The following is a 144,179-nucleotide window of genomic DNA, read 5'->3' as shown; positions in this document are numbered from 1 at the left end:
CAGGTTTTAATTTTCTTTTGAGAATCCATTTGCAACCTATTGTTTTGCAACCAGGTGGAAAATCCACCAAGTGCCAAGTTTGATTTGAATCCAGGGAGTCCATTTCATCATTTATAGTTTCTTGCCACAAATCTACATCTAAAGAAGTTAAATCTTCTTGAACTGTATTAGGATATTCTTGTAAGTTATTGTTGACCCTAAAAACTACCAAGCCTACGTGGCGTGCATCCCAAGTAATTAATAAGCTAACTACGTCTTTCGGTTGTGTGCGGGGTGTGGCAACTAGTGGCCGAGCTCGGCGGGGGGGGGTAAAATGTGTTGATGTTGCGTTGAGCGCACTATTGACTTCTTGATCTCATGACTGTGACCGAGGAAGGAACAGGTCTCAACCTTTGGGTTCTAGAGCCTGAAAACAAGGCTGCTAGTTCTGCGAAGTTCAATATCAAATTCGGCTTTCCATGTGCTGAAAGTAGTGACTTGTAACACCCCACTTTGCCGAGATGGCTAATGAGATGACCTCTACCAATAAGGATTCAAAAATCCTTCTCGACTGAGACTTGGATAGATAACCAGTCAGCCTCGATGCAGTGCTGTTTATCCAAATTGAAGGTGTTCCACGATCGGTTGATTCTACAGTAATAATGTTATTTATCCAATCTGAAGATGTCACCGGTTGCCTTCACAGTGCTGGTTATCCAAACTGAAGATGTGTCGGCAAAAAAAGAAAATAAAAATCTCAAGGTTGTTGAGAGGTTTGGCATAGAGCAAGAGTTTGCGTAGGGTAGTTTGTGTGTTGAATTGGAGGGGTCCTGGCATGTTGCAACACACCCTGTATTTATAGCACTCATATCTTCTGCTTAGCATGGCCAAATAATTTTGTAAAGTCCAAATGCAACTCTAATTCGCGAACTTGAAATTGATCTGTGTCAGAAGCCAAAGGCATATCCTTCAGGTTGCTGTCCGTGACTTTTCAACTAAAATAAAAACCTATCTAGGCTTTATCACATCACATAGAAACCTAGCCCACCTAGGCTTCTTATCTCGATGATTCCATCAGTAGACTTGATTTATCCCATTAAGTTGTTAGTCATAGCCAAGACTCCCAATGCAAATTATAAAGCTTTCTTTCCACAACACCTGTCCAGGTGCAACCATGCATGAATTTAATTGCAATATCACCTTATCACATCACATTATTTTTACCTCATCATTATCGCATGCATGGATGAAGATCATGCATCCTAACAATTCTGATCAAACCCATGCTGCTCTAATCCGATGACAAGAATCCCAATCTCATTCGAACTACACCTCTTGCTTAGGGTTATAATATGCATCCTATGTTTAAGAATATGCCAAGATAATTCATATTAAAAGATAATGATTATGATAAAAATCATAATAACGAAATTATCTTCACTTTCCATCCGAAGGTTAGGAGCTATCCTCACTCAACGACCTTTATTGCACGGACCGATGATGTAATTTTGGGTCCAGACAGTTATATACATGTAAATCAAGCCCAAAATCTTTAGCTATTTGAGCTATTTTACTTTTCCAGGGTTCTGATGCAAATTGACTATGTTCTACAACAGTAGGTTCATAAATTTTAGAAGAATTAAAACCCCCACTATTTCGAAGATTAAAAGGAAATTTATTCTCATAAAAATCAACATCAAGTGACTCAATTATGACATAGTTTTTCAAATCATAAAATCTAAATGCTTTGCTATTACATGCATAACCAATAAAAACACATTCATATGCTCTACTAGCCAATTTCGATCTTTTGGATCAGGTTTACGAACATAAGCTAAACAACCCCAAGTTCTGAAATACAACACATTTGGTTTCTTATTTTTCCAAATTTCGTAAGGAGAAATATTTGTTTTTGAGTTAGAGATTCTATTTAACACATAACATACAGTCAACACAATTTCACCCCACCAATAAGAAGCAACTCCAGAACTAAGTAAAGTAACAACAGTCAATTCACAAAGAGTTCGATTTTTTCTTTCCGCTTTACCATTCATTTCAGGAGAATAAGGAGCAGTAGTTTCATGAATAATTCCATGAGACTTAAACAAATTAACAAATTCAGTAGATTCATATTCTCGTCCTCTATCACTACGAAATTTTTTAATCTTACGATTAAATTGATTTTCAACTTCAGTCAAGAAAGTTTTGAACATGTCAATAGCTTCACTTTTATTTTTCATAAGATAGACAAAATAGTAATTCAAACAATCATCAATAAAGGTAATAAAATAACATTTTCGATTTCTAGTTAACACTCTATCAAATTCTCATATATTGGAATGAATTAAGTCAAGTGGTTCAGATTCTCTATTGACAGATTTATGTGAAGTTCTAATGATTTTAGCTTGACTACAATATTCACATTTTTGAAAATCATTCAACAATAAGTTAGGTAAAAAACCTAAGTTACTCATGTTCTTAACCAAGCGTTTGTTAACATGACAAAGTCTAGCATGCCAAGTATTAAACGAAGACAACATGTAAGTAGGAGTAGACATTTTATTAGCATCAGCATTCAATTTAAACATTCCATCAGTAGCATATCTCTTTCCCACAAAAAACCCCATTTTTAATAAGAGTATACGTACTCCAATGGTTTGAGTTAATCCAACCTTGTTAAGAAGAAAGCCCAAGACCAAATTCTTCCTTATCACTAGAGCGTGCATCACATCTTTCAGTATCATGGTTTTTCCAGAGGTGAAACTTAACTCCACCTCTCCAGTACCAGCAACATCAGTTGAGTGCGAATAACCCAACAACACCTTCCTTCCCTCAGCTATAGAATAGGTCTTGAAAAGGTAACGATCATAGCAAACATGGCGAGAAGCACCAGTGTACACCCACCACCCTTAAATCCATCAACAAAGATGATTTTTGATATCATTGCAATTAGTTGCTCTTCAACATGATTTGCCTGTGGAATAGGGCTTTTCTTATTTCTGCAATTCCTGGCAAGATGACAGTTATAGCATTCAAACTATTTCAAATTAGAAGCAGTACATGAGGGGGGTTGGTACCTATTCTGATGATGAGAGAGATTTCGATTTTGAACCTTGTTGGTGTTGTTGTTGAGACGCTTGTTTTGAATCTTCATGTTCTTCCCATTTGGCTTCAACACAGCTAGAGTCTGGTTCCGGTTGAAGTTGGTAGTCTTCTTGTTGTTTGACACGACCAGAATTTCCTCCAATTCTTGTTTCCTGGCCTTTTCCTCAATGCGAAGTCGAGTGATCAAGCTTTCCAGGGAGAACTCTTTTGTCTTGTGGCGAAGTGAGTTCTTGAAATTTTTCCAGGTTGGTGGCAATTTATCAATGATGACAGCAACCTGAAATTGATCATTTAAAACCATTCCTTCAGAAATAATTTCATGAGCAATTTTTTGTAATTCATGAGATTGTGATTCAACAGATTTATCATCAACCATCTGATATTTCAAATAACGACTAACAACAAATTTCTTAGCCCCATCTTCCTCAGTGTCATATTTTTTCTGAAGTGCCTCCCATAAATCTTTAGATGTGCCATAATCAGAATAATAGTCATAAAGATCATCAGACAATCCATTAAGAGTATAATTCTTAGCAAGAAAATCATTTTCAATCCAAGTTTGTGAAGCTTTGGTTTGTGCAATAATGGGCTCTTCAGGGAGAGTTGGTTTGACAATGGTGCAAAATGAAGCCAATTTTTTTTTGTGGTGAGAAAAAAATAACATCTTCTGCCTCCAAAGCTTAAAGTGGAGACCCTCAAACTTGCAAGGCTTGTTAAGGTCGGGTGTGGCGTTGTTTTTAGATTCCATGGCAGATTGATGACGTCTTAAAATTGTTGAAAACTGAAATAGAAAGGAACGAAGTTATCGGAAAAAATGTAGAAGCCTTGAGTGGTGAATGATACTTGGAATGAGTCGCAGACTAAAAATTAAAAAAAAATAAAAATCATAGACGTAGAGAGAGACAATTCGAGGAGGAGAGAGAGAGTACCTGCAAGATTTGGGTGTCTTCGTGTTGAGAAGAAGAATTGAAAGCGAGAATTAATTAAAGTGGAAACTAGTGGTAAAGGAGGGGGACGGTTGTCATCGAAGTGGGAGTTGGAGAATCAATTGAATTTATGCTTGGGTGGGTGGAGAGAAGAGAAGGGAGGGAGGGAAGGAGGAATTGTTGGGACCCGGGGGGAAGAGTAGGAGACAGCCCAGAAATTTTTTTTTTTTTTTTTTTTTAAGTTTTAATTTTTTTTTTTTAATGTCCAAGTGGGGTCAGCTTGAATTTTTAATTTCCACGTGAACCCCTTAATGACATGTGGCACCCAATCATTGGCCATATAGGCGCCACATCATCAGTTAACGAAATACTTAACAGTCAAACTAACGGATGTATGAGACTGTCCCAAAAACTTTAGCTATGACGCTGGGACGAAAAAAACTTCATGTACCAAATGTTGGAAACCACGAAAGGGTAGTATACTGATATTTACCCTAAAAATTAATAAAAATTTGGTGTTAGATAGAATATTGATTTTAGTCCCTTAATGTGTACTTAATTCAAATTCATATTATATTTTTGTTTTAATATTGAATAGATATCTTATTTAATGTTACATTAAATTTTAAATTTATTATTATACACATTTTATTTCATTAATTTTACTTAACTTCATCTAATTAGTCCGTATCCTAATATATTTTTTTACTAAATTAGGGTATCAAAATGTACCGAAAATTCTATATCTAAATATATAATACTAAACTAGTTTACCAAAATGTCGGTACCTAAATATATAATAATAAACTAGTGTACCGAAATGTCCATACCTAAACATATTATACTAACCTAATGTACCGAAATGATCGTACCTAAACATATTATACTAACCTAGTGTACCAAAATATTCGTACCTAAATATATTGTAATGAATTAGTGGCACGTAAGAAAATATGCAAAAACATTAGGGTTCAAAAAATCTCTACGAAAATGTTTTCTTATATAAGATAGTTACCATAATGAGAATTAAAATTTATAATATTTTCATAAAATTTAATTTATGGACAACATAAAATAATAAATAAAAAAGAGAGACATTAATAATGTATGCTGGCAATTAAATAGAATCTAGGGACTAAAATCAATTTTTAATCTTATACAAGATAGTTTTCTAAACTTCATCTCATTTAAGGATTAAATCTAGTTTTCTATTATTCATATATAATCATATAAAACTTTTAATAGTAAAATTATATTTTGAAAAGTTGAAAAACGGCATGGAGGAGGAGGTGATTACGATGTAGGATCTGGAAGGGGAAGGGAAGGCAGCAAAGATCTGGGAAATGTTGAGCAGTGCCACTGGTGGTGCTGGTTGTTGTAGCGTGAAAGAGAGAATGGGAGAGAGAATACCGGAGGGAAGGTGAGATAATGGTTGGTTCAGTATGGGATACCGGACTGAAACCCTTGTCCTGAGTTTCAAATTGACGTTTTTGGGAATCCCAATTTTTCAAGACAGATCTCAAACCAAATTTTCGAGAATCCCCGAAATAGTTTCAAGATTTTGGGACAAATCGAGAATCCCGAAATAATTTTGGACTTTTGGACTTTTGAGCTTTTGGGCTATAAGAACTTGCATGTGCAGTGTGCACAATAGCCAATCTGCATATCTATCTAGTCCCCGAGCATGAATGATGAATCAAGTCATTTTTGTGGATGCAAATTTCTTCCTCCTTGATCTTGAACAAAATTGCACCTACAAAATAAATAACACCTTTGGTTATGGCCACAAGCCTCACGCGCCCACGATGAATGGGGGGGCCTTTGGCCGAAGAACCTCCGATGCCAAAGCTAGAATTTAGAGAGAAATAGTATTTAGAGAATTTTGGGATTTTTGCATGAGTATTGGCTTAGCTTTTTGGTGACAATGGGTGTATATTTATAGGGATAGGAGGTGGCTAGGGTTTTTTGGGTTTAATTAGGAGTTACAAAATAATTAGCCAATAACTCCCTAATTAACTTGGCTAATTATTTGTCATACAAAGGAAAAAAGGTAGAAGGATGAAAGATGGCCGGCCTTTTTGTGGGAGTTAGGGTAAAGTGAATGGTCTAAATGCTAATTAAGGGAATAATTAGCTAATTAACCCATTAATTAGCTATTTATCATTATTTTAGAAGGAATGTTTTAGGAATTATGGAATAGGTATAATATTTAGCTAATTGATTAGCTAAATAATGAAATAGGAAATATATGAATAAATTAGGTTTTAAGTTGATACCTATTTTGGGCACTTTTAACTTGGTTGAGGGATAATTGCCTGCTGTTTGCGCGTGGGAATCCCGGTATGCCCCAAGGGTAGTTTTGTCTTTTTTTGTCAAAAATCCACGTGTCGCCTTGTGAATATTTTTGGCTCCACAAATGCCCCCACACTTGTTGGGCTGCTCGCAGAAAATGGCAGCAGGTGTATAGATCTTCTTGCTTTAGGAAACTTAGGACTGTTTCCTATTTTGATGTAGATTCTCTCTTTAATATGAAATTAGATCCTTCTAGGAAAGGGAAATAAATTTCTCTCAAAGCCTATTTAAGTCCACCTTAAGTGGGTTATTAAATCAACTTTGGAGAGCGATTTATTCTACCCTATAAGAAAGAGATAGCTTTGAGGATATTTGTTCCCCCTCCTCTAGCAATCTTCTACATCTTGCCCGTGCAAAGGACCGTCTTTCGTTGCTTTATTCGTTTTCTTCGTGCCGCACTGAGGTAAGAAAAAATTAATTTTCCTTGTCTTCTTCTTGGATGGTGCTACAGTGGGGCAGCCGTCGGGGTGGTACGGCACGTCGGTTGGCATGGGCAAGGAGTCGGCTCGGCATGGGCCAAGGAGGTATTGTGGCAGGGACCACTGCTTTAAGCTGCTCGACTTGGCTAGAACCAAGGGCAGCTTGTGTGGCTGGGGCCGCGGATTGTGGCGCTGGGGCGCAGTACTAGGCGAGTCACATGGCTCATGTCTTTTTGGGCTTTTGGACATGACGCAAGCTAGGCAAGTGATTGAGAGAAATGAAGAGGTTGCGGGCCTCATGAGCTGCTGGAATGTTGGGTTGAACTCCCCTGCTGGGTATCACAAATGGCGTTGGCTACTTTAACTCTCTTCGTTAGGAGAAACGTGGGCTGCTCCCAAAATAAGAGGTGAATAGGATCAAGGCGGATGCATTGGCTCATCCAATCACCGTTGTGGATCCTGCTGCAAGTGAATGTGGGAAAAATAATCTTCCCTGCCTGCTCAAGAGATGCCAACTGAGAAAAAACCAAAGACTTCTTTCGCTGCTTATGCAAATGATGAAAAGTTGGTTGCTGCTTATAATCAACTGATCCACTTCAAGAGAATCGTCGATAGGCTTGAACCCTAAGTGTTGGAACTTCAAGGTGTACTGAAGATCAACGAAAGTTTGAAGAAAGAAGTGGATGAGCTGCAGCGCGTCCATATTGGTATTGGTGAAGTAGTTGGAGAAGTTGGTGCTCAGGCTGGAGCAGTCGAGGGTGATGCCGCTGCTAAGAGCTTCGCGGCTGCTGAAGGTGTGGCCACCGAATAGTCGTGGGATGTCCAGGCTGTTAAAGTGTAGTCATCTAGGTAGCCTTTAAGATTTTCTTTGTTTTTCCTTATAGCTCTTGTTTTGCTTGAACTCCTTCGGCCTTTGCTAGTCGTTTATAAACATGTTTTCCTTATCTTTTCTTCATTTTTGCTTCTTTTGTTCATGCCCTAACCTTTAGACTTGATAGACCAGTGGCAAGCATGCTACTTTTTTATAAGCAGACAAGCTCGCGTAGCCTATGCAGCCGTAGATGTTAGTGTAGAACTTTGCAAAGTTCTTAGCCATTGGGTTGGCAGCCGGATGCCTTACTTACAGAAGCAAACAAGTCCGCGTAACCATTAGGCTGTTAACCTTGACTTTCTCCAATTCCGTAGGTTGCGTAGCAAGTATCACAACACTTTAGGACTTGGTGTAGGTTGTTCCGCGCTTGGTAGAGGTGAAGCTTATCGACTACGTAGCATGTCGGCAGTGGATAAAACTTCGTATATGCGTGCTAGCTTGTTTAACCTTTCACAAGAATGTGTGGTTGTATAAGTCTAGTGCGGCTTTACTGCTCAAAGGGCAAGTTGTAGGCAGTCTTCCGGAATCCGTAGGCTACCTTAGTGCACTCGGTAGCAGCTTTAGGATTCCAGGGCAGTCGTCCATCGGATGTACTGCGTAATGTGCCATCTCCGTCTCTAGGGCCCGGTTCCCCACGGATTAGGCCAAGAGACCCAAAATCCTTCAGTTAGCTAAGCCTTGAAAAAGACCATTGCGGCTACTTTTAGGAATCCTGGCACAAGCCATCATGCATCTAGTTATACTAGGGCAGCCCGGCTCATCCACGTCTGGATATTCAGAGTGTAGAGTTTATCCTCCCGTTCTTGGAGAGCTGACCCATGTGGGTGTCAGAGAATTGGTTTACCCTCTCACGTTGGAGAGCAATTAGTTTACCCTCTCGCACTAGAGAGCATGGTTGGTCCCTCGGGGGGTGCAATTCCTGCGGTAAGTCCCTAAGAAGGGCGCGGTCTTCTGTTAAAGTACAGGAATGATCAGTTGTTGTAAGCATGCAGCCAAGCCAAGTCGTGATTACTTCTGAATTCCTCATTGAAAAATGAGTTAAACGAACGAGAACTTAGATGTAAGGTAAGAACTACATAACAACTGGATAATCCTCGGCTGGTGAGGTAGTGCCCGTCGAGCTGCTTGAGTCTTCGGGCTTTGATGTAGCGAGAGGTCACACATGGTACTTCCTCAGATTGTAGGCGTTCCACTGTTTTTTGATCTTTTTGTCGTTTTATGGTGGCGTGGGTGTAATTGTTCTTGCCATCTACTATGCTGATCTTGTACGGACTTTCCGAGATGAGATCTATATTTTTAGAGCCTTTTTTGCTGGCAGTGATGAAGGTTTTTCTTATGACCAGATCTCTAGGATGGAACTGCCGGTTCTTGGCCCTTTTGTTGTAACTGGAGAGAAGCTGATGCTGGTAGGCTGCAATGCGAGTGATAGTATGTTTGCGTCTCTCTTTTGCCAGATCTAAGCTTGTGGCCATCTCCTTTCGGTTGCTCGTCTTTTGGTTGTGCGATATGCCCATAGACATCCTTGGAGTTCGTCTGGCCATTTTCTTTTCTTATTGGCGGGGGATTTCTTGTGGCAGTCGAGGATCATCTTAATGGATGCTTTGGCCCGCCTATTGCCTTGAGGATATATTGGCGTAGACATGTGCTGCTTGATGCCATATTTTTGGAAGAACTTATCCAAATCTTTGCCCACGAATTGCGAGCCGTTGTCGGTGATGATGGATTAAGGGATGCCAAATCGGCAAATGATACTCCTTCATATGAAGCGCTCTATGTCCATCTGAACCATGATTGTCATGGGCTCTGCTTCTACTTATTTGGTGAAGTAGTCGGTTGCCACAATCATCATGCCTTTGCCCCTGGTAGTCTGGCTGGTGATTAGCTAGAACTCGGAATGAATGGAAAGCTTTTTCACCGCCAAGTCTTTTGTCATTCGAAGACCTATAGTGGGGCTTCGTACTCTGCTTCGTTGTTAGATGCTTTGAAGTTTAGAGTGATCGCCTGCTTGAGCATTGAAACGTCTGGGGTCGCAAGAACCACGACTGTTCATGACCTTCGTAGTTGGATGCGCCGTCGACATGCAAATGCCAGAAATCTCCATTGAGGGAGCAGGTGTGGCTAAAGTGTGCTCGACTGCCTTCGGGGCGTCGTTGGGCCGAGTTGTTGCGTTCGTCAGAAAACTTTGCATCTGCCAAGGTCTACACCTTTATCGTCGCCGGTTTAGATTCGACAGAATAGTGCGTCATGATGATGACTGCTTACGTTTAAAGGTAAAACTTAAGCTTTTGGGTTACAACAATTATCGCCAAATTTAACTTTTGAATTTTTAATAGCATCGAGGAGAGCTTTTGAACTGTAGAATACAGGTAGTCGGGCCCCCAGCTCTTCTCGTATGATGGTAGAGCTTATTGCTACTTTAGATACCATCAAACATGCGAATAAGTCATCCGCTGCTTCTAGGGAGGTGATGTCGGGTACTTCTTTAAGTCTTTGAATGTGCATTGGCGAGCCTCATCCCAAAGTGCATGCTTCTCTGCCAAAGCAAAAGAGTCTGCCAGAGTTGGATCTTCTTTCATGATCAATTTTTCGAATAGCGGGTAGTCTGCTGGAAGTCCTTTTGGAAGGCTACTCTAGCTATCGAGTCGTTGCATCCGACTATTTTTGCCTTCTCTACTTTGAACCTCCTCACATAGTCACGAAGCGACTCCTTTGGGTTCTTCTTGACGTTGAACAAATGGTCAGACTTCTTTTTTATCGAACGATAAGATGAATATTCTTTGGTGAAAACCAAAGAAAGTTCGCAGAAATTCAGGATGGATTGTGGCGGCAGGGTGTAGAACCAATCTTACGCCTCGCCTTGTAGAGTGGTGGCAAATATCTTGCACATGAGATCATCGTTGTTTCGATAAAGGATCATTGCGCTTCGGTAGCGTTTTAAGTGTCTCTCCGGGTCTTCATCCCCTTTGAAAGATGTGAAATGTGGCATGCTGAACTTGCGTGGAGGCTCTGCCTGCTCGATCTCGTCCGTGAAGGGTGACCTGCTTATGTTGGTCATGTTCCGTCATAGTGCCTCGTCGGTGACCTCGTTGCGTTGGAAATCATGTAATCGCTTGGTCAATAGTCTCTCTACTTCTTCCTGAATTTGCCTTTGTTGGGGTAGCGGAGCTCTCGGCTGCCCCCAGCCATGACTTGCTGGTCTAGGCTGCTTTTCCATATGTTTGGCTCGTCTATGCCGCGGATGCAGTGCATGTGGTGCGTTCCTAGCAGGCGAACGAGTTCTTCGCAGGCTGCTGGTTGAACTTGAGCTGGATTGAGTGACTGCTTATCTTCGTCCGTCGTGCTGCCTACTCTGATGTGAGGTGAATGATGCTCCTTGTGGGCTTAACCGTGAATGAACAATTTGTCCGGAAGGTTGCTCATGTTGACTATCAGAGTATGACCCTAACAGTGAATATATGCTCATCCGTAGGCCTAGTCGAGAATGCATGCTCATCCGTGCGCTAAGACGGGAATGTACACTACCCAAACGTTCGGCTCGTGGCTGGTCAAGTGGCTGCTTGCCGGGACGCTGCTGGAAAGGTCCGTTTACCCTTGTCCTACTTCGGGATACCTCATCCGGGGCACGTTGGATCCCGATGCGCTGCAAAAGTTGATTCACCAAGGTTGTCTGTTGTGCAAGGGCGGTCGTCAACTCTATGACTTGTCGAGACAAGTGTTGTTTGCCATTTGGATTGGAAGAGCTTGGAAGGAATGCTTCTCCTTGGACAGTGGAAGGGTGGTAGACTCCGGGCGTGAGATTTAAGTTGGGAAATGTCAAATCCGTGAAAAAATATGGTGAGAATGCCCCCGGCTCGATGGTAGGTCTAGATGGTTGAGATAGTCTTGGGCCGACTTGGGCTGCATGGAAAGCCACTGGAGCAGGATGGGCCGTAAGAGTGGGCTGCTCGACTGGAGCTGGCTGGGCCATGGGAGTGGGCTACTCGTCGGGAGCAAGCTGGGTCACGAGAGCAGGCTGCTCAGCAGGAGCAGGTTGGGCCTTGAGAGTGGGCTACTCGACAGAAGCAGGCTGGACCACGGGAGTGGGCTGCTCGTCGGGAGCAGGCTGGGTCACGAGAGCAGGCTGCTTGGCAGGAGCAGGCTAGTCCATGGGAGTGGGCTACTCGACGGAAGCAGGCTGGGCCACGGGAATGGGCTGCTCGACGGAAGCAGGCTAGACCACGGGAGTGGGCTGCTCGTCGGGAGCAGGCTGGTCATGAGAACAGGCTGCTTGGCAAGAGTAGGCTAGGCCATGAAAGTGGGCTGCTTGACGGAAGCAGGCTGGGCCATGGGAGTAGGCTGCTCGACGGAAGCAGGTTGGACCACGGGAATGGGCAGCTCGTCGGGAGTAGGTTGTGTCACGAGAGCAGGTTGCTTGGCAGGAGCAGGCTGGGCCGCGAAAGCAGGTTGCTTGGCGGGAGCAGGCTGGGCCGCAAGACCAGGTTGCTTGGCGAGAACAGGCTGCTTAGTATGTGATGCATGCGAATGCGAGGCTTGGGCCCAGGCCCGTGCAAACTTGGATGGCACAACTTGGGTTGTGGCCTTGGTGCCGTAAGCCTTGGATAGCACGGCTCGAGCCGTGGTGAAGGCACCATGGACCTCGCCACGGGTGGCTACCGAGGTAGCCACCGTGGTGGTTCCCATGGTGGAAACTTGTGGTGGTGGTGCTGCTCCACTTATTGTCGCATTTAGCCTCACGGATCTCCGCAATCCCATTTCTTGAACATTACAAATTTCACTTGTGGAATTTTCTAAATTTCTAGCCATTATATTTTACTTATACGTTTTATCAAAGAACCTTTGCAAGTAAAAAATTCTAATAATAAGAACGTATGAAAAATATTCAAATGGACTAGAAAATAAAGAAAAAACCTTTTTGTGCGAGAGTCTTCTACGAGTATGGATTTCAACTCTCAATGAAAGCACCAATTTATGGATGCAAATTTCTTCCTCCTTGATCTTGGACAAAATTGCACCTACAAAATAAATAACACCTTTGGTTATGGCCACAAGCCTCACGCGCCCACGATGAATTGGGGGGGGCTTTGGCCGAAGAACCTCCGATGCCAAAGTTAGAATTTAGAGAGAAATAGTATTTAGAGAATTTTGGGATTTTTGCATGAGTATTGGCTTAGCTTTTTGGTGAGAATGGGTGTATATTTATAGGGATAGGAGGTGGCTAGGGTTTTTTGGGTTTAATTAGGAGTTACAAAATAATTAGCCAATAACTCCCTAATTAACTTGGCTAATTATTTGTCATACAAAGGAAAAAAGGTAGAAGGATGAAAGATGGCCGGCCTTTTTGTGGGAGTTAGGGTAAAGTGAATGGTCTAAATGCTAATTAAGGGAATAATTAGCTAATTAACCCATTAATTAGCTATTTATCATTATTTTAGAAAGAATGTTTTAGGAATTATGGAATAGGTATAATATTTAGCTAATTGATTAGCTAAATAATGAAATAGGAAATATATGAATAAATTAGGTTTTAAGTTGATACCTATTTTGGGCACTTTTGACTTGGTTGAGGGATAATTGCCTGCTGCTTGCGCGTGGGAATCCCGGTATGCCCCAAGGGTAGTTTTGTCTTTTTTTTGTCAAAAATCCACGTGTCGCCTTGTGAATATTTTTGGCTCCACAATTTTGTGTTAATAATCAAACCAAAATCCTTGCCTATATCGCCTACTCACAATAGCCAATCTGCCTATTCTATTACCCATGCATGACACAAAAATAAATTAAGTAACGAATCCAAAAGCAAAAAAAATAGTTACAAGCCAAGGTTTCAAAATAAATTAAGTAACAAACCCAAAAGCAAAAAAATTAGTTACAAGCCAAAGTTTCAAAATAAATTAAGTTACAAACCAACAGCAAAAAGAAAAGCTTAAAGTTTATGAAGATTGTTGATCTCTTCGGCCCCTTCGGGTTGATGGTTGTGATTGCTCCCTTCTTGTTGGTACTTGTACTCTTCCCCTTGATGTTGATGGTTGCACCCTTCCCCTTAAAATAGGTGGTCGTGGAGGTAGTGGTTGATTTTGACGTTGTTGAACTTCAACTTGAGGTGGTCGAGGGGGTGGAGGTGACATTTCATTTCCTTGTGTTGTATTCTCATCACCTCCCAAATTAATCGTACCTAAAACAATAAACCACAAATCATTTAGATTGAATTATAGAAATAAATAATAAATACTAAGAAAATAAAAGAGGAAATTAAATTGTTTACTTACTTTTTTCTAAGCGTTCAAGTTCCTTGTATAAATAGAATTTGTCAAGTGTAGGCTCCTTCTACAAACAAAATTTATTTCCTCTAAGCCAATCACTAGTACACACTAAAACCTCAACCATTTTAGATTTTAAGGAAGCTCTAAAATGATCAACAACTCTCCCACCAAGACTAAAGGCATCCTCACTAGCAACGGTGCTACTAGGAAGGGCCAATACATTAGCATACTAGGAAGGCAGTTTGCTCAGATAGTTCAATACCAGAATAAAGAGTTACCATTTTCTTTCAACTCCATTAGCATTTTCAATTTGAAAAGGATTGGAGGTCATTTATTCAAAAGAGGGTAACAATGTAACTTAAAAAAAATCTATAGTCTCACGAGATCAATGAAATAATAGCATGTCAAGGTTGGCATACAAATGCAAATTAACACATTGACTGTATTTTCACAATACCTCCAGTTCTTGTTTGCATGCTTCCCCCTTTCTCGCTTCTGAGTTCTGACCTAACACTTCTTTGTACTTCAAATATCAAAGCAACTGTTGCAACCTGTGTATATATTTTCAGTAAGAAACAAATACTTTCTAAGAAAAATAAGAAATACTATTATCACTAAAACGTTCTAAGGAATTTAACTGGTTGATGATCCTGCCCAATTATTTGGGGTGCGTTTGAAACATTTTTATGTATGTCCAGATAGTTGGGTACAAATATAATGGAAGGATGATGTTAGTAGATTCGGATTCCAGCTGCATTGGTTAATTCATTTGAGTTGTATTATGGCCGTACAAACTTGCTCAGGCTTAATTATGCATTTCCAATAAAATGAACAAAAACTAATTCAGAAACCCTAATTTCAGAAATTCCTAATTCAGAGACCCTATTCATAATCTCTAATTCCAAAAGCCCTAATTTAGATTCCCTAATTTCAGAAATTCCTAATCAGAGACCCTATTCAAAATTCCTAATTCCAAATGCCCTAATTCAGAAACCCTAATTTCAGAAATTCCTAATTCAGAGACCCTATACAAAATCCCTAATTCAGAAACCCTAATTTCCTAAATTCCTAATTCAGAAACCCAAATTCAAAATCCCTAATCGAATTTGGAATCAAACAATCTGCATGAACTTTGGTTAAGTTTATTGCAAGAATTTCTTACCTTGTGCAGTGAGGAGGAATGCGGACTGAGATCGAGAGCTTGATTCAGGAGCCAGATTCGGGTGGTATAGACAGTGAGTGAAGTCGCAATTCAGGTGATGGATTCATGAGTGAGGAGTGAGGACTAAGGACTGAGGAATGAGGACTAGTGTGGATTCACGAGTGAGGCGCGATGGATTCAGGCGACAGATTATGAGGTCAGAGAGAGTGAGAGTGAGTGTTGAGAAATGGAGAAAAAGAGTGAGACTTCTGAGTAGGTTTGACTTATATTCAACGGTCGTGATTAAATCTCAATTGAATCTGAAAGCTGTTACAATTCTAATTATATATTTAAAAATTAAATAATATATATTAAATATTTTATTTCGGTTTGTTCGATATTACCAAACGAACAAAAATTTGAGACCAATTCCCGTATCGAAATTTCATGATCGGTTCAATATTAGGTACATAAATTTTTGGAATTTTCGGTTTGGTATTTTTTGAATTCAATTTCAAGAATTTTTCGGTTTGGTTTGGGATATTCGGTATTTTTTTTCCACCCCTAGGAGAGATAGAAGAGGAAGAGTGGGACTCGCGTGGCATCTTAATTTTCCATCTTAACTAAACATTTTTATAAAAGAAAAAAAGTTATTTTTTGTCCTATGTAAGATATAGCATATATTGACTGCAGCAAAAGAGTGAGACATGTAGTTGTCATGGATGCAACTTTCCGCCTTCTTCTCCTTTAACAAAAATGCACCTACAAAATAATAACACCTAAGATTAAGGCTAAGAGCCTAATAATTCCCGATGCCAAAGTTAGAATTTCCGATGCCAAAGTTACAATTTGAGAAAGAAAGTGTTTACGGAATTTTAGGAAGAGAATGAACTTAGATTTTTGGAGAAAAATAGGACTATTTATAGGGGTGTGGCCGGCCCTATCTGGAGAAATAGGGACCGGCCACTTATGGTGGTATTTTGAATATAATTGCAAGATATTATGTCAAATAATATCTTGCAATTGATTTGGAAATCAATCCCAGTTTGAATGGAATAATTAGGAGTTACCTTATGGGTGAGGATTTGATGAGGAATGATAAGAGGGTTTTGAATAAATACCATTTTGATCACCTTTTACCTTGATTGAGTTGTTATTATTCATTGCATGCGCATGGGAATCCCGGTGTGCCTCAAGGGTAATTTGGTCATTTTCACCCAAAAGTCCACGTGTCGCCTCTATAATTTTCTTGATTATTATTTGCCTAGACATACCCCCACACCTGTTGGGCTGCTCTCAAGAAAGGGCAGCAAGTGTAGAGATATTCCCTTGCTTTAGGAAACGTAAGATTGTTTCCTATTTTGATGTAGAATCGCACATTAATTGGAAATTAAATCATTCTAGGAAAGGGAAATAAATTACTTTCAAGGTCCATTTAAGTCTACCTTAAGTATATGATTAAATCAACTTCAAAGAGCAATTTATTCTACCCTACAAGAGAGAGAAAGCTAGAGGATATTTGGTCCCTCTCCTTTAGTAATCTTCTACACTTGCCCATGCAAATGACCATATTTCGTTGCTTTCTTTGTCTGCTCCGTGCTACACCGAGGTAAGAAAAGAAAATTTATTTTCCTTGTCTTCTTCTTGGATAGTGTTATTGAAGGGTAATCGTCGGGATGGTGTGGCACATCGACTGGTAGGGGCCAAAAGTCAACTCGACATGGGTCGATGATGTGTTTTGGTAGAGACCATTGCTTAGGCTACTCGACTTGGCTAAAACCAAGGGCAACTGTGCGACTAGGGCAACAGTGCTAGCTGAGCCACATGGCTCATGTCCAATCGCAGATTAAGGCGCTAGAGTGTAGTGCTAGGTGAGTCGCATGGCTCTTGTCCATGCCTCTTGGACCTGACGCGAGCGAGGCTGGCGATTGAAAGAACTGAGGAGGTCGCAAGCTTCATGGGCTGCTGGAATACTAGGCATGCAAGCCTCCTGCCTGCTTGTCCGAGAGAAAAAATAAGGGAAAAGCCATCATAAGTTGAGCTCCTCTGCGGAGTACCGTGAATGACGTTAGCTGCTCAGTCCTCTTCGCCTAAGAAAAGTAGGCTGCTCTCTCGAGAGAAGATAAAGAAAATCAAAATGGATGCATTGGCTTGTCTGATCGCTATCGTGGAGCCTATTATGAATGAAGATGGAAGGAAGAGATCTTTCCAGCCTGCTCAAGAGATTCCGCTTGAGAAAAAACTGGAGACTTTCTTCGATGCTCATGAGGGTCTGCCTGCTACCGAGAGGTCTGTGATTGGCTTAACTTCTTTTAATGGGAAGAAAAATAAGGTTGCTAGATATGTGCTTGTGATGCCTGCCATGCCAAAAATAGCTAGTACGATTGCTGATAGGATTGCTCAGCATAGAGATTATGTTATGCCTCTAATGCCAAAGTCTACCATGACGTCGGTTATGAGCTAAATCCAGTTCACCTTTGGTGAAGTTTGCTATTATGAAGAGCTATAAGGTGGACTTTGCTACTAAAGTGGCACCAATGCCTATTCTTCTTGCTGCTGAAACTGGTTGGCCTACTGAGACTGCGTTCGTAGGCAATCGTGAGAAATCCACCAAGCCTGTTTTTGGGGAGGTTGTTGAGATTTGTGTGCTCTTAAAACCAAATCTGCTTGAAGACATGGATGCATGTGCCAAGCTTGTTGATGGCGTTAAAGGGGTTATTTGCCCAAGTTTCTTTGCGAAGCTTGCAACCGAATACAGCAATTTTGGTAGCCGAGTTTATGTTCCTTGGCCAACAAGATACCAAGGCTACCAAAGAGGTGGCAAAGACTATGGCAGCTAAAGCTTATTCCTCTGCTGAGAAGATCACGACGTTGGAGTCTTAGTTCATCGTTTTGAAGAGGTCTAATATCTCAGCCCCTACTTCTCTGTTGCTTGAGGTCACTCACCAAGAGATCGTTGACTTGAAGACTAGGCTTGAAAAGTAGTCTTCTAGGTGGCCTTTAGGATTTTCTTTGTTTTCCTTGTTGCTTTGCTTGAACTCCTTTGGCATGTGCTATTTGTTTATCAATTTTGCTAGAAAATTTAATAAAATTGCTTCCTTCGCTTTTCTTCATCTTCGTTTCTTTTGTTTACCCCAAACCTTTGACCCTTGTACGGACCTTCTTAGATGGGATCCATTTTTTTTTTAGCCTTCTCTACAAGAAGTGATGAAGGTTTTTCTTAGGACTAGATCTCCAAGCTCGAACTGCTGGATCTTGGCCTTTTTGTTATAGCTAGAGGTAGGCTGCGATGCAGGTGATGTCCTTTTCACATTTATCCTCTGCTAAATCTAAGTTTGTGGCCATTTCCTTTTTGTTCTACATGATGCTTGGTAGTAGAGTGCTGATACTTGGCACAATGACATAAGGAGGAATGATTGCTTCTAAACCAAATGCCAAAGAGAAAGGAGTCTCACTGGTTTCTCGTTGTTTGGTTGTACGATATGCCCGTAGACATCTAAGAAGTTCGTCTGGCCATTTTCCCTTCTTGTTGGAGAGGGATTTCTTAAGGCAGTTGAGAATCGTCTTGTTAAATGCTTCAGCCTACCCATTGCCTTAGGGATACCTTGGTGTGGATGTTGGAAGTATGCCCACAAAGCCATTCATTTGATATAATAGCTTTTTGGAATTCTTATTGTGTTAAACTATTATATGTTTAATGAAGGGCAAAGCTTATTATTAATCACTATTTATTGTATTATGTGTTTAAGCAATAAGGGAATCCAAGGAATGTATTTAATCTAAGAGAGAAGTGATCTAAGTAAGTTAGATTAATGAGAGCTTTCTCTTATGTTCATTCCTAAAACATTCCTAGCCATAGGATTGACAATTGGGCATTGACAATCCGCTAAGGTTAGTATGTGTTATGTTAACTCAAGCGTGAGTATGACTAGTCTCAAGTCATTTAGTGTTGGAAACTGAGACAAACACATAAGTGCTCAAAAGGTAATCGAGTACACTAAACAACGATCAAAAGAGAGTTCGAACATACATGTCATGTAAGAACTCGTAAGTTGCAATATGCAAAGTAGTCCTTTGACCGAAGGCATCATAGATGTCTAATGGTTAGGTCCTTGATCTTTGATCCTGCCAAAGACATTCCATCGAGAGTGTCCACAGCATTGATGGGGTCAAGCTATTTAGTCATGTAAGCATATGAATGCGCAACAAGGGATTTCTAACCTTCCATGGTGGAGGGAGAATACTCAGAGATATGATTCGGTAGTCTTTGGCCAAAGCATACGAATATGACTTAGGAAGTTTGTTCCAAATCATATTCAAATGAATCATATAGAGAAGTATCACATTGGATAGTAAACATGAAACAAACTAGCACTCAAACAATGTGATTAAGAGTATTGTATTAGAGAATGACCGTATTGCATTGTAATTGTAACTAGATAGGTTCTCCAACCACTTCTACTTAGCTTGGATAGCCATGACATACTGATAGGTGTCACTCATAGTTTGTGGAAGCCCTGAAGGTTAAAAAACACTAATCTTCATCAAAGGGAGAATTGAAATGTAGTTTCAATTCACAATCGATTTTTAAGAGTAACAATCGCCCACTGCCTCGCTAATTAGAACCTAATGGATCATACATCGTAAGGATGAAAAGTTCATATTAGGCTTTCAAGTTAGTTTCGGGTCTCGGGGCCCAAAAGGGTTTTGGTCCACAAGGCCCATTGAGTTTAAGTTGTGTGAAAACTAAAACTAAATGGAAATTAATCCAAATACAAAGTCAAAACTAGCCATAGGGTAAGTGGTAGCAAACTTGGGTTAATTGCAAGTTTGCCAATCACATGTGAGGTGGTATAAGGGCATTTTTATAGCCATTCTCTCACAAGGGTTTTTCTTAAGGTAAAGAAGAGAAACTTTTTCTCCTTTTTCTCTATAGTGGCCGGCCACATTTAGAGGAAAATAGCTAGCAATCTTCCTTCCTCTAAGTCATCCATTTCACCTTCACACCTCATCCTTGGTGTAAAGACTTAGAGACACCAAACCTTTGGTGTTCTTGGAGATCCTTTCCTCACATCCTCAAGGAGCAAAGGAGTATCAAAAGGAAGAAAATAACAAGGATGATCTAAAGAGCTAGGAGGTGACTTGAAGACTCTCCACTTGGGTGAATCTCTTGTGTAAAAAGGATGAGCTTCAAGGGCAATGAATCTCAAAATCCTTTCTTCTCTTTAATGATGTTAAAGAGTTTTGTGGTTCACCATTCACTAGGCTTTGAAAGTCATGGGTTTTAGAACTGTTTTTTAATGCATGCCTACTTTAAGGTGTTATTAGTTTGCTTATGTGTTCAAATGTTCTCACATGTTCTTAGCTAAGAAAAAATTTATCCTTTAGTGGACATGTGTTGCTTGATGCCATATTTCTGGAAGAACTTCATCAAATATTTACCTACAAATTGCGGGCCGTTGTCTGTGACTATGGATTGAAGGATGCCAAATCAGTAAATGATGTTCTTTCATATAAAGTGCTCTATGTCCATCTGAGTTATGGTTATTATGGGCTCTATTTCCACCCATTTAGTGAAGTAGTTAGTTGCCACCCTACTGTATAAATGGCCAAGAACTCCTCTGCAGGTGTAGTTTTGCTGGCAGGTAGTATTGGTACCGGCGTGTAACATTGGCAGCAGTCGCACTTTTGTATTAACTCTTTAGCATCTTGATGCATCGTAGGCCAGTAGTAGCCTACATTAAGAACGTTATGTGCTAAGGATCGGCCTTTGAAGTGATTTCCACAAACGCCTTCGTGGATTCAACTTAGAACCTTTAGGTCGTCGAGATGTGCTTGGCAACAGAGATACAATCCAGTGTATGATCTTCAAACGAGAATGTCATTCCATATGTAGTAATATCTTGCCTTTGTTTGGAGCTTTCTAGACTCCAATCTTTTCATGGGGAGTGTGCCATTGACCAGGTTTTGCCAATTTATAGCTGTACTAACCTGTAACATATGGGCTGCTGACTCCGCCTCGTCTATATATTCCACTAGATTAGAGCGTTTGAGTTGGTGGTCAAAGGTGGAGCCTAGGCAGAATAGCGCGTTCGCGTAGGCATTGTTTGCCCGTAAAACTTGAGTGAGGGTATAAATCTGAAATGCCTTAAGTTGCTTTCGTACCTTTTCTAAGTATTGCACCACTTTCAAATGTTTTACCCTGTACTTCCTGGTAGTCTGTTTGGTGATTAGCTGGGATTCATAATGAATTGCTAGCTTTTTCATCGCCAAGTATTTTTCCATTTGGAGGCCTACTAGTAGGGCTTCGTACTCTGCTTCATTGTTGGATGCTTTAAAGCCTAGAGTGATTGCCTGCTTGAGCATCAAACCGTCTAGGGTGACAAGGACCACGCCTACTCCTGAGCCCTTGTAGCTGGATATGACGTTGACGTGCAAATGCCAGAAGTCTCAATCGGTGAAGCAAGTGTGGCTAGGGTGTGCTTGGTTACCTCAGAGACAATGCTGGGTCGCTCTATTGCATCACCTAGGCTAGGCGTGAAGGTGCAATAGGGAGTTGTGGAGTTGGGGCTATGTTACACGCAGCATGATATGCTCAACAACCGGTATTAGGCCACTCTAGGGCTGAATTATGAAGCATGAGTCGGTAGGGGCAATGTGACGTGCAGCAAGAGATGGTGCTCAACTACTGGTACATGTTGCTCCTATGTAAAATCTTATGGGGTGACGAAGATAAAACTTGCTTCCAAGTGTGTCTTTCTGGTGTTCATCTACCCTTGGCGAGGCTTTTGGGTTGAGTTGTTAAGTTCGCCAGAAAACTTTACGTCTGCCAATGTCTGTGCCTTTATCGTTGCAAGTCTAGATTGGGCAAAATTGAAGGGAAATAATGAGATTTATGTGGGATTTCTAGTGACTAGCATGCATATACAATTCAAAATTTATATACATTAGCAACGGAAGCATGTTATCACATAATATCAAAGCTGTAGTCATGCAAATCCCCTTCAAGAAGCATAGGTCCATATTTGATACATCTAAGAAATAAATGAAGAACAAAGTGAAGTTATAGTTTTATACCTCTTAATCTAGACTTGAGACCAAGGATGGACCACCTCCAAGCTCTTTGTTCTTGGAACTCCTTGAGCCTAGCCTCCCTCCTCGCTTCCTCCACCTTGCTAGAATGAGTGCTCCTTGGTTCTCCTTTAGTCTCCAAGGTTGAAGACCTCTAAAGATCCACACCCACTAGTGTAGTGAGATGGATGGAAGAATGACCAAAAGGGAGAGAAGATGATTAGCTATTTTCTCCCCAATGGTGGCCGGCCTTTGTGTGTATTCTAGAGAGAGAGATGTTTTCTTCTTTTGTGAAAATGAACACACAAAAACCCTAATGAAACTTTTCACTAAAAGTTCCTTTTATATCTCAAAAAAACCTAGTCAACCACTTGACTTCCTCTCTCTCCCTTTCCCTTTATTTGGCCGACCCCTTTAGTGTTGTTTGGGCTTTGGGCTTTTATCATTTCAAGTCATCCTATGCTTAAATAAAAGCCCAATGGGTTTGGGCTTAATGGGCCCATATTAACCCGAACTTTTCTTTAAGTCGAAAACGATCTTTTATCGCTTTTATGATTTCTTTAGACTTTCTAATTAATCACAACACTTAATTAATCCAATTAATTATTTCCATCATTCAATAGTTGTCTCACTACAAGAGTGTATCAGTGTACAATCATTTTAGGTTCTAATTAACAAGGTAGTGAGGTGATTGGCACCAATCCAATTGATTATATTTAATCCAATCACTTAGTGAATTAAAACTTACTTTTAATTCTCCTTCTTCTTTGACGACTACTTATTTTAATCATCTAGAAGAACTCACAAGCCATGAGTGACATCTAACCATATATCATGGCTACCCAAGCTAATGTAGAATTTGTTCGGAGAACCTATTTAGTTGAAATTACAATGTAATTTGATCATTCTCTAAAACAATACTCTCAATCACATTATTAGGGTATGGATATTTTATGTCAAACCCCTAATGTGATTATTCCTTGTTATATGATTCAACTGAGTTGTATAGGAACGTTTTCCTTTATTACGCTCGATACTTCGGCCGAAGATTCCCTAATCATATCTTAGAGTATTCATCCTCTCATAACGAGGATTAGAGATCCCTTGTTGATCATTTACATGCCTCTGAGAATAAGTCACTGACCCCAACAATGCATAGAACACACCCAAGATAAGGTGTGGTCACGTCTCATTATCAAAATGATCAGCAACGTATCCCCAAGACAACTATGATGTCTCAGGTCAAAGGATTACTTACATTATTCCAACCATTAGAGTTACTTGCTTGACATGTGAGTAGACCTCCATGCAAGTACTCTCGTTCGATTATGTTCAGTGAACTCATTCCCTTAATGAGCACCTACATACCTGTCTTAGTGTCACTACACGAATGGGATAAGACTTTCCATCCTTCCAATTGAAGGGGACATAGTACGTACTGGTCTATGCATTGTCAGTATCCCTCTGACAATCCTATGACCAGGAACCTTTTTGGACATGATGGTTATGTGAAGAAGGTCTCTGTAGTCTAACATCATTAGATTACTTCTTCTATCGATCTATTATCCATGGATTCACTATTTAGGACATATATCGTTTACTGAGATAGTCCTAATTAGTATCTTTGCCTTTTGATGTATAAGAGTCATCTATACACTCATTCATTGTCCTGAAAGGTTTCTTCCAAAGATTGACTTTCAGGGCATATTTCCAACAAAAATAATGTGTCATAAGGATGATTGCGTGAGTCTGAAGGTATAACTTAAGCTTTCAGGTTGCTAACTGTCGCCAAAGTTAGCTTTTGAATTTTTGGTAGCTAGTTTCCGCATTGAAGAGAGCTTTGGAACTATGGAATATTTGTAGTCGGGCCCCCAGCTCTTCTCGTATAAGGGTAAAGCTTATTATTGCTTCAAATACCATTAAACATATGAATAGGTCCTCTGCTGCTTTCAATTTCGATAATAGAGAGGTGATGTCAAGTACTTTTTCAAGTACTTGACTGTGCATCGGCGAGCCTTGTCCTAAAGTGCATGATTCTTTGTCAGAACAAAACAGTCTGCCAAAGTTAGATCTTCTTTTCATGATCAATTCTTTCAACAGCTGGTGGTCTGTTGGAAGTCCTTTTTAAAAGGTTGCTCTAGCTGTGCATCACTTTTATCGTGTGTGGTAGCACAAAAGACTGCAGCATTTTTATGCTATGTAGTGCCTTTTGGTCATAACTTTCCTCGGTGGTGATGTAGTCGTGCCTCTTGCCGCTGCTGCAGTTACCATGCCCCTGCAGTTACTGCTTGGAGCTTGTTACAGTGTTTACTTTTACCGTGTGGGGTTGTTCAAAGGACTACAATGTTTTTACACTGTGTAATGCATTTTGGTCATAACTTTCCTCGGTGGTGACGTTGGCCTACTTCTTGCCGCTGCTTGGAGCTACTCACTTTCCTGTGCTCGATCAAGCTTTATGGTTGATTTCTTTCATCGCTGCGACTTCATCAACCTCATCCTTTGACGCTCACGAGGTTAGTCTCGCATGTCTTTTGTTTTGGTGAAGCAAAAAAAAAATATTTCTTTTCTTTTCTTGTTGTGACCTACTCTTGCTTATGTTACCTTGTTTGTTTTGACGACGGAAGGCGATTCACAAGATAGGGGAATGACTTTGAAGCTTTGTGCGCCACTGACTGGCCTTAAGGCGCTTGTTCTTCCTACAAAACAACTTGATTCATATCAAGTCGTGGTCTTCTGAAGTGTGTTGGGAGGTGTCAGATTTTTGTCAACCAACTCCGAAGAAAAAGGCATGTACTTCAAGGATTCTTATTTTGAATCCTTCACACCATGCTTGCGACAAAACATAGCTTTGAAGACTTTGAAAGGCTTGCTTGAAGATCGTCATCGTGGTTTTAGGGACATAGCTTTCAAGTAGTGTTTTCCATCTTTTGTGCTTTAAGCCTTCTTTGTCTTTGCTCATTTTTGTAATAAGGCTTTGTAGCCAAATTCTTCCTTTAAAGAAATAAAGTATTCACATTTTAAATTTTTTTTCTTTATTCTTCAAAGTGTTTGTGTTTTTGTTGATGATGTGACTGTACTTGAAGTTTTTTGAAGTTTCAAGTTGCCTACGTACCATCGATTGACAAGGGATCAAGTCATGACATAGTTCATAGGAATGATGGGTTTTGGCGATTTTGATGGTGATTTTTTTTTTTGTTTTGCCATACACAGTTTATGCTTTTATAGGCCAAGAGCATTGGGTGTCACCTTTTAAGCTCGTACGATCAAGGAGCGTTGTGTGTCCTTTGGTGCCGTTTGTAGTTTAGACTCATGCAGGCTAGGAGTGTTGTGTTGTTTGTAGTTTAGGCTCATGCAAGTGAGGAGCATTGTGTGTTTGTCTTAGGGGTAGTAGCGCTTTAAGAATCTGCCATTAATGGGGCCGATCTTCAAGCCACCTTCCGCCAAGATTAAGTAGGCACCGTTAGTGTAAACTTCTTGTATTACGTAAGGTCCATCCTACTTTGATGTGAACTTCCTTTTTGTTTTATAGGTCGTGATGATGGGCCTTCGTAATGCCAAGACAAGATCTCCAGTTTGGAAAAACCTTGGGTGGACCTTCTTGTTGAACGCCTTAGATAGCCGTGCTTGGTAGAATTCCAGGTGTTGTTGAGCTTCGAGCCTCTTTTACATTCTCATCTTCAGTCAAGCCTTTTTGTATAGCCATCCCTAGTGAAGGGATTTAACTTTCAAGTGACAGAACAACTTCTACACCATATACAAGAGAATAAGGCGTAGCTTGGGTAAAAGTCATATGTGTTGTCCTATATGCTCAAAGTGCTTCGCTTATTCTTTCGTGCCATTCTCTTTTTGTTCGGCTGATCACCTTCTTTAGGAGGTTGCACAGCGTTTTATGGAATACTTCTACATGACCGTTAGCCGGAGCATGATACATAGAAGACTTGTGTTGCTTGAATTTGTATTTCTCGCAGAACTTGTCCATGAGTCGGTTGGAGAACTGTTTTCCTTTGTCGGTAATGATATAGCAAGGCACACCATATCAATAGATGATATGCTCTTTGATGAAATGGACGACAGTTTCCTTCTTGATTTCCCTTAGGGGTACGGCTTCACCCCACTTAGAGAAGTAGTCTGTTACGGCTAGGATGTAGGCCTCTCTGGTATATAATTTTGGTGCAATTGGTCCCACAACGTCCATCCCTATGTATCAAATGGCCATGAAGCAACCGTAGGATGTAATGGCTCAAGTGGTTGATGTAGGCTTGGCACATTTTGGCGTACTCTAGGCAGTTGTTCACCATGCTTGGCCATTAGTTTCCTATTCTTTTGAGTTGGAAATGTAGCTTTGGTCCAGACTAATACGCCCCGCATATGCTTGAGTGTGCTTATTCCATAACTTGATTAGCTTCTTCCTTACCTAGGCATCTTAGAAGTACTCCTTCAAAAGAGCATCGGTAGAGTGTTCCTTTGTAGAAAAGGAAGTAAGGTGCTCATCGATGTATTTAACAACGATGTCTAGGATTGTTTGTAAGCTTTCTATGCTCGAAGTAGTCAATCAGCAACTGTCCTCACTCTTCAGTGTTGACTAGAAATACTGAGATGATGTTTGTTTCATCTAGTAGCATTTGAGTGACGAATGGGATCGTCTGTAGCTTCATCTTGTCTTAGCGCCATACTTGAGGCTAAGTTAATGAAAGCGTCTGCCATTTGATTTTCTTTTCTTGGCACATGTTCTAGCGTCACAACCTTGAACTTTTGTAGCAATTAAGCTGCTAGCTGAAGTATGGGACAAGATCATCTTTCCTCACTTTATACTTAGTCAAGAGTTAATTGATTATGAGTTTGGAGTCGCCATACACTTCCGGTGTTATAATTTCCTTATCGATCTCCATTTGGAGTCCAATGATCAGTGCTTGGTACTCAGCGACATTGTTGGAGCATGGCTCTCTTAGTCGGAATGAATAGGGTAGTCTTCTCTTTATGGTGACATGAATACTACTCATGCCCTCGCTCTGTCCGTTCATGCGAATCTGTCAAAGAACATTGTCCATGTCGGGAAGATGTCGATGTAGAACACCTTCTCATCCGGCAAGTCATCTGAGATTTTTCCAATCGGCTAGGATTGGATGATCAACAAGGAAATCTTTTAATGCTTGCCCTTTAATGGCTTTAGCTGGGACGTAGATGATCTTGTCTTGACTAAGAAGCAATGCCCATTTAGCTAGTTACCTTGTCAAAACAAGTTTGGACATAATGTGCTTGATTGGGTCAGCTTTAACAACCAAGTGGACGGTGTAAGCATGCATGTAATGTCTTAGCTTTTGAACGAAAAAGACTAGGGCAAGGCACATCTTCTCGATTGGTGAGTAGCTGAGCTCGCACCATTGAGAGTTCTACTTAGGTAGTAGAGTGCTCTCTCCTTTTGGTCTTCATTTTCTTGTGTCAAGAGTGTTCCAATGGAACCCTCTTGTGCGGCAATGTATAGGATGAGAGGTTTTCCAAGCACGGGTGCTCTTAAGACAGGTGGGCTTGCCAAGTACCATTTTATGCTTTTGAAGGCATTGCGACAGGCGTTATCCTATATGAATGGAGCGTCCAACTTCATGAGTTGACTGAAGCGTTAGCAGCATCCAACAAGGTTAGAGATTAAACGCCAAATGAAGGCTAGCCATCTTTGTAGATTTTTTAGGTTGTGTAGATTCGTTGGCTCGGGCATACTTTGAATGGCCTTAATCTTCGATTGGTCCACTTCAATGTCACGGTACTTGATAATGAAGCCAAGGAAATTCCTAGAGGTGACGCCAAATGCACACTTCAACAAGTTCATTTTGTGGTTGTAGTGTCGTAATATGTCGAACACCATTCATAAATCCTTGAAGTGATCGGATCTCTTCTTGGTCTTGACAACTACATCGTTTGCATAACATTCTACATTTTTGTGCAGCATGTTGTTGAAGATCTTCTGCATTACGTGTTGGTATGTAGCTCTTGTCCAAATTTCTTAAAGACAACGATGACGTTGGAGATCCATTTAGGGTAGTGCAACTCTCGAAAGAAGCCTGCTTCGATTAGCTTGTCAATCTCAACCTCAATTTGTTAGATGAGCTCGGATCGATAGCATCTTTGAATTTGCTTTATCAGTCGCGTTCCAGGCTTGACTGCAAGATAATGCACGGCGATGGTAGGGTCAAGGCTAGGCATTTCTTTATAGGTCCAAGCAAAGACGTCATTGTACTCCATTAGTAGTTGGTAGTACTCCTCATTCTCATCTGCACTTAGAAATGCACTTACGAAGATAGGCTTTTGTTCCTCTCTTGTGCCTTAGTTAATCTCCTTGAGATCATCAACTGTCATTTACCCTCCATCCTCAAGTTGTGGTGGAGCAGCAATGACATCTTCCTCGGGGATTTTATCTTCTTTGTCTTCTTGGATTGTAATGTGGAAGATGTCTGGGACCTCCTCTTCAGTGTTGTGCTCTTAAGCTTGTTGGTGTGAGGATTTTCCAGTGTGGATGATGGTATGCCTCTTCACCTTCAGTTGTCCTTTTGTGTCAACTTCCAAGGTTGCTTGGCGCTTCATTCTTGAAGGAATCGAGCTTCGAACGTCATCTTTTTATGCTTGAACGTCAAGTTTTTCTTCCTTTGGCATTGTCTTCCTCTTTCTAGAAGGCTTATTGGTTTCTTTGAGGCTTTCCAAGGCCAGCTGTTGCAAAGGAGAGCAAGCCATGTTGCTTTGTTTCTTAAGGTTTGACAACCTTTCGAAAACAATGCTTTGGGGTGTTCGCGTGTTAAACCTTTTAAAGACGGAGGTTCGGTCTTGACCACTAATGCGATCAAGTGCCAAAATTCTGGGTTTTGAACGATTCAGTCTATCGAAGACCAATGTTCGAAATGCGGGTTTAGGCTCATCTTGATCTTATCCAACGCTCACGTTGATGTGTTAAGCACTGGCATTTTTTGCTTTGCTTGAAATCTTCATGGGTGTATTTGGTATGAAGCCAAGTCCAGCTTTGTTGTTGTCAACTCTATAACTATGCTCTTTAAACTTCTTTTGAGTCTTGATGAAGTCACGTCCTTTGTTATTAACGGTGTCTACATTCTTCTTTCCAAGATTTGAAGAGGAGGAAATCGTACCCAACCTTTGACATGAGTTTGTAGGCGTTTGGGTCGAGATCTTCTTTCATCCTCTTGGTTGCAAGAGAGCTTAGTTCTGCCCCATTTGGCAGGGGTTTTTCAAAACCTTGTGGTGGTTTTGAAACTTTAGCGTCGCCTAGCTGTGTCAATGGTAAAACTGCATTTGTCTTGAGTAGCTTTACATCGTCTTTGTGCAGTTGTATGTCGGTTTTGTTTGTTCCAGTTTTGAATAGTGATTACCCATTCTTTCTTCTCGACATTGGGATGTATCGGAAAACGGGTGTGTTTGGTCCTTTTGAGGACGTCCTACTCCCTTTGATTGTTGTGGGTTTAGCAGGCTCATCGTAGTCTTTGCTTGACGAGGGTACATCTTTGCCTGTAGATTTGATTTCTTTTGGAAGAGCTTCAGGCACTATATCTTCGTCTACGTAGAACTTAGCATTCGTGAAATGTGATTCAACTTCTGTGAATGGCTTGGTGTCGCTTGCAGTCATTGTTGACTTTGGCATGATGCTTATGGTCGACCCACCATCCATAAGCATGCGATTGATTTTATTCTCTCTCTCATACGAATAGATGAAGAGATGACGGTTGTGAGGCTTTGAACCTAGTAGCAAGTCTTCGTCAGTGAAGTTGATTACGTCATGGACGGCACATCATGTGGCATATTCATATGGCTGAAGTTTTAAGCCTTCATCCTTGCTTTCTTGCACCTCATGGTCGTTGGGACTTGCCAAGACCGCTATTAGTGCTTTTCGTATCTCTTTGGGCAATCGTAGTGCTTCCTCAATGCTAAAGTGTGCCGGCAGGCTTTCTTTGGGCGTAAGGGTCTTCTCTTCCTTGATGGCGATAACTTTGCCTTTTGAGGGCTCTTCTATCTCCACTTCAACCATGTGATAGACAACGGTAGTGCACTGTTAGAAGAAATCATTTGGGAAGTACACATGCAAGCTAACGGGAATGCGCAACTTTTACTCCATAGGTTCCTTTACGTACGTTAGCTTAGAAGCTCTTACGCTCTTTTTAGGCTTCCTATTATTGCAGCGGCGGTGCTTTCTCCCTTGTTCCACCTTTGATCATGTAGCTTGTGGTCTTGGGTTCCTTGTCTTTTTGTAGGTTACCAGTGTCCACCCTTCTTCATCGTCAATGGGTGCATTTTGCTTGCTTGCCCCCAACGATGGTTGTGCAGAAGGTGCTGTGTAGCTTGAGCATGGATGGGTGTGGTCATATGCCACTTGGAAAGGCGTGGGATTGAAGGATCCAAACACAATCGCAGTAGCGTGTGTTAAAGCCATGTCTTCAAGGTTAAGTTCAATTTGCCCTTATTGTGCCAGCTTCACGATGAGCTCCTTAAAGATAAACCATTTGCTAACAAGATGGCTCATGATATGATGGTATTTGCAATACCTAAGATCTTTTATACGATTCATCTTTTTGGGGCATTTGCATTCAGGCAACTTGATCACTTTCTTCTCTAACAGGTCGTCTAGCATTGCGGCCACGTCAAAGTCTGGAAAATGGTAGGTCTTCTGCTCCAGCTCCCTCAAGGTGTTTTTGTACCTATCTTGGGTGTGAGAAGCCTGACTCCTATTTATCTCATTCGCTTTGTTCTTGTAGGAGATCTTGATGGGCTCAAATGAGGTTTTGACATGGGTAATGTTGATGGAAAAAGCTTCGTTGGTAGGCTTCTTCCCAGTCTTGTCTCCCTTCGGAGCGAGCACTTTGTCCTTCTTGAAGTCGGTGGTTAACTTCCTTTTTCCATGGTTTACGATACTCAGCTCTATGTCATTAGAACGAGTCACGAATTCCTCAAATGTCCTCGGCTTTATGCCTTGGAGGAACTAGTGTACGTCCTAGTGCATGCCTTGAACGCACATCTCAATGGCGGAGGTTTCAGAAAGCTAATCTTTGCAATCCAAACTTAATGATCACCATCTGTTGATGCAGTCAATGACCGGTTCATCCTTCATTTGCCTTGTACTTGTCAGCTCCAACATGCTTACGGTGCAGCGTGAGCTATAAAATCAGTTGAGGAATTCCCTTCCAAACTGGTCCTAACTGTTGATGGATTCGAGCTCGAGGTCGGTGTACCAGTCAAATGCATTATCTTTCAGTGAGCGCACAAACTATTTGACGAGATAGTCTCCATCTGTTCTAACGTTGTTGCAAGTTTCGATGAAATGGGCAATATGTTGTTTGGGATTGCCCTTTCCATCGAATGGCATGAACTTTGGCGGCTGATAACCCCTTGGCCTCCTTAGGGCGTCAATCTTCTTGGAGTAGGGCTTTGAGTACAGCATGGAGTCATGCAAGCTTCTTTGGTAGTGATCATCTCCTGCAGCTACTGGATAGAGAGAAATCCCATGAGCATTGTCGGATGGTCCAACTTCTCTTTGGTTTTCTCCACCAGATGCTCTTCCTTTTCGTCAGTTTCCTCCTTTGGTGGATCAACCTTCGGGTCATTTTTGTTGTCGTGTTGCACCTCTAGACGGTTGAAGAACGTAGCAATTTGCAAGTCTTTCTCCTCCACAGTCCTTGTCAACCTTGCAATTGATTCACTCATTTGAGCCCTGCTCCTCAATGCAAGTCACTCCAGTAGTCATGACTTGCATGGCTCAGGATACAAGCTGATTCAATCGGTGTCAGAAGTCAAAGACTCAAAGTACCTCCTCAGACTTTTTTCCCTTAACACCCTTAGCAAGGCCAGGGTAATCACAGGTTCGTGCCTTAAGTGATATTTCTCCTTCAACAAAGTTGATGGAGGGGTGGAAGGCATAGCAGAGAGAGTTTTTGCCTTACTTCAGATTGTGACGCCCAAAGTGCCACCACTTGCAGCAAGGATGCGCTTGTTCTTCTCGTTGGTAGCGGGAACAGCTTGATCTTTTCTTAATGCCATTTGTTATGTACTTGGAGACAGAGATGAGAGGCAAAGATGATCTCACCGGGTGTGCCAAATTTGTGAACACGAAAATTCTGTATCAAATAAAACAGGAACACGTGTAGAAAGTAAATTTGTATTGATTTGAATTTGTAAGTTACAATCTTTATTTACAACTTTTCCCCTGATAAGGTCTTCAAATTTGATATAGATGCTTGATCATTGATACAAGGGTCGCGATGACTTGATTTCAGACAAACAGTTGAACGATTGCTTCAAGTTTTGAGCTTGAAACAAACGTGGGGATGGTCTTCACCTCAAGGTGTGGCAAAGATAGTGTGGATGTGGGATTACGTTGCTTCAAGGGTCTTGGTGACTTGATCTTGAAACAAACGTTGCTACAAGTTTATAAGCTTGCTATAAGTTTGAAACGAGCGCTTGTTGATTCTTCAAGGAAGTGCTTCAACTTTGGTCGAGAGAAAGCTTCGACTTTGGTTGAATGTTCTTTGAAGAGAGCTTTGGCAGTGTATTAGTCTTCAACGGTTTGGCAGAGGTTCTTCTGTGTAGAGATTTTTCGACCATTATGGATGTGGGAGAACCTTGTATTTATAAGCTTCTCAAGGCTTGCCTTCAGGATGATTTTAGGCATGTTTTGTGTCTTAATTTCAGCCACTTTACTCCGTTGGCCGAATTTAAGGATCTTGTTGCCTATTTTGTGAGCAATCTTCAATTCTTACTTGTTTTATGAAGATGCTTTAACTTTTTTCCTAATTTTCAAAGATTTTGGACCTCCTTTGCCGAATTTAAAGGATGCTTCTTCTCTTAGTCGAATTTAGGGAATCTTTTATACTTCCCTTGCTTCATTTGTGCCACATGTCATTGATGACTTGTCCATTTGTGATGACTCATATGCCATGTGGAGCCTTATGATGCATCGTTTTATATGCAACGAAATTTACATGTCTACAGTTTCCTACATGTGACAAGCACATGCCTACAACGCACCTTAAAGTGGGGGCATTTATAGACATGTAAATTTCGTTGCATACAAATGATGCATCACAAAGCTTCATGTGCCGTATGACTTATCACAATTGGACAAGTCATCAATGAAAAGTGGCACAAATCAAGCAAATGAAGTGTAAAACATTCGTAAAATTCGGTAAAAGGAAGAAAATCCCCCTTAAAATCGGCAAGGGGTCCAAACTCTCTCAAAACCAGAGAGAAAGCTAAAGCATCTTCACAAAACAAGCAAGAATTGAAGATTGCTGACAAAATATGAAACAAGACCTATAAATTTCGGCCAATATGAGGAAGGTAGCTGAAATTAAGACACAAAACATGACTAAATTCTCCCCATAGATGAATCAAGACACAAAGTAAGGCCAAATCCATTGAAAGGCATGGCTTTGGAAATCTATAAATAAAAGGACCCAAGACACACAAAGGGGTTGAAAATTCTACATTCAAAAGAACCTCTGCACAAATCTTTGAAGACTAATACACTACCAAAGCTCTCTTCAAAGAACGTACAAACAAAGCCAAAGCTTTCTTTTGACCAAAGCCGAACCATTCCCTTGAAGAATTAACAAGCACTTGTGTTGATTCCTTCAATACTTTGTTGCAAGCTCAAAACTTGTAACGACGTTTGTTTCAAGATCAAGTCGCCAAGACCCTTGAATCAAGGAAATCCTGCGTCAACATCATCTATACCGCACCTTTAGGTGAAGAAAATCCACACATTGTTTAAAGCTCAAAACTTGAAGCAAATCATTAAATCGTTCTTCCGAGATCAAGTCATCGCGACCCTTGGATCAACAACCTACATGTCTACATCAAATTTGAAGATTGAATCAAAGAAAAATTGTAAACAGAGATGTAACCCTACAAATTCATCAATACAACTCTACTTTGTACACATGTTCTCATTTCATTCGATACAGAATTTTCATGTTTACAGTGACGTCAAAGATCAATATTGTATGGCGAATGACTTTTGTCTTTTTCTTTGCCCCCTCCCCCGTTTAGTTCCTATAGGCTTTAATGTCCCCCTCATATATCAGTCCTCTCTCTTGGTTCCCACATGCTCACCCTCATGTGTGTAAATTACAATCTCATCATCGAAACTTTGTACTTCTTCGTACTTGTCTGGTACACGTTCTCCAATCAATCCAAGCATCCTTTTGCATACAGATGTGGGACCATCCCACTCAACAGTCCCCTAGAAGTTCATTCAAACCCTTTTCGTCCAAACCTCCCACAACCTTGTTCCCTCTTGATCACTCGGCTTCCCCCATTTGCCTTCATCAACCCCACTTTGACCACCCTCTTCTTCTTCTTCTTCGTGCACAACATGTTCTATATCACCCCATTTTCACAACCCTCTTCTTTACCTCCTTCTTCATTTCCCTCATCATCATCATATTCTTCTTCTTTTTTACCTAATTCTCCTTTTACCATTTTATCTTTTTCTTCTTTTCATCATCTTCTTCTTCTCCATCCTCTTCCTCTTGTTTTTTTCCACATTTTTTTATTCTTCTTCCTTATTCTCCTCCACACGTTTTTCCTTAATTTCCCTCCTCGATTCCTTAACCCTATATTTGGATGAGTAATGATAGGAGCATATTTATGCGCCTTAGTTAGCTAGTTCTTATGCATGTTTGTTATGTTTTCTTAGTTTAAAGTAGTCTTTTAAGCTAGTAACATGTGTTTTCAGGTTTTAAGGGCATATTACATAAAATGATGCAATTTGGAGCCTTTTGGAGCAAAATGGAGCTTGGAATGGAAGTCACATACTTGGAGACAAGGGAATGGACGAGAATGAAGATTTGAAGATTTAAGGATTCCTAATCAACGAAGGATTCCTAATCAACGAAGGATTCCTAATTAAAGAAGGATTCCTAATCAACGGAGGAGTCCTAGCTAAGGATGGATTCGTAGTCAAAGATGGATTCCTAGAAGGATGAGGATTCCTACTCAAGCAAGGTTTCCTACTTGAAGAAGGAGAATTAAAGTCAAAGAATCAGCTCAAGTGAAGAAATCTTATCCAAAACATCATCCATAACCTTATCTTATCCAAACAAACCTTATCCTATCCTATCTTATCCAAATCTGAATCCATTGATACTTTAGCTGAGAATGGGGGTTTATAACTAGATTAGAATGCTTAAAACTAGATTTCTAGAAGCCCTATCCCTGCACATATAAGGTGCCGCACCTATCCCCTTTCTAGAACTTGTTTTCCTTGCCTTGCAACGCATTCTAGAAGGCCTATCCATATCCTATAATTCCTGCCGCACCTTGGTGAACCTTTTCCCTTGTGGATTCTGATTTCTAAGCCTAATTCCTTGTGGATTTGGGTTATTCAAGTCCATATCTGATTCCCCTAGGGTTATAAGTGCCTATATATACTCATATAAACCCCTAGATCAGATCACCACCTCTCATACACAACCATTCATGCCAGAATTCAATCCTTGATTTCTGCCGCACCTTTCCATCACCATAGTCCCTAATTTCTGCCCAAAATCATCCCTAGCCGTACCCCCCATTAACCCTAAACACCATCACCCATTCCCCATCCATTCTCCACCATTTAAAGAACCCAAAGAACCTGTCCAAAGTCCAAGTGCCTTGGCAAAGAGAAGTAGGAACCTTAGAACGTGCATGCCATTCAAGTCCGAGTTGCTGGGAGTTTTAGGTGTTTCCTTTCCTTTGATTTCAATGTTTAAATTCTATACTCTTTGTTTCGTACGTATGAGGAACTAAATCCCCCTTGGCTAGGGGGGATTCGAAACCATGATTATGCTTGCTATATGATTTGATTACTTCTAATTGCGTTTCATAAGTTGTGGATTCAATTTACTTATCTATATGAATTAAAACTGATTTGTGTATGTTGGTTGAGAGTGCACGCTTAATTTTCATGCATAAGTTTGATGCTAGAATGTAAGGGAGTTTCACCTAATAGTTATGAACTTATATTCATAAGTAGTAAAAGTTGTTGATCACAATTGCGTTAAGTGAATTCTTGGCATAAGTTTCATGCGCTTTCATAGTTACGGGTGCCTCGTCAATGCTTATGACTTCCATTGAACGTAATGATCTTTGATTGTATCTCTATTATGCGCTTTCATGTAGGGAACTTTTGAGGAATAATTTGGTTGCGATGCGCCTTTTCCGTCCAATTCATTGATATAAGGGAAATCTGAAAGTTAATTTAAGCGGACCTAATTAACTTGGAGTGTTGAGTATTCATGGTTTATTGAATTGCAATTAGAAATCGTTTTGTATGCAAGTATAACATGTGTGGAGAAGAACCCCTTAGCTAGCTTTCCATCCATTCTCTTTCACCAAATTCGTCTTAAAATCTACTCTAGTTTACAAGTTTTGTTTTGTTTTTAAATTCGTCCAAAATCAATCCCCCTTTATTTTGTTGAGTCATAGTAGTTAGAAATCACTTTAGTTTGTGTTTTTAAGTGTCTTAAGTCAAGTTAAAACTAATTTTCGTCCAAGTTGTGTTTATTGTTCAAAACTGCCCAGATTGTGGTTTTAAGGCAGTTTTGAGTGTTTCTGGGCTGTTTTGAGTCTTTAGGTTTGTTTTAGTGTTTTAGAGTTTAGTTTTGCTTTCTTTGAGTCTAGTTTAGTGTTTTAAACTTGTTTTTACGTATTTGAGTCAGTTTTCAAGTGATTTAGCAATCCCTCCTAATCCCCGGTCTAGAACGATCCCTACTTACATACTTTGCTACAATTGATAAAAAGAGGGTTTAATTTGAGTGCTAGTTAATATCATATCAAATTTTGGCGCCGTTGCCGGGGATTAGCAACTTTGCTAATCCCTTGGATTGTTTTATTTTAGTTTGTTTAATTTGTTACAGATTCTAACCATTTGTTTTGTTTTCTTGTTCTTAGGTACTAGTTTATGACTCGGAGTTCTCATCCGATTCGTGAACACATCTTGGACTTTGACGATGACTTTGAGCGCGAATCGAGACGAAAGAGAAAGAATCCAGAGCCTAGTGAATCAAGTTCAAATCCAGAAGCCGAGTTTGAGTCTGAGGAAGAGCAACCCACGGCAAGAGTGGGTGAAGTGGAAGAAATCATGGCACAAGACAATCGTACGATCAAGGAGCTTTCGGCTTCGGGGTTGGACAATGCCGCACCTCTATGTATTCAATATCCCGCGGCTGCTCAAGGAAAGACCGAGGAATTCGAGCTAAAGTCAAGTTTGTTACACCATATTCCGAAGTACCATGGGTTGTCCATGGAGGATCCTAACAAGCACTTGAAAGAGTTCGAGGTGGTGTGTTCAAGCATGACTCCAATCAATGTTGACGGGAGTATATTGAAGATGAAGGTCTTCCCCTTTTCTTTTATGGAAAAGGCGAAAGATTGGTTATATGAATTAGCTCCCGGAACGGTCACATCTTGGGAGAGCATGAAACGGGCTTTCTTAAAGAAGTTTTTTCCAACCTCTCGAGTCATTCTCCTATGAAAAAGGATAAGTGGAATTCAACAAGAAGAAGGTGAGTCTTTTCCTACATATTATGAACGTTTTAAATCTCTTGTTGCTTCTTGTCCACAACATCAAATGAATGAGGAGCTTCTTCTACAATACTTCTACGAGGGACTTCTACCAATCGAACGACAAATGCTAGATGCCTCGGCGGGAGGAGCATTGGTGGACAAGACCCCCACGGCACAAAGACCTTGATTGCAAATCGAGCGTTGAACGCTCAACAATACGAAGGTGTTGGACAAAGAGGCACCCCACGGCAACACCAAGTGAATGAGGTAAGTGCCATAACCGAACTTCAAAATCAAATGGCTAACCTTACTACTTTGCTTTCTCAGGTTGTGGAAGGGCTAAAAGTTCAAAATGTAAGTGCGTGTGGCGTATGTTGCAAGGACACCCTAAGGACAAATGGCCACAATTGATCGAGAATGGAGGGTGGGAGACCCTCAATGCCGTGGGTTTTGGGCAGCAATACCAACAAAGGAATGATCCCTTTTCTAACACCTACAATCCCGGTTGGCGTGATCATCCAAATTTCAAATGGCGAGAACCCCAACAAGGCCAACAACAAAGCACATTTAGGCAACAACCCCCGGGTTTCTATCAAAAGCCATTTGCACCAACTCAACCCTAAGCACAACCCGCCCAAAAATCAGGTTCGTCTATTGATAATGATCAAATTTTTAATTTACTAACTTCTATGGCGCAGGGAATGCAAAATAGGGACAAAAAGGTGGACGAGTTGGATAAACAAGTAGGGCAAATTGCCGAGTTCATAGGGCAGTTTCGAGAGCAAGGCAAGTTGCCTAGCTCAACCATTGCAAATCCGAAAGGAGGCTTTGAATCTGCCAAGGCAATCATGTTAAGAAGTGGGAAACAAGTAGGAACAGCCCCACCACCATCCAAATTAGCCCCAAACAAGGTGGAAGAAGTGATAATTGAAGAGGAGGAACAGGGGTTGGCCACGGCAAGGAAAGAGGTTCCTTTGCCGCAAGTCTCCATGGCTCCTAAGCCATCCAATCTGCCAAATAAAGGTACAACCGTGTCCAATTCCATTCCTACTAATGATTTTCCTTTGAATGTCCCCTTTCCTAGTAGGTTCAAGCAAACAAAGAAAGAAGAAGCTAAAAAGGACATTCTAGAGACGTTCCGGAAAGTGCAAGTCAATATACCTCTCCTTGACGCAATTAAGCAAGTGCCAAGGTACGCCAAGTTTTTGAAGGAACTATGTACAACAAGAAGGAGAATTTCGAACAAAGAGGTTGTCCAGGTAAGTGAGAATGTTTCCGCTATTTTGCAAAGAAAATTACCCCCTAAATGCAAAGATCCGGGTAGTTTTACAATTCCATGTGTTATAGGCAATACCAAATTTGAACATGCTATGTTAGATCTAGGAGCCTCAATTAACGTCATGCCATACTCAATTTATGCATCAATGAACTTAGGAGAACTTAAAAACGATGGTGTTATAATTCAATTAGCCGATCGTTCTAATGCATATCCGAAAGGAGTTTTGGAGGATGTTTTGGTGCAGGTGGATAACTTGATATTCCCAGCGGATTTCTATGTTTTAGAGATGGAGGACTCACCAAATGTCACCCCATTGCCAATTTTACTTGGGAGGCCCTTCATGAAAACAGCCCGCACCAAGATCGATGTGTTCAAAGGGACGTTAACAATGGAATTCGATGGGGAGATTATTAACTTTAACATTTCTAAAGCTATGAAATTTCTTAAAGATGATCATTCTTGCTTTTCTATTGATGTATTGGATGAATTGGCGCAGGATTATCTTGATATGTTGGAAGATGATCCCCTCGAAACAACAATTGCACAAGGAATTGGAATGACACCCAATCTTGCCGTACCTAAGGATGTACATGCCGAGCTTGTGGCTGCCTTGGAATCATTTCCACAACATAATGGTACGCTTCTAAATCCAATTCCAATTCCCGTTTCCACTAATACGTTGTTACCTTCTGTGATTCAGGCCCCCGTTCTCGAGCTTAAACCATTGCCGGATCATTTAAAGTATGTATTTCTGGGAGATGAAGAGACGTTGCCCGTCATTGTCTCTTCATCACTCACGGCATTAGAGGAGGAAAAATTGATTCGGGTGTTGAAAGAACACAAAATAGCCATTAGATGGACATTGGCCGATATTAAGGGGATTAGCCCTACAACATGCATGCATCGCATATTTCTTGAGGAGGGGGCTAAACCAACTCGAGAGGCTCAACGCCGACTCAACCCTCCAATGATGGAAGTTGTGAAAAAGGAGATTATAAAGCTTCTCGATTGTGGAGTGATCTATCCAATTTCGGATAGTCGTTGGGTCTCACCGGTACAAGTTGTTCCAAAGAAGTCAGGAGTCACTGTGGTGAAGAATGCCGAAGATGAGCTTGTACCAACCCGTATCCAAACAGGTTGGAGAGTGTGCATTGACTATAGGAAGCTCAACAACACCACAAGAAATGACCACTTTCCATTGCCATTCATTGACCAAATGCTTGAAAGGTTAGCCGGTCATTCTTTTTATTGTTTTCTTGACGGTTATTCGGGATATAATCAAATTGTCATAGCTCCGGAAGACCAAGAAAAGATCACCTTCATGTGCCCATTTGGTACTTTTGCTTACCACCGCATGCCATTCGGTTTATGCAATGCACCGGCCACGTTCCAACGATGCATGGTAAGTATCTTTTCAGATTTTATTGAGAAGATTATTGAGGTATTCATGGATGATTTTAGTGTCTTTGGCGATTCGTTTGATGGTTGCTTGGAAAATCTCACATTAATCTTAAAACGATGCATGGAAACTAACCTTGTTTTAAATTGGGAAAAGTGTCACTTTATGGTAAAACAAGGCATAGTTTTAGGGCATATTGTTTCTAAAAGGGGAATTGAGGTTGATAAATCGAAAATAGATCTTGTACGCTACTTACCCTCTCCAACTTCGGTTAGAGAGGTTCGTTCGTTTCTGGGACATGCAGGATTTTATAGGCGATTCATCAAGGATTTTTCAAGGATTTCCACACCCCTTTGCCGACTTCTCCAAAAGGATGTGCCCTTCAAGTTCAACGAGGAGTGTGAAAAGGCGTTCAAACACCTTAAAGAGATGCTAACTTCGGCCACCAGATTGGAGCATTCCCTTCGAGCTTATGTGCGATGCATCCGATTATGCTCTAGGCGCTGTTTTGGGACAAAGGAAGGGCAAACAACCACACGTCATATATTATGCCTCTCGGACCTTGAACGATGCTCAATTGAACTACTCCACAACGGAAAAAGAACTCATTGCCGTTGTTTTTGCTTTAGATAACTTTCGTTCTTATTTACTTGGTACTAAAGTAATAATTTACATTGATCATGCAGCGTTGAAGTACTTGCTCACGAAGAAGGAGGCTAAACCAAGGCTTATTCGATGGATGCTTCTTCTCCAAGAGTTCGATATATAAATCCGAGACAAGAAAGGAAGTGAGAACGTTGTGGCTGATCACTTGAGCCGTTTGGTACATGAAGAAGATGTCGTCCCTATTCCAGAGACATTCCCGGATGAGCAATTGATGTCCATAAAGGTTAGTGAGCCTTGGTATGCCGATTTAGTGAACTTTTTAGTGTCAAAACGAATTCCAAGCACTTACACTAAGCACCAACGTGATAAATTAAGGCATGAGGCACAGTTTTATGTGTGGGATGATCCATATTTATGGAAATATTGTTCGGATCAGGTTATACGTAGGTGTGTGCATGATATGGAGTTTAATTCGATTTTAAATTTTTGTCACACTTATGCATGTGGGGGACACTTTGGGACACAACGCACTGCCCTTAAGGTTTTAGAATGTGGATTTTATTGGCCAACTCTATTTAAAGATGCTAGAACCTTTTGTATGTCTTGTGATCGTTGTCAACGAATGGGTAATATAAGTGCTAAAGACCAAATGCCGCAAAACATCATACTCCCTGTCGAAATTTTTTATGTTTGGGGGATTGATTTCATGGGCCCATTTCCTTCATCACATGGTTTTCTTTACATATTACTTGCGGTGGATTATGTCTCAAAATGGGTGGAAGCAAAGGCCACCCGGACTAATGATTCTAAAGTGGTTGCAGATTTTATTAGAACTAACATTTTTGCAAGGTTTGGCATGCCAAGAGTGATCATTAGTGATGCCAGTTCTCATTTTTGCAACCGGACCATAGAGGCGTTGATGAGGAAGTACAATGTCAACCATAAGGTTTCTACACCTTACCATCCTCAAACGAATGGCCAAGCCGAGGTTTCTAACCGAGAGATCAAACAAATCCTAGAGAAAACCGTGGGGCCTACAAGGAAGGATTGGAGCTTATGTTTAAACGATGCGTTGTGGGCCTATCGTACGGCTTACAAAACACCCATTGGCATGTCACCATTTCGGCTAATATATGGCAAACCATGTCACCTCCCGATGGAACTCGAGCACAAGGCACATTGGGCCGTGAAGGCATTCAATTTTGAGTTAGATGCGGCTGGAGTGCATAGGAAGCTCCAATTGAATGAGCTTGAGGAAATAAGGAATGAAGCATATGAGAATGCCCGGATTTACAAAGCGAAGACAAAGGCTTTCCATGACAAGATGATTCGGGGCAAATCATTCTCCGTTGGGCAGCGAGTGTTGCTATTCAATTCGCGCCTTCGGTTATTTCCTGGTAAGTTACGTTCCAAGTGGGTTGGCCCATTTGTTAGTACTAATGTTTTTGTCCATGGTGCAGTACAAATCCAAAGCTTGAAAACCGGACAAGAGTTCAAGGTGAATGGGCACCGCTTGAAGCCATACTATGATAACTTTGAGGAGCATGCCGTGGATAATATCACCCTGCATGCCGTGGGCCCTAGTGAGGAGTGAATGAGGTATCCGTCCGGCTGTACGACGATAAAGCAAGCGCTACTTGGGAGGCAACCCATGCATTCAACAAAGGAAAACCTAGAAAGCACTCCAATTCCATATTTGCGTTCCTCAACTCTTCTCTTTGTTGTTTATTTCGTTTCTGCCATGTTTAGTGTGTTAGTTGCTGTTTGTTTGTTTTACTTGTTATGTGTGTACGTCTATGCTTGAAACATTGAGGACAATGTTTGATTTAAGTGTGGGGGGGTAACCAAAGTGTTTTGATACAAATTCGTAGGGTTTTATCACCCATAATTTCAAATGTTGTTCCTGGCTGTTTTTAGGTGTTTTTAGGCTGTTTTGGTGTGTTTTAGTGTGTTTTGACATAAAATTTGAAAATCCCAAAAAAAAATTTGAAAAACCCAAAAAGAGTCGTTTTAAAGTTGTTTTGTGTGTTTGTTTGTGTCTTAGGGTACCTTCCAACACAGTGATGAGGATTCAATTTGTAATTGCAGGACTGTTAAAAAGAGTTATAAACATGGATGAAAGTTTGATTTACTCTTTGGTTTATGCTTGGTTGTGGTTATAACTTATGAATTCACATGTAATCATAAAGAAAAATTAGTTTTTGTAACATGCTTGAAGGAAGGAACTCAAACAAACGCTACAACCTTGTGAGACTTGAGCCTAAATGTTTATTTGGAGAGTTAAAATCTGTGCATTCTTGTTTTCTAAAGTCGTTGCATGATCTCATTATTCTTTGCTTGGTTACTAATTAGAAGGCGTTTCATCATTTAGTTCCAAATGCTAGAACTCATGCCAATTTCATTCAAAACATGTTATTGAATTGCATAACACATATTCAAGATGAAGTTAGTAGTTACCACCATAGCCAAAAAGCCTTCATTCCATGCATTTGTTTTTGTAGATTTAACCCCGTTGAGCCTTGTTTAGCCTATGTTGTTTGTTAACTCACATTATCCTTACCTAGCCTAGTTTAGGATTATCCATACCCTTGTTCTTAAAACATAGTTAAGCATGACTCAAGATGAATTCCTTTTGATCATGGTATTGCAGAAACATAAGTGTGGGGGAAGGAACTTTTGTGTGCCAAAAGAAATATTGAGGCACGGCAAAAACAAAAAAAACAAAAAAAAAAAAAAAAAAAAAAGAGAGAGAAAAATTCGTGCAAAATAGAAAGAAAAAAAAGAAAAAGTTGTGAAAAGTATGAAAAGGAGTTGGAAGAGCATAAAAATGAGCTCTAAGTTGTTGGTTGTTGAAGAAAGGGTCCAAAACGTTGCATTTGACCCTAAGTATGCATGCGTATTCCCCTTTGTGTTTAAAGTTGTTTCCTGCACTCTAAAGTGAATTCTAAGTGTCAATTTCATTGCTTTGATTACTATTGTTTTAAGAACGTTTGTTTATCCTTTACCCTTCTTTGTTAGCTAATACCCCAAGCCCCGTTACAACCCTTCACTTTAATCTTGAGTGTTATGTGTTTCAATTTGTGGAGTTTAAAATTGGTATGAGCATATGGTGTCACTGGTTCTCGCATCTAAGTAGTCGTATTCCATTCATGAGATCATATTGATAAACATGCTTATTAACTCCGAAAAGTGCTTTCTTTGTTATACATATATGTGAGCATTCGTTTTCATATTTACATCAATCTTCTCACATATAACTAGTATAGGGTGTGTAGTCAGAAAATCTGTGTGAAAATTGAGTGCATATCTAGTAAGGAATTGAGCAAATTCTCTAAGGCATGTTACTACATTTAAAATCATATTTAAATTGGTTAAATGTGAACTAGTACGTGGTGACTATGATTAAGTATTTGCTTAAGTGTGAAGATGACTAAAATCTGTGGGAATGATGATTTTTAATATGTCATGTGCATTGGAAATCCCTAAGGCTAACGTTGGAAGGTTTAGGTTATGTTTTGATTATTTTGTTTCGTTTCGTTTTTACTTTGTTTCGTTTTGTTTTGCTCGAGGACTAGCAAAAGCTAAGTGTGGGGGAATTTGATAGGAGCATATTTATGCACCTTAGTTAGCTAGTTCTTATGCATGTTTGTTATGTTTTCTTAGTTTAAAGTAATCTTTTAAGCTAGTTTCATGTGTTTTCAGGTTTTAAGGGCATATTACATAAAATGATGCAATTTGGAGCCTTTTGGAGCAAAATGGAGCTTGGAATGGAAGTCACATACTTGGAGACAAGGGAATGGACGAGAATGAAGATTTGAAGATTTGAGGATTCCTAATCAACGAAGGATTCCTAATCAACGAAGGATTCCTAATTAAAGAAGGATTCCTAATCAACGGAAGAGTCCTAGCTAAGGATGGATTCGTAGTCAAAGATGGATTCCTAGAAGGATGAGGATTCCTACTCAAGCAAGGTTTCCTACTTGAAGAAGGAGAATTAAAGTCAAAGAATCAGCTCAAGTGAAGAAATCTTATCCAAAACATCATCCATAACCTTATCTTATCCAAACAAACCTTATCCTATCCTATCTTATCCAAATCTGAATCCATTGATACTTTAGCTGAGAAGGGGGATTTATAACTAGATTAGAATGCTTAAAACTAGATTTCTAGAAGCCCTATCCCTGCACATATAAGGTGCCGCACCTATCCCCTTTCTAGAACTTGTTTTCCTTGCCTTGCAACGCATTCTAGAAGGCCTATCCATATCCTATAATTCCTGCCGCACCTTGGTGAACCTTTTCCCTTGTGGATTCTAATTTCTAAGCCTAATTCCTTGTGGATTTGGGTTATTCAAGTCCATATCTGATTCCCCTAGGGTTTTAAGTGCCTATATATACTCATATAAACCCCTAGATCAGATCACCACCTCTCATACATAACCATTCACGCCAGAATTCAATCCTTGATTTCTGCCGCACCTTTCCATCACCATAGTCCCTAATTTCTGCCCAAAATCATACCTAGCTGTACCCCCCATTAACCCTAAACACCATCACCCATTCCCCATCCATTCTCCACCATTTAAAGAACCCAAAGAACCTGTCCAAAGTCCAAGTGTAGTGGCAAAGAGAAGGAGGAACCTTGGAACGTGCATGCCATTCAAGTCCGAGTTGCTGGGAGTTTTAGGTGTTTCCTTTCCTTTGATTTCAATGTTTAAATTCTATACTCTTTGTTTCGTACGTATGAGGAACTAAACCCCCCTTGGCTAGGGGGGGATTCGAAACCATGATTATGCTTGCTATATGATTTGATTACTTCTAATTGCGTTTCATAAGTTGTGGATTCAGTTTACTTATCTATATGAATTAAAACTGATTTGTGTATGTTGGTTGAGAGTGCACGCTTAATTTTCATGCATAAGTTTGATGCTAGAATGTAAGGGAGTTTCACCTAATAGTTATGAACTTATATTCATAAGTAGTAAAAGTTGTTGATCACAATTGCGTTAAGTGAATTCTTGGCATAAGTTTCATGCACTTTCATAGTTACGAGTGCCTCGTCAATGCTTATGACTTCCATTGAACGTAATGAACTTTGATTGTATCTCTATTATGCGCTTTCATGTAGGGAACTTTTGAGGAATAATTTGGTTGCGATGCGCCTTTTCCGTCCAATTCATTGATATAAGGGAAATCTGAAAGTTAATTTAAGCAGACCTAATTAACTTGGAGTGTTGAGTATTCATGGTTTATAGAATTGCAATTAGAAATCGTTTTGTATGCAAGTATAACATGTGTGGAGAAGAACCCCTTAGCTAGCTTTCCATCCATTCTCTTTCACCAAATTCGTCTTAAAATCTACTCTAGTTTACAAGTTTTGTTTTGTTTTTAAATTCGTCCAAAAAATAATCCCCCTTTATTTTGTTGAGTCATAGTAGTTAGAAATCACTTTAGTTTGTGTTTTTAAGTGTCTTAAGTCAAGTTAAAACCAATTTTCGTCCAAGTTGTGTTTATTGTTCAAAACTGCCCAGATTGTGGTTTTAAGGCAGTTTTGAGTGTTTCTGGGCTGTTTTGAGTCTTTAGGTTTGTTTTAGTGTTTTAGAGTTTAGTTTTGCTTTCTTTGAGTCTAGTTTAGTGTTTTAAACTTGTTTTTACGTATTTGAGTCAGTTTTCAAGTGATTTAGCAATCCCTCCTAATCCCCGGTCTAGAACGATCCCTACTTACATACTTTGCTACAATTGATAAAAAGAGGGTTTAATTTAAGTGCTAGTTAATATCATATCAAATAAATTTAAGATTACTAAGGAATTTTAAAATGACGGATATTCAAATGTCGGTATTTTATGAATTTTTTTGTTTGGTTAACCTAAGAATAATAGAATTTAATATGGAATTTTTTTTTTTTTTAAACTCTCAATCATAGAAATTGGGAAACGACACATATTCACACAAAATTTAAACTTGGGATTTAGAGGTCCCAAATTCCAAGTTTTTTTTTTTCACGCAAAAATTCTAAATTTATATGTTTATGAATCCAAACAAGAGAATTGATATATGTCAATTTATAAATTCTAACTTTTATCCAAACTATTCAATCAACTCTTCCACCTTTAATACCTTTCTCTCTGAAATATTCTTCTCATGAGCCAAACGTGCTAAAGCTACTGTAAACTCCTTTATTTGTACTTCAACTTGCCAACATCATTTGTATCGGGAATGAAGGTGTTATGCATCACTACATCGGCATCATCGCCCTATGTCAAGTAGCATATGTTCCTCTGGGATTTAGTAGGCACAATCTCCCAATCCCCACCGCCTGCCACTTAACGCAACTCATCAGAATTGCATTTCTCCCACATACAATTTTCACAAACATTCATCAACATTCACAAAAGTTCACACTTATTCGAAGTTAAGCAACGAATAGTACCAAAAAAACATAATTAAACCCTTTACAGCCCTATCCAAATCTCTGCCTCCTCTTACTTCCCCTGCCTTCATCTCCTTCCACATCACCATCCACTCTTCCTCTTTCTCTCTTAGAAGCGGCAAAAGAGAGGTTGTTCTGTAGTTGTTCAAATGATTTCGCACCATGTCGTCTACAAGCTTGAAGTAGTCTAGGTTTCAACCACATTACTCTTCACCCCTATCAAGACACCCTTGGCGAAAGGTTGTTAACCTTGTCCTATACGATTCTTCTTCTTGTTACTAGTTGAACCCCCTGAGTTTCTATCTCTTGTACACATAAAAATACAAGCATTCAATATAGCCAAATTGAACAATATATAACCTGATAACAACCAAATTCAACAATGTATACCATTAACACATCCTATCAACAAGCTTTCATAACAATACATGTACAATGAACAAACCTTCATGACTTAAGAAATATCAACTTAATACATAAAATAAAGACCTATCGCTTATACACAACCTGTCAACAAAGTTTCATTAACTGACATCACACCGAAATTGCTCAAAAATTCCACAAATACCCTTCAATTTCAATTAATTTCATCAACCAACTTGCATAACTAATCAAATTAATCAAATTTATATAAATGACCAAATTTATTTCTAGGGTTCCATATTTCCAAACTCACCATATTTTAAATTTACTTTGGGGAATGAAGTACGATGTCTCAAATCAATCAAGCACCACGTACTTCCTGTGGAACCAACTGCTCACCCTCGAACCAAACTCACCTGAATTTCTAAACTTCTGTGTAGAAGTGCAACGAGGTCGGAGACGACAAGCATAACACAACTTGGTATGTCAAGGTCGACATTTTGTGAGGATTGGCATGTCATTGGCATGCCATGGTGTACATTTTGCGAGGCTTGGCATGTCATTGGCATGCCATGGTCAACATTTTGCTAGGCAACTACGACTAGGTTTTGAACAGCAACGAAATTTTCGAACGGTAAGCAACTTTTCAACTGGATAGATGTTTGAGGGTTGGAGGGAGGTGGAGAGTTCTTGGAGAAGAAGGCAAATTTAAGATGGTAACTATTGATGTCACAGAGGGGAGACAATTAGTAGAGTCATTTATAACCTGGTTTCATCCTAAGCTCATTTTGATATATTAGTTTTTCAGTCGTTCAGATTTCATCCAACTACCCACATTCAATCTGCAAAGCTTCCTCCGCACCTTAGAAAATGCAATAGGCTATTTTTCTTTGTTCTGGTGTTGCCCGAATAGGCTATATTCATAGTTTACTCGAATGGAGTTTTATTTTGCCTGCTGGTCTTATTTTTTGTAGCATGACTAGGCACTTTTTTTATTTTTCCGAATGGGCTGTTTTTAGCCCGAACCAAAGAAAAAGAAATTAAAAGTATGTCTTATTTTCTCCCCTTCTGTTTCCTTATGTACTTTTTGCCTATTTCATTACTTTCAGTATTATCCAAAGGCTTAAATGTTGAAATGGTTCTTGTATTTTAGTCATGGAGTCAACTTAGTCCCTATTTTTTCAATTTAATCAATTTTTGAGCTGTTTGGTGATTCAGAATTAGTGATTAATCAGTTGAATGAAGATTACAAGTGAAAACACATCACAATGGCAGGTTATTATTTAGCAGCCACTTAGTTATTGAGTTATTGGGGTACTAAAGTATCAATCAATCATACTCCTGAAGGATATATTTGTGAGAACTAGTTCATTTGAGCAACATCTATGCATGCAATTAACAATTAAAAGGCAGAATCTTGCTTGTATGCACTCAAAAACAAAACTTTACCCATGCAATTCAAGGCCTAGTGAGTGTGGTGAAACAAGACCCAACTCAGGAACAAAGTGAGTTGAGAAATATTATATCTTTGTTGATTCCTCTTTACATAAGCAAAGGCTAATCACCCAAGACATAGGGCCTTCATTCCTTACTTCTTAGCTCCATGGATTTCTTGGATGAGGATGGTAGAATGGATTCTCCAAGTTCCCAAAATAGAGAATCTCTAAGTCTCCACACCAAGGAGAGCATTGATGAAGAGATGAGTGACCTAGAGAAAGGAAGATTTCTAGCTAAGTTCCTCTAGGGTGGCCGGCCTTCATTAGAGAAGAAAGAGCTTTGTGTTCTCTTTTATTCCATTAGAAAACCCTAAAGATGAAATGGCTATAAAGTTGCCTTTATACCACCTCACAATGGAGTGGCAAACTTGCAATTAAGGCAAGTTCACTATCTCTCTCTATATGGCCGGCCATTAAGGGTACATTGGGCTTTCAAGCCCTTTGTGTTTTCAAGTTGTAATACAACTTGAGTTAATGGGCTTGACATTCAAATCCCATTGGGCCTTGTGGCCCAAAAATAACCCGAGGTCTATAACGAACATATTCGTTTGATTAATTACCATCTTTACTCATCTCCGTTGTTTCTTCAATCTCTACCTTACTCGGTGTACGATCCATTAGGTTTCTTTTAGCGAGGCAATGGGTGATTAGAACTCTTCAAATTGATTGTCAATTGAAACTTACTTTCAATTCTCTCTTTAGTGATTACTCACCTTTAGGGCTTCCACAAACCATGAGTGACACCTAGCAAAATGTCATGGCTACCCAAGCTAATCAAAAGAGGTAGAGAACCTATTCAGTTTAGGATTACAATGCGATACGTCTTTCTCTAATACAATACTCTTGACCACATTGTTTGGTTTGATAATTTATTCATGTCTACTATCCAATGTAATTATCTTACTTATATGATTACCTTGAATGTAATTTGGAACGACTTCCTAAATCTCATTCATACTCTGGCAAGAGATTTTTAATCATATAATGGAGTATTCTCCCTCAAACGATTTGAAGGCTAGAGATCCTTTTTTGCGCATTCACTTCCCTCCGTGGCTAAATGGCTTAACCGCAACTATGTCGTGGACACCCTCTAACGGAGTGACTTTGACATAGTCAAAGATCAAGGACCTAACCACAAGGCAACTATGATACCTTAGGTCAAATAACTACTTTGCATTATCCCAACCATGAGTTCTCATGTGACATGAGTATGAGAACTCCTCGTTGATCGTGTTCAGTGGACTTATTCTCTATTGAGCACCTACATGCTTTTCTTGGTGTCGGTCATACCAATGACTCGAGCTCGGTCACTCTCCCTAAGAGACAACGTAGCACGTACTGAACTTAACAGACTGTTAATGCCCAATTGGCAATCCTATGATCAGGAACGTTTAGGATATGTATAAGAAAGAGCATGGTCTCTTGAATCCAACTTCTTAACATCACATTCTCCCAATTACATATTCCTTGGACTTATCATTTAAGCATATAACATTTATATAAAACAGCTTAAAACAATAATCTTTGCCCTTTATATTAAACTAGATTAGTTTAACATGTGAAATGTCCGTAAAGTATCATCATATGATTGGTATTAAGGCACATTTCCAACAATTCCCAGGTAAGCAAATTTAATTGCTACTGAAATGACACAGTTGGCTTCTGAACCACAGATTCAAGAAAGAAGGTTCGAAGTGGATATAAAGGTACAAAGAAAAAGTCTTTCTTCTATCTTTGAGAAAGGATTCAGACTGGAGAACACCCTTCACCCAGTACTTGAAAGACCTTTCTTTTCACAAGTAAGAAGAATAGGCAGCAAGAAACTAAGTTTGTCATGTGGGACCAAACATTGCTGAGAAAGACTCTAGATGTACTTCTGTTAAAATACTTAGGCCTGGAAGAGTCAATGAGAGTAATGGCTGAAGTGCATGATGGCATTTGTGGGGCACATCAATCTAGAACCAAGATGAGGTGGTTATTGAAAAGGTATGGCTACTTTTGGCCCGACATGGAAAAATATTGTAAAGGTTATGCAAAGGTTGTGAAGAATGTCAAAGACATGGACCTCTCCAACACATACCTGATAGGAGCATATTTATGCAACTTAGTTAGCTTGTTTCTTGGCATTTATGTTGTTAGTTCGTAGTTATTTTAGTATTTTAAGCTATTTTCATGTGTTTGAAGGTCTAAAGGGTTAATGTGGCAAAGAAGTGCATTTTGGAGCATTTTGGAGCATTTTTTGGCATGGAATGGATAGCATATGCTTGGAGCAAAAGGAATGGATGAAATTTGAAGTTTGTGCATCATCATCTCCCTATAAATAACCATTTTAGCACACTCATTTCACCCAACACATTCACCTACCACTACATCCACTCATTTCACCCAACACATCCACTCATTACAACCACCCAACACATTCACCTACCACTACATCCACTCATTTCAACCACCCAACACATTCATGATGTGAGAATTACTTGACACACAAATTAAACCCTATTGATGACAATTGTAGTAATGATGCAAGTAGGGATCGTTCTAGACCGGGGATTAACTAGGGATGCTAATCAACAAATATAAGACTCAAGAATATAAGAAGAAACTTAAAAACACAAAAGTAGGTTTTAAAACACTAAACTAGACTCAAAGAGTTCAAAACACTTTAAGGCACAAACTAAACAAACTTAAACACACTTCGATACAAGAAAGTAAATGGGAGGTATTGGTTTGGATGAGATTGAGATAACAACAAAAAGTAAAACTAAATAGATGGTTGATGGATTAGCTAGAGATCCATTCTTCACACATGACACACTTGTACATGAATTGATTTCCAATTTCTTTTCAATAGATTATGAAACTCAACACCCCAGATTAACCGTGATGCACTAATTAATTCTCAGATTTTCCTTGATTTATTGAATTGGATGAATGCATACGACAATCCAAATTATTCTCCAAAAGTCCTCTACATGAATGCATAATAGAGATACAATTAAAGATCATTACGTTCTATGAAAATCATAAGTGTTAACGAGGCATTCGTAACTATGAATGCATGATACGTTTGCCAAGAATTCAATTAACGCGATTGTGACTAGCAACCTTCACTACCAATGAATATAAACTTGTAACGATTAGGTGAAACTCATTTATATCCTAGCATCAAATTCATGCATGAAAACTAAGTATGCATCCTTAATCAACATACAAGAATTAGTTTTGAAGAAAGTAGTTAATTGAATTGCATTCACAACTTATTAAATCACAATTGGAAGAAATCAATTCATATCTCAAACATGTTCATGGCTTCGAACTTCACCCTAGCTAAGTAAGGGTTTAGTTCCTCATACTTGCAATTAAACAAAAACAATTGATATTAAACATAGAGAAACAAAGTAGAAGACACCTAGAATGCTCCAACAACTCCAATGGAATGGCTAGCACAACTCCAAGCACTCCTCCTTCTTTGCAAGCCTTGGAACTAATGGAAATGTGTATGAATGGCTGTGTGTCATCCTTGAAGGCTGAATGGTGCTTATATAGAGGTTGGAAATGTCAAGCAATTGCAAGGTAATGGACAAGGGAAAAAAAACCCACGGCAATGAAGGAAGATGCTGCCAGCTTTTTTTTGCCTTGTGTGTGTGTGCTGTCTTTGTGCTCTTTCCACCTAGAAATAATCATGCCAAAGCCACCCAAAGCTATAAGTGGGAGACCAACAAGAAATCCACTTCATAGTGGTCCAATTTCCTTGCTTTTCTGCTGTCCATTCACTCCCCTTGTTTTATTTCTTTTCTTTTGTTTGCTTGCAATTCCAATCTGCAAGTTGTCGTCAGCTAGACCTTCCCTTACTCAAATGCCTATAACTTCTTCTAGAAAAATGATATTAACAATCCGCGAAATGTTCTAGAAAATAGACATCTGTAGCTTTCCAAACATATAAGGCTCATTCTCTAATTCATTCTGAGCTGTTCGCAATTTGCTCCCAAAGTCAGCTGATCAAAGTTGTAGAAATCTGCCAACTCCATTCCATTGCCGTGTGTGTGTGTTTGTGTTGTCATCATCACTTCCCACTCTTCCATGCTTTAATTTCTGATTCCTTGCTGCCCATGTGGTGTGTGTGTTGCTGTTTTCTTTCCTTCTTGCTGCCCATGTGGTGTTTATACTTGCACATGCATGTTCTTCATCCATTTAGCTAGCAATAAACACATTTTCTGCCATCACATGGCAGCTATGATGTTTGAAGTTGTAGGCCAACACTTTGCACACACACATGTAGATTTCTAGCCCATTGAAACATCAAATTCGTCCATCCTCATGTCTCCATGTTTGCACCATCCAATCTTGGCCCAAAAATGCTCCAAAGTGCTCCAAAATGCATCTTCTTGCATCCTTGGCCCATAGAACCTACAAACACACAAAAATGGCTTAAACTACTAACATAACTAAGAACTAAGAACATAAATGCACGAAAACAAACATACTAAGTCGCATAAATATGCTCCTATCAAATTCCCCCACACTTAGCTTTTGCTTGTCCTCGAGCAAAACAAAGAAACAAAACATAAGAACAAAACAAAACCTAAACCTTCCAACATTTACCTTAGGGATTTTCAATGCAACATGACATGCAAAAGATCATCATAACCACATATTTTGGCCTTCCCTACCCTTGAGCACATACTTAATCATAGTCACCATATACTAGTTCACATATAACCAATTAAAACGATGTTTTGAATGTAGTAACATGCCTTAGAGAATTTGCTCAATTCCTTACAAGATACACTCTTATTTTCACTCTGAATTTCTGACTACACACCCTACACTAGGTGTATGTGAGAAGATTGATGTAAACATGAAAACGAACACTCACATATGTTTAAAGCAAAGAAAGCAATTTCTGGAGTTATTAAGCATGTATAGATATGATCTCATGACTGGAATGCTACTACTTAGATGCGAGAACCAGGGATACCATATGCTCGTACCAATCCCAAACTCCACATATTGAAACACATAACACTCAAGATTGAAGTTAAGGGTTGTAACGGGGTTAGGGGTGATTGGCTAACAATGAAAGGTAAGGAAACAAACGTTTTTTAAAGCATAATAAGCAAAGTAATGAAATTGATGCTTAGAATTCCTTTTGAATGCAGCAACTAACTTTAAATACAATGGGGTTATTCATTCAACTTTTTAGGGCCGATTTCAACTTTTTGGACCCTTTCTACAACAAACAACACTTGTGAGCCTTTCCTCACTTATTTCAAACTTTTTTTTTTTTTTTTTTTTTTTTTTTTTTTTTTTTTAACCCGTGCCTTATTACTTTCTTTTGGCACACTAAACACAAAACTCTCATTCCCCCCACACTTGTTTTCTGCATAAGGACAATCAAAAGGAATTCATTTTAAGTCATGCTTCATTATGCTTTAAAAACAAGGGTAAGGATAGTCCTAATCTAGGCTAGGTAAGGGAAATGTGGTTTAACAAAGAAAACAGGCTAAACAAGGCTCAACGGGGTTAAACTTAAACAAATATGCACGGGATAAGCTTTTTGGCTCTAGTTCACTACAGAACTTCATCTTGAATATGTGTTATGCAAATCAATGTCATGCTTTGAATGGAACGGGCATAAGTTCTAGTATTTGGAACTAAATGATGAAACGCCTTCTAAGTAGCAACCAGGCAAAGAATGATGAGATCATGCAACGACTTTAGAAAACAAAAATGCACAGATTAATAACTCTCCAAAGAACGTATTAGGCTCAAGTCTCTCAAGGTTGTAGTGTTAGTTTGAGTTCCTTCCTTCAAGCATGTTACAAAAACTGATTTTTTTTTTTTTTTTTTTTTTTTTTGTGATTACATGTGAATTCGTAAACTATAACTATAACCAAGCATAAATCAAGAGCATATCAAACTTCCATCCATGTTTATAACTTTCTTTAACAGTCATGCAATTAAAAACCAAATCCTCATTATTTGTGTTCGAAGGTACCCTAAGACACAAACAAACACACAAAAACAACTCTTTTTGGCTTTTTCAAAACAATTTTTTTTATTTATTTTTTTTTATTTTTTTATTTTTTTTTATTTTTGTCAAATTTTCGGATTTTTATGTCAAAACATACTAACATGCTTAAAAACACACTAAAAACACTTAAAACAGCAAGAAACAACATTGTAAGTGATAGGTGAATAAAATCCCACGAAAATCATGCAACAGCAACTTGTTTACCCCCCCCACACTTAAATCTAACATTGTCCTCAATGTTTCAAACATAAACTCACAAAAAAGCAAACAAACAAACAACGAGGAAACATGATAAACATGGCAAAGTAAAAGCAACAGAGAGGAGGGTTAAAGAACGCAAACACCTGATTTTGGAGTCGGAAATTCCTAGGTCTTCTCTATTTCCATGGGTTGCCTCCCAAGAAGCGCTTTCTTTAACGTCGTGCAGCCGGACGTCTATCATTCATCAATGATCTTTGGTGCCCACGGCATGGAGGGATAGATCCTCCACCATATGCTCCTCAAACAGGTCGTAATAGGGCTTCAATCGATGCCCATTAACCTTGATTTCATGTCCTGTTTTCAAGCTTTGGACTTGGACTGCACCATGAGGAAAGACATTAGTAACAATAAATGGCCCAATCCACTTGGAACGTAACTTACCGGGGAATAACCGAAGGCGAGAGTCAAATAGGAGCACTTTCTGTCCCTTGGAGAATGTTTTGGTACGAAGCATCTTGTCATGATACGCCTTGGTCTTGTCCTTGTAAATTCGAGCGTTCTCATAAGCGTCATGCCTAATCTCCTCGAGTTCATTTAGTTGGAGCTTTCTATGCACCCCGGCTGCATCTATGTCCATGTTGAAGGTCTTCACAGCCCAATGCGCCCTATGTTCCAATTCAACGGGCAAATGACATGGTTTACCATAAATGAGACGAAAAGGTGACATACCTAGAGGGGTTTTGTAGGCCGTACGATAGGCCCACAATGCATCGTCCAAGCGCAAACTCCAATCTCTCCTTGAAGGCCCCACGGTTTTCTCAAGAATTTGCTTGATCTCCCGATTTGAAACTTCCGCTTGCCCATTGGTTTGAGGATGATAAGGGGTGGATACCTTATGCGTCACTTTGTACTTCTTGAGCAAAGCTTCAATGGTTCGATTACAAAAGTGAGAGCCTCCATCACTAATGAGAACTCTAGGCATGCCAAACCTAGCAAAGATATTAGTTTTCACAAAATCTGCAACAACCTTTGAATCGTTAGTTCGGGTGGCTTTGGCTTCCACCCATTTGGAAACATAATCAACAGCTAGCAAGATATAAGTGAAACCAAAAGATGGAGGGAAAGGACCCATGAAATCTATACCCCAAACATCAAAGATTTCAACACTAAAAATGGGGGTTTGCGGCATTTGTTGTTTAGGACCAATATTGCCCGTTCTTTGGCATCTATCACAAGACATGCAAAATGTTCTAGCATCCCTAAAGATGGTAGGCCAATAGAAACCACATTCTAACACCTTAAGTGCTGTTCTTTGAGTGCCAAAGTGTCCCCCACAAGCATAAGTGTGACAAAAGGTTAGAATTGCATTAAACTCAGAATCGTGTACACACCTACGTATAACTTGGTCAGGGCAATATTTCCATAAATACGGGTCATCCCACACATAAAACCGTGCCTCTTTCTTCAATTTATCACATTGGTGTTTAAGTAATTCACTAGGAACATGTTTAGACACCAAATAATTCACCAAATCAGCATACCACGGTTCACTTACCTTGACGGACATCAGTTGCTCATCTGGGAATGTCTCTATGATAGGCACGACATCCTCCTCATGCACCATACGGCTCAAGTGGTCAGCCACCACGTTTTCACTTCCCTTCTTATCCCGGATTTCGATATCGAACTCTTGAAGAAGAAGCATCCAACGAATGAGTCGTGGTTTGGCTTCCTTCTTGGTGAATAAATACTTCAATGCTGCATGGTCAGTATAAATAATAACTTTAGTACCAAGCAAATAAGAACGGAATTTATCTAAAGCAAATACAACAGCAAGAAGTTCTTTTTCAGTGGTAGAATAATTCAATTGTGCATCATTTAAAGTCCGAGAGGCATAATAGATAACATGCGGCCTCTTTTCCTTCCTTTGCCCCAAAACAGCCCCTAATGCATAATCGGAAGCATCACACATAAGCTCAAAAGGAAAGCTCCAATCTGGTGGAACTATGATAGGGGCCGAAGTTAGCATTTCTTTTAGGTGATTGAACGCCTTCTCACACTCCTCGTTGAAGTCAAACGCCACATCTTTTTGGAGGAGACGGCAAAGAGGGTTTGAGATCTTGGAGAAGTCCTTGATAAATCGCCTATAAAATCCTGCATGACCAAGAAACGAACGAATCTCTCGAACCGAAGTAGGAGAGGGTAAGTAGCGTATAAGATCTATTTTCGATTTATCCACTTCAATTCCTCTTTCTGAAACAATATGCCCTAGAACTATGCCTTGTCTAACCATAAAGTGACATTTTTCCCAATTAAGCACAAGGTTAGTTTCTACACATCGTTTCAAAATTATTGTGAGATTTTCCAAACAACCATCAAATCAATCACCAAACACACTGAAATCATCCATAAATACCTCAATAATCTTTTCCACAAAATCTGAAAAGATACTTACCATACACCTTTGAAACGTGGCCGGAGCATTGCATAAACCAAAAGGCATGCGACGAGAAGCAAAAGTACCAAAGGGGCATGTGAAAGTTGTCTTTTCTTGGTCATCCGGCGCTATGACAATCTGATTATATCCAGAATAACCATCAAGGAAACAATAAAAAGAATGACCGGCTAACCTTTCAAGCATTTGATCAATGAACGGCAAAGGGAAGTGGTCCTTCCTTGTGGTGGCGTTGAGCTTCCTATAATCAATGCACACTCTCCAACCTGTTTGGATACGGGTTGGCACAAGCTCATTCTCGGCATTTTTCACCACTGTCACTCCGGACTTCTTTGGAACACATTGCACCGGTGATACCCAACGACTATCAGAGATCGGATAAATTACTCCACAATCAAGAAGTTTGATAATCTCCTTTTTCACAACTTCCATCATTGGAGGGTTGAGACGGCGCTGAGCCTCTCGAGTTGGTTTAGCCCCCTCCTCTAGAAGTATGCGATGCATGCACGTAGTCGGGCTAATTCCCCTAATATCGGCCAAAGTCCACCCAATGGCCGTCTTGTGCTCTTTCAACACTCGGATCAACTTTTCCTCCTCTATGGCCGTGAGTGATGAGGAGACAATGACGGGCAATGTCTCGTTATCTCCCAGAAAGGCGTACTTTAAATGATCGGGCAACGGTTTAAGCTCAAGTACGGGTGCCTGAGTTACTGAGGGTAACAACTTATTAGTGGAGACTGAAATTGAAATTGGGTTAGAAGGCTTACCATGATATTGAGGTAGTGACTCAAGGGCAGCCACTATCTCGGCCTCCTCCACACTTCTAGGCACGGCAAAACCAGATTTTTGCCCAATTCCTTGTGCAATTGTTGTTTCAAGTGCATCCCTCTCCAAACAATCGAGAAAATCCTGCACCAAATCATCAATTATATCAATAGAAAAGCAAGAATGATCGTCCTTAGGAAATTTAATACTTTCAGAAAGATTGAAATCAATGACTTCCCCATCAAATTTCATCGTTAAAGTTCCTTTAAACACATCTATCTTGGTGCGGGCTGTTTTCATGAAGGGCCTCCCTAATAGAATCGGCAATGGGGTCGAATGGGGTGAATCTTCCATGTCAAGCACGTAGAAATCCGCTGGAAAAATCAAGTCACCAACCTGCACCAAAACATCTTCCAAAACACCCTTTGGATATGCATTAGAACGATCGGCTAATTGAATTATCACACCATCATTTTTAAGCTCACCTAAGTTCATAGATGCATAAATAGAGTATGGCATAACATTAATTGAAGCCCCTAAGTCTAACATGCATTGTTCAAACTTAGTATTACCAATAACGCACGGAATTGTAAAACTACCCGGATCTTTGCATTTAGGGGGTAATTTCCTTTGTAACACGGCAGAGACATTTTCACTTACTTGAACCACCTCTTTGTTCGAAATCCTTCTCCTTGTTGTACAAAGTTCTTTTAAAAACTTAGCATACCTCGGGACTTGCTTAATCGCATCAAGGAGCGGGATATTGACTTGAACTTTCCGAAAGGTCTCTAGAATGTCCTTCTCAGCTTCTTCCTTCTTTGATTGCCTAAACCTGCCAGGAAAGGGCACATTTAGTGGAATAGAACTAGAAAAAGTTGAATTGGGACTTACCTTGGTGGTTTGGGATGGTTTAGGAGGACTAGATGAATTCGGCAAGGTTTGGTCATCCTTGGCCTTGGGCTTTTCTCCCTGTGCTTTTTCTTGCAGCAACTTGTCCTCCTCGTCTTGACTTGATTTGGATGTATTTGAGTCCGTTCCAACCTGTTTACCACTTTTTAACATGATGGCCTTAGCGGTTTCAAATCCTCCCTTCGGGTTCATAACGGTTGAACTAGGCAATCTGCCTTGTTCTCTAATTTGCCCCATAAATTCTGCAATTTGACCCATTTGCTTCTCCAAATTGTCCACCCGTTTGTCTTGGATTTGTCTCTCCTTATTTTGAGTTTGTACTTCCTGCGTCAAAGTAGTAAGTAACTTAACAATGTGATCATTATCCAAAGACATACCTGAGGTTGTTGGGGCAGATTGCACTTGGTTTTGATTGGGGACGAATGGCTTTGTATAAAAGCCCGGTGGTTGCTGCCTAAATCCTCCTTGTTGTTGGGGTTGTTGAGGATCCCGCCATTTGAAATTTGGATGGTCTCTCCACCCCGGATTGTAGGTATTAGAGTATGGATCATGGCGGGGTTGATTTTGGTTCCCAAAACCCACGGCATTGGCAGATTCCCAACCCCCATTCTCAATCAATTGAGGGCATTGATCATTTGCATGTCCTTGCATAGAGCACACGCCACACACACTTGGTCCATGAATCTTCATTCCCTCGGCCAACTGAGAAACAATAGAAGTAAGGTTAGCTAATTGGGATTGAATTTCGGGCATAGAACTTACCTCATTCACTTGTGGCCGTGGGTGGTCTCTTTGTCCAACACCTTCGTATTGTTGTGCATTATGTGCTCGGTTGGCAATTAGAACTTTTGCAGCCCCCGGAGTTTTATCCACCAGCGCACCTCCCGCCGAGGCATCAAGCATTTGGCGTTCCATGGGAAGGAGTCCTTCGTAGAAGTATTGAATGAGCAGCTCCTCCTTCATTTGATGTTGTGGACAAGAAGCAACAAGTGATTTAAAACGTTCATAATAAGAAGGAAACGATTCACCTTGATTTTGTTGGATGCCACTAATCCGTTTCCTCAAGAGAATGACTCTTGAAGTTGGGAAAAACTTCTCCAAGAAAGCTCTTTTCATACTATCCCAAGATGTAACCGTTCCGGGTGCTAACTCGTAAAGCCAATCCTTCGCCTTTTCCAAAAGTGAGAATGGAAAAGCCTTCATCATCAGAATGTTCCCGTCGACATTTATGGGTGTCATGCTCGAACAAACAACCTCGAATTCCTTGAGATGCTTGTTTGGCTCTTCCATGGAAAGCCCATGGTATTTCGGAATGTGGTGCAACAAGCTTGACTTCAACTCGAATTCATCGGTCTTGCCTTGGGCAGCCGCGGGGTATTGAATGCATAATGGTGCGGCATTGGTCAACCCCGAGGCCGAAAGCTCTTTAATGGTCCGATTGTCCGCTGCCATAACTTCTTCTTTCTCTTCTTCAAACTCAGATTCGGCCTCTGAACTTGAACTAGGTTCACTAGGTTCGGGATGCCTCCTCTTTCTTCTCAAATCACGTTCAAAATCGTTGTTAAAGTCCAAGATATGCACAGTTTGAGAACTCCGCGTCATGCATTAGTACCTAAACCAAGAAAACAAAACAAAATAAGAAACTAGGTAAATTACACTAAAAACACACGGCAAAAACACAAGGGATTAGCAATTTGCTAATCCCCGGCAACGGCGCCAAAATTTGATGTGAGAATTACTTGACACACAAATTAAACCCTATTGATGACAATTGTAGTAATGATGCAAGTAGGGATCGTTCTAGACCGGGGATTAACTAGGGATGCTAATCAACAAATATAAGACTCAAGAATATAAGAAGAAACTTAAAAACACAAAAGTAGGTTTTAAAACACTAAACTAGACTCAAAGAGTTCAAAACACTTTAAGGCACAAACTAAACAAACTTAAACACACTTCGATACAAGAAAGTAAATGGGAGGTATTGGTTTGGATGAGATTGAGATAACAACAAAAAGTAAAACTAAATAGATGGTTGATGGATTAGCTAGAGATCCATTCTTCACACATGACACACTTGTACATGAATTGATTTCCAATTGCTTTTCAATAGATTATGAAACTCAACACCCCAGATTAACCGTGATGCACTAATTAATTCTCAGATTTTCCTTGATTTATTGAATTGGATGAATGCATACGACAATCCAAATTATTCTCCAAAAGTCCTCTACATGAATGCATAATAGAGATACAATTAAAGATCATTACGTTCTATGAAAATCATAAGTGTTAACGAGGCATTCGTAACTATGAATGCATGATACGTTTGCCAAGAATTCAATTAACGCGATTGTGACTAGCAACCTTCACTACCAATGAATATAAACTTGTAACGATTAGGTGAAACTCATTTATATCCTAGCATCAAATTCATGCATGAAAACTAAGTATGCATCCTTAATCAACATACAAGAATTAGTTTTGAAGAAAGTAGTTAATTGAATTGCATTCACAACTTATTAAATCACAATTGGAAGAAATCAATTCATATCTCAAACATGTTCATGGCTTCGAACTTCACCCTAGCTAAGTAAGGGTTTAGTTCCTCATACTTGCAATTAAACAAAAACAATTGATATTAAACATAGAGAAACAAAGTAGAAGACACCTAGAATGCTCCAACAACTCCAATGGAATGGCTAGCACAACTCCAAGCACTCCTCCTTCTTTGCAAGCCTTGGAACTAATGGAAATGTGTATGAATGGCTGTGTGTCATCCTTGAAGGCTGAATGGTGCTTATATAGAGGTTGGAAATGTCAAGCAATTGCAAGGTAATGGACAAGGGAAAAAAAACCTACGGCAATGAAGGAAGATGCTGCCAGCTTTTTTTTGCCTTGTGTGTGTGTGCTGTCTTTGTGCTCTTTCCACCTAGAAATAATCATGCCAAAGCCACCCAAAGCTATAAGTGGGAGACCAACAAGAAATCCACTTCATAGTGGTCCAATTTCCTTGCTTTTCTGCTGTCCATTCACTCCCCTTGTTTTATTTCTTTTCTTTTGTTTGCTTGCAATTCCAATCTGCAAGTTGTCGTCAGCTAGACCTTCCCTTACTCAAATGCCTATAACTTCTTCTAGAAAAATGATATTAACAATCCGCGAAATGTTCTAGAAAATAGACATCTGTAGCTTTCCAAACATATAAGGCTCATTCTCTAATTCATTCTGAGCTGTTCGCAATTTGCTCCCAAAGTCAGCTGATCAAAGTTGTAGAAATCTGCCAACTCCATTCCATTGCCGTGTGTGTGTGTTTGTGTTGTCATCATCACTTCCCACTCTTCCATGCTTTAATTTCTGATTCCTTGCTGCCCATGTGGTGTGTGTGTTGCTGTTTTCTTTCCTTCTTGCTGCCCATGTGGTGTTTATACTTGCACATGCATGTTCTTCATCCATTTAGCTAGCAATAAACACATTTTCTGCCATCACATGGCAGCTATGATGTTTGAAGTTGTAGGCCAACACTTTGCACACACACATGTAGATTTCTAGCCCATTGAAACATCAAATTCGTCCATCCTCATGTCTCCATGTTTGCACCATCCAATCTTAGCCCAAAAATGCTCCAAAGTGCTCCAAAATGCATCTTCTTGCATCCTTGGCCCATAGAACCTACAAACACACAAAAATGGCTTAAACTACTAACATAACTAAGAACTAAGAACATAAATGCACGAAAACAAACATACTAAGTCGCATAAATATGCTCCTATCAATTCACCTACCACTACATCCTCTCCCTAGCCTATAAATACATTCACCCTTCACCATAACTAGAATTCCAATTCCCTAGCCGTGAGCACCTTACATTCATCCATATATTCCCAAATCCCACAAACACATACAAATCCATTCCCTTGCCGTGGCACTCATCCAACCAAAAATCAAACACAAATCCATACATTCCCTTCAACCTTGCCGTGGCATCCATCCAACCTAAATACATTCATAACCTTTCCATAAATCCATACACATCCTTAGATACTTGTGCTGCAACAAGGTGGTGAAAACGAAGGTCCTTGGCGTTGCAAGCTTGAAACTTTGGAGCGTTTTAGGTGTACTTCGTTCTTGCTTTCAATATCTACTTTGTTATTTTCTGATTTTGTTGCAATTATGAGTAACTAAACCCCCCTTAGCTAGGGGGAAATTCAAATCCATGAACATACTTGCAATATGAATTAATTACCTTCAATTGTGATTTCATAAGTTATGAATTCAATTTGTTTAGCTGCTTGATTGTTAACTTATTCGTGTATGTTTATTAAGAGTGCACACTTAGTTGCATGCATGAATATAATGCTAGAATATAAGAGAGTTTCACCTAATAGTTACAAACTTATATTCACAAGTAGTGGAGGTCGCTTATAAACGATCGTGTTAAATGAATTCTTGGCAGGAGTTTCATGCTCATCATAGTAACGAATGCCTCGTCAATACTTATAGTTTTCATAATGCTTAATGATCTTTGATTGTTTCTTTATTATGTTGTTCACGTAAAGGACTTTTGAAGAATGCTTGAATTGTTGTATGCACTTTGCCATCCAATTCAATAACTTAAGGAGAACTTGAAGGTTAATTTAAGCGGACTTAATTAACCTGGGGTGTTGAGTTTCATGATTCATCGAAAGAACAACTAAAAATTGGTTTATGTCCAAGTGTGTCATGTATGGAGAAGAACCCTCTAGCTAGCCCATCATCCATAGTTTACCCAAATTCGTCCAAAATCTGTTTGAGCTTACAATCTGTTTGGTTTGTTTTCAAATTCGTCAAAATCCAATCCCCCTTTACTTTAAAGTGTTTTATTAGTCAAAATCTGTTTTTAAGTGTCTTGAGTCAAGTTAGAACCTAATTTCGTCCAAACCCATCCCTAGAGTCAGTTTAGAGTCTAATTCATTGTTTTAAGCTGTTTTGAGTTTTTTAAACTAGTTTTGAGTCTTTTTAGTTTGTATTGCATCTTTTGAGTCTAGTTAGGTGTTTTAACTTAATTCTACATTTTTAAGTCAATTTCAGGTGTTTTAGCAATCCCTCCTAATCTCCAGCCTAGAACGATCCCTACTTACATTATTTACTACAATTGACAACAAGAGGGTTTAATTTGTGTGTTAAGTTAATTTTCGCATTAATACCCTCAGTACCTTGGAATCCAGTGTGAAGCCTTGGCCTTTCAGATGATGGGCAATGGAGCCAATTTACACAGCCTCCAACAAAGGGCACACCTTCAAAACTGTAGCAACTAACTACTTCACCAAATGGGTGGAAGCTTTAGCTATGAAAACTATCACTTTAGCTGCTATGAAGAAATTCATTGGAACCAAGATCTTACATAGATATGGGGTGCCCGAGGCAATTGTTACCGACTAAGGGCCATCCTTCATCTCAAAAGAAGTGGAGGAATTTGCAAACAAGTTCAAGATAAGAATGATCCAATCTAATCCTTATTATCTCTAATCAAATGGTCAAGCAGGAGCTAGCAATAAGATTTTGGTGAATATTATTAAGAGAATGGGGGCCAGATAGCCCAGAAAAGTGGCATGAGAAGTTGGGAGACACTACATGGGCTTACAGAACCTCAAAAATAGCAGGAACTAGAACCACCTCTTATGCCTTAACCTTCGGGCAAGATGTTGTACTCCCTATGGAAATCAATGTAAGTTCTGTAAGGCTTCAAAATCAGTTTGGTATACATACTAAGGAATACATTTAGGCCATGTGTCAAGGGATTGAAGATTTGGATGTAGCCTGAATTGAAGCCTTGAACAAAATTCAAGAGGGGAAGAAGGCTGTTGCCCAAGCATATAACAAGAGAGTAAAGCTAAAAACCTTCAAGGAATGAGAGTTGGTATTGAAGGCAGTTCTACCTTTGGGAGCCCAAGTTAAAGGTTTTGGGAAGTGGAGTCCCATTTAGGAAGGCCCTTTCATGATTAAATAAGTGTTAGATAGAGGAGGATATTACTTGGCAGATTTAGAAGGAAACTTGCAAAGACATCCAATCAATGCTAAGTTTTTTAAGAAGTATCACCAACTCTATGGGATGTTAGAGATTGTTATATTGAAAAAGTCTAAACATTATAAGGAATGTTGGAGTTAGTGTATGCATTTACCACAATTAAGCCTTAAAGTATAAACAGACAAGTAAGAAAGTGAAGAAGGAAATCATTTCATTTCATTTCATTTCATCAAAAGATGGTTACAAAAGCCCTAGCCAAACAGTTTTACATCCTTAGCTAAAGCAGCTATCCTAGAGTGATAGGTTTGTATGATTCTGAAGATTCGTCTTGGTTCTTCTAAGGCAATGTTGTTGTTGGTTAGCTGAGTTTCTGCATCCTCCACTGCCAGATTGACTATCTTCACTTCTTCAATTTTCTAATAAAGTTTGCTCAAAAAAGTCATGTGCTCGATCTTCAAAGAAGAAAGTTGTTCCTCAGGTTCTAGATCTCAGAGGTAATCAACCATGATACTGTTTTCCATAGCTGAAACCTCCTCTACTAATTGCTACAGAGAAGTAGAAGTCCTGAAATGCTTTTCCTTGTAGCCCTTGACTTTGTCTGATTGCCTTTCTGCCCAAAGGTGTTGATCCTTTAGAGTTCTCATGTTCTAAAAAAATGAGAGAAAAGACTCGAACTGAACCTTTGACATTTACTGAGCTTAGTACAGCTCAAAAAGTGTTTTCTTTGCTTCTTGGAATGCCTTGAGGCTAAAAGAGGCAGCAAAATCTCACTGCATCTACTCCCTGAAGACTCAGCGTGAATCTTGGAGATGTTGGGGTTTAGAAAGGCGCTTTGGAGACCTCAGCTTGGTCTTGATTTGCCTGAACTCTCAAACGAATTCAGGCAAAGAGGCCATGGCTAGAATAAAGGCAAGGGGAGGGGGCATCACTCCAATACCCCCAAAGGCAGCAACAGAGGAGGCAGCTTCAGTTGGAAGTGAAGGAAGTGGCCCAGAAGTGGAGGTAGCAACAGCATCAGAGTTCTTTGGCCGAGGGATGGGAATCCCTGTGGCCCAAGAAACCTTGGGAGGCCAAGAAAGGACCACCTTGCATGTTGCACGTCGAGGAAACTTGCCCGAGTCTTCACCAGAAGCCTGTTTTGCACCAAGAAGGGAGTAAGTTATGATTTCAGTTTCCACTTAAGCCAAAGAAAGAACAAAGGAAGGAATACTTGTATACCTAAGCTGGACCTTGAGCTTGTGAAGAAGGAACTTCTATTGTTACAGCTGCCTTGGGAAAGGCAAAAGGGTTGGCCCGAGAAACAGCTTGAAAAGTCATCGGGCTAGTTACTTCTGAGACACAGGGATCTTAAAGACTATTGGCTTCCCAAAAGTTGTTGGTGGTTGCTTGGTAGCCTCATGCGCTGGAGAAGACTGAAAGAAGGGAAAATAAGTATAAGTACAAGTTAAGGGAGAATTTAAAAGGTAATTTAGAACAGCTTAAGGAAAAAGATACTCAATGAAGTGCTATCATCCTCCACGTAGTGCAATATCTTCCCAATTGTTGGATTAAACTGGAAAGTATGAGTCACTAACATGGTTGGAAGAGGATGAGTAAAAGAGGTAGGAGCTGAGCTTTGTCTGAATGGAGGTACAGGTGCCCCCAGTACTTGCCTAGAAAAGAACAAAGAGGTTTGTTAGCTTCGAAATTTGGAAAATCATAAACTTAACCAAAAGTGAGAAAGAAGTATACCTCTGAGGGTTTGGCCCGAAAAGGGGGAAAACGTAATGATCGGGCTGGAGGAAAAGAAGGCTCGGGAGTAACGTAGTACTTAAGGAAGTAAGAGCTATACCTTCAACTCCTTGAGGATCGTGTCAAGGACCTCCTTGTCCTCCTTCTGGACTTTGGCGCCTGACTACCCCTTTTTAGGAGTAGGGGCATGTTTCTTAGTTTCTGGAGGCCCTGGTTTCAAGAAAAGAAAACAATGTTAGTTCATGCCCTAATAAAACTGAAAAACTAAAACTAAGAAAAACAAGGTTAAGGCTAAGTCACTTACTGACAACTTGTTCTTTCTTTCTACCTACTTCGATTGGAATGGTAGATGAGGATTTGGAGGCCTGAGAAGTCTGAGCTTTGGTTATTTTCTTGGTGTGAGTTACCATCGGGCCAGGTAGAGCAAGTTGAGGCTAAAGACACTCCTCGACCTCGGACTCTGAAGACTCTACCATGGTCCCTTGCCCATCGAGGTGCCTATATATCCACTTCAGGCCCACTTCAGGCCCAGTCTCAACTTGGCTGGACCCAGTCTCTTGCCTTACTACCTCAGCAGTAGCCTTTTGGAAAACTAGAGCATCTGCAGCATCTTCTTTAGGCCCGACATCCACTTTCTCAGTGTTGCCTTGGGTTGCAAGACCAAAATAAAAGTTAGTATTCAACACACTAAGGAAGCGTCACAAAGAGAAGGAAAACAAAAGTAATAGGGTATACCTATAAGAAGAAACTAGTTTTTCTGGTTGATCGCCTCCTTCCAATTCTCAAGTTCCACTTTCTTCATGTAAGATTTAAAGAAAACCTGCCCAAAGAGACAATCATGGGCTTTTATAAGGTCTCCCTCATACTTCTTCAACCACTTAGCCTCCTACCAAGTAGCAAAGGAATGAGTGCCTTCAAAATTAAGGGTCATGGGTTTGCAGGCAATCCTGCTCATCACCTTCAAATCGTGCCGAGCTATTGAAACGTCACATCAGCGAGAGAACGGAAGCGATAGAAGGTTCCACGAGGCATAGAGTATAAGAAAGGCACTAGGATGGCCTACCTAAACCCCAGCTGCTTACCATAAAAATTGGGGTAGTAAACTTCTAGCCAGCGTTCAAAGCCCGTGCGGTCGTTCTGAACTCCCCATGTCAGATCTCTCTGCTAGATGCAACTTATAAACTTCTCATTGTAGAGATTGCTGGCATTATCATCGAATGCATCTTGGAAGATTTGGTCCGAGAACCAGAGGTACCTCTTGAGCATAAAGGCACCCCACTCTAAGTCTGCCCGAGTTCGACAGACTCTAAAGAAGTATAGGCTGGCGAGAGTGGAATGGTTAGTAGGAGATGCCTCTGCCAAGATGTAGGCTAGAGCCACTCCCTTTAGGAACCCCAGGTTGGGCGCCTGAAACTCAGGGAAGTACCACTGGAGCCATAGCTGGACCATCTAGGTTGGCACATTAAGGTTGGTCTTTAAGGGCTCGCCTTTGGTCATCTCATAGAGGAGATGGTAGAGGTGTGCGAGGAGGAAAAGCATATGGCCACTGTCATCGAATTAGTGCAATGCCTCAACCAAGGGAATCCACTCCAATTTTACTCCCTTCGACTTGTTTGGGAACACATGATTGTTCAACCAATATATGAGGAAATACATATGCTCTTGTGCCCTATCTGCAGTGAAGAAAGCCGGGCTGAAGGTTTTCTTTGCAAATGGGATGAAGCCCGTGAAGGACATATCATGGCTCTTAAATGTGGAGGGGCTATACTCTAGACGAGTAATGGACTCAGAGGTACCCGAGCTTTCAGAAGTTGGGCAAGAAGGTGAAGATCAGTCGTGGGTGATGTCCACATACCTGCCCGAATGCCTTAGCCCAAAGACTTGAGCCATGTTGAGGGCAGTGAGAGACATGGGATCTATTCTAAAGTCTAATGTGTTGGTCCCATTATTCCATAAAATGGCAGTAGTGGTCAAATGCTCGGGCTTAGCTACAACCGTGACCTTGAAGAACATGATGAGTTCATAGATGCCATTGTCCATCCACTTCTTCTTCCATATGGGCTCAAGCTTGTCCACCCACTACAACCATGCCTCATTATTCATTAGTGGGAAACTTCTTCTGAATTAGACCATTTAGAGGTCGAGATGCCAGCCTCGATGGAATAAGGATTGGGGGTGAACTAATTGGCAGAAGGCATGTTATTCTCCACCGTAATTGGGACTCAGGCAGTCCAAGTTAGTTCCAGAGAATGAACACCTCCTTCCTTGAAGAATAATGACAAATTCAAGCCAGCCCGAGGGCGATGAAAGTCGTTAAGTCGGCGACGCATAGTGACAATCCACTCACCAGACTCACATGCAGGGGCGAGTTTTAGGTGCTATGGTTAGTTTTGGGATGAAAGTGAAGAAAATTGAAGGCAAGAGAATTTTTGAAATTCTGGAAGCTCAGAGAACAAGGATTGCTAGAGGTGTTGGCCGAGAAATTTAAATGAAAGTTATATAATGGGTAGTTAGTTAACGTTGGAGATTGTAGGTTAGTGCAAAGATTTATTCGAAAACTACTGTTTAAGTGGTGCAAGTCCCGAGTTCAAGCATGTAGTTAGTGTTTAATCATCATTAATGCTTCGGTTATCAAACTTAACAATGATTAAAGGGGGCACTGTTTAGGTTAATATTTAATGTAAGGCTTTGTGTTAGAAAGGCCCAAGGATGACAAAGTAAAAAGAATACTTGCCCGAAGCCCAGTCAACAAGCCTGAAACAAAATGAAGTTGTCCCAGCCGTAGCCTAGGCCATGTGCCTATGACTGAAGTAATGGCTGACAGAGACCAACTCACCACCAGCCAAAAAGCACTTTTTAATGGCATAAAGAAGTAAATAAGAGATGACTCACTGCCCCTGAAAGTCATCGGCCAAGAACAAAGCCAAGACAGTAAGGCCAAATTCTCTATAAAAGGGGAAGAGACACCACAGACAATGACACTCAACCAATCAATCAAAAGACATACAAACTTTACTCTCAAGCCAAATTCGTACCCAGAAAGCTGAAAGTTGTCCAGATTCAGTCCTTTTAGCTATAGTTTCCCTAGAAATTTTATCTTTTGTCCAATGTAAAAGCTCTACTATCATCATTTACTGTTGTAGTATTGATTCCCTTATGTTAAATTTATTTACTTTCCATCCCTTTTAGCATACAACCCTCTATGAACCCAAAGGGAAGTGGCTGCAAGAAGTTCAACCTTACCCGACAAGGTGAAATCTTGCCCGAGTCTCTTCGTTTGTACTTTCATTTAGTAGATTTGTCACTTAATATACTTTCTAGCATGTATTCAAGTTATTTTCAACTGTTTTCTACCTAAGAAGTCCCATTTACATTCGAATTTGGTTAAGCTAATGAACCTATTCTCATTAAAGTAAACTTGGATCGAGGAAATGGTTAAAATAGCCCTGGACTCCCTTCATTTTGAACATATAAGGTTATGAACTAAAAGTCCTTGTTTACAAGGCAAGAAAAAGAACATAATGCAAACTTAACCCATCTGTGACAATCCCTTGATGAACTAGAAGTTTGAGTAACTTGGAGCGTAAGTAATCAACTTAAATCACATCTATTCAACATGTGTTATACTGAGATAACAGTGACACGCCAAGATCCTTGTTAGTTTTGATTGTGAGCCTCAATGCCTACACCTAAGGCCCCACAAAAGGCACCTTTCAAGCTAACTACAAACTCTCATTGCAACACACCAAGCAGCAAGAGGAAGCCCGACAACCAACGAAGTGCCACCTCCCCAGGGAGTTGGGTGAGGGAAATCCTTGCCCGAACACTAGTATTCCTCTTTAAATCTTTTTCTTCTAATAGCTACTTGTTTTTCAGTACAATGTCTCTTAGAATCGTTATGGTCATCTCAATAAAAAGCACAAGCAATTTCTCTTTCTCTTTGAATCAAAGCTTGAACTCCTAGTGTCAAACTTTAATTCACTATTTACATATTGTGAATTATTTCTCTAACATAAGTATAGTACTTATCATTAAGCCGAAGAAAGAACCTAAGTTGAGACTCCACTCAATGACACAATTTTTTTGGGTTTGCAATCAATTAAGCACAATCTCTATAGCTCAAATCCCGTCTAGTAGTGTCATGCTCCCAATCTCTAATTTTTTTGTTCAATTAAATTCTTGGCCTACCCGCAAGGCCCATAGGGAACTTAGGGGTCGAACAGTTGCTTTAGCCCATCCACTTGGAAACAAAACATATGATCAACTAGGGGTCGAATAGTTGCTTTAGCCCATCCACTTGGAAACAAAACATATGATCAAATACATTTGATCAATATGATCAACAAAGGGCATTGCACATGATCAGTTTGAATAGAAATATGGAAGGATAAAAAATTGCTATAAATCTATAGAACATGTGATCAAATACACGTGATCAACCCCCTTATTTATGCATGCATGTACGCATATGCCTACAACTAGTACTCTAGTACTTTAAATATAAGAGCTTCATTGATCTCCAATTGATCCACACTACCACCACTACTACTTCAAATGGATCAAATTAGTAATTAATCTGCCTCGCTGTTGAACAAACATTATTCAATGGGGATTACAGGGATGATATATATGGTTACAATGGTATTTTCATTAATTGTATTAATATTGTCTTCGTCCGCGGTGAAATTCGATTATTTTCAATTTACGCAGCAATATCAGCCGGCTGTCTGCAGCTCTAATCCTACTCCTTGTAAGGATCCTCCTGACAAGTTGTTTACGGTTCATGGTTTGTGGCCTTCAAATGTTAATGGAAGTGACCCCAAGAAATGCAAAACTACAATCTTGAACCCTCAAACGGTAATATTATTCAGGCAAAATTAATATCCAGTACTTAGTTATAATGTTCATTAATTAAGACCTTATTAGTTTTCAGATTTTGATCGATGTCCCTAGCAAATTCAAATGTCAATTACATAATATTTTTAAATAAAAATTAGTAATTGAAACTTACACCCTTATTAATGAATAAGTTTGTACCCATTAATTTTCAATTCAAAACTTACATCCTTATTAAACTCCTAACTAATTTTCAATTCAAAACATTTCCAAAAACTAAAAATTAGAATAAGTTTGTACCCATTAATTTTTTATAAAATGATTTTCAATTTTTTAATCTTAAATGTAGCCATTCATATAATCCTACATTTACCCATTCTTAAATATACCATTTTGTTATGTAAAATGTACCCTTTTTAAAATATAAATGTAACCCTTGTTTATATAAAATACATTCAATTTTTTTTTTCTAAACCATATATTTTAAATTATCCATTTTTAATATAAAACGTAACCATTTTTTATATTAAATCAATTCAAATTTTTTTTTCGAATCCATTTTTTAAACTTATATGGGTACATTCTATTTCGTTGATTTGAGAGTCTATCGATACCAAGTTTAATGGAAGAAATTTAATAATGTAAGCCTAATACCTCTTTTTTTTCTTTCAAAAATCTACCTATGTTTGATACAATAATTTTTTGTTAGTTTTAATGAACGTACCCATGTTTTCTTATATATATATATATATATATGCATGCATGTATGTATGTATATATATATATAACATATTGGAGGGCATAAAAAGGTCGTACCCAGTGCACAAGGCTCCCGCTTTACGCAGGGTCTGGGAGAAGTGAATGTCGGCTAGCCTTACCCCCATTTATGGAGAGGCTGCTCCCAAGTCTCGAACCCGAGACCTACCGCTCATGGGCGAAGGCACTTGCCATAATTTACTTTAAATTTTTTAATCCTATAAATGGATTTTATTTAAAATCTCATTGATATAAACAACCATAAATTTTAATTTTTCATTTAAAATTATAATAATCTACATAAAAATACATTATTATATTAATGTCAGAAACTTTGATCAAAAACTGAAAATGAGTAAGATTTCAATTAAAGAACATTGATTATTAGTACTGTGTCCAAAATCTCCCTATTATTCATAATTAGATGGTCAAATTGTTTATCTTTTCATATATACACATGCTCGACATAGATTTTCATGCACTCGTGAAAGATATTACTATTAATTTAAAATTTAATCATAATTTTTTTTTTCTATTATAATATTGTATTGTCAGATAACAAATCTTACAGCCCAGCTGGAAATTATTTGGCCAAACGTACTCAATCGAAAGGCTCATGCACGCTTCTGGCGTAAACAGTGGCGTAAACATGGCACCTGTGGGTACCCCACAATAGCGGACGACATGCATTACTTTAGCACAGTAATCGAAATGTACATAACCAAGAAACAAAATGTCTCTGAAATCCTCTCAAAGGCGAAAATTAAACCGGAGAAGAAATTCAGGACACGGGACGACATTGTGAATGCCATAAGCCAAAGTATCGACTATAAGAAACCAAAACTCAAGTGCAAGAACAATAATCAGATAACTGAATTGGTTGAGGTCGGTCTTTGCAGCGATAACAACTTAACGCAGTTCATAGATTGCCCCCGCCCATTTCCACAAGGATCACCATTTTTCTGCCCCACCAATAATATTCAGTATTAAGAGCGCAGCTAGAGTATTGCATATACGAATGGTGATTTCCATATATAGGACGAGAGGAATGCAGTTATGTGATTGTATTTCTAATGAATAAATTCTTAATTAATTAAAACTAGTGTGAATATGTGAAATTTCCTTTCAGATGAACTTACACGTTGGCCTATATACGGATATTATAATGTAGAATAAAAGTAGTAAACTTGACTGGTAATTTTTGTACCAATACAAAAAGAGTTTTATCATAATTGGTCTTTGAATTTGACATTTCAATTGACATGGTCCCTGAAATAGAATGTTCTTCAATTTGGTCCCTAAAAATGGGCCAACCTATTCGATTAGTGCCACGTGGATTAATTTTGTTAAAAAGCCTTTTGAATAAAGTAAAATTTGAGCGTATGATCTTCCATAAAACTAGAAACTGACTGAATTGCCCCTGTTTGTTTTTTTTTTTTTGAAGAATAATAAAAATTAAAAAAATTAAAAAAAAATTAAAAAAAAAAGAAGAAGAAGAATTGCCCCTGTTTGTTTTAGCGAAACTATGAAAAGAAGAATGCCGACTCTAGCCTCCCTGAACCAGAGCCTGAGGGACATCTTCTCTTCTGTACCCGGTAATTTCTCTCTCACCAGCTTCTTCCTTATCTCAATCTCTATTTTCCTTATTTTCTGGGTTATGTTCATTTGGGGATGCTTCTTTTGAAGCTATTAAGTATGACAGGTATGTTTCTGTCCACTAGTTTTTTTTTTCCTAACTTTTTATCCAAAATGAACTTTGAGATTTGCATAACTCCTCATTTTGGTCACTGATATTTGAAATCAATAGAATTGGTCCTTGAGTTTGTCCACTATCAATTATTTTAGTCCTTCTATGAAAATTCTTCATTAAATAAGAATGAAATAACAAAAATACTCTCAATTTTTGTCAAATCATTTTGACTTATTGTTTATTAAATTAAAGGTAGTTTTTTCATTTTAATATTTATTTAACATAACTCTTCATGGAATAACCAAATTATTGATGGTAGATAATCTCAGTAAATTGATTTCAAATCTCAAGAACCATTGTGAGAAGTTATGCTAATCTCATAGACTATTTTGGCTAAAAAAACCTTTTTCTTTTTTTTTTCCTTGGCATGGTTTATAGATTATAGGATGACAGTCGAAAGTCAACGGCCAAATTAAATATAACAGAAACTATTTTAATAGGTTTTTTTATTGTTGTAATTCAGTCAAAAAAAATATAAATAAAAATAAAAAACATTTTATCCTCTGCCCCTTACAAGAAAATAAGAAATTAAAACCTGACTGTATTGCTATTGTTAAGTTCTAGTAGAAAGGGTGAAATTATGCTATTGTAATTTGTTGCCTTCATTTTTCTTATAATTCTAAATTTTGATACAATCATATTTAGACTCAATTGTATATTATCAAATCTTCGAGTTATGATTGGTAGCTATATATGTTGTGGTTGTGGAACTCCAAGTTTATTTAGTACTTTTTTTTTTTGGTGAAATTTATTTAGTACTTTTTAATTTGGTATCTTATTTGGCAATATTTTTAGTAATTGAAACTCAATCTACCAGGCCTTAGGGAGTTTGATTTACTTTGTCTCTAAAACTGGTGGTGTTTTGTTTTTTTGTGTATTTGTATGTGTGAAGAATTCCTATGGAACAAAGCTGTCGAAACGTCCCAGGAGCGTGAATGTGAAACTCCTGAAAATGAGGTAGTCGAAATCATGTCTAGGTTGCCGCCCAAATCTCTAATGCATAGTCAAATCTTGGTGCACACTCATCGATAGTCGAAGTTTGTTTTGTGGCCAAACGTCTCAACAATTCCATGGACAACAAACTCTCACCCTCCGCTTATACCCTTCTCAACTATTCTTAGGTTTACGTTTTCCCGTACAAAAGTTGGAAACGTGAAGTTTCATGGTCCATGATTAATATTTCCATTGAGAGAGATGACCACAAACTTCATTATTATGTTGCGGCCATAAATATACCGTTTCCATTGGATGATCATGATTTTGTACATATTGTCGTTTATTGCTATGGGACGGTCTGTGTAATAGCAGGAAAATGTTCTTTTATGCAATCCTGCAACGAGGGAATTCAGGCAACTTCCTGATTCATGCCTTCTTCTGCCTTCCCCACCGGAAGGAAAATTCAAATTGGAAATGACCATTTGAGCATTAGGATTTGGCTACGATTGCAAACCTAATTACTAGGTTGTACAAATTATAGAAAATTGTGAGTATTAAGATGATTAGCAAACATATTATCATCGTATTGCTCTTCCACACACGGCTGAGGTATCACTACTACATTTAACTATTAGAGCGACAAATACAAATTGGTCGCGCAACGCATATTTCTGTCACACAAACGTCTATGTGACGAAAAATTCGTCACTCAGAATCCGTCTCGCAAATATCGTGAAGAAAGACTTTGCACGACAAACAAAAACAGTGGTTGCAAAGAAGAAGGCACGACGGTTTTGCCTTCGTTGCACAAAATTTTTAGGAAGGAATGTATTCGTCGCACAAAATACCAAGATACATACATGGGACGACTAATCTTCATCTCTAAAAACTTTGCGCGGCGACAAGTTATTCTTGCACGACGAAAAAGGATTAGTCACAAAAAATTATGCAAGACGAAAGTATTCGTGGTGCAAAAAGAAATATATATATTTTTATTAATTTATATTTTTGTTTTGGTTTTAATTTTTTAATAAAATAATAAAATTAAATTGCAATTAAAAAATGTAATGAAGAGAAAAATAATTTATTTAAAATAAATATAAATGTATGTACAAGGAAAATGTTTAAACAGTAAGGGAGTACAAAACTTTAAAAAGAATGTGGAATAATCTATAGGGTCTTCATTCGCAAGCGGCTGGAAATCTTGGGGCAGGAAGGTCTCAGGGTTGAGGACGGGTTCATAGGTCAAAGGGGCTAAGTTTCTGGGCATGCTCGGGTTTGAGGGGCTCGGAAGTCGACAGGGTACGCATATTCGGGATATGAATGTCGGACTCACTGAGGGTCTTTATGATAAGTGACATATGGCTCTTATACGAGGCGAGCTCAATCCTAAAGTTGGCCACCTTTGTTGTCAAAGCTATCACCTCACCCTTCGAATGCGAGGATGAAGAGGCTTTAGGTTCTTGTCCCTCGACATTCCCTATCCCCCTACAATACATCCCCGGCCTCCTCCCGAGAGTCTGATCCAAGGTGTCTGTAAGGATTTGAAACCCCACATCCTCGGGAGGAAGCTGGGAGGCAGACTCTTGAAGAACCAACTACCTCTTCTCCATCATCGTCACTTGTGTAATGTAACATGAAATATTAATAATAACATGGAAATAATAACCATGATACTTGAATGCGTAAGATAGTAATTACAACTAAAGAATACTTACATGAAAGGACTCAGCCAACTCATCCCCAGGTCGAACATAAACGTCTGCAAAGACATCGATTTCCAGGAATTTTGAATCCCCTCCTGAATAGAACAAGATAAGAAAAATGTTAGTATGAAAAAAATTAATATTACTGACATATTAAAAATTAAATATGAAAAGCTTTATTATTACTTGCCGCTGCGCCTCCATCCTATATGAAAAGGGCTTCGAACCCACATGGTGGAAAAGAGTCTTCTTCTCCTGATTTATCTTGTTAGCTTTCGCATTTTATTCTGTTATACGCAAAATGAACGTATTAGTTGTAATTTAAATGAAATATAAAAAAATCAATAAACATTCGTAAGAAACGTATAATACTTTTAGACTTAATAAAAAAAAACGTACCACATAGCCGGCCTCCTAAAAATGACTGCAGAGCCAAACCCAAATTTCTTCCCAGTTCTCAAACTCCTTCGAGCAACCCTCCTCAAGAGTGACCTGCTGATGTGAGAATTTCTTGACACACAAATTAAACCCTCTTTTTGACAATTGTAGTATGGATGTAAGTAGGGTATCGTTCTAGGCCGGGGATTAGGAGGGATTGCTAATCTATTCTAAATTAATTTAAAAATATTAAATAAGACTCAAGGACACAAAACTAGGCTAAAAACTCTAATAACTCGAAACACACTTAGGATGACTCAAAATAATGAAAACAATCAAATTAGACACTAGGAACTGCAATGGACGGAAATTGAATTAAAAGACTAACAACAATGAAAACTAACTAAATAAAATAATTTAATAATGGGGGGTTTGGTTTTGACGAGAAGTAAATTAAACTTAAATAAATTACAGAATTGACAAAAACATGAAATTAAGGTGAAATGATAGGTGATGGATTAGCTAGAGGGTTCTTCTCTACACATGACACATATGCAACCTAAATTGATTTTCAGTTGTTCTTTCAATAAGTTGTGAATCTCAACACTTCAGATTAACCGTGAACAGCACTTTTTTAATCTTCAAGTTTTCCTTAAGTTATTGAATTGGACGGGAAAACGCATACAACAATTCAAAACATTCTTCAAAAGTCCCCTACGTGAAAAGCACAATAGAGATACAATCAAAGATCATTAAACTTTGTGAAAACTATAAGCATTGACGAGGCATTCGTAACTATGAAAAGCATGATACCCTTGCCAAGAATTCACTTAACACGATTGTGGATAACAACCTTCACTACTTGTGAATATAAGTTCATAACGATTAGGTGAAATTCACTTATATTCTAGCATCAAATTCATGCATGTAAATTAAGTATGCATCCTTAATCGACATACAAAAATAAGTTATCAATCAAGCAGTTAAGCAAATTAAATCACAACTCAGAAATCACAACTGAAGGTAATCAATTCATATTACAAATATATTCATGGCTTTGAATTAACCTCTAGCCAAAATAAATTTAGCTACACATTATTCTAAAATTAAACCAAAAATTAATCATAAGTTGGAAAGATTTAACCGAGAGAATAAGATCTGCTGCGTTTCTGTGCTTCTGCCCTCACTCCCTGCGTCACTTCTCTCCTGCCATGCCGCACTGTCCCTTTTATTTCTGCGCAGCCTCACGCTGCCCAAAGGGCAGCCCTCTGCTTTTCTGTCAGTCCCTCACCTTTTTTTCTTTCTTCTTTCTTATTTGCTTCCCTCACGTATCTCTATCCTCTCTGACCCCGTGCTGCCAAAGGCAGCTCCATCTCTCCCCCCCCCCCCAATTTCGTCTCTGCCAGCTGCTTTCTCCTCTCTATCTTATTATTTTATTTCCCACTTTTTCAAGTCTTCTCTGTCTCCCGCCTCTATCCCTTTCACGCCTTGGATTCTCCTTTTTCTTCTTCTTTCGTATATCTTTCTTTGGATCCCTCATGTGTGGACTCACTTATTCTTCTTTTAATTTTTTTTATTCCTTCTTTTCTTTTTTTATTCCTTTCTTTTCTTCTTCTCCATCCGTTCCTTTCTTTTCTTCTACAAAACAAAACCATCATGATGATGTTTCAAACATCATCATGATTTATCATTATTATATATTTTTTTTAATTTAATTTAAAAGCTGATCTACACAGACAGTTTTGACGAATTTATTACATAAAATTTCATTTGTTCTATTTTTATTTTCTTTGCATAACAAATCCTATAAACACAAAAATAACGTAAATAGCTCAAAAATATAAGGAACTAACTAAGAAAAGACGAGTGAATTCGAAGTAAAAATATATATAAATATGATCCGATCAAATACCCCCACACTTAACTTTTGCTAGTCCTCGAGCAAAACAAAGAAAACATGAAAAAGTAATAACATGAAAAACATTAGCTTCCCTCTATGTGACCCTCATAGAATTTCATTCAAGAAAACAAATCATCAAGAAACATAGCTAGCACCAAACAAGTTAATCCAAGTTCATCCTCCTTATTCAAATATTAGCAGTAATCTTTGAATCATCCTTGAAGTGTAGTGTGTGAGATAGCCATGCTAATGCAATTTCAAGTTTTTATTTTTAAAAATCATCATATGCAAACTAGTAACATTCTCACGGGATATACACTCAATCACATATGTGTTTAGTTTTAATGTGTTTCGCTCAAAGAATCAAATGTGAAATTTCTACCATAAGCTTGCATAAAGATCTCATCTCCACAATCATAATTGCAAAACTTAAATCAAGAGGACTTTTATTGGATGTAATGAGGTTTAGGAAGAGGGTTATTGAAATGAAAGAATAGGTAAACACAAGTTCCAAGCTACATTGTAAGCAATTCTTTTCTTTAGATTTATAAGAACTCAAGCTCTCCAACAATTCTTCTAATACCTCCAATCACACCCTTAAACTGAAACTTTAAAAACTTTTTATTTTCTTCGTATACAATCTTTCTTTTTTTTTTTTTTTTTTTTTTTTTTTTTTTTTTTTTTTTTTTAATACAAACATGAAATACCCCCACACTTATTCTTTTGCCAAACACCTTCAAAGTACTTCACAAACATTTCTCATAAGACAATCTCGCATTGCTCGCTTGGAAAGGGTAAGGAAAAATGTTTCAGGTATAAGGGTAGACATATCTGGTGATAAGAAATAAAAGACTCAACATACACGGCTCAAATTGGCAATCTAATGATATCATTTTTCTTTGGGAAACATGGTTATTTGGGCCATGGTGGTAAACCTAATGCCTCTATCATTTCCAAGTTTATGCAATCAATGACAAACATTTTGAAAGATCGTTACGCAAGTTCTAGAGATGTATCTCACATAAGTTCATCACACATGAAAGAATAGGAGTATATGAAAAATGCACACACTTTCAATAGGCTCAAAAACTCACATAGGATGTATATGGTCACTAAATTCACATATGAAGCTTTAAGTCATACTTTAGTTTCACATTAACAAGGCTATGTGCATTTGGTTTTTCAAAGATGATCAAACATGTACAAAACTAACAAGAGAATTAGGAATTTCACCAAACACATGTTAACTAAGTTCTTGATGATCATGGTTCAAATTTGATCCAATTATATCATTGGGTCGGGAAACTAACAAAAATCTAATTCAAAACAATAAGGGAAACAAGACAATATTTTTGGATTTTTAAATTTTCCGATTTTTTTTTAATTTAAATTTTTTTTTAAAAGAAAACAAAACTAATTAAGAACACAAAAAAACAACAACACAGAGACAAATGAAATTCTGGAGATTTCTACCCCCACACTTAAACTTGACATTGTCCCCAATGTCAGAAAACACTATAATGCAAATAAAAAAATAAAATAAAATAAATAAATAATAAGAAACAAAATAACGCAATTGGACTGAAAACTTCCCTAATTTGCAGTAAAATCAAGCGATGACCCCCAAGCTAAAATTCTGCAATCAACTTCAAGGGTGGAAATAACCAAAAGTTCCTGCAAAGAAAAGAAATAATTCAGTTAAGTACGCAAGAAAATTAATTAAAAAAAAATTGCAAACGAAAAATTGAAAATTACGATAAAAGATAATGAATAAAACTAATAAGTAATCATTGGTCGTGCTTGTTGACTTTCCACAGCTTTCCTCTTGAACAGGGTGACACTTAGCTTTTCACTTGCAAGTGATGATTTTATGATATTGTACGGCGAAGCTTTGCTCTTTGGTTATGTTGCAGTTCCTAATTTGTTCTCCAAGCAAATGTGGCAGCTTCTCTAGTTCTTCAGTTCGGACTCCTTGTGCTGGGTTGATTGTACGAGCTGCATTCTTCTCTGCTTGTTTCTTCAGCACGGCGGGCAGGCACGAGGGAGAGGTGTTGGTCTGTTTCTTTCTTCAATCTTTCCAAGTGCCCACCTCTTGCTCTCTTTCTCCTTGTCCCTAGTTGAGGATGAATCAGCACGTTGTCTCCACATGCTTCGAGGAATCATCTTCACTTCCCTTATACGTGAGAGACGAAGCGGAAACATAAGATGATGAGTACTCGAGAGCAGGTGCTGGCTGGAGAAAGGACAGGGAGAAAGCATGATATGAGATACTCTTGCTTTCAACCTTCATGATATGAAATACTTTTGCTTTGAATGGGTTGTTCGCAGGAGTATCCCAAGGAATGAGGAACACAGAGTAACTTAGGAGGATTCTTTGGGAATGCATTTTCGGAGATGAAGAAGTGCTGAGAGGTTGTGTCTTTGCTGTGGAAGGCGAAGGTAGATACTTATGGAACTTTTCTTCACAACCGAAACTATTCTCTCACTCATTGTCGGCAGCCGGTGGATGGATGAATAGTACAAATTACGCGCTTTCTGACAAAGCTGCCCGTAATTTCCGCAAAGCAGATTCCTCATTGATATCTGGAATCGGCGCTTCGAGCTCTGAGCAACGTCGATTGTAGAGGTAGCATGTGACACGTGCGGATAAATCTGGAAAAGAAGATTTGCCCGTGGGTTGAAGCCCAGCTTTTGAGAAAGCTAGCGTGTCTTTGACTGTTGAATTTCCCTCTTCGATTTCTGAATTGGTGCTTCGACAAACTGCCCGAGAATTTCGCAAAGCAATTTACGTGTGACAAGTGACGACACGTCTGGACAAATTAATCTTTTGAAATCCGGGGTTCGGCTCGTGGTTTCTGAGCAAGCCCAGCCTTTAAGAAATGAAACGCCTCTTTTGAGAAAAGAATCCGGCTTTTGAGAAAGGAGCCCCGACTCTTCGATTTGCGAGAGGACGCTTCTCTGAGGAGCGCCTCTCCGATTTCTTCTTTTTATAGAGGCGTTAAGCTTGTTCCACAACACACTTGAGCACCCTCCTGTAAACACTCCCTTCTTGCACTTGTTTAATCTTGATCATTCCGACTCTCTTCTTTCTTCACCACCTCTGAAAAATGTCTGGCCCTTCCGATCGTCGTTTTGACTTGAACATTGGTGAAGAGGCAGCTCCGCCTTCACCAGACAATATATGGCGCCCATCCTTCATATCCCCTACCGGTCCTCTTACCGTGGGGGATTCGGTTATGAAAAATGACATGACTGCTGCGGTGGTGGCCCGGAACCTTGTCACCCCAAGAGATAACAGACTGCTCGCTAGACGGTCTGATGAATTGGTGGTTAAGGAGTCTCTGGCTCTTAGCGTGCAGTGTGCCGGTTCCGTGTCCAACATGGCCCAACGCCTATTTGCTCGAACCCGTCACGTTGAATCGTTGGTGGCTGAAATACAGAGTCTCAAAGAGGAGATTAGAGGACTCAAGCATGAAAATAAACAATTGCACAAGCTTGCACACAATTATGCCACCAGCATGAAGAGAAAGATTGACCAGATGCAGGACACCGATGGTCAAATTTTACTTGATCATCGGAGGTTTGTGGGTTTGTTCCAACCGCATCTGCCTTCGTCTTCTGGAGCGGCACCGCGTAGTGAAGCTCCAACTGATCAACCTCTGCTGCCTCCTCCTTCTGTGGCCCCGCCGACTGCTGAAGCCCCGCCTACTACTGAAGCACCACCCGACCAATGAATACTATTAGTTTACATCATTGTAAAATATTTGTATTTTTTTATTTTATTTTATTTTATTTTATTTTTTTTAATTTTTAAATTTTTTTTTTTTAAATTTTTATTTTTTTTTATGTATTTTTTTTTTATGTATTTTTTTTTTTATCATTAATTTTAAATTTTATCTTTTTTTTTCTTTTTAAATGTAAATTAATGTAAAGAGACTTTGGTTAACCTTCCCCCACACTTAAACTAAATAACACAAACACAAACTCACAGAAATCAACCAAATAACACAACTAACTAAACAAAACAAAATGAAAGCAGTAAAGATAAGGGTGGAAGAATGCAAAGCTGATTGGGTTAGTGATTCCAAAGTCTCCCTTCGTTGAATGCTTGGGTTGCCTCCCAAGAAGCGCTTGATTTAACGTCTTTAGCCGGACGCATCTTTCCTTTAAATTTCCCTCGGCTCCATTTGAACCTAAAATCAAAGAAAGAAAAATAAATCAAATATCAAAAGTAAAATACACAAACACCAATATAAACATAAACAAAAACAAAAATAAAAGGATTAGCAAAGTTGCTAATCCCCGGCAACGGCGCCAAAATTTGATGTGAGAATTTCTTGACACACAAATTAAACCCTCTTTTTGACAATTGTAGTATGGATGTAAGTAGGGTATCGTTCTAGGCCGGGGATTAGGAGGGATTGCTAATCTATTCTAAATTAATTTAAAAATATTAAATAAGACTCAAGGACACAAAACTAGGCTAAAAACTCTAATAACTCGAAACACACTTAGGATGACTCAAAATAATGAAAACAATCAAATTAGACACTAGGAACTGCAATGGACGGAAATTGAATTAAAAGACTAACAACAATGAAAACTAACTAAATAAAATAATTTAATAATGGGGGGTTTGGTTTTGACGAGAAGTAAATTAAACTTAAATAAATTACAGAATTGACAAAAACATGAAATTAAGGTGAAATGATAGGTGATGGATTAGCTAGAGGGTTCTTCTCTACACATGACACATATGCAACCTAAATTGATTTTCAGTTGTTCTTTCAATAAGTTGTGAATCTCAACACTTCAGATTAACCGTGAACAACACTTTTTTAATCTTCAAGTTTTCCTTAAGTTATTGAATTGGACGGGAAAACGCATACAACAATTCAAAACATTCTTCAAAAGTCCCCTACGTGAAAAGCACAATAGAGATACAATCAAAGATCATTAAACTTTGTGAAAACTATAAGCATTGACGAGGCATTCGTAACTATGAAAAGCATGATACCCTTGCCAAGAATTCACTTAACACGATTGTGGATAACAACCTTCACTACTTGTGAATATAAGTTCATAACGATTAGGTGAAATTCACTTATATTCTAGCATCAAATTCATGCATGTAAATTAAGTATGCATCCTTAATCGACATACAAAAATAAGTTATCAATCAAGCAGTTAAGAAAATTAAATCACAACTCAGAAATCACAACTGAAGGTAATCAATTCATATTACAAATATATTCATGGCTTTGAATTAACCTCTAGCCAAAATAAATTTAGCTACACATTATTCTAAAATTAAACCAAAAATTAATCATAAGTTGGAAAGATTTAACCGAGAGAATAAGATCTGCTGCGTTTCTGTGCTTCTGCCCTCACTCCCTGCGTCACTTCTCTCCTGCCATGCCGAACTGTCCCTTTTATTTCTGCGCAGCCTCACGCTGCCCAAAGGGCAGCCCTCTGCTTTTCTGTCAGTCCCTCACCTTTTTTTCTTTCTTCTTTCTTATTTGCTTCCCTCACGTATCTCTATCCTCTCTGACCCCGTGCTGCCAAAGGCAGCTCCATCTCTCCCCCCCCCCCCAATTTCGTCTCTGCCAGCTGCTTTCTCCTCTCTATCTTATTATTTTATTTCCCACTTTTTCAAGTCTTCTCTGTCTCCCGCCTCTATCCCTTTCACGCCTTGGATTCTCCTTTTTCTTCTTCTTTCGTATATCTTTCTTTGGATCCCTCATGTGTGGACTCACTTATTCTTCTTTTAATTTTTTTTATTCCTTCTTTTCTTTTTTTATTCCTTTCTTTTCTTCTTCTCCATCCGTTCCTTTCTTTTCTTCTACAAAACAAAACCATCATGATGATGTTTCAAACATCATCATGATTTATCATTATTATATATTTTTTTTTAATTTAATTTAAAAGCTGATCTACACAGACAGTTTTGACGAATTTATTACATAAAATTTCATTTGTTCTATTTTTATTTTCTTTGCATAACAAATCCTATAAACACAAAAATAACGTAAATAGCTCAAAAATATAAGGAACTAACTAAGAAAAGACGAGTGAATTCGAAGTAAAAATATATATAAATATGATCCGATCACCTGCAGATCATCAAATGTCTGAAAATATTGGTGCAGGTTGCTCTTCCACTGCTTGTACCATTCAATGTTGACGTACGCCAACATATCGTCGTTGATGTCGTCGAAATCGTAGTTTTTCTACAATGTAACAAAATAAGTACATATCATTAATTAATATAAATATATAAACTTTAAGGGAAAATCAATAAAATGCCAGGATACTTATCGACAAATAATCGCGCACCTTCATCTTCACCTCGTCTGGCATCGCCTTCCAAGACTTTCATCGCATAGGGCAATAGGTCCAAACGATGTAACCAATGACGTGACGTTCGAAGTCTTCAACTGACGACAAGGTCCCCGAGTATTTTTCTTTGTTGAAAAAAAAATTAAAAAAAAAAGTCAAACAAACACTACAAATTGTATCGAAATTTCGGCAAAACTTCCCCTAAAGTTATAACATTTCCCAAACCCTGGACATTGTAATGAATTATATATGATATCCAACAACAATCACAATAGTTGAATGCTTCTGTAGTGGATGCCACATAGTAGAACCTAGGAATTTAAGTAGCAAATTCAAATGCTGTTATGAATTGCTTCAATACTTGAAGACTAATGGCCTAACGCTTACCATGATCATTTAGATGAGAATCCTTTATATAATGGACATGCAGAGAACACTAAATTATTAGCTTTACACCTTATACTTCTACTTACCTAAGTACAAACATTTTCAGAGACACGTTGTTTCCTACAAAGAACTAATGACCACCCTCCCAACATCATTAGGCAATCCAATATCAAGGCACTATAGAAAAAAAATCAGTTATCAGTGTTTATCACATGTTTACCTTGTGGGACCCCGAGACATCAGTAGTGGATGCCGATATCCTGTTAGGCGTGCAGGGGCGGCGGTGACCACGCCTAGCGCCAATAGGTAGCACCACTCAAGAGGCTGATGATGCCAACTCCTGGGAGACTCGGGAAGCAACTGGATCAACCACATCAACCGGATTAACCAGCCTGGGCTCCATTTATGCTGGAGCAGTGGCGACTGAAGTAGGAGGCGGGGCAATCGAACAAGTTGCAGTCGTCACCACCTTACGACTTCTAATAAGCTACGACATCTGCCCAATTAGGAAAACAAAAGTCAATGCATATATATGTTCTGCCCCACATAAAGATCCATAATGCGCGCGAGCGCGCGCACACACATATTTTGTAACTGAAACGGCAAACAAAGGCTAATTAGATTATTATTTAAGGTAACATCTTCTCTACACTATTTACAAGAACAAATTATTTCAAGAGTTTATTTTCATAACTGAATTTGTAATACTACCCTATCCCTCGTGTAGCAAAACACTGATGGTAGTTGATATCGCACTTTCTAAAAAGAAGGTCATATAAACATGAAAAGCGAGGACCAACAACAGAGTCTCTGAAGAATGAAACATTTATTCCACTTGAAAGGTTCCTTTTTGTGTTTCTAACTATTCACCATGTTTCACTTTTCCCCTGAAAACAACATAAATATTGGAAAGGTTGTTTCCTAACTTGAAGAACAAAAGTAGAGATCATTTTACAGAATACGTTGCCCATGTTTTATAAACTTAATGTACATTCCGTTAGCTTTGCAATCACTTCTGATTAATGGAAGATGGAGATTCAACTGCTCTCTACTAGAGACTCCTAGCCTAGAAGTCGGGGTCTGTAACGCGACAAATCCCGACTGTTCTCCCTATATTCTGACAGTAATCCCTGGAAAAATATACCCATTAAGGATTGGTAGCTTGACCTCTCTATCAGCTCTAAGTTTTCAAATTAAGGTAAATATAACTCAATACTCACCAAGTCTCTAAGGGTGTGTTTGTTTCCCTTCGTTAAGTCTCACTAGACTAGACTGGACTAAAAGTCAGTCTAGTCTTGTGTTTGTTACAGGGAGGGATTACCTTTAATGGTATTAAGTGGGACTCGTCTCGACTAACACCTTCGTTAGAAGGTCTTAGCGAGACCCCCCCAAATACGAGAGGACTGCTAAGCCCCTTCTCGCTTCGCTCGCTTCACTTCGTCTGATTCGTTTCGTCTTCTTCATATGCTTCGTTTGTTTCTGTCTTCTCTTTGCACCGACAGCCCCACCCACCCCACTCCTCTTCTCCGACAACTGTTCAATTCACCTCTAGTCTGCTTCTCTCCTCTTTGCACCGACATCCCCACCATCCTACTTTTCTTCGTCGTCACGCAAATTGCAGATTCGTCTTGAAGCGAGAGAGGAGAGATTCGTCTTGCAAATTGGGATTCATCTTGCAGCAAGAGAGGGGAGATTCGTCTTGTAGTCTTTGGGGATTCTTTCTGATTCATCTTTGGGGATTCCATGATCACGTCGAATCCTTATGAAAATGAATCCAGAACGAAATCGCGCTAAAGCTAGGGCGTCACCCGTAAGTGGCGCGCTGTGTGGCCTGAGCACAGTGATAAGTGAGCAAGGGTCGCTGTATCTCCATCGGCACCCGGATGCAGTGTTAAATGAGCAAGGGGGCTATAGAAACTTCTTTTCGAACGACTCCACTCAAAGTTGTTTGGGAGCATATGCTCCTATCAACTTTACACGGGACACACAAAAGAAGTACTTTGATCCTATTAGACGGGGAAGGGTGAAGAAGCTAGGACAGAAGGGTAGAGTTCAAGAGAGCAAAATGCGTTTAGGAACGTGGAATATAGGAACCTTGACGGGAAAATCTATGGAAGTAGTAGAAGTTATGGTGAGGAGAAGGATAAATATTATGTGCCTACAAGAAACTAAGTGGGTTGGTCGTAAGGCAAAGGATCTAGAAAACTCAGGGTTTAAACTATGGTATTCGGGCACAAATAGAACGAGAAACGGTGTTGGCATCATCGTGGACAAGACCTTGACACAAGATGTTGTAGATGTCAAGAGGGTAGGAGATAGAATCATGGCAATCAAGATTGTAATAGGACAAGAACTTATCAATGTGATTAGTGCGTACGCACCTCAAGTAGGGTTGGATACGAGTTCGAAGGAGAAATTTTGGGAAGACCTTGGAGACTTGGTGCAAGGAATTGCTCAGACAGAGAAGTTATTTATAGGAGGAGATTTAAATGGACACGTGGGCAGGGAGACAAGCAACTATGGAGGTTTTCATGGTGGCCATGGTTTTGGGGAGAGAAACGAGGATGGGGAAGCTATCTTGGATTTTGCAATGGCATATGATCTCTTCTTAGCCAACACCTTCTTTAAGAAGAGAGAAGAACATGTGATCACCTACAAGAGTGGGTCGTCAAAAACACAAATAGATTTTCTTCTAATGAGGAAAGGGGATCATATAACTTGTAAGGATTGCAAAGTTATACCAGGAGAGAGCGTGGCTAATCAACATCGCTTGTTGGTGATGGATGTACATATCAAAAGAGTGAGAAAAAAGAACAAGACTTGGAAGTGCCCAAGGACTAGATGGTGGAATCTAAAAGAAGAAAAACAAGCCATTTTCAAAGAGAAAGTAATCACCCAGTGTGTGTGGGATAGAGAGGGGGAAGCTAACCAAATGTGGGATTCCATGGCTAGTTGTATCCGAAAAGTAGCAAAAGAGGTATTAGGAGAGTCCAAGGGTTTTGCCCCACACCAAAAGGAATCTTGGTGGTGGAATGAGGAGGTACAAGCAAAGGTGAAGGCTAAGAAGGAATGTTGTAAAGCCTTATACAAGGATAGGACCGATGAAAATGGTGAAAGGTATAGAAAAGCGAAGCAAGAGGCGAAGAAAGCTGTGAGAGAAGCTAAGTTAGCGGCTTATGACGATATGTATAAGCGACTAGATACCAAAGAAGGAGAGTTGGATATCTATAAACTAGCTAGAGCAAGGGACAAGAAGACAAGGGACCTAAACCAAGTGAGGTGCATCAAGGATGAGGATGGAAAGGTTCTTGCTACAGAGAACGCGGTTAAAGACAGATGGAAAAGTTATTTTCATAATCTTTTCAATGAAGGACATGAAAGGAGTGCTTCTTTAGGGGAGTTGAGTAACTCAGAAGAGTGTAGAAACTACTCTTTTTATCGTAGAATCCGGAAGGAAGAAGTGGGTGTAGCTTTGAAGAAGATGAAGCATAGAAAAGCAGTAGGCCCAGACGATATACCAATCGAAGTGTGGAAAGTTTTGGGAGAGACAGGTATAACATGGCTCACTAACCTTTTCAATAGGATTTTGAAAACGAAGAAGATGCCGAATGAGTGGCGAATGAGCACTTTGGTGCCTATCTACAAGAATAAGGGCGATGTACAAAATTGCATGAACTATAGGGGTATTAAGCTGATGAGTCATACAATGAAGCTCTGGGAGAGAGTCATTGAGCATAGATTGAGGCAAGAGACACGGGTTTCGGACAACCAATTCGGGTTCATGCCAGGGCGCTCAACCATGGAGGCAATCTATCTCTTACGAAGATTGATGGAAAGATATAGAGATGGGAAAAAGGATTTACACATGGTCTTTATAGATTTGGAAAAAGCGTATGATAGGGTCCCAAGAGACATTCTTTGGAGGATTTTAGAGAAGAAAGGAGTACGAGTAGCATATATCCAAGCTATACAGGATATGTATGAAGGAGCAAAGACTGCTGTAAGAACTCATGAAGGACAAACCGAAAGCTTTCCCATAACTGTAGGATTACATCAAGGCTCATCCTTAAGTCCTTACCTTTTTGCGTTGGTAATGGATGAGTTAACAGGACATATTCAAGGTGATATTCCTTGGTGTATGCTTTTCGCAGACGATATAGTGTTGATAGATGAAACTCAGGAAGGGGTAAATGCAAAGCTTAACCTTTGGAGAGAAGTGTTGGAATCTAAAGGTCTTCGCCTAAGCCGATCAAAGACAGAATATATGGAGTGCAAGTTCAGTGCAAATGGAGGCCAAAACGAGTTAGGGGTGAGGATCGGAGATCAAGAAATACCAAAGAGCGACCGTTTTCGTTACCTAGGATCTATCTTGCAAAAGAATGGAGAATTAGATGGAGATCTCAACCATAGAATACAAGCTGGATGGATGAAGTGGAAGAGTGCATCCGGCGTGTTGTGTGACCGCCGTATACCACTGAAGCTCAAGGGAAAATTTTATAGGACGGCAATAAGGCCGGCGATGCTGTATGGCACAGAATGTTGGGCGGTGAAGCATCAACACGTACACAAAATGGGTGTAGCGGAGATGAGGATGCTTCGTTGGATGTGTGGGCACACGAGAAAGGATAAGATTAGGAATGAGGATATCCGGGGTAAAGTAGGAGTAGCCGAAATTGAAGGAAAGATGAGAGAAAATCGGTTACGGTGGTTTGGACATGTGCAAAGAAGGCCTACTGACGCTCCGATTAGAAGATGCGACTATGGGACAGAGGTTCAGGGCCGAAGGGGCAGAGGAAGACCTAGGAAAACTTTGGAAGAGACCCTAAGAAAGGACTTAGAGTACTTGGATCTAACGGAGGACATGACACAGGACAGAACACAATGGCGTTCTAAGATTCATATAGCCGATCCCACTCAGTGACTTGGATTTTCCAAGTCTCCAACCAAGAAGTTTTCCTCACTCGGGAAATTAAGGGAACACTACCTCAACCTATATGCTCCACTCACAAAGCTTCAACATACAAGCTTCAACAAAAGAAAATTCAAAGAACTTAGCAAATAAGGCTTTGGTGTATTTAACACAATACGTTGAAATGAAGGAAAGCTTATTTATTGATATCCTCGATAAGTTACAAATATGTACATATACTTGAGTCAAAATAAACAAACAAGAGGGAGCTTTCACAAAGGTTGCTTAGGAGAAGTCTCAGCAGTCGGTAGAGCCCCAGAAAGAGAAGGCACAGGAGGAGGATCATTCGGAGCCTCAGTACTGGACAAAACCCTAGAAGGAGGAGGCATCAGAGGTTGATCATTTGGAGCTTCATTACGCGGTACAGCCCCAGAAGACGAAGACAATAAATGCCTTTGGAACAAACCCACAAATCTCTGATGATCAAGTAAAACCTGACCATCAGATTCCTTCATCTGGTCAAGCTTCCTCTTCATGTTTGTAGCATAGTCATGTGCGAGCCGGTGCAACTGTTTATTCTCATGCTTGAGCCCTCTAATCTCCTGTTTGAGACTCATCACTTCAGCCGCCAATGATTCAACTTGGCGGGTTCGAGCAAATAGGCGTTGGGCCATATTAGACACAGAACCTGCACACTGAACACTGAGAGCCAGAGAATCCTTAACAGCCAACTCATCAGACCGTTTGGAAAGTAGTCTGTTATCTTTGGGAGTGAGAAGGTTCCTGGCCACTACCGCAGCGGTCATATCATTCTTCATCACGGAATCCCCAACGGTAAGAGGACCAGTAGGGGAGACGAAGGATGGGCGCCATATGTTGTCTGGAGAAGGCGGGGCTGCCTCTTCAACAAGGTTCAAGTCAAAACGACGGTCGGAGGGGCCAGACATTTTCAAAGGTGTTGAAGAGAGAAGAGGTCGGACAAATCAAGATCTTAGAAGTGCAAGAATGGAGCTTCTACTGGTGGATATTCAAGTGTGCTTTGGAACTTAATGTCAGCCCCTATAAAAATCTGCACTCGACGAAGCTTCAGAAATCGAAGAGGCGTTTGCTTTCTCAAAAGCTGGGCTGCTCAGAGACCACGAGGGTCGATCTCAGAAATCGAAGAGGCGTTTGCTTTCTCAAAAGCTGGGCTGCTCGAAGACCACGAAGGCCGATCTCAGAAATCGAAGAGGCTTGCTTTCTCAAAAGCTGGGATGCTCAGAGACCACGAGGGCTGATCTCAGAAATCGAAGAGCCTTGTCAGCACCTGTCACACGCACACTCAGCTTTGCGGAAATTATGGGCATTCTGTCGAAGATTTCTGACGAAGTAGAAAGCACATGAATCGTACTGTTCAATCACCCACTTCCCACACGCAACAGTAGCTCATGGGTACCACAGATAACTTTGCCAAAGTTCTCTGACAAAGTTGAGATACGTGAAGCTTGCAGCTCCCACTACATCGCTCTGACCAAGAAGGGTAAAAGAATTGCAAAGAAACAACACTAACAAAGTTTAAACACATAAATTTTGAAGGTCTAGCTACCATATTATTACCCACAAGGGTAAAGGAACAGTACCACTGCTGGATAATTGGAAAGTCCCGGTGTGTCAACCTCTGTGCTTCGTGGCAAGGTAGACTAGCAAACATGCCCAACCTGTACTCACATTCGAGAAAACACTCCCAACAAGATTGCTTGCTCCAAAATCGAAGAGGCACCGCCCTCCGAATCTCGAGAGCCAGACTCCCAACATGATTACTTTCTCAAAAATCGAAGAGAGGGTAAAGGAACAGTACCACTGCTGGATAATTGGAAAGTCCCTATGTGTCAACCTTTGTGCTTCGTGGCAAGGTAGACTAGCAAACATGCCCAACCTTTACTCACATTCGAGAAAACACTCCCAACAAGATTGCTTGCTCCAAAATCGAAGAGGCACCGCTCTCCGAATCTCGAGAGCCAGACTCCCAACATGATTACTTTCTCAAAAATCGAAGAGATGGTAAAGGAACAGTACCACTGCTGGATAATTGGAAAGTCCCTGTGTGTCAACCTCTGTGCTTCGTGGCAAGGTAGACTAGCAAACACGTCCAACCTTTACTCACATTCGAGAAAACACTCCCAACAAGATTGCTTGCTCCAAAATCGAAGAGGCACCGCCCTCCGAATCTCGAGAGCCAGACTCCCAACATGATTACTTTCTCAAAAATCGAAGAGACACCGCTCTCCGAATCTCGAGAGCCAGACCCCCAGCAGGATTGCTTTCTCAAAAATCGAAGAGGCATCGTTCTCCGAATCTCGAGAGCCAGATCCCCGACAGTATTGCTTGTTCGAAAATCGAAGAGGCACCACTTTCCCAACTTCAAGAGCTGGATCTCCTTGGATAAAGCTTGTCTGTAATCTTCACACGCAACATCAGCTTTCCAGATACCACATACCACTTTTCAAAGTGCTCTGACAGAGTTAAAACATGTGAAGCTGGCAGCTCCCACTACCGTGCTATAACCAAGCAGGGTAAAGGAATAGCATTATTACTTGATGTTAGGGAGACTCATATATATGTCGACCTCCATCCCTAACGGACAGGCAGACCTGCAAAAATGCTCAACCCTTTCTCTTATCTGAGAGGGCACTCCCAACGAAGCCTTTCGAAATATTCAGCTTTCTTTCCCCCCGATAATACCTCTGTAAACAAGCTATACTAGAGCAAGAATATCTCATATCATCAGGGTTAAAAGCAAGAGTATCCCATATCATGCTTTTTCCCTGTCTTTTCCTTTGGCCTTGTTCTTACCTGCAAGACAAGGAGAAAGAGAGCAATCAGTCAGCACTTGGAATCAAGCTTCCAGCCAGGAACTGACTGCCTGGAACCCCTTACCTGATTACTTACCTGGCATTGCTCTCGAGTACTCATCTTCAACATCTTATGCTTCCAGGGAAGATACCACATCTGCCTGAGGAACAAATAGGGCAAGTGAGAAGGATACAAGGAAGCATGTGGAGACAAGCGTAACAGCACACGTGCCGATACATCCACTACTCTGTCAAAAGCAAAAGTATCCCATATCAGCAGGGTCGAACGTACTCTAGATTTGATGGACTTGTTTTGACCCTCAAATTCTTCAGTCGGCCTTATACTCTGGAGGAAACCAGAAAACCCTCCAGCCCAGTTCAAGAATAAGCCTGTGGAAAGTTACTTCTTCAAAAGCAAAAGTATCCCATATCATCTCTCCTCATTTTTCTTCTCTTTATCCTTCATGCTGCCTGCAAGATAGGGAGAATGTGAACAATCAGCCGGAGCTCTGATTGCTTACCTTGTCTGTCACCTCTTTCAGCAGATCCCCTAGCTCGGCGACTTGGGGGACTCCTACTACATGGTTTGTATCGCGCTTGACCAAGCATGAAACTACAAGTAAGCTTCAAGTGAAATTGATACATTACCTTGTGCATCTCCACCAGTTACAGATACCACCCCTGGATGGAGGAAGAGTACTTCCAGAGAAGATGCCACATCTACCTATGAGACAGATAAGGCAAGTCAAGACGATACCACACTCCGGTACTTAGAAGTTTCGTGGCTACGAGATCATTCTCCCACAATATTTCCTAATGTCATTTGTACTAAATCATTCACTTGTACTCACTAAAGGAGAGCTTGAACCTATGTACTTGTGTAAACCCTTCACAATTAATGAGAACTCCTCTATTCCGTGGACGTAGCCAATCTGGGTGAACCACGTACATCTTGTGTTTGCTTTTGTGTAAACCCTTCACAATTAATGAGAACTCCTCTATTCCGTGGACGTAGCCAATCTGGGTGAACCACATACATCTTGTGTTTGCTTTCCTATCTCTATCCATTTATATACTTATCCACACTAATGACCGGAGCAATCTAGCGAAGATCACAAAAAGTGACCGTTTTCGCTACCTAGGATCTATCTTGCAAGAGAACGGAGAATTAGATGGAGATCTCAACCATAGAATACAAGCTGGATGGATGAAGTGTAAGAGTGCATCCGGCGTGTTGTGTGACGGTCGTAGGCCACTGAAGCTCAAGGGAAAATTTTATAGGACGGCAATAAGGCCAGCGATGTTGTATGGCACAGAATGTTGGGCAGTGAAGCATCAACGTACACAAAATGGGTGTAGCGGAGATGAGGATGCTTCGTGGGATGTATGGGCACACGAGAAAGGATAAGATTGGGAATGAGGTTATCCGAGGTAAAGTAGGAGTAGCCAAAATTGAAGGAAATATGAGAGAAAATCAGTTCCAGTGGTTTGGACATGTGCAAAGAAGGCCTACTGACGCTCCGGTTCGAAAATGTGACTACGGGACAGAGGTTTAGGGCCGAAGGGGTAGAGGAAGACCTAGGAAAACTTTGGAAGAGACCCTAAGAAAAGACTTGAGTACTTGGATCTAACGGAGGACATGACACAAAACCGAGCGCAATGGCGTTCTAGGATTCATATAGCCGACCCCACTTAGTGGGAAAAGGCTTTGTTGTTGTTGTTGTTGTTGTTGTGAACAAATGCTTTGTCTGTTTGATTCCTAGTGTTCTGCTATTTGATTACTGGTGTTCTGCCATTGATCTTTGGATGTTTGATTTTTTGGTGTCTATATTTCTTATTTTACTTTTTGGTAGATCTTTGGAATCGTCTGAGTTGGTATATATTTGATAAAGTTTATACATGGTTTATTACATATTTTCTTGATTAATTTTAAAATGTTAATTGAGGGTTATCTGAAATAAGTGTGATATGGGTTTTATGAAATAAGTATGATCAAAATATAGTATCTAAATTTAATAGTTATCCTGCTTCTTAGTCCGACACTACATCAAACGCTTCATTAAATCAGTCCAGCTTAGTCTAGTCTAAGCCAGTCCAGCTTAGTCCCTGAAGTTAGTCCAATCCAAGATAGTCCGGTGCAACAAACGCACCCTAATAGTTCCAATTATGTTAAAAAAAAATTAAAGCTTGTATTTATTAGCGACAAAATAAAATGCTATGCAGGGTCACAATATGACTGTTATTGAAGCCGATGCGCATTATGTCGAGCCATTTGAGACCTAAAACCTATGCATTTACTCCGGCAAGACCTATTTTGTCCTGGTAAAGGCAAACCAAAACCCATCAAGAAGCTACTGGATAACTAGAAACAGTCGGAAACCTTCAACCCCAACGGGCCTAGCAATCCTCACTTACTATCCAAACTACCCCAAGAAATTTCCTCCAACTCTTCCAACCACAGGCCCCCTATGGAACGAAACTGCACAAAGATTGGCACAAAGTCTTTCACTCAAAGCCCACAAAAATTTCACTCACACTCCTCACACTTCAAACAAAGTGATTGTGCTTCTCAACACACAAAACAAGATGGTCCTTAAACAATGTATCTTTCTCTCTTCCCCACACACCTTACTTAGTAGCCCTAAAAGAAATGTAAACCCAAACTACGTTTTCGACCACAACCTTCCTCTGTAAAACTACAACTTCGAGAACTACGACATATACAACGTTGCTAAGAATGTAAAAGCTACTTCAAGCAATGGGATATACCGGGTGAGGTTCAATAGCACGGTGCATATTATATTGCAGAATGCAAACACTATGACAGTGAACAACAGTGAGACGCATCTGTGGCATCTCCATGGAAATGATGTTTGGAGAGTATGAAACCTTCAACCGTGCAGTTCCCTATAGGAGCAAGGAGTATCATTTCTACTCTCTTGCTGCAATGCATATCATGTCAAATGGGACTACCATCTATATAAGAACCAACAACAATTCACAGGACAAATACCAATAGAAATTGACAAATCAACCATATTGTCTAAGGAATATGCAAATTTAGAAAACTGAAGGAACGTACAAACTTAGAACATCCAGCTTATATTTGTCAAAGCAGATCAATGGCACTAGATGGTAAGTAAATCCCTTCCATGAATATGACCAAATACAATACATATTTCAAACATTCTCTGAAACTCAAATTCCTTTTACACCCTTTATCCTTCAAATTTAGGTTCTTTAGTTGCAAACTTGAGTTGGCCAAAACAGTGCTTAACTTTATGTACCAAAGTTTGAATCTCTAATTTACACAAGTTTCCTATTGTTTTGTCAACTGAAGGAATCAAACCAGCACCAAGAATCCTATGGATCTCCCTCTCCCTCCCACCACACACACTATACAACCCAATCACTACCTAAGAACTTCTCCTTTGCCATTATGAACAAAGCAAAATAGAAAACGGATTATAAAATCCGATGAAAACCCAGCAACATTTTTTTTTTGGTCAATAACCCAGCAACATTTAAACAAATCAAACAGAAAAAGCAATAAAAAAGTAAATATTCATCCTCTGATAACGGTAAACTTTTAAAACAAATCAAGCAGAAAACTAAAATAAAAAATGGATAAAAAATCAGATGAAAATCCAGTTAAAATAATCAGCACCTAGCAGAGAAATAAAGGTAACAGATTATGTAATTTAAGGAAAACCCAGCTAAGTAATCAGCAAAAAGAAATAAATTACAAACATAATGGAACTATACAATCTGATAAGAACCCAGTTTACATTATGAGCATACAAACAAAATTACTAAAAAATCAAAATAATTTTTATATATGACCATCTGCATAGATTCATTCCCAATCTAGATTAGAACCCCAATCGAGGTCATTAATCATTCCCATGCTGTGCATATACAAAATCAAAGAAGATTACAACCCTAATTATAATCAAAGCACAAAATAATCCTAAAATTGTGCATATATCTCAAAGATACGGCTGTCGGAGGAGGAAGAGAGAGTCTGAGGTGGCAAGAGGGTGAGGGGGTGAGAGGGTGACAGAGATTTAGTGAAAGAGACGGCTGTCGGAGGGAGAAAGGGTTTACGGAGAAGAAGAGCTGAGGGGAAAGTGTTTGCTATTTCAGTTAAATCCCTAGGTTCTTGCGTGACGAATAGAAAGATACTAGAAATTTGTACCCGCGCGTTGTTGCGGGATTGAAAATTATATGAAATATTTTATAGCTTCAATTTTGATAAACAATGTTTAAGTGAAAAAACAGAGCATTACGAATGACAATACAATTTATATGTAAATTTATCATGAACGGAGCAAATTTAGATACTAAAAGAAAGATCTATTTTTTCAAAGTGTAGAGTAGAAGATAATTGTTTATTCAAAAAGTTGAACTAATGATAACTGCATAATTGACAAATGCAGTATTGAGAGTATACAGTCAAACAAAGCTTGCTACATGCTAAACAATGTTGAAAAACATTATTAGCTTCTTCAATTGTTATATACAATGAATGTAAAGCTTGGATACCAGAGTTGTTCCTAGCTTGAGATGTTTCCAAAGAAGGAAAAATTGACATTTTGTTGTAACAAATTCCGGAGTGTCTTGTACAGTTGTGAATACAACTGTAAAAGATAATAAAGACAGCCAATGAATAAAAAAAAATATGCATAAAAAGTTCAAAACTGAGTTTTGGTAGAGAGAGTGGAGAGAGAGAGGTGTGAAGTCATCTTATAACCGGAGTTCAAATGTATTTTTTTCCTAGGTGGTAATTCGACTTTCTGAAATCAAATATATAAATAAAGTGTAATCAAAATTTAGTACGAAATGTTAATTAGAAATGTGTTAAAATAGAAGTAGAAAAGATTGAAACTTGCCTAATGTGATGTGTACAATTTTACCATCTGTTTGTGAAAAATATACTGCTCTGACATGCCATATGTTGATCTTGCCTTCTTAGAAGAGATATTAGTCGTTGATTGCCAGGTAGCTGAAATCTGTATAATATGTTTATAAATTATGGGACAAATTATTATGTCAAAGTTGTGTGCTAAAAAATAATTTATACTTCTATATTGACGCAAGTTATGATTTTAATTTGCATATACCTTGGTGGGGTCATTCTGTGTATGAGTTTCTTATTCATCATACATGTTATGTCTGATTCCAAGTTCTGCAGAAAGTCACAAAGAAATGATACATAAAATTACTATTGAACTGATGTGGTGATTAATATTTTGGTAGACTGAGATAAACACATACTATAGGTCATAGAAACCAAAACAAACCCAATAACATTACTGTTATATCATCATTTTGAAACATCAATTATTAAAAATTAAACACGAATGATAGATACGAATTTAAGCAGCACTCATACATTGAGAAATCTGAATAAATCATAACAGAGAGAGAGTATTACTTCTTTCCCCTGAGCTGTAAACTGGGCCAGATCAATAGAAGCTGAAGACATTGTAAATTATTCTGTATGTCGCTTGGGACACAAATATCTGTTAAAAAAAGCAAAAACTAATTACATCTGTTAAGTGTCTAAGAACTATAAACACGTGTAAGGTTTTGTAGCACAGAATTTTGTACCGTTACAGCAATTTTATCAAAGTTACATATTATGTCATTCTTATGTTTGAGTGTTATCTTAACAACTTGTTTGACATAAGATTGTTCAATTATAAATAATATTTTTTTACATGTTTTTAATTCACACCATTACTACTTATCTTCTTGCTTTTTAAATTGTAGAGAAGCTACAAACTTATAATTAGACAGTGAATCTGTCTAGATTGTACATAATTAGAGGACCCTAATGATGGAAACACAATTTATACAGAAATTGGGAAGATATCACAATTCTAAAGTGCATATAAAAGCACTTTACCAAATCGGTGAATTTGTTAACTATATTTTTTAAAAAGCAGAACCAAGAAAAATGTAGTTCATGTGTTCTGTGAATCTGTGATGTGTAAATGTGGTCAGCAAGTACTGACTTTCATGTGACAATATTACATCTTAATTCATTTGAATGTTAATAGACTAAATTAATTGAAGATATAGATGTATCAATGCAACAGAAGGACTTCACCTACCTCAAAAATAGTTGCCCAAAAGCATGTAAAATTTTTAATACATTTGTGCATATATTTAACACTATATAGAAAAACATGCTTTCAAACTAATTTCCAAATGTCAGAACCCAATTTTACAAATTAATTTCATCTGTTTATTAGCTACAGTATTTGAATCAGAAGATTCATGTATGATTTTATATCAATCAGGGAAAGCATACACGGAAGAATTGTATAGCTAGAGTAGTCAATCTAACCTACGATTTTTGAAATACAGTGTAGGATAAATTTGCTATATGGAGATCCCACAACAGAACCGAGGAAGATTAAGGATTAATTTTCATTAATAAAATCCCATCTATTTGCGGACATTTTGAGTATAATCCTTTTTGGCTGGTTAGTCAGATCAATTAGGGATTAAATTTAACTAAAATGGTGACACATTTTTAACTAAAATGATAACAAAACTCAATATCCTTCACTTTGAATTGGAGATTAAGTAAAAAACAATTGCCCTCAAATCATCTACATATTCATAATTATGCATGAAAAGTTCGAAAAGTTCGAAAAGCAAAAATTAAATCACTTACATGGCAGGTCTTCAGCAAGAATAGCATTTCTGGAAAACCCATAATAATATTAATCACAGAGTAACACTGAAAATGAATATAAAAAAAAATTGAAATTTTCTTACCTTTAAGTTTCAAGGTTTTTACTCTGGAATCCAGGCAAAACCCAAATTAGATTCTAAATAGGTTTATCAAAAATAATAATTTAATCAGAAATTAACATTGAAAACAAATAAAAAACACAAAAAAAATTTGAAATTTTCGTACCTAAAGGGCAGCGTCGATGAACAACGCGTGGAATCTTTGGAAACAAATGGAAGCAACTGGAACAACACGTGTTGACACGAAAAGGGCAGCGAAGCAAAAATGAAAACGGATGACAAACACGTGGACTGAAAAGGTAGAATGATTAAAAAAAATCAGAACATAAAAGGAATAAGGGCATGTCCGAGCGCAAAGTGTTGGTGTAAGGATAAAATGGTCCAAAAAAATCATAACACAAAGGAATAGAACGGCAAAAATGGAAAATCAAGAAGGGCAAAAACGGAAAAACACTGTTACTTTCACTGTTCATCAACAGTGTTCCACCCGTTTTGGGTTTTAGTATATATAAAATATGTCGCGCAAAAAATTCAAATTTTCACGTAATTATTTTCGCGTCTGCTCAGAAGGTCAAATTTTCAACTTCTTGTGCCACAAAAAGGAACTTATACATCATTTGCACGACGAATATCTTTATGTTCGTCCTGCAATGAATTAAAAATATTATTTACCTAAGTCAAAAAAAAATTTAATTTATATTTATTCAAATAAAAACAATTTATTTATAACATAAGATAAATAAATTACAAAACAAAATCATTTAATATGTTTTACAAAGCAAGTCACAAATAAATTACATTATTCATCATCCGAACTATAAAAAATTTCACTATCGTCGCTATCATCATTTTCAGTATCTCATTCCTCCTCCTCGATAGGTACGTCATCGTCGTCGTTCGGACCCACTGTAGCATCATATCGTGGAAGATTACCGAGGTCAATTGTAATTGACCGAATCGATATTTCAATTGAAGCCACTTCTTGTATCTGAAACGATTATTGGATAAGATTTGTACCTCGAAGTGTTTCCGCATCATTTTCCATTGAAGATTTTAAATGTTGGTTAGTGACGTTGTCGATGTCGTCATCACTAGGTCTTGTTCTGGTATAGCTTACACATTCCTCTGATGCATCTTTTGAACAACTTTCCAACCTTTCCCGACTTTAGGGTCATCCAAATACACAATCTGTTTTGCCATGTTTGCCAAAATGGAAGGGTCGGTATCGTACCAAGTTCTGTTAGTGTTCACAGATAGTAAGCCATGGTTAATTTTAACACTTCCTTAAATATTTAGGTTTGTATCAAACTATCGACACTTAAACATGATCACTTGGCATCGGTCTTTGTAAAGAAATTGCATGACACTTGTTAGTTTGCCATAGAAATCAATGTATGTAATTTCACCTCCACCTGGGACATAGACACCGCTGTTTTGCGTACACAACTTGTCATCTCGTATGGCCCCCAAAACCTTGACGCCATTAACATGGCAACCCGAGAATAATTCATTGCAAATCGGTCTGAACGCTAAGTTATATAACTCTTCATTGTAAGTGGAGGAATTATGCTTTCAATTTATTCACCTTGTTTATACCATATTTAGGGCCTCGTATTTAGACCTCGTATAAATACTCGGGGGACTTAAATGTAATTATGTAATAAAGGAAGGGGCAAATATGTAATTAGGGGAAGAGCCCTTATTATATAAAATGGCCTCCTCACCCTCATAAACCCTAAGCCTCTCACCCCCTCTCAAAGCTCCTCACATCCCCTAAGCTCTCTCTCCCTCTTCAACAGAGAAATATAATACAATCAGTGTGGACGTAGCCCAAACCTTGGGGTGAACCACGATAACTCTTGTGTCATTTACATTTTATGCAGATTCACGGTCGGATTTATGTTGTACCAAGACCATCCGGTTTTGTGCATCAACATTTGGCGCCGTCTGTGGGAAACGACACAAAAAGCTATGTCGGTTCTCTTTCATTTTTTCATCTCACCATCGTGAAAACTTCACAACCTCCACTGTGAATCTGCAAAATTTGCAGAACCCAAAAACCTCACTCTTTGAGCTTTTTCAAAAAAAAAATGTCGCAGACCTCCAACCACCTCTCTCTCCTTTGTCAGCCAGTCACACACGGAAACCAAAAACAAAGAAAGAAACAAATCAGCTCAATAAATGTGAAAAATTGCCATGATAACAAAGAAACAAAGACCAACCAGAGCTTTTAATTTTGTCTGCTACCGCTGCTTCCACACCTCCGAGCGAACTCACTCGCCAACTCGACAATGACTCAGGAATCGTTCATCTACAGCTTCATGGCCCGAGGTACGATGATCTTGTCGGAGTACACCCAGTTCACCGACAACTTCCCCGCGATTACGGTGCAGTGTCTCTAGAAGCTTCCTTCCTCCAAGACGAAGGCATCCCCGTCACTGCCGAGAAAATTGCAACCTTGGTGAAAGCTGCCAATGTCCCTGTCGAGTCTTACTGGCCTGGCCTCTTCGCCAAACTTTATGGGAAGAGAAACATCGAGGATCTTGTCCTGAATGCTGGCCTTGGCGATGCAGTTTCCATCGCTGCCCCAGGTGTTGCCGAAGCTGCAGCCCCAACTGCTGCTGCTACTCAACACATCTTTCTCTTCCTCCCTCCTCGACTCCATTTACCGTTCCATCGACAACACCACCACCTCATCTTCTACAAAGAAACCATGAAGAAAGAACAGAGCACCGCCACCGTCATCACTACCAGCGGCCAACATGGCCATGCACGCTCTAAAAAAGACCAGCAGCACGAAATCATGAAATACCGACAGAGCATCAACTTGGCAGCATCGACAAAGCATCAACGACATCAACTTTGCTTGTTAGACATTATCCCACTATCTGCCAGCCCACAATCCCACTATCCAAACCACAGAAGATAAGTCTTCTTTTACTACAAGATGCTGGCCACACTTTCTTAAAGCAAGATTGTTTTAATAATTTTTATTATTATACTTATTCTTCAAATATTAGTGTGGAAGTGGGCCTCCTGTGGAAACCAGAGTTTGAGTATGGTGACGACCATAGAGCTGGAAAGATTGTGGTTAAGCTCAATGGGAGACTGAACAGGGGTGGTTGCATGCATGAAAGAGATAGACCCAAAATTACAAGGCCAAGTTCATGTGCAGCTACGGCGGAAGGTTCCTCCCTCGCCTGCAAGACAACCGGCTCTGCTACGTCGGCGGCGAGACCAAGATTTTTTCTGTCAATTGCAACATCACGTTCACAGCCATCATTTCCAAACCACCACCTCTTCTCTCTCTATCTCTCTACAAAACCCAAAAAGAAGAAGAAAATGGAGGAAAGGAATAAAGAAAGAAAAAAGTGTTAGTGGAATTGTAAACAATTCCACAAAGAAGTGGAAGACACGGCAAAAGAAAAGAAGGGAGATAACGTAATTGTTGGCAGGTATCTTTGGTGATCGCGATTTGCGTCCTCTTTCCTGAAAGTCCACGTGATTTGTAGGTCATAGCTCGAGCCCCAAATGCAACGCTTTACACTGGCAGAAGCCGCTTTATTGACAATTCTACATGTGTCGCCAAGGCTAACCATTTCGCTCCGACCGCTAAGATCTACGGCTCTTATGATGCCGTTCTGGACAATCCCAACTCGACGCCGTCTTTGTCCCGCTCCCCACCAGCCTCCACATCAAGTGGACAATCTTCGCCGCCCAGAAGGAGAAGACGATGACCTCCATTGTTCTGAGGAAAAAAAGGCTTTTGAATCCTACCCATCCACCGTTTCGTTCACTTCCAGATTCAACCCAGGTCGTTAATTTGGACGACCGAGTCAACTCGGTTCATGAGTCGGAGGATCCGAATCTTGTGATGGATCTCCAGAGCCTGAAACTTGGAGAGGCTTGACTTGAAACAGTGATGAAGAAGAAGACAACTTCCAAGGACGACGGATTCGAAACCAAACAATAATGGTGGAGGTCGAAGTCAACGAAGAGAAGAAGCAACTCTCGAGCACATATCCATGGTGACTGGGTGTGGGAACACCCAAATCCTAAAAGGTTCCTTGGTCAGCGATTCCAACGGTGTCAATGTCCGGCATGTATTATGCTTCTCCGACGATCACTTACCACCTAAAACTGGCGAGTTCATAGCAGAAGGAACTCGGTATATTCCTGGATGCTAGTCGGGTCGGGTCCGCATGCAATTTCATTTCCAAAATGGAGCCCCGGTTCCAGGCGACTTTCAAGGGCATGAAGAAACTGAATGAATACATCGTGCATCGCCGGGGTCAACCTCGATAAAATCATCAAGAACGTCGCCTGGCGCAAGCATTCCAGTTGGTCTCCGCCTGCAAATCCGCCCTCGACAAGCTCGATTTTGTCACCAACTCCTCTATCTTCGATCCAAAGTCACCCATTTCTGGAATTTTTCTTTCCGACGCCGAGTTTGCTCTCGGCCCCGTCCTCATCGCCGTAGATTCAGCTTACCCCAAGGTCGTCTACCCTGTCATCGACTGCTTCTACAAGCTCTTCTCCCTCGGCATCATCCACAACGAGATCGACACTTCGGATCCCAAGCTTTTGCTTTTCAAGCTCGTCGAATCGGTGGCAAGTTCGCAAGCGATGACGACGATGACGTTGACCCAAACAACGAACAGTTGTAGAAGGTTTTGGTGAGCCTGGGATGCCAAAAGTGTAGGCTGAAAAAGTATGGGAAAATGATTAAAGGGGTTGATAGGAAGGGGGATGGAGCTGTGGATCTTGAAGACAGAACCCCACCACCACCACTAAATACTCTGGTGGCTCTCCAAAGTATTTAAGATGCTAAGTTGGTGTTGGAGGTACTGATGAGGAGGAGGGCACGCTGTCGACCACCCATATGCAAAAACAAAGAAAAAAGGGAAGCTTTGCTCTGCGATAGCACATGGGAAAGCAAAAGCGAAGCAGAAAATAAAAGCAAAAGAAAAAGTAACACAGACTGCTTTATTGATTTTTTGAATGATGTAATTTAATTTTTTTATCTCTCAGAGACATTTGAATAAATCCCATCAGAGGGTAATAATACAAAAAAAAAAAAAAAAACGGCAAAGCCCAAAATTAATGGGCTGGCATGTCATGGAGGGCGAAGGCCCATAAGCCCAAAATAGCACCAACCAGGTGACCAAAAGTATGCCCAGTACTCCAAAAATTATTCGGCAACTTGCCTCTATTATCACCAACCAGGTGACCAAAAGTACGCCCAGTACTCCAAAATTATTCGGCAACCTGCCGCTATTACCACCAACCAGGTGATGAAATGTACAACCCGTACTTCAATATCATTTGGCAACCAGCCATTCATACCACCAACCAGGTGATGAAATGTACAAACCGTACTCTAAAATAATTTGGCAATTAGCCATTTATGCCACCAACCAGGTGATCAAAAGTACACCCAGTACTTCAAAATTATACATGAGCACTACTCGTGTCATTCGTACATAGACATTCATGAGCATCACTCATATCAATCATACATAAACATTCATGAGTATCACTCATGTTAACATCCATGAGCATCACTCATGTCAATCAAACATTCATGAGCATCACTCATGTCAATTAAACATTCATGAGCATCACTCATGACAATCAGCTTCAAAAGTTTCATTTACAAAGTCTTAGCTTCAAAAGAGTCATTTACAGAGCTCCAACTTCAAAAGCTTCATTTACAAAAGCTCTAGCTTCAAAAGTTTCATTTACAGAGCTCCAGCTTCAAAGCTTCACTTGCAAAGCTTCACTTGCAAAGCTTCACCTACAAAGCTTCAGTGCATGGTCTACAAAGACCGCCTCCGAACAACCGCCATTTCAGCCCATACATGGATTGAATTTGAAGTCTTCAACCAACAACGTCTATTGACCGAAAACTAGGGGGACTACATTATGTACCATATATTGGGCCTCAACTAGGCCTTATGAAAAATACTTGGAGGACTCTAGCCCATTATTCATGTACTGAGGAGCGAGCCCTTATTTTATAAAAGGGACTCCCTCACCTTCATTAGAGAGCAACGCCGCCAGCTGAGCAACTGTCTCGCTGTGAGCATCACTCCTAACCCATCACTTATGTATTGAGGAGCGAACCCTTATTCTATAAAAGGGACTCCCTCACCACTATTAGATAGCATCGCCGCCAGCTGAGCAACCGTCTCGCTGTGAGCATCACTCTTAACCCATCACTTATGTATTGAGGAGTGAACCCTTATTATATAAAAGGGACTCCCTCACCACCATTAGAGAGCATCGCCGCCTACTGAGCAACCGCCTCGCCGTGAGCATCAACTCTAGCCCATCATTCATGTATTGAGGAGCAAGCCCCTATTCTATAAAAGGGACTCCCTCATCGTCAAATGCCACAAGCTGAGCCAACTAAGGCAACATAAGCCACGAGCCTCGCACTTCTAGTTGAGCATCATTTCAGATTGAGCACCGCCTCATATCGAGCATCAGTTCAAGACAACATCTAGTTACTTCGGCCCACACATGGATTGAATTTCAAGTCTCCAGCCAAAAGACTCTCTTGTCTGAAGACTTGGGGGACTACTGTTTATACCATATTTAGGGCCTCGTATTTAGACCTCGTATAAATACTCGGGGGACTTAAATGTAATTATGTAATAAAGGAAGGGGCAAATATGTAATTAGGGGAGGAGCCCTTATTATATAAAAGGGCCTCCTCACCCTCATAAACCCTAAGCCTCTCACCCCCTCTTAAAGCTCCTCTCACCCCCTCTCAAAGCTCCTCACATCCCCTAAGCTCTCTCCTCCTCTTCAACAGAGAAATATAATACAATCAGTGTGGACGTAGCCCAAACCTTGGGGTGAACCACGATAACTCTTGTGTCATTTACATTTTATGCAGATTCACGGTCGGATTTACGTTGTACCAAGACCATCCGGTTTTGTGCATCAACACACCTAACAGTATACAAAAACATGCACATGTTGGTTTGAGAGAATTAAATACTACAATATATATGTCAACTACAAAACATATATAACTTACATGTTCGATAAACCACTGTGGAAACAATTCACGGTGTTTCTTGGCATACAAATGCGATGGATGTTCTCGCTTCATCATCTCTTCATGCTCATCTAGATATACCATTGACTCATCATAATTGTTCAGTACGAACCAATGCGCTACCTCCATGTCATTTTTGGAATACGACTTGCCTCTTACAGGATCTCCAAAGGGTCGTGCGCATTGGCCAAAAACATAAAGTTTCTCCTTACTCACGCCCCCGTCATTATTGCGCTAAGGACGATTGAAAGTCGTCTCCACATCTTTTAAATACATTCCACAAAATGTAAGTGACTCATATTGAACCCAAGCCTCTATAATTGATCCTTCAGGCTTCACCCTATTGCATACACTTTTTTTTCAATTCCCCGAGATGCCTGCCAAAATAAAATGATACGATAAAAATTAGTAAACGTCAGTTAAAATGATGAGGATTATATACCTTTCTACTTGATACATCCAGCGATAGTTGACAAGACCGCAAGCAATGCCTCTTCCGACAAGTGAACAATCACGTGGATCATACTTGTGAAGATAGCTGGATCTGGTAGGAACCCAACCATGGCATCTATGGCATCTATGCTGACTTGCCGGCACCGTCTGATCCCAATGCCTATATACTAGAATGTACCCAACGTCAGTCTTCGTTTTCCTATTTCCTTCTTCATGAAGGGCATTCTGCTGTGTTATGACATAGCTATCTAGACTCTCTCCCCCATCGCTTTTAGATTTATTACATGCTTCGAGTTGCTAAACCAATGATATTGGGCTAAGTTGGATATTCCTGAGTTTACAATGTTGCACAACATCATGATGGATTTTGACTGCCACTACTACTTTACGGTCAGATCTAGTCTTGCCTGATGGGCGTATATCTAGAATGTTCCTTGTCATGACAGGGATTGGCATAATGACATCCTAGCCGTTGTCGAAGATTGGGATGGAAACATTAATGGGCTTCGAGTCAAATCTCGCCCCTCTCGCAACCCAAAATTTAAAGATGAATACCTAATATTGGGGTATGCCGTTCTGAACTGATCATCGTGCAATGAAAATTCCTAACACACCGCAATTGGAAGTGGTTCTCTCGCCGAACGTTTAACCAACCATGGAAAGGATCTGGCTGCATACCACGGCTTGAAGCATCCCATAAAGTAGCCACACGACATAGTTTGTTATAATCAATTTCTCATCCTTAGTTAAATAAGGGACAACATTCTTGGTAGTCATTTCTACATGATAATTTCGACATTATTAATTGCATATCTTTGATTTATTTTAGAAACCCTAATTAATGAACATTTCTACCACATTTTGGGTAGGGTCACAAACGGTCCCACTTGACACCCAACATACTTAATCCCACTTGTGGAGTAGCGGTGTCTTTCTTAGACATCTGATATTTAGGTGATAATCTACTAGTACTATCCAAATGGCTATATATATATATATATATATATATATATATATATATATTAACAAACGATATTATTTATACTAAGGGAATGGAGGATTGGGCTAAACCTCACAATGAGCTAGTAATAATGTGATTCAAATTTGTCTTTCGGCAAGAATCAAACATAAGACCTCACAATAGGCTAGCACTACTTCGAAGAACTCGGCTTAGAGAGCCTTTAATGATTCAAGTTTATTTTATAAGGTGTTTTCAATCATTTTCTTCTCAATAATATTTTCTTTGATTTTATTTATGAGTATGTGTAACTAATTAACTTTCTTTTGATGTTATGTATGCATACTTTGAATTATTAATTATTGTGTTTAAACTGTCTTTATGTCATAGACCTTTGCGACCATTAGGATATTTAGATAAGTAATTTGATGAAATTTCTATTGGAATGCCACCCATAAATTCGCTATGGCTTCTTGTGGTTAATAAATAATTTCACCTTGGGCGGATGTCACATCTTAAGGGTTGCGTGGTTTTTCAAAAGGATTTCACAAAGTGTAATGAGTCATGCATGCTTATATTTGATCTGAATGCATGAAGGGATTGCATGTTTGATATAAATTTTAGCTTGAATGCCACAAGTAGAATATGCGTAAAGGAAACTGTAGACATTGAAATTTCGGTGGCATAAATGTTAGCCATTGCATTAAGATTATATTTGTAAACATTGAAATTTTGGTGAAATAAATGTTGACCATTGTATTAAAATTACAACCTTCATTCACTTCACCTACATCATACACTAAGTTCACCTACAACATCCACCAAGTTTCACCTACAAACATCCACCAAGTTTCACCTACAACATCCACCAAAATTCACCTACAACATCCACCAAAACAAATGGATGGTGGTGATTCGTTCCCAAAGCCTATAAATAGGCTCATCCATCAAAGAATCAATCAAGGAATTCACAAATACATTTCTCTACTCCCAAATTGGAAGAGAATCCCCCAAATCTTTGAAGCTTCGAAACTCTAAACTCAAGGTTCCCGAAGAATCAAGAAAGCTCTCTTCGTACTTCGTTCTTCGTTCATCGTTCTTCCAAGATCAAGCCCCAACGGCCATTTGGATCAACAATCATCCACCAATTCAAGATCAAGCCCCAACGGCCCTTGAAGAAAGTGTTCTTCGTTCCTCGTTCATCGTTCTTCCAAGATCAAGCCTCGACGACCCTTGGATCAACCATCCACCAATTCAAGATCAAGCCCCAAAGGCCCTTGAAGAACTTCCACCAATTCAAGATCAAGCCCCGACGGCCCTTGAAGAAAGCACCATCGTTCATCATCCGTTCATCCAAGATCAAGCCCCAACGGCCCTTTGGATCAACAACATCAACAAATCCACACATCCAACCGTTCTTCAAGATCAAGCCCAAAAGCCCTTGAAGATCCGTTCATCTCAGTTCTTCAAGATCAAGCCCAAAAGCCCTTGAAGATCCGTTCATCACCATTATTCAAGATCAAGCCTCAACGGCCCTTGAAGAAACACTCATCCTCAAGATCAAGCCCCAATGGCTCCTTGAAGATCCGCTCAAATCCACCTTCAAAGATCAAGCCCACGGCCTCTTGAAAAAACTTCCAACAGTTCATCCAAGATCAAGCCTCGACGGCCCTTGGATCAATGAAACATCCACAAATCAACACCTTACGGAGATCGAATCAGAGGATCAAATTAGAGAGAGATTGTAACCCAAAATCATCAAATACAAATATTATTTTGTGCACGTTGTTCTTGTCTCTTTCGTTTCAGGAAATTTTCCATGTTCACAAATTGGCACGCCCAGTGGGACCATCTCTACCTCTCATCTCTTTCTTCGTTCAAGGAATCCAAACACACCTTAAACTCAATGGCATCAAGCAAGGGACAAGCCGTTCTCGCAACCACTGAGGGAAGGATCCTAAGCACTTCTGCTGCAAACGGAAAATCCATTGGCACCACAACCGCTCCTCAACATGCCACTTCAAAGTTGGTGCCACTAAAAGAGCAAGGGGAGCATCAAAGGTGCAAGTCTGTCATCAACTTGACCTCGCTGGGGGCACCGAAGCATGCTGCTGAGGCACACAAGATGACATCCCAAAACAGCCAACGACGTTCTTCGTCAGCATCCTGGATGTCTAAAGGAAAGTCACGTCTATTGGTTGCACAAGTCATGACCATCGGCGTTACCTCCATCGAAGAACAACTGGCTTAAATGAATGAAGCGATAGCAAGGCTAACCCGAACTGTGGAAGAAAAAGACTTGCAAATCGCTGCACTCGTCAGCCGACTGGAGCCACAGGACGGCGAGAACCCTAACCCAGAAGATGAGCCTACGGTGGAGAGAATCGATGCGAAGCCGGAGCCAGACCAAGCAGCGGCACTCATGGGATCTCTTTCTATCCAGCAGTTGCAAGAGATGATTGCCAGCACCGTCAAGGCACAGTACGAAGGGAGCTCAAATACCTCCGGGTTGTACTCAAAGCCTTATTTAAAGAAGATTGATGCCCTAAAGATGCCGATGGGATATCAACCATCAAAGTTCATGCAGTTTGATGGAAAAGGAAACCCAAAGCAGCACGTTGCACATTTCGTCGAAACTTGCAACAACGCGGGGACGGAGGGAGACTACCTCACCAAACAGTTTGTGCGCTCGCTGAAAGGAAACGCCTTTGAGTGGTACACGGACCTAGAGGTTGAGTCAATCAACAACTGGGAGCAATTGGAACGGGAATTCCTCAACTGCTTCTACAACACTCGCCGCACTGTGAGCATGCTAGAGCTAACGAGCACAAATCAAAGGAAAGATGAGCCGGTCATTGAATACATCAACAGATGGCGCCCTCTAAGCCTCGACTGCAAAGACAGGCTCTCGGAGACCTCTTCAATCGAGATGTGCGTCCAAGGTATGCAATGGGGTTTGCAATACATCATTCAAGGCATTAAACCACGGACCTTCGAAGAGCTGGCCACTCGGGCCCATGACATGGAGTTGAGCATCACCCATCATGGGAAGAAGGAACCAATCGCCGACTACAAGAACGACAAAATTCTTGACACAAAGGTGGAGAAGGCTATGTGGAAATCCACCAAAGAAGCAATGACAGTCAACACATCTCCCGTCAAAATCCCTACACGAGGCAATGCGATTCAAGCTGAAGCTTTTCGTGATCAAGAGATGCGTAGACGCACTTTGAAGGAGCTTGAGGAGAAAACTTATCCATTCCCCGACTCTGATGTGGTTGCCATGTTAGAAGACTTGCTGGAAAAGAAGGTGATCGGCTTGCCTGAGTGCAGACAGACAGAAGAGATAAATTGCACCGACAGTCCAAGGTACTGTAAATTCCACCGCTTCATCAGTCATCCGACAGAAAAGTGCTTCGTGTTGAAAGATCTCATCATGAAGCTGGCTCATAAAGGAATCATCGAGCTAGATCTTGACGATGTGGTGAAGTCAAACTATACCACCATCACTTCTGGCTCTTCCGACTCAAAATTTTTACCTCAACCTCATAGGGCATCCTCCAAGACAAGCAAAGTTGAAGGATGGACTCAAGTCACTCCTAAGAAATTGCACAAAAAGCATACGTCTCCTCCACAAGTCCGCCAATCGGAAAGGGGGCAAAGCAGCTCTTGTCAACCTTCAAAGCAACGTGAACGTGTTGAAGATGATGAAATTTCGACACATATATCGTCCATCCCCATCACGATGCGCGATTTCTTTCCCAAAGACTTCTTTAATCACTCGGTCAAGGCTCCTTGCTATGAAGATTGTGAGGAACGCCTCTCCAAAATTGCTTGACAAAATTCACAAATTCTCCTTGCTCGCACGAGTCTAAACTGCATGGCACAAAGCTCCTGGTCTGCACAAGCATAAAAGGCAACACCAATGCTCCTTGTTCGCACGAGCCTAAACTGCACGAACCAATGCTCCTTGTTCGCACGAGCCTAAACTGCACGAACCAAAGCTCCTTGCCCGCACGAGTCTAAACTGCATGGCACAAAGCTCCTGGTCTGCACGAGCATAAAAGGCAACATCAACGCTCCTGACCTGCATGAGCATAAAAGGCGACATCAACGCTCCTGGTCTGCACGAGCATAAAAGGCAACACCAAAGCTCCTGGCCCGTAAGAGCATAAACTGTGTACGGCAAAATCATCATCAAAATTACTGTTAAATTCATCACTCATTTGAACTATGTTATGGCTTGATCTCTTCTTTGGAAGGGTACGTAGGCGGCTCAAACATTCAATTTCGAGTTCAGTCATATCAAAATAAAAAAAAAATATAAAATATAAAATATAAAAGTTTTATTAAAGAAAGTCAATTTTATTACAAAAGAATAAATAAATAAATACATATGTTATTATGTATTTACAAAAAAAAAAAACAAAACAAATGCATTGAGAGAAATAAAGTCCGTTTTTATTTATTTTTTCTGGAAATTTTACATAAATTTGCATTATACATACTTAAAAAAAAAAAAATCAAATCAAATTTACATGAGGGGATCTTCAAGGACGATCAGGTGCCGCCTCACCACTCGGCAGAGCTCCAGAAATGAGAGGCGCCGGAGGTTGACTGTTTGAAGCCACACCACTCGGCGGAACTCCAGGAAGAAGATGAGCCAAAGGTTGATCATTTGGAGCTTCATTACGCAGTACAGCCCTAGAAGACGAAGGCAAATGCTGCTGGAACAAACCCACAAACCTCTGATGATCAAGTAAAATCTGACTATCAGATTCCTGTATCTGGTTAATCTTCCTCTTCATGTTTGTCGCATAGCTATGTACGAGCTTATGCAACTGTTTATTCTCCTGCTTGAGCCCTCTAATCTCCTGTTTGAGACTCATCACTTCAGCCGCCAATGATTCAACTTGACGGGTTCGAGCAAATAGGCGTTGGGCCATATTAAACACAGAACCTGCACACTGCACACTGAGAGCCAGAGAATCCTTAACAGCCAACTCATCAGACCGTTTGGAAAGTAGTCTGTTATCTCTGGGAGTGACAAGGTTTCGGGCCACCACCGCAGCGGTCATATCATTATTCACCACTGAATCCCCAACGGTAAGAGGACCAGTAGGGGATATGAAGGATGGGCGCCATATGTTATCTGGAGAAGATGGGACTACCTCTTCACCCAGGTTCAAATCAAAACGACGGTCGGAGGGTCCAGACATTTTCAAAGGTGTTGAAGAAAGAAGAGGTCGAACAAATCAAGATCTTAGAAGTGCAAAAAGGGAGTTTCTACAAGCGAAAATTCAAGTGTGCTTTGAAACGAACTGCGTGCCTCTATAAAGATCAACATTCGACGGGATTTCAAAGATCGAAGAGGCGAGCTCAGAATTCGAAGAGGCCAATTAAAAAATCAAAGAGGCAAGCTTAGAAATCGGAGAAGCATCTTGCTTTTCCAGACGCGTTAGCACCCGTCACCCGCAAACTCAGCTTTGCGGAAATCATGGGCAATTTGTTAAAACGCCAATCCCAGATATCGAAGAGGTGCCAGTCTTTTTTAGCCTCATCAGCACCCGTCACGCGCAAACTCAGCTTTGCGGAAATCACGGGCAATTTGTCGAAGAGCCGATCCCAGATATCGAAGAGGCGCCAGTCTTTTTTAGCCTCGTCAACACATGTCACATGCACACTTAGCTTGACGAAAATTACGGACAATTTGTCGAAGATTTCTGATAAAGAAGAAAGCACGTGAAGCTATACTGATCAATCACGCATTGGTTGCCGACACGAGTAAAAGAATAGTACCTCTACAGGTACTAAAGAATTTCCTATAATTGTCCACCTTCACCCTCCATAGCAAGGCAGACATACATAACCTTTCTTCATCTCCGAGAATGCCTTCCCAACGAAGCCTCTCGAGTCACTCAGTGTTTCTTATTCCTTGGGGTACCTCTGCAAACAAATGACACCAAAGCAAAAGTATCTCATATCACCAGGGTAGAAAGCAAGAGTATCTCATATCATGCGTTCTCCCTGTCCTTTCCTTTTTCCTTGTTCTTACCTACAAAGACAAGGATAAAGAAAACAATATGCCGGAACCTCCACTCAAACTCGGATGCCACATTTTTCTGGAGAACAGATAAGGCAAGTGAAAATGATACCTTGCAGCATGTGGAGACAACGTGCAGAAGAAACAAGCAGAGAAGAATGCAGTCTTCACAATCAGCTCAGCAGAAGGAGTCCGAGCTAAGGAACTCAAGAAGTTGCCACATCTGCCTGAAGAAACAAGCAGAAAAGAATGCAGCCTGCACAGTCAGCTCAACAGAAGGAGTCTGAGCTGAAGAACTCGAGAAGATGCTACATTCTACCACAAGAATAGATAAGACAAGGGAAAATGATACATTGAAGCATGTGGAGACAAGCACAACAAAGCACGTGTCAATTCATCCGCTACTTCTTCAAAATCAAAAGTATCTTATATCATCAGGTTTACAATCACTCTGGGTAGAGGACTCGTTTTGACCCTCAAATTCTTGGGTCGACTTGCTAGGCGTTGTGGGCTGCATGTGCCGTTTCACCACCCTTGAATCAAGTCTTTAAAGATCAAGTCACAAACTGGAAGAAGAGCCCATCAATCTTGAAAATCATACCGTTGACCAAACTGCTCAGGTGTGAATTAGAAAGATTGAACAAATCAACAAGTCGTCACCTTCACCTCGTGCCTGCTTGCCATGTGTTCGAGTCAACCTTCAAGAATCAAGCATCAACGGCCCTTGAAGAAGTTTCCGGCCAAATTCAAGATCAAGCCTCGACGGCCCTTGAGGAAATCACAAGTCCGATTCAAGATCAAGCGTCCACCATATTTGAATCAAATCCAGTTCAAGATTAAGCTGTGGAAAATCAACAATTGGAGGAATCCAAAAAATCCTCCAACCCAGTTCAAGATCAAAGCTGTGGAAAGTCAACAAAGCGCAAAAACAAATACGTGCCGATTCATCCACTACCAAAGCCAAAGATCATCTACCACATAAAGCTCCTTGTGGTCCAATTTCAACCTTCAAGATCAAGCCTCGACGGCCCTTGAAGAAATTTCAAACAAAGTCCAAGAACAAGCCTCAACGGCCCTTGAAGAAATATCCAGCCCAATTCAAGATCAAGCCTCGATGACCCTTGGATTGACAACTACATTAAGGGACTTCAAAACGCATCTCCTACATGTAGCAAGCACATGTATACAACGCGCCTTGAAGTGGGGGCATTTGTAGACATTGAAATTTCGGTGGCATAAATGTTAGCCATTGCATTAAGATTACATTTGTAAACATTGAAATTTTGGTGAAATAAATGTTGACCATTGTATTAAAATTACAACCTTCATTCACTTCACCTACATCATACACTAAGTTCACCTACAACATTCACCAAGTTTCACTTACAAACATCCACCAAAATTCACCTACAACATCCACCAAAACAAATGGATGATGGTGATTCGTTCCCAAAGCCTATAAATAGGCTCCTCCATCAAAGAATCAATCAAGGAATTCACAAATACATTTCTCTACTCCCAAATTGGAAGAGAATCCCCCAAATCTTTGAAGCTTCGAAACTCTAAAGCTCTCAAGGTTCCCGAAGAATCAAGAAGGCTCTCTTCGTTCTTCGTTCTTCATTCATCGTTCTTCCAAGATCAAGCCCCAACGGCCCTTTGGATCAACAATCATCCACCAATTCAAGATCAAGCCCCGACGACCCTTGAAGAAAGTGTTCTTCGTTCCTCGTTCATCGTTCTTCCAAGATCAAGCCCCGACGGCCCTTGGATCAACCATCCACCAATTCAAGATCAAGCCCCAAAGGCCCTTGAAGAACTTCCACCAATTCAAGATCAAGCCCCGACGGCCCTTGAAGAAAGCACCATCGTTCATCATCCGTTCATCCAAGATCAAGCCCCAACGGCCCTTTGGATCAACAACATCAACAAATCCACACATCCAACCGTTCTTCAAGATCAAGCCCAAAAGCCCTTGAAGATCCGTTCATCACAGTTCTTCAAGATCAAGCCCAAAAGCCCTTGAAGATCCGTTCATCACCATTATTCAAGATCAAGCCTCAACGGCCCTTGAAGAAACACTCATCCTCAAGATCAAGCCCCAACGGCTCCTTGAAGATCCGCTCAAATCCACCTTCAAAGATCAAGCCCACGGCCCCTTGAAAAAACTTCCAACAGTTCATCCAAGATCAAGTCTCGACGGCCCTTGGATCAACGAAACATCCACAAATCAACACCTTACGGAGATCGAATCAGAGGATCAAATTAGAGAGAGATTGTAACCCAAAATAATCAAACACAAATATTATTTTGTGCACGTTGTTCTTGTCTCTTTCGTTTCAGGAAATTTTCCGTGTTCACAGAAACCTTACTTTCAAAGTTGCATGTGTAATGCATAAGTAATTAGAAAACTACATATGATTATTAAGGTGATTGCAGAACCCTAGTGTCTTTTAAATTTAATCTTCCAAAATCGCGTCTTTTACTCTTTTTACTATTTTTGCCGATATCTTTTATTGATTTTATTTCATTGTTGTGTTATTTTAATTCACAATTTCAAACCTCTTTCTAAACTTTGTATTAAATAATTAATTAAGAATTCGTTTTAAAGACAAATTATTCATTCATCTCTATGGATAACGACTTTGCTTGATCCGTTTATACTACATTACTTTGTTCTCATTGCAAATATTTTTGAGTGTTTTATTCCAACTTTTGCATGTGGTAAAACTCCTATCAAGAAATTAACGCCGTTGCCTTGAATTGTTTTAAATAATTTGTGTTTATTATATTATTAGTTGATTATTTGGGTATATAAACTTTATTTATTTTATTTTATTTTATTTTCGTTTTCCTTGCAGAATGGTGAAATTTGGGCTCTACTTGTGTGGACAGCGACGATAGAATGGCCTTCGTTATACCTGAAGCTGCCCGACCCTTGAGAGTCATTAGCTGAAAAGGATTTTTTGGATTTTCATAATGAACACCTACAGTTCGTTCTTTGCAGTTTGAATACCCACAATATTTTGCATTATCCCCAGAAGGAATATTTTCCAGAGTATGTGCAAAATTATATTAATATGAAGGACAACTCTCAAAGGCCTATGTTCGATGAAGGATGGGCAATAGTTATGGCGAATGGGTAACTGCGGTTAATTTATCCATAACCATTTATGCTTATACCCGCATAACCGTTTACCCGTTGGATAATTGCCTAAACCGTTATACCCATATCCATAACCGTTTATAAACGGTTAACTATACCCATAACCACATACCCATTTAACCGTAACTGTTTAATACCCGTTTGCCCATTTATCCTTTTTAACCCGTTTATCTTTTTTTTTTTTACCATTACCCTTTTTTCATATGTCTATATGTTTTTTAACAACTTGAAAATTAAAAAAAAAATTATCATAATTTTTTTTTTGACAATTAAACACCGTTATTGTCACAGCCCGTCCCGGAATTTTAATTCCGAGGACGTGAAAAGACCAAAATGCCCTTAAGCGGGACTAAGGGGCGAAAATTTAACAATTGGATTTACATTAGTATGTTTAAAGTTGTGTTTGGGATTTAAGTAGGGCCTCCTACCCTGATTCCCTCCCCATTTCCCGTATGTACTCTCTCTCTCTTCCTCAGACCTCACTTTCTCTCTCCCTCTCCTTCGAACTCACACGGACCACCACAAAACCACCCTAAATCTATACCAACGTCAAGTTTGAGACCACCATTGGAATCCTGAGGACTTCACGATCACGTTGGTATCCATTTTAGGTAAGTTTTGCTTCGGAAAACCCCTAGTTTCAAAGTTCCCATGAAGAGCATTGTTCATGATCTTCGAATTGGCTTTGTTTTAGGTGAAACCAAGCTCACAGTGAGCTTAAGGAAGTCCCAAGGAAGCTCGGAGTGCTTCGTTGGAAGTTTTTGGACGTAAGAACACGGAGATCGACAAGTTCAAAGTTTGGCCGGAGCTTTCGAGGCTCTTTCCGGCGAATCCCCGGCGAGTTAGGAGTTGAGGTAGGTATCAATCTCTTCGTCTCGTCAAGTACTACAACTTTACTTTTTGTTTCACTCAATTTCGTTGAGTATTGAAGAAGTTATACTCATTTGAAAAATACCCAGTTTCCGGCGACCTCCGAGGCTTTAGAGGACGTTTCCGGCCAAACCACGGCGAACTAGGTGTTGTGCAAGGTACCATTCTCTTTTTCTCTTCAAGGGCTACAACTTTCGTTTTTGAATCACTTGATTTCGTTGAGAAATGACAAAGTTATGGCAATTTGAAAAACGGCCGCCGGAAAAACCAGTCCGGCGACCCAAGGAAGAAGATGATGCGCGTGGGGGCGCAATGTTAACCGTCACTTAGTTTTGGAAATTGACGGAGATCCGACCGTTGGATGGTGATGAAATTTTAGGATGTTGTCCTAGAGATATATTGTGGACCTCTGGAAGTTATGGATTTAAAATCTGAGTGGCAGATCTTCCGGATCGATCTACGTAGGGACGTATTTTATATAAGTTATATATTCTATCGATATGAATTCTGAGGTTGGATTTGATTACTGTTCTAGGCGGCGATCGTCATGACGCCTTGATGTGTGGTGCTAGGGAGTTGTTGGACGAACTCCAGGTGAGTGGGCAGTTTTGTTTTCCGTATATATATATACTTGACGTTTCCCAGAAATTGAATTGAAATGAAAATATGTTTAAAATGAAATGCATATGAGTTATGTGGAAAAACGGGAAGTGAAATACCATGCATAGAATTGATATGAAAAGTATATAGAAATGTGAGTTGAAATGCCATGCATGAATTAATATATGATGCATATGTATGAATTGGTGCGGTGGACGCACAGGTAAGAATTGATTTATGATGCATATATATGAATTGGTGCGGTGGACGCACAGGTAAGAATTGATTTATGATGCATATGTATGAAATGGTGCGGTGGATGCACAGGTGAGTATTTATTTCTGTTATGATGATGTTGATGTATATTGAGCTCAAATCCTGCACCATAGTTTAGTGCTTATAGTATTCACCGCATCGCACGCTCGCCTTGGATCCAAGTAGATGCTAGTCGTACAGTCCACGCGGAGTGGGTACGACAGGCCAGTCGCGAGAGTGTTAGTGAGATTCCGACTGGTGGGTGACCTTAGATTATGTGCACAGATGATTTATGAGAAGCACTAGAGCGTAACTTATGTGCAGAAGGCCGGACAGGTCACGCGGAGTGACTCCGGCAGAGTGTGAGAGTGATAGATTTTGAGCTCTAGGTTCAACCGGGCTAGTAAAGGGCCTCCGGTTGATTACTTTATTGCACCTGATATGATTTATGTTGATGCATTCATACCTTATTACTGTTGAGATGATGTGGCATGGCATAATTAATATGAGAAATGTTGAGATGATGTGGCATGGCATAATTATGATGAAAATGTTGAGTTAATGAATTGAAGTATTGAGAATATATATATGTATATTTATATTTTATATTTCTGGGAAAGTATACAGGTTTTACGGAGAGGGGTTACAACGTTTTGAGAAATGTTTGGATTTGGAAAAGAATTGTTTTACTGACCCACTCAATTTTGGTTTTGCGCCCCTCCAGGTTCAGGAATCACAAAGGTGTGGTGACTACGAGGAATTTGACGGTGTTCTGACAGATTGGACAAAATTAGGACTCACCTTCGGGTGTATCAACTTATAAATTGTATTTTAAAGCTTCCGTACTGTGTAAATGGTTACGTCACTCTCACGTGACGGCCAGCATGCCCTCCTTCGGGACGGGGTGTGTCAGTTATAGGTACATTCATCATACATTTCCATATTTTAATTTTTTAAGTCTTTATATCATTCCAATAATTGAAATAATAGTTTACGGATGATATTTTTAACTATTACCAATGAAGGTAAATATAATATTTGCTAAGTATTATATAGTTACAAAAATTGTTTAGAAGACATTTCTGTCAAAGCATTTCTTTCAATTTCATGGTTACCCGCAAGAAATTTAAATTAATTTGACCAATTCCTTAATGATGAGAATGTAGTAGTGTTATTGAGAGAATGACCGATAAATTCCTTGCTAATTTATTGGGTGCTAAGTATTATTATTGGATCGAGAACATGGTTTGTGTTAGTTTTACATATATAAAATAAATAGGTAAACGGTTACCTGTTTATAACCATGGTTAATACCCATAACCGCCCATTTAAATTTTACGGGTAAACGGTTATACCCATAACCGTTTATTTATACCCATAACCATAACCGTTTAATTTAAATAGACGGGTAATCGCGATTACTCATAACCAATGAATATTTGCCCATTCCTATGTACGATCCTTATTCAAAATTTTAAAATATGGGAGCATCCTAATTCTATGTGGGTAGGTTTTCAGCAGCCTTTTGAGTAACCCAATGTGCCAGCCAAAGCATATCTTCAGAGATTGCACTTGAAAAATTGGTTGAATCTATTGAAAGCCGAAACCATGTGATGTAGGATACGATGGCGTCACCAAAATTCTGGAGTAGCAAGTTGAGCAGCTCAATTTTCAATTGACAGAAAGTGAGAGAGCCGATTTTCCAAGTCAGCCTGTAGATAACCCACGAGGTTCAGAGGAGTGTTGTGCAACTCGTACATTATGTTATGAGATGAGCCATGATGACACGCTTAAGTAAACAGAAACGGAAGAGCCATTAGCCAGTAACTCATGACCAATAGGAGAATTAGCACAGGTTAATCCTGAAAGTTTCCCAGAATCTGCTCCACCCAAGTCTAAATGCCATACATTCCCAATCTAGAGGTTGCAAAGCAACACACTAAGTTGCAGAAATGCATTAAAACTGACGTGTTGGAATGAAGAGTCTTATACACCACATGCTCCGCTCCTGAGCACTATGACCACTTCGGATACAAGGAAGGCTACTGAGAAAAATGTTTTAGCTGCTCTAACAGACAGTGCACCAGCACTGCCTATCAAACTTGAAGAAATTCTGAGTGAGTCCTGCGAGAAGGCTAACATTTATAAGGGGAAAACAGAAAAAGCTTATTGACAAACCAAATTCTTTGTAGAGAAATTCAGCCAGGGCAGAAGTTGTGGGTGCTAAATACAAGGTTGAAGTCAGTTCGAGAGAGATATAAGCCTTGCTGGAAGTGACACTATTTGATTACAGAGGTTCATTCACATAGAAGGGTGGATATAAAGGATTTAACTACTGAATTGGAATGCAAAGTTAATAAACATCAACTCACATACATACCTACTGTCGTCCTATGATGTTGCTAAGGAGTGGTTGACTCTAAGGGAGCTAGTGACTTGAACACCTGCCTTGCACTTCGTCTAGCTATAGACGTTAACTAAAGCATTGATTACGAGGCAACCCAATTTTTCTAACCCTAGTTCTTTTTATTTTATTTTATTTTCTTTTTCTTTCATTCTGTATCACAAAATTACAACCAAAAAAAATAAAAAAATAAAAAAACACACACACACACACACACACACACAAATATTGTGGTCTAGTTTAGCTGAAAGGGAGAAGAGGGGTGCAGCGAGAAAGAGAAAATAGAGAAATTGTAGGGATTCTTGTGTGTTTTTATTTCCCCTAAACAGCGCATTTAGTTACATTAGAGAATGAGGACAAGTTAACTTGTCCTCCAACTAAATACAATCCTATAAGGAAAGAATAACTAAAAACTAATATCTAGGATTTACTTAATCACAATACAAGAATTTTGATGAGTAGATTTTATATTACATATTTTACCCTAATCTTAGTTTATTTTGGTTATTATTTTGGAAGAATTTTGATACTTTGAACTGTATATTCAATAGAACTTTTGACTTCCTATGGGGCAAAACGTGATCAAATGAATAAATTTTGGAGTAAATCTAATTAGAGGACGTTCATGAGTCGCTTAGCTTGTTCATATCAAAATATCATATTTTTCCACCAAACGGTTAATTCTAATTAGAGGACGTTCGTGAGTCGCTTAGCTTGTTCGTATCAAAATATCATATTTTTCCACCAAACAGTTAATTTCGAGCAATAGAATAAAGGAGCAGTGCAGGGTGCTAGAAAAGTGACAGTTTGGGCTTGAGTGCGAGTTTTGAAGTCCAAGATGGCCTATTTTGGATTCGGCTCCTTCTGGAGATGTGTTTAGAATGTTCCCATCTCTAGAACAAGCTATCAAGGGTGGGATTTAGAGAAGATTTAGAGCTAAAACATGGCTGGACAGTTTCTTTGTAGATTCTCTTAGCTTAATTAGGATTTTATTCTCTATTATATTTTATTATTATTTGGTTTCCTAGTTGGATAAAAAGACTTATGTAGGGGATTATGCAAAAGCTTAGGAGTGCGATAGAAGGCTTTGGCCAGCTCTAGTTTTTCTGTGCTTCTTCTTTTACACGACTTTGGAGATAGAAATTGGCTAGGGTTCTTGGAGAATTTCAGACTTTTGCTTTAAGGTGCTTTCAATCTTGTTCTTCATAATAATATTTTCTTTGATTTTAATTATGAACATGCATAACTAATCCATTTCGCTAAGGGCGAGGCTTTAGCATGAATGTGTACTTTTTTATTTAATTGCTTATGATTGATTGCATGTATGTATTGAATTATTAATCACTAGGTTTTAACTATCTAATTGTCTTAATACTTGATCACCATTAGGATCTTTAGAAAAATAATTTGATGCAATTTTGGTCGAAAGGTTCTTTGAAATTGACGTTGGCTTCTTATGGTTAATAATTGTAATTTCACTTACGATAAACACCACGTCTTAAGGGTTGCATAGTTTTTCAAAAGGTTTTCACAAAACATAATGAGTCTCTCATGTTCATATTTGATCCGAACTTTCGAACGGATTGCATGTTAGATATACGTTATATGTTGACGGTTCCAAGTAGGACATATTAGGAAAACCTAACTTCCAAAATTGTATGTGTAAATCATAAGTAATTGGTAAAATACATAGGATTGCTAAGGTGATGGCGGAACCCTAGTGCTTTTATGAATTATTTTTTAAAAACTCTTTTCTTTCACCTTTTTAATTTTGGCCGAATTTATTATTTGGTTTTTAATTAAAATTTGTTTTTAATATTACCCAAATTCCAAATCACCTTTCTCAATTTTCGAGTAATTAATTACGAATTGATTTTACATAAATGATTTAAATAGCTCTTATGGGGAAATGTCTTGCATGAGTATATATACTACAACTGCTTTGTATTCTTGCAAATATTTTGTGTGATTTTAACCTTCTTTATGTAAGTACTAAAAATCCTATCAAACATCTATCACAAAAAAAAGAAGCAACTTTTGTTCATTTTTTTATACCGTCCAATTAGATTTTTGATGTGTGGTATTTGCAGGCTGAATTCAAAATCAATCAGCCCTAAAAATCCACTACGTACGCAAACATTCATTCGCCTCAATTCATGCATTCATCCTCATTGCATTCACATCAACATACATCACAGCGTTGCATTCGATCAGCCCTGCTTGAATCCCCTTTCACTTACTCTCTATTGATCCTAAAAAAGTACCAAGCCTACGTGGCTCGTAGGCCAAGTAACTAATGAGCTAAATGTGGGGCGTGCCAACTTGATGACCGAGCTCGGTTGGTGAATAAATGAATGTGGTGGTGATGTTAAATGTGATGCTAGCTTCTACGTCTTACGATTGCATTCGAGGAAGGGGCTTGTCTTAGCCTTCTGCGCTCTAGAGCCTGAAGACAAGATTGCTAATTTCTTAGAAGTTCACAAATTGTCAGCACCGGGTTCGGCCTTAGTAATTATATTTGTGCAAATATAAGTACGCCGAACCGGTACCAGATTGTACATATACAAATACTTGAAAGAGATATGCGTCTGGATTGTATATGTGGTTCAGTCATCCGAATGCCGAACTCTAGAATGCACTTGCAAGTATCCAATCATAAAATAAACTCAGCTTTCAATGTGCTTAGCCCCATTAACACCTCACTTCACCGAGAATGCTAATGAGGTGACCTCTTTCAATAAGGACTCAAAGACTCCTTACTAGCTGAGACTTGGATAATAACCAGCTGAAATTGAAGCAGTGCTGTTAAGACTGACTGACAGGTGCTCATCGATCGCCTGACTCTACAATTCCATTGTTATTAAGACTAACTGAAGGTGTTGCCGATTGTCAAACATAGTGTTGTTAAGACTTACCGAAGGTGTGCTCGACGAGGTTTGGATGGTTAGTGTTTTCTCAAGGGAGATTTCGCGTAGAGTGAGGGTTTGCACATGGCAGATTTGTTTGTGTGTTTGGAGAGGCATTGAATGTTGTACATCCTCTCTTATTTATTGTAATAACCAAGTAGAAGCCTACGAGGACTAGAACTCAATGGTGACACTCTTCATACCAGGATTGGACTTTGAGCACTTCTTCTCACTCTGGAACACTGATTTCATGCGAACTCCTGACCCTTGATACGATCTACCAAGGAATTCCAACAAGTTTGATCCCTTATCTATAAGAACTAGAATCCTTGACTATATCGGACTCAGCCAATCCACCACGAACTTCGTCGAGATTCCATAACGAATCTAGATCTTCCCATGGGCCAAGGATTCCACCAAGGGCCAATAATCCATCATGGGCCAGCCGAAGAACTAACTCGGCCCAAACCCATTAATTTGGGCCTAAACACACATCAAAAAAATTTACAGACCATTGGAGATCTTAAAATACAACAATTTCTATTTGGAGATCCACACAGGTACATAAGGGTTTTCCGAAATTTTACTCATCGTTCACCATAGGGTACATGCAAGCACGCAGGAAAGCAAAAAATGAGCATGCTTAGCACACTTGAATATAAAAGTGGATGCATGATCAGACACATAAATGAGAATGCCAGAGACACCAAAAACATATTAATTTGACCAAATAACTGCCTAATTCAGCAAAGGGATGGTCTTTGTACCTTTCCAGCATTGGATTTGAGGATTTCGAGGTTTCTGCCTTCATTTTGACCGCCGAATCTACTAGCTGATGTAGAACCCAGTCGTTTATTTTCACCATCGCTTTTGGTCGAGTTTCCTACACAGACCATACACATGCATGAGGGTTTGAACATTACTTCCTATCACAGAGGCCATAATGTAGAAAAATGCAAAATAGGGATCATTGTTTCTTACCTTTTGTAATTTGCAAGTTGCTAGAGGAAAATTAAGGTGGACTATAGGTTGAATCATGTATGTAGACGAATTGGGGCCGGATGGATGATATTAAGGGTTGGTTTGGTATTGCTGTACTTTGAAAAAAAACTGTTTTTGTTGTGCTGTGAAATAAAGCAGCAGAGTGTTTGGTAAATTTTTTTGTAAAAATGATTTTGGAAAAAAAAGGAGTATGATAGTGTTTGTAAACTTTTATGTAAAACAACTGTGACTATGTAAAATGACCAAAAAGGATATAATACTAGATGTGCTATTAATTTAATTTTCTTAACAAATAAAGGTGAATTACTAAATATACTTTATTTTTAAAAGAAAAATATTTATAAACTTTATCTTAAATATTAATTAGTATGACAAACTACTTCAATTAAAATATTTTAGATTGAATAGCTAGGATTCATTAGTACAATATTGTTAATGTACTTGAAGGTAGTCTAATTAGATGCATTCATCAAACTTGCCGCTACTCTATTTCTTAATGCCTCTATCTCATGTGATCCTTCAACTTAATAATTTTGGTATTCTTCATCATCATCATCACTACTATCTCTCTCTTCACAAAAGTCCTTGGGGTCAACAAAATGACGATCACTTTCAGCATACAACTACAAAATCCAACAGCAATTTACAAAACAATCAAACAATCAACAACAATTCACAGAACAATCAAAACCAATTCAAACAATCAACAACAATTCAAAGAAATAACTAATAAACGATCCACATACAACTACAAAAAACAGCAATTCACAAAACAATCAAACAATCAACACAGAAGAACTGATAGGAGCATATTTATGCGACTTAGTGAGCTTGTTATTTTGCATTTACGTTGTGTTTTCTTAGTTAAATTAGTCTTTTAAGCTAGTTTCATGTGTTTTCAGGTTTTAAGGGCAAAGTATGCAAAACGATGCATTTTGGAGCCTTTAGGAGCAAGGTTGAGCTTGGAATGGAAATCACGTGCTTGGAACGAAAGGAATTGACGAGAATGAAGGAGTCCTAATTGAAGAAGGATTCCTAATCAACGAAGGAGTCCTAATTGAAGAAGGATTCCTAATCAACGGAGGAATCCTAGTCAAAGATGGATTCCTAGAAGAATGAGGATTCCTACTCAAACAAGGTTTCCTACTTGGAGTAGGAAAGTTAAACCTAATTGGCCTTGAGTTTCAGCAACAAAGAAGTATTCCAAGTCAAAGAAGGAAAAGGAGTCCAAAAGGAAGAAGGATCGATCAAGACAAGCTTTCCTATTCCTAATGTGCAAGGGTTTCAGCTACAAAGAGGAGTCCTAAACACTTTAGGACACCGTAGCCTTATTCTAGAGGAATGCCGCACCTATTACAGCAAGGGAACCCTTTTCCTTGCATGACAAGACATTCTAGAACCCTTTTTCCTTGCCTTGCAAGGCTTTCTAGAAGCTTTATCATCCAGCCGCACCTTGTAGGCCTTTTCCCCTTTTAATTCTGATTTCTAAGCCTTTTTCCTGGTGGATTTGGGTTCTAGAAGCCTTAATCTGATTGCCCTAGGGTTTAGGTGCCTATAAATATGTATTTTCAGTTTATGCCGCACACTACCACGTCTCATACACATCATTCACGCCAGAAACATAAAGCCACTCTCTGCCCCAGCTTTCATCACCATTCTTCCATAATTCCTGACCAAAACCGCCCTTTCCCGCACCACATATCCATCCTAAACACTACCATATTATCCCCCATCCATTCTACACCATTCATAACCCCAAGAATCTGTCCCTAAGTCTTGTGCTGTAGCAAAGAGGAAGGAGGACAGTCCATAGGTGTGCTTGCTATTCAAGATTGGATCGTTGGAGCGTCTAGGTGTTTTCTTTCTTTTGTTCTCAATGTCTAACTTTGTTTATCTTTGTTTTGTGAGTATGAGAACTTAAACCCCCCTTGGCTAGGGGGGGTTCGAAACCATGTTTTATGCTTGCTATATGATTTGATTACTTCTAATTGTGTTTCATGAGTTGTAAATCCAATTTGCTTATCAATATGAATTAAAACTGATTTGTGTGTGTTGGTTGAGAGTGCACGCTTAATTTTCATGCATAAATCTAATGCTAGGATATAAGGGAGTTTCACCTAATCGTTATGAACTTATATTCGCAAGTAGTAAAGGTTGTTGATCACAATCATGTTAAGTAAATTCTTGGCATAAGTTTCATGCAATTCATAGTAACAAGTGCCTCGTCAATGCTTATGGTTTTCATAGAACTTAATGATTCTTTCTTGTATCTCTATTATGCAATTCATGTAGGGAACTTGTGGGGAATGCTTTGGGTTGTCGTATGCAATCATCCAATTCACTAACTTTAGGAAAATCTGAGGGTTAATTAGTGCAATTCACGGTTAATCTGGGGCATTGAGAATTCATAATCTATTGAAAAACAGTTGGAAATCATTTTGTATGCAAGTGTGACATGTGTGGAGAAGAACCCCTTAGCTAGCTTTCAATCCATTCACTTTAATCAACTTTGTTTTGAAATCTGTTTTAGTTTACAAAGTTTTTGTTTGTTTTCAATTTCGTTAAAACCAAATTCCCCTTTATTTTGAAGTGTTAGATTAGTTAGAAATCAATTTAGTTTGTGTTTTTAAGTGTCTTGAGTCAAGTTATAACCTATTTTCGTCCAAATTTGTGTTGGTGTTCAAAACTGCCCAGATTGTGTTTTTAAGGCAATTTTGAGTGTTTATGTGCTGTTTTGAGTTTTTTTGGTTTGTTTTAGTGTTTTAGAGTTTAGTTTTGCATTCTTTGAGTCTAGTTTAGTGTTTTAACCTTTGTTTTTACGTTTTTGAGTCAGTTTTCAAGTGATTTAGCAATCCCTCCTAATCCCCGGCCTAGAACGATCCCTACTTACATTCTTTACTACAATTGATAAAAAGAGGGTTTAATTTGTGTGCTTATATATTTCGCATCAACAATCAAAATGCTAGGAGCCTTAGGAGCTCTTTTCTACCTCCCTAGATTTAGGAGCTCGTTGTAGAATCCTTATTTTAGGAGGTGGATAGGGAGTGACGGGGTGAATTTTTCCAAATCCTCCCTAAATTTTAACTAGGAGCTCATTTAGGGAGCCCATTGTAGATGCTCTTAAAACTAAATCAAAAGTTCCTGGTATATTTGATGCTTATAACTGTTGCCCTTAGTTCTCTAATCTACGTGTCTGCAACTCTGCGTGTATATATGTGCTTCTTATGATAAGTTGATAACCCATCATCAACAACAACAACAAAGCCTTTTCCCAGTAAATGGGGTCAGCTATGTGAATCCTAGAACGCCATTGCGCTCGATTTTGTGTCATGTCCTCTGTTAGATCCAAGTACTCTAAGTCTTTTCTTAGGGTCTCTTCGAAAGTTTTCCTAGGTCTTCCTCTACCATTTCGGCCCTGAACCTCTGTCCCGTAGTCACATCTTCGAACTAGAGCGTTAGTAGGCCTTCTTTGCACATGTCCAACCCACTCATTCCTAATCTTATCCTTTCTCGTGAGCCCACACCTCCAACGAAGCATCCTCATCTCCACTACACCCATTTTGTGTACGTGTTGATGCTTCACCACCCAACATTCTATGCTATACAGCATCACCGACCTTATTGTCGTCCTATAAAAATTTTCCCTTGAGCTTCAGTGGCATACGACGGTCACACAACACGCTGGATGCACTTTTCCACTTCATCCATCCCGCTTGTATTCCATATATTCTGTCTTTGATCGGCTTAGGCGAAGACCTTCAAATTCTAACACTTCTCTCCAAAGGTTAAGCTTCGCATTTACCCCTTCCTGAGTTTCATTTATCAACCTTATATCGTCTGCGAAAAGCATACACCAAGTAATAACATCTTGAATATGTCCTGTTAACTCATCCATTATCAATGCAAAAAGGTAAGGACTTAAGGATTGTTGATGCATAAAATCAGTAAGGACTTCGGTACAATAGAAAGTATTAAGTTTGTGACATTCGCTAGATTGCTCCGGTCATTAGTGTGGATAAGTATGTAAAAGGATAGAGACAGGAGAGCAAACACAAGATGTACGTGGTTCACCCAGATTGGCTACGTCCACGGAGTAGAGGAGTTCTCATTAATTGTGAAGGGTTTACACAAGTACATAGGTTCAAGCTCTCCTTTAGTGGGTACAAGTAAATGATTTAATACAAATGGCATTAGGAAATATTTTGAATGATCTCATTTTATAGAAGAGAGTTTCTAACCTTGTTCTGACATTGACACGTGTCGTGTTGTGATTGGCTTTCGATGTTGACACGTGTCGCGCTATGATTGGCTTCTGATGTCGACACGTGTCGCTCTATGATTGGCCTCCTGGTTGGAGGGGAAGCTCCTCGGTTGGGGACTTGCAAGATCCAAGCCGCTGAGTAATCACGAAACTTCTAAGTACCGAATTGTGGTATCGTCTTCACTTGCCTTATCTGTCTCATAGGTAGATGTGGCATCTTCTCTGAAAGTACTATTCCTCCGTCCAGGGATGATATCTTTAATTGGTAGAGATGCACAAGGGAATGTATCAATTTTACTTGAATCTTACTTGTAGTTTCAGGATTGGTCAAGCGTGATACAAACCATGTAGTAGGAGTTCCCCCAAGTCGCCGAGCTAGGGGATCTGCTGAAAGAGGTGACAGACAAGGTAAGCAATCAGAGCTCCAAGCAATCAGTCCCAGATCAGAAGTTTGATTTCGAGTTCTGGCTGATTGTTCTCATTCTCCTTATCTTGCAGGTAGCATGAAGGATAAAGAGAAGAAAATGAGAAGAGATGATATGAGATATTTTTGCTTTTGAAGAATTAACTTTTCACAGGCTTATTCTTGAACTAGGCTGGAGGGTTTTCTGGTTACCTCCAGAGTATAAGGCCGACTAAAGAATTTGAGGGTTAAAACAAGTTCATCAAATCTAAAGTACGTTCGACCCTGCTGATATGGGATACTTTTGCTGTTGACAAAGTAGTGGAAGTATCGGCACGTGTTATGTTACGCTTGTCTCCACATGCTTCCTTGTATCCTTCTCACTTTCCCTATCTGTTCCTTAGGCAGATGTGGTATCTTCTCTGGAAGCATAAGATGTTAAAGATGAGTACTTGAGAGCAATGCCAGGTAAGTAATCAGGTAAGGGGTTCCAGGCAGTCAGTTCTTGACTGGACGTTTGATTCCAAGTGCTGACTGATTGCTATCTTTTTCCTTATCTTGCAGGTAAGAACAAGGCCAAAGGAAAAGATAGGGAAAAAGCATGATATGAGATACTCTTGCTTTTAACCCTGATGATATGAGATATTATTGCTCTAGTGTAGTTTGTTTGCATAGGTATTATCGGGGGGAAAGAAAGCTGAGTATTTCGAGAAGCTTCGTTAGGAGTGCCCTATCAGATATGAGGAAGGGTTGAGCATTTTTGCAAGTCTGCCTGTCCATTGAGGATGGAGGTCGACATATATAGGAGTCTCCCTAACAACAAGTAGTAATGCTATTCCTTTACCCTTCTTGGTCATAGCACTGTAGTGGGAGCTGCCAACTTCACGTGTTTTAACTCTGTTAGAGCACTTTGAAAAAGTGGTCTGTGGTATCTGGAAAGCTAATGTTGCGTGTGAAGATTACAGACAAGCTTTATCCAAGGAGATCTGGCTCTCGAAGTTGAGAAAGCGATCCCTCTTCAGTTTTCGAACAAGCGATCCTATCAGGGATCTGGCTCTCGAGATTCGGAGAACGGTGCCTCTTCGATTTTTGAGAAAGTAATCATGTTGGGAGTTTGGCTCTCGAGATTCGGAGGGCGGTGCCTCTTCGATTTTGGAGCAAGTAATCTTGTTGGGAGTGTTTTCTCGAATGTGAGTAAAGGTTGGGCATTTTTGCTAGTCTACCTTGCCACGGAGCACAGAGGTTGACACACAGAGACTTACCAATTTTCCAGCCATGGTGCTGTTCCTTTACCATTGTGGGTAATAATATGGTAGCTAAACCTTTAAAATTTATGTGTCTAAACTTTGTTAGTGCTGTTTCTTTGCTATTCTTTTACCCTTCTTGGTCATAGCGATGTAGTGGGAGCTACAAGCTTCACTTGTCTAAACTTTGTCAAAGATCTTTGGCAAAGTTATCTGTGGTACCCATGAGCTGATGTTACGTGTGGAAAGTGGATGATTGAATAGTAAGCTTCATGTGCTTTCTACTTCACCAGAAATCTTCGACAGATTGCCCATAATTTCTGCAAAGCTGAGTGTGCATGTGACAGGTGCTGAAAAGGCTGAGAAAGCAGGTGCCTTTTCGATTTCTGAGATCGGCCCTCGTGGTCTCTGAGCAGCCCAGCTTTTGAGAAAGCAAGCGCTTCTTCGATTTTTGAGATCGGCCCTCGTGGTCTTTGAGCAGCCCAGCTTTTGAGAAAGTAAACGCTTCTTCGATCTCTAAGATCGGCCCTCATGGTCTCTGAGCAGCCCAGCTTTTAAGAAAGCAAACGCCTCTTCGATTTCTGAGCAGGCGCCTCTTCGATTTCTGAAGCTCCGTCGAGTGCAGATTTTTATAGAGGCTGGCATTAAGTTCCAAAGCACACTTGAATCTCCACTAGTAGAAGCTCTCTTCTTACACTTCTGAGATCTTGATTTGTCTGACCTCTTCTCTCTTCAACACCTTTGAAAATGTCTGGCCCTTCCGACCGTCGTTTTGACTTAAACCTTGGTGAAGAGGCAGGCATGCCTTCTCCAGACAACATATGGCGCCCATCCTTCTTATCCCCTACTGGTCCTCTTATCGTTGAGGATTCCATGATGAAGAATGATATGACCGCTGTGGTGGTGGCCAGGAACATTCTCACTCCCAAAGATAACAGACTTCTTTCCAAACGGTCTGATGAGTTGGCTGTTAAGGATTCTCTGGCTCTTAGTGTTCAGTGTGCAGGTTGAATCATTGGCTCGAACCCGCCAAGTTGAATCATTGGCGGCTGAAGTGATGAGTCTTAAGCAGGAGATTAGAGGGCTCAAGCATGAGAATAAACAATTCCACAGGCTCGCACATTACTATGCTACAAACATGAAGAGGAAGCTTGACCAGGTGAAAGAATCTGATGGTCAGATTTTACTTGATCAGACCATCAGAGGTTTGTGGGTTTGTTCCAAAGGCATTTATTGCCTTCGTCTTCTGGGGCTGTACCGCATAATGAAGCTCCAAATGATCAGCCTCCAATGCCTCTTCCTTCTAGGGTTCTGTCCAGTATTGAGGCTCCGAGCGATCACCCTCCGGTGCCTTCTCTTTCTGGGGCTCTACTGACTGCTGAGACTTATCCTAAGCAACCTTTGTGAAGGCTCCCTCTTGTTTGTTTATTTTGACTTATGTATATGTACATATTTGTAACTTATCGGAGATATCAGCAAATAAGCTTTGCTTCATTTCAACGTACTGTGTTAAATACACCAAAACCTTCTTCACTAAGTTCTTTGAATTTTTCTTTTGCTGAAGCTTGTATGTTGAAGCTTTGTGAGTGAAACATGTAGGTTGAGGTAGTGTTCCCTTAATTTCTCGAGTGAGGAAAACTTCTCGGTTGGAGACTTGAAAAATTCAAGTCACTGAGTGGGGTCGGCTATATGAATCTTAGAACGCCATTGTGCTCGGTCATGTGTCATGTCCTCTGTTAGATCCAAGTACCCTAAGTCTTTTCTTAAAGTCTCTTCCAAAATATCCTCATTCCTAATCTTATCCTTTCTCGTGTGCCCACACATCCAACGAAGCATCCTCATCTCCGTTACACCCATTTTTTGTACGTGTTGATACTTCACCGTCCAACATTCTGTGCCATACAGCATCGCCAGCCTTATTGCCGTCCTATAAATTTTTCCCTTGAGCTTCAGTGGCATACGACGGTCACACAACACGCCGGATGCACTCTTTCACTTCATCCATCCAGCTTGTATTCTATGGTTGAGATCTCCATCTAATTCTCCGTTTTTTTGCAAGATAGATCCTAGGTAGCGAAAGCAGTCGCTCTTTGGTATTTCTTGATCTCCGATCCTTACCCCTAACTCATTTTGGCCTCCATTTGCACTGAACTTGCACTCCATATATTTTGTCTTTGATCGGCTTAGGTGAAGACCTTTAGATTCCAACACTTCTCTCCAAAGGTTAAGCTTCACATTTACCCATTCCTGAGTTTCATCTATCAACACTATATCGTCTGCGAAAAGCATACACCAAGAAATATCATCTTGAATATGTCTTGTTAACTCATCCATTACCAACGCAAAAAGGTAAGGACTTAAGGATGAGCCTTGATGTAATCCTACAGTTATGGGGAAGCTTTCGGTTTGTCCTTCATGAGTTCTTACGACAGTCTTTGCTCCTTCATACATATCCTTTATAGCTTGGATATATGCTACTCGTACTCCTTTCTTCTCTAAAATCCTCCAGAGAATGTCTTTTGGGAACCTATCATACGCATTTTCCATATCTATAAAGACCATGTGTAAATCCTTTTTCCCTTCTCTATATCTTTCCATCAATCTTCGTAAGAGATAGATTGCCTCCACATGATTACATAAATAAGCTTGACTGATTATCTTTTCTCTGTGAAGGGCTTTGGCAACAATAAAATTGGATAAAGAGACAGAGAAGGCTCTTTTATCTGTGAAAGGCTATTTTAAAAGGCTCTATCCTGTAAAAAGTGACTACACACACAAACAGATTATTAATGCATGCAGATGATTACTTGTACAGTTACATCCCATGCTAACAATTGGCCAATAGTTAAAGTTCAAATATGAAAAATTACTTCAAATACTGCAGAACATTGTTTCAAAAATCAAGGACTAAACATGGGTTAAGATTAAATGAAAAATCTTTCTAATATAAACCCACATATCTAAGAAATTAGAAACCCTTGTCAAACAAAGAAATGTTAACCACATCAACATAATCCAAACTTAACCAATTTCTCGTCAATAAATCAAGCAAAAAGTTGGCCAAAAAAAAATCACAACCAGAACGAAAAAATACCAAAAAAAAAGCGGCGCGACGGCAGCAAAGAGAATGCATTGATAGCTCTGACTTGTGTCTTCGTCTACCTTAATCAAGGGTAGAAAAGTAAGACAAAATGATAAGAAATAAAAGAGGGCAGAAAAAGAGGAGGAGATTTGGGTTCATGGATCTCATGATAACAAACAGAGCAACACCATCGTTGCCAATCAAACCCTAAGAACTGAAATTGCTTCATGGATCTCATGATAATAACCTTAATTCAAACCCCAAAACTGAAATTTAGAGAATTAATTCAAACCCCAAAATTAGAACATTAATTCAAAGACCAAAACTGAAATTCCCACAACGATGGAAGAGAGAGAGAGAGAGAGAGAGAGAGAGAGAGAGATGGAGAGGGAGAGAGAAAGAGTTATGTTTACCTAATCAATGAGATCAAGCTCGTTCGTTGGTTGCCACACAAAACCCTGTTTCAGAAAACCCAAAAAAAATGGGTTCATCATCAGAGAGCAACCAAACCCTAACCTAAAAATTAAATTAATTAATTACAGTAAAAATTGAAAGCAAATTGAGTACCTGGTACTTGGAAGGCGACGACGGTGTGGCGCTGAGATCGACGGAGAGAAAGGAAAAGGAGGAGGAGGAAGAGGTGCAGGGGCGTGTTTTGCGAGAGAGAAAGAGAGAGAGCAGAGTGTAGGAATCAGGAGAAGGAGAAAGGAGGGGGCAGTATTGGCAAATTGAAAAAATTCATTAACTTGGTACTGTAGCTCCGTGTTTTGGATAATAGGCGGCTTCTTGAAGTTGCAAAATGCAGCTTTCACTTTTTGGCTTTTTTTCACGTGAAACTTTGAAATAAAGCTGTTTTGGAATGTTTACCAAACACCAAAACCCCTATTAGCTTTTTTTCATCCCAACTTTTTTTTAATCACCTCAATCCCAAACTACACCTAAGTTTGGGGGTATTGAATGAGCAGTACAGAGGAATTGGAGAATTGGGGCGGCTATGAGTGCAAATTTTGAGAGAGAAAGAGTCGTTGGAAGCCAGGTTTGGTTTGTTGGAGAGAGGAAATGACAGAGGGAAATTCAAAGGTGGAAATGGCACATAGGCATAATAGCATAAATGAGATGAGTCTTAATCTTTAATACCACAGTGCTAGGGAATGCCCTTGAGTAGATTTGAGAATACGACGTATCACAACTCGTCCAAGGCGTCCTAAACAATCATGCCAAAACAAAATTTGATGTGCAATCTTTGAGGTAGGGCCGCCCACATATTGGCTCACTATGAAGTGGATGGTTGTAATATACAAATCACTCGGGAGATGCTCCATCTTTTCTAGAATATGCTTCTGACCATATTCATAGAAATTGACGTACATAAATTCAATTATGTTTTCTATAGAGGCTTCAATGTGATAATTATTACCTCAAATGTCTTTAAAACTCAACAACGTTCTCCCGGAACGTGGAGAGTAAAATGCCTCATTAATGGTCAATATAGTATAATTGGACAACATTATACGGTTATGTCTGTATTATTCAAATATGTTAGATGGACCTGAGAGGGTTGTCAAGGGTGCATTCTGCGGCACGAATTTAGTAAAATAGGTGTGTTCACCCAAAATGGTGTGTGTGGTTGCACTTTCTGCCAGACCACCAACTTCCCACTAGTCATATCTAAAAATGATTTAATTGAATTTCTCACTAGTATAAATAGATTCAAAAAGTATATTCCATTCATTAAATTAATCATTCGAGAAAATAATCCATAAAACTTAATATTAAAATTTAAAACAAACACTAACAAATTATCCAAACATAAAGGGGGGCGGGTTTGTGTGTACTCGGCTACTTAGAGAATTCGACCCTAAGTGGTAAAATTCGGCCAGTATGTGGGCCCATATCAAAGAATCTATTCTTCCATAAGAATAAATGCCTCTTGAAAGTCAAAAACCTTCATCTTTGTATCTTCTAGTTCCACCATTTGAGCAAAGTTTAATTCAAACTTCTAAAGACAAGAATGTTACTCAACTACAACTTTAGGAAGAGCTCGGCACACACAAGAACCATAACAGTATCACATATTTGCATCCATGGCGTTAGGTGCTTTGCCTTTATTCTTGAAGTTTAAGGCTCTATTTCCTCTATTGGATGGGCCTCGCTCTATTAACCATAGTGGAGCGGCTTATGGTCATGCCTACCACACCTAGAATGGTGGTTCAAGCTTCGTTTCTTGCTAGTTTGTGCTTCATGCAAAGCAGTCGAGCTAGTAGGTTCAACTTGATGATTCTTCATCAACAGTTGATTCAGTTTTTTAGCAAAAAGTAAAACAGAGATCAAATCTGAAAACTTAGTGAACTACAAAGCCTGATGTCATTGTTGCAGGGCAATATTGATCGCAAAGAAGGTCGAATAAGTCTTCTCCAAGAGATCCTCTTCAGTCAAGTCCTCGTTACAAGATTTTAGAAGTGATCGAATTCAATAAACTTCAAAATTGTATTCATTCACGGACTTAAAGTCTTGGAAGCACAAATGTTGCCAGTCGTGTTTTGCTTCAGGCAAGAAGATGTATCTTTAGCGATTGAAATGATCCACCAAAGCAACTTAAAAAGATTATGGACCTTCTTCAAGGAGGTACTTGGTTTGTAGTGCACCATGTATGTCTTTGTATGAAGATAATGGCAATAGCTTTCTCAGCTTCGCCAACCGGGACATCCGTCTCAGCTTTAATAGTGGCTCTAAGGCTTTTAGCGATGAGGTGGAGCTTCACATCTTGAACCCACTTGAGGCAGTTTCTTCTGAAGATATCTAAAACGGTAAAGTCGACTTTGTTCAAATTCGACAATAAAATATAAACCTAACAAATAATGCCTAAAAAAAATAAGGTGATGAAATTCGATGGTCCAAAGTTGAGCCAAAGCCCACACGGGACTTAAAACAAGTGAATCGTGAAGCCCAGGCCCAAAAATTGGGCTACGAGTTGGTGCTGGGCAAGCTGGACTGTAGTAAGTAAGCCTAACTAAGTAGGCAGGATCCAGAAGCCCACAGGGCAAGGATCTAATGCTTCACTGTGCAGGGGACGCCATAGCCCTGGCGAGCTGGTGTTTACAGGCCAAGCAAAGGGGCAGTGGGTCATTGCATGAGAGTCCAGAAGAGAAACTTTCTCGATGTGGGAAGGATGAACCAAGCCCAAAGTAGGCTCGGGCTAAGATCCAAAACACCCAGCGTTTACTGGGTGTAGTCGCCGAGGAAGAAGACAAACGCCGCCACTTCAGAAGGCTATGTTTTGGGATAGAGACCGCGGTGCAAGGCCGTGGGTTTGACTACGAACCAATTTCAGCGATGAAGGGGTATCCTCACTATCGGTTGGTGTGAGAACCATGGGGATTTGGATGGGAATCCCATAAATTTCAATGAATTTTGACGTGAAATTCTAATGATTATCATCAGAGATAATGAACTAACCCAAGATTCACATCTTCAAGTCGTGATTTCCCAAAAAAAAGCAATGAGGCCGTTGCTGAGTTCGGCAAGCAAGGGTGGGTTTTTGGGTTTGATACATCGCCAGGGATTAGTATGGACAAAATACCCATCGGTATTGGAAATCGCGGTGACTCGCCCATTTAAAATTGACGGTTATGGTTATGGATAACCGTTTAGACAAATAAACGGTTATGGGTATAACTGTTTATCCATGAAATTTAAATGGACGGTTATGGGTATTATGCGCGGTTATAACGGGTATCCATCGGTGGGTAATATTCGCCGTTATAACATGTATCCATTTACCTATTTAATTTAATATATGTAAAATTAAAAAAAAAATTAAAAACCCTCAGAGAACTCACAACTCCATCACTCTCTCTCTCCGTCGCTCTCTCTCTCTCCACCCCTCGACTTTGACTAGACCTCACCTAAGACAACCTTCTCACCTCAGAATCCGGTCACACCCACATCACACAGACCCTCTGATTTCTCTCTTTCGACTTCTCATCCCTCAAACCTTGACTGTGTCGAAGAGCCTTCCTTCACAGCATAGAGGTAGAGCTATGGCCACATGCGCCGCTCACCTCTCTAATTTCTCTCCCTTGACTTCTTCATCCAGATTTCAGGGCACTGTACATCGATTATCCCCCAAATTAGGTAAATTTTGGAATTAATTTAGGGTTTGAGATTTTGGGTTTGTGAAATCTAGTCTTGATTAGGCATTGTTCTTGATTTTATTAAAAAATTTCATACTTCTTGATTTTATTAAAAATGTTGGTTGATTTTTAGTTTAGATGTCTGAAGTAATTCAATTTTTGGAGAGATTTTTAGTTTAGCTGTACTCTCATCTTTGAAGTGCTAATCTTTGAAGTAATTCGATTATCTACATAATTTACAATTTTGCATAATGGAACAGGAAAGTGTTGGTTGATTTTTACTCCAATCTCTGAGGTACTTCAATTTGCATAATGGAAAAGGAAAGTGTTGGTTGATTTTTAGTGTAATCCATTAAATTTAGATTTTTCACAGCCTGCAGTTGCACCAAAATATACAGAACATTAACATAGGGTCAAGTTCAATGGTGAAGTTATACTAGATAAATTAACAGCAAGGAAAATAAACAAAATATCGGCATCAAAGTTCTTAATTCCGACACCAAAATTGAATTGGAGGGGCCAATAGGGTTCATTCCACCGATTATATATTGCTTGCATTCATCATTCCACCAAAATTGAATTGGAGGGGCCAATAGGGTTCATTCCACCGATTATAAATTTGGTAACTTGGTATTTGTAATTAATGTGGGCCTATTTTGTGAGATTAAACATTAACATTAGTAAGATTGCTGCATAAATCAAATACGTGTGTAAAATATTCCACCTGCAATATAATTTGTGAATTGATTATTTGTATTTGTTTTAGCAGGAACTCTTTTCGTATGAATTATTTGTCAATCTTTACAATTGGAACAAGATGGAATTGCGCCCTTCAGGCCTTATAAATTGCGGTAATAGGTAACATCATATCGTACCTGTTCGTGTGGTCATGTTTGGAAAAAAAAAATAATTGCATAGAACCTAGTAGTGATGTGAACGTGGATTAGATCTTTAAATCTTAAAAAAGTCTTGTATCCAACTGTTTCAACTAGTTCCAAGATGCAGACTCAAAGCGAGAACCAAGATATTGAACCAATTAATCTTCATCTTTACTTTCACATGTTAGAACATGTCCTGTATTGATGACAAAGAAAAAGAGTCCAGTTATAACTGGTGATGAGTCTGTTAAACATGGTGCATATAGTTTTGATGAAGGTAATGCTACGAAAGAGCTAGCTTATATGATTATCTTACATGATTATCCTTTATCTATGGTGGACCACTTGGGTTTTAAGAGGTTTTGCAATTCATTGCAACCTTTATTTAAGATAATTTCTAGAAGTACTATCAAGAGGGATATTATGAAAGTATTTGAATGTGAAAAGGGAGAGACCATGAAGTTGTTGCAAGTGAACAAGAGTAAAATTGCAATCACGACTGACATGTGGATTAAGGATATAATGACATATTGCAAGCTTTCACTTGTGTTAAACGGAGAATTATTTCATATGCGTTGTTGTGCTCACATACTTAATTTGATAGTTAAGGATGGATTGGATGTGATTAGGGATAGTATTGAGACTATTCGGAATAGTGTTTCATATTGGTCTTGGACAACAAAAAGAGAGGAAAAATTTGTTGAGATAGCTCAACAAATGAAAATTAAGTTCTCTAGGAAGTTAGTCCTTGATTGTAAAACTAAGTGGAACTCGATGTATGTGATGCTTACCACTGCATTGGTATATAAAGATGTATTTCCTCGTTTAAAGCAGTGTGAGCCTTCATATAAAAATGTTCCAAGTGAAGAAGATGGGGCAAAGACTAACATGATTGCTGAAAAGTTGGAGATCTTTCACCAAGTGACTGAGTTATTTTCTGGGATCAAGTATCCCACATCAAATCTTTATTTTCCAAATGTGTATCAGATTAGGATTGCAATCTGTAAGTGGCTTGAGTTTGACCATGTTGAAGTTAAGTTAATGGCAACAAAGATGTCAATCAAGTTTGAAAAGTATTGACATAAAATTTATGGTGCTATGGCAATTGCAGCTATTCTGGATCTAAGGTTCAAGATGAAATTGATTGAGTATTATTTTTCTCTTATTTATAAAGAGAATGCTTCATCGGAAATTGAGAAAGTCTTTGACTTGGCTGTTAAGTTTGTCAAAGAGTATGAATTGAAGCATAGACCTGGGCTTCGGTCTTCTGAATATTCTTCTTCAACTGATTTTCCATTACAGTCATGTGATTTCAGAGTTGGTGATCCTTTAACATCTTATGACCAGTTTGTTATGGATTCTACCATTGGTAATGAACAATCTGACTTAGACCTATATTTGGGGGAGAAAGTCTTGCCTAGGACTCAAGATTTTGATATATTGTCGTTGTGGAAGACAAATGGGATTAAATATCCTATTTTGCATCAGATAGCTCGAGATACTTTGGCTATTCTTGTATCTACAGTAGCTTTAGAGTCTTCATTTAGTATTGGTGGTAGGATTATTAGTCCACATCGTAGCCGACTTCATTCAAGCACAGTGGAAGCACTCATGTGTTCTCGAGACTGGTTGTGGGGTCAGATGCGAGGTACTTACTGTAAAATTTCATATAAATTATGTATATGTTCAAAAATTTACTATTTTAGCCTAATTTTAAATTTTACTGTTGAACCAGATTCAAACTCTACCCATGTTGAAGATTCTTCATTCGATGATGATACTGATGTGAATGTGGTAAAAACTAATCTTTATTTTTGTTTTTTACTTTGGAGTTATTGATGATACTCATTCAATTTATGCACACTAATTCAATTATACATTTCTTTTGTAGGCCTCTTTTGGTGACAACGAGTCAATGATACTTTGTGATTGAACGTGTTCGAAAGTGTTTAGTTTCGGAATATTTTGGAGCTTTGAATTCTAGTATTCAAGATAATGATTACTTTTTGTTTTTAGAACTTTGCTTTTTAATCATATGGATTATAATTAAAGACTTGCTTAGGTGTAGCAGAAAAATATCGTTTGTAAACTATTATTTCAATTATTGGAATTATATGAGGACTTAAATGATTAAAATAGGGAAATGTATGCTAAAATGTACTTATAACGGTGTTTAATTATCAGAAAATGAAAATTACGACAACATTTTCTTTTGTAATTTTCAACTTGTTAAAAAAAATAATGTAGATGGGCGAAAAAAGAAGTAAATGGGTAAAAAAATGATAAATGGGTTCAAAAACAGGTAAATGAGTAAATGGTTATGGTTAAATGGGTAAATGGTTATGGTTAAATGGGTACACGGTTATGGGTATGGATAATCGTTTATAAACGGTTATGGTTATGGGTATAACCATTTATGTAATTATCCAACGGGTAAACAGTTATGCGGGTATGAACATAAACAGTTATGGGTAAATAACCGTGGTTATCCGACTGCCATAACCGTTGCCCATCCCTAGTGTTCCCTTTGGTTTGGCGCCGCTTCACGGCTTCACTGTGCTTTACATAGAGAAAATAGAGAGTTGTAAAGAGTGATAATGAGGAGACAGGAATAAAAAGTTGGGTGAGAGGGAGATTTTGAAAGAAGATTAGAGAGTGAGAACAAGAGAAATGATGACGGAGTACACGAAAAGGGTTAAACAGAGAAGAGAAAAAGTTCGACGTGGGTGGGTCCCACGGGACACAAAGCACCCATCAAACAAAGTATTAATCAAGGGTTCTTTAGATATTGATCCTAAAAAGTCATGATTTTTAAATATAAACCCACATATAATTAAACATCCAAGAAAAATCCAAAAGTCAATTAAACTACCATATGAGAATATAAGTAACCTACTATTACAAATTATTTACAATTTTTGCCACACCATTTTACATTGTTTCTTAGGCCTGGCAATTCCTGATACGATTCGATAACCCAACCCGATACGACACGAAATTAACAGGTGTTCGGGTTGACACGATAACGAATCGGGTCGTTATCAGGTAACCCGATAAACACCTGTTAAGATAACGGGTTGGTTTGGGTATACACGTGGGTAACACGATACACGATAAGTAAAATATTAATTTAAAAATTATATAACCCTAAAAAAAATACTATAATAATTATATATATTAATTTAACAATTTTATACCCCTAAAAATTATAATAATTATATATATATATATTAAATTAAATATTAAAAATTGATGACCGTTGGATCGGCTTAAATATACATACCATTCAATTTCTTAAGTGTTATACGTAAAAAATAAATAAATTTAAATCTACTTAATATATATATATATATATATATATATATATATCATTGAACTTGATGGGATACGAATTCTACAAAACTAATTTTAATGATCTAACCGTCAAACTTGTTTGTATATGCTTCGAGATCACATCAACAAAAAATTGCACAAAACAAACATTCAGAGATCAAGCAACGGGACAAAACTTTTTGACGGTTATCAAAGAAAAATCAATATTTAACAGTTATTTTAACTCCGATTTTGATGATTTTATAACTACTCTTTGACCCTCTATGAATATAATGAAATAACTCGATCTTCAATTT

General features: G+C 39.4%; 2 protein-coding genes, 3 long non-coding RNA genes and 3 pseudogenes across 5 annotated transcripts; 5 read left to right on the top strand and 3 right to left on the bottom strand.

Annotated features, from left to right (window-relative positions):
• Positions 1-55,596: 55,596 nt before the first annotated feature.
• LOC139193481 (uncharacterized) lies at positions 55,597-62,383 on the bottom strand (annotated as a pseudogene).
• A 9,460-nt stretch (positions 62,384-71,843) lies between these two features.
• Positions 71,844-74,021, top strand: LOC103405766 (ribonuclease S-6-like). Its single transcript, XM_029097942.2, has 2 exons — positions 71,844-72,187; positions 73,478-74,021. The coding sequence occupies exons 1-2, from the start codon at positions 71,936-71,938 to the stop codon at positions 73,910-73,912; spliced, it is 687 nt and encodes a 228-aa protein (XP_028953775.1). The 5' UTR covers positions 71,844-71,935; the 3' UTR covers positions 73,913-74,021.
• Positions 74,022-75,554: 1,533 nt separating this feature from the next.
• Positions 75,555-76,838, top strand: LOC114822495 (uncharacterized; annotated as a pseudogene).
• Positions 76,839-87,303: 10,465 nt separating this feature from the next.
• On the top strand, positions 87,304-96,944 carry LOC139193480 (L-ascorbate oxidase-like; annotated as a pseudogene).
• Positions 92,712-95,780, bottom strand: LOC139193741 (uncharacterized). The gene is made up of 2 exons (XR_011578199.1): positions 94,156-95,780; positions 92,712-94,059 (listed from the first exon to the last, which is right to left on the bottom strand). It is a non-coding gene; the product is annotated as an uncharacterized lncRNA (long non-coding RNA).
• A 1,855-nt stretch (positions 96,945-98,799) lies between the features above and the next one.
• On the bottom strand, positions 98,800-100,998 carry LOC103421854 (uncharacterized). The gene is made up of 5 exons (XR_003770763.2): positions 100,851-100,998; positions 100,747-100,775; positions 99,496-99,583; positions 99,182-99,246; positions 98,800-99,070 (listed from the first exon to the last, which is right to left on the bottom strand). It is a non-coding gene; the product is annotated as an uncharacterized lncRNA (long non-coding RNA).
• Positions 100,999-119,224: 18,226 nt separating this feature from the next.
• On the top strand, positions 119,225-121,027 carry LOC139193900 (uncharacterized). The gene is made up of 4 exons (XR_011578433.1): positions 119,225-119,366; positions 119,472-119,540; positions 119,918-119,976; positions 120,962-121,027. It is a non-coding gene; the product is annotated as an uncharacterized lncRNA (long non-coding RNA).
• A 19,727-nt stretch (positions 121,028-140,754) lies between these two features.
• LOC114822494 (zinc finger BED domain-containing protein RICESLEEPER 2-like) lies at positions 140,755-142,483 on the top strand. The gene is made up of 4 exons (XM_029096873.1): positions 140,755-141,553; positions 141,662-142,198; positions 142,286-142,344; positions 142,442-142,483. Exons 1-4 carry the CDS (start codon positions 140,755-140,757, stop codon positions 142,481-142,483), a joined length of 1,437 nt encoding a protein of 478 aa, XP_028952706.1.
• Positions 142,484-144,179: the final 1,696 nt, after the last annotated feature.

Source organism: Malus domestica, chromosome 17 (assembly GCF_042453785.1).
Source record: "Malus domestica chromosome 17, GDT2T_hap1".
Lineage (NCBI taxonomy): Eukaryota > Viridiplantae > Streptophyta > Magnoliopsida > Rosales > Rosaceae > Malus > Malus domestica.
This window is presented reverse-complemented; position numbering and strand designations above follow the sequence as displayed.

Excerpts from the sequence above, each read along its gene's own strand:
- LOC114822494 (XM_029096873.1), top strand. The coding sequence starts at position 140,755 with ATGACAAAGAAAAAGAGTCCAGTTATAACTGGTGATGAGTCTGTTAAA. Across the intron at positions 141,554-141,661 it reads TCAGATTAGGATTGCAATCT|CTATTCTGGATCTAAGGTTC; the intron begins GTAAGTGGCTTG and ends TGGCAATTGCAG. Across the intron at positions 142,345-142,441 it reads ATGATACTGATGTGAATGTG|GCCTCTTTTGGTGACAACGA; the intron begins GTAAAAACTAAT and ends TTTCTTTTGTAG.
- LOC103405766 (XM_029097942.2), top strand. The coding sequence starts at position 71,936 with ATGGGGATTACAGGGATGATATATATGGTTACAATGGTATTTTCATTA. Across the intron at positions 72,188-73,477 it reads CAATCTTGAACCCTCAAACG|ATAACAAATCTTACAGCCCA; the intron begins GTAATATTATTC and ends TTGTATTGTCAG.